General features: G+C 45.6%; 1 protein-coding gene across 1 annotated transcript; it reads right to left on the bottom strand.

Annotated features, from left to right (window-relative positions):
- Window positions 1–43,422: 43,422 nt before the first annotated feature.
- LOC129386610 (uncharacterized) lies at window positions 43,423–117,572 on the bottom strand. Its single transcript, XM_072287664.1, has 7 exons — window positions 117,374–117,572; window positions 97,435–97,821; window positions 94,448–94,747; window positions 87,029–87,391; window positions 68,469–68,707; window positions 44,748–45,097; window positions 43,423–43,436 (listed from the first exon to the last, which is right to left on the bottom strand). Exons 2-7 carry the CDS (start codon window positions 97,813–97,815, stop codon window positions 43,423–43,425), a joined length of 1,647 nt encoding a protein of 548 aa, XP_072143765.1. The 5' UTR covers window positions 97,816–97,821; window positions 117,374–117,572.
- Between the last annotated feature and the right edge of the window lie 26,607 nt (window positions 117,573–144,179).

The raw sequence follows: 144,179 nt of genomic DNA, 5'->3' as shown, positions 1-144,179 counted from the left end.
ATTCGTAAGACGGGATACCGTTAAGCTATCGGAGGAGATGAAAGATCTGATTAAGAGCGCCAATGTATGAAAGCCTCTAACCCTACAGCTAGAATAGAACTGGCAGAACTTTCCAAGGTAATTAATAAGCCTAGTGTAGCTGACGTAAGGAAGTACAATATGGATACAATTGAGCCTTCTCTCAGGAACGGAGGAAGCTTAAAATCAGTGAAGAATCAACTAGGAACAGGCATGAATCAGATGTATACTTTAAAAGACAAAGCCGGCGATACCATTACTATTATGGATAGGATAGTTGAAGTGGCTGATCAGTTCTATAGAGATTTATACAGTACCAGTGACAACCACGAAGATAATGAAATAAGGAATAGTCTAAAGGAATTTGACGTACCACAAGTAACGCTGGAAGAAGTAAAGAAAGCCTTGAGTGCTATGCGAAAGGGGAAGGCAGCTGGGGAGGATCAGGTTACAGCAGATTTGTTGATGGATGTTGGGCAGATTGTTTTAGAAAAACTGGCTACCATGTATACGCATGATTGATGACCTCGAGCGTACAGGAATCTTGGAAGAACGCCAACCTAATCTTATACCATAAGAAAGGGGACCCCATGACTTGAAAAGTTATAGGCCGATCAGCTTACTGTCCATTGTATACAAAATATTTACTAAGGTAATCGCAGATTGAATGAGGAACACCTTAGACTTCTGTCAACCTAAGGACCAGGCAGGATTTTGTAAAGGCTACTCAACAATAGACAATATTCACACTATCAATCAGGTGATAAAGAAATGTTCCACAGCCACCACAGCCACCAAAATCCCAATAAAGAAAGGCGTCAGGCAGGGAGACACGATCTTTTCGATGCTATTCGCAGCGTGTTTACAGGAGGTATTCATAGACCTGGATTGGGGAGAATTGGCGATAAGAGTTGATAGAGATTACCTCCTGTAATTCACCTGCAGCATATGTCTCTGCAGGTGAAACGGAGAGTGTCAATGTGGCTGTTGTCTGGGCCATGATCTTCCTAGTCTTCTCGAGAAGACGTCCGTGCACCGGGAGTAGTCGTAGCCTGTGGCTAGCTCGCTCGTCCATGACGAAGTCAACATTATGTACACGGCAGGCAGGGTTTATGAGGTCACAAGGAAGCACCTCTACAAGATGTCACGTTGTAGTGACGGTGAAGACAGTAACAAGAACCGTGAGTCACGGAATACTTTATTGGGTGAATCGGAACGAACAAAACAAATTACGATCGGGCAGAAAGATAGTGCCGGGCACATGAGGCGATCGTTGAACAAATGATTTGCGATTAACGATTATCGGCTATTCAAAGTTTTTTTCGTAGAATATTCCAGCGTAATAGTTGGTGTTCGCGTGCTTTCCAGAAAGCACAACTGTATTCGCGTTGCGCGTGCAATTCGATTACGAAGGTCTGGAATACAAGATAGGAAAACGATAGAATCGACGAGAATATTGCAGAATATTCTGATACATGCTGGTGCCTCATGCCCTGAGCTCTAACTTAGCATTTGTTATTCGGTGAAACTCGTTCAATGGAAAAAAGTTATAGAAGTATGCGGGTAAATAATAAAACTAAAAACTGTATCTCAGTCGTCCTGTCATTGCTAGCACGGATACATTTGTCACGTATGCCTAAAAATTTCCCCAGCTGTAACTAGAGTGGAGTGCAAGTAAAATGAGACGGCTTCAGAGTGGATATAGAATTGCGCTTTAAGACTGACAGAGGTTCCCCCTCAATACAACAATAAATAAAATATTCGTAGCTGAAAAACTTCATATTGTGAAGCTCCATATAATTTAAACCTAAAAAAGTCTCGCTACTACCATCGGCTTAGTTTATGGCATAGAGCAAAGATTTTCGGTATGAATACGAGAGCCAAGAAGGAAACTAAAACAGTTAAGGCTTTAAACAAATGGTAAAGGAAAATAATTTTCCCGCGTCTACAACGTATCTACATACTGTCGTAAAGCTGTGTCTGGAAGAGAAGAGGGCCTATGCACCCTAATTACGGGCAGAGATTACGTTTTAGTTGACAGGAAAGAGTGTCACCATTTTTTAAACGCTTCCTAATGAGACATGTTCACTTGTATCCATACTACGAAATCATGAAATAATGTAAATCATGTAAGTGTTCTCTTACAGCTGGTTTTCTAGCCCTACAATGTCGAAACGCTTGGAAAAGCAATTTTTCTCACAATATGAGGAGTCAAATATGTTGGGCGGACATTTAATCTCTCGAGTTACGCAAAACACAAACTTGCACCGCATTAGGGATTGTCTTATAACAAATTTGCTAAAGCTACGTTCGCGACTAACACTGGAGTTATACAAACAATGAGCACTGACCAGGACCTGCAGCATTCTTTGTACCTTGAGGCACCACAAATTCTTGCAGAGGCGACGTCTTGTCTCGTAATTTCTTAAATACCTCATGGCATCGTTTACATCGTCCATTTTACTCAGCCAATTTAAACGTCGAAAGAATATGGTATCTGTCTACGATGGTTTTGGTTGGTTTATCACTTCCATGGGAGAATGTCAGCTTTGTTGTCATGCACGGCTTCAGCCTTACGTTGTTATGCAAAAGCCGCGGGCAATTTACCTCACTTGCGCACAAGCCGCACATTTACGACTGCCCACCTGTATGTGTCTCGAGGTGTGCAGTCCCTTCATGTGCATCTCTAAACGAAGCTCCACATAATTCGCACGTAATATTCTGGCACAGATGCGCGTCGAGGCCATGTTTCCTTGCGAAGCGAAATGCACACTGCTTGGACCCACACAGCATTTACCCTTGTGAAATCATTGGCGCTGAACTATGAGCCTTTCGTTGTGCTTGAAGGAGAGATTACAGACTGCGCAAACGAAACGATTGTCGCTACTATGCGACCATAGATGCATGGTAAGTTCCCTTTTGCTTTTGAATAGTTTAGCACATTTTTTGCATATATGGTATTTCCCTACTGTGTGAATCTGTTTATGATTATGGAGAGTCTATTTATGCGCGAACGATTTATGACATATTAAGCACTTGTATGGTTTCTCGCCTGTATGGGTGCGGTAATGTGCAGCTAGATTGCAGCCCGCCTTATCCGTTTACGACATGTTTCGCATTTCTAGTTAAAATTCTTCACAGAAGATTAATCACATTTTTTGGAAATGAGGGATGCATCGCCCGTGTGTCTGTTGGCGTGGCCGTGTAAGGCATCCTGTCCGCTGCAAACCTTCCCAGAGACAGCGCAAGACTTGCTGTTCCTCTTCTCTGGTTCCAGAAGCATTACTGCAAATATGCGAATAGTGGGGCTCAAGATCGCCGACATTTGTTACATGACAAAAAAAAACAAAATTTGCTAGTTGAAAGGCTAATTTACTAAACCGCGCGTTAATGGTTCAGGCGATTTGCTCAATCTGAGCATTAACTTGCTACATTTACTTTTTGAGCTGGATTTATGTTCTGGATTCGCCAAATTGTACACTGGTGCTTTTGGTGGTCTACGATGCTAAACTTGAAAATCAGAAGTATCTTAATTCGAGTTACAAGCTACACAAAAACTTTGCTTTATGTTATACATCACAGATAGACTACATGTAAGAGGTGCAGGTGAGTAGAAATGTCTGGCATTGATGGTCAGTTAAAAAGCCGTAGCCGGTCTAAGTGGTGAAAATACATTTGATGCGTCTTCAACACGCTCACAAGGAGTATCCAGGCAAAAGTCCAGAAACGTGCCCTCCGTTGAGAGGCATTCGGCAACGTAGAAGTCTGTTTTGCGGCAGCTAAAATACGTCTGCGTTTTAAATCGCCGCTCCTAATGGACACGTTTAGTACTGCATGATGACGATACGTACACAGTACGCAAGCGCTTCGCGGAACGTAAGACCGCGTGTCACGTGAGAGCTTTTATTTTAGTACTAGGAAATGCCTACGTACTTACGTAAGCGGGCGACTGTTGTTAGACTCCGGGCGCGTCGGAGCGCGTTGGCCACATCCGCCAGTACGTTGAACCATCGGTCGGAGTACAGACGTTGTTGTTCTCGCCAACGTTTACGCAATTTAGGTTTTTACGATATTCTACATTTATTACAGATGCAATACACGAATAATATGGAGAAAAATAGAGACCGAGTACTCGCTTCCTGATGCTGGCACGGCCATTTGCGGCGAACTGCGCCAACAGGATTGCGAGCCTTTCGCGCAACCAGCGCACACCGAACACTTCCTCAAAAACAAAATTCCTATTTTTGCTATTCATTCCCACCGTGCAAAATCGGGGAATGTCTTGTGCGCGTTCACTTCACGCAGCAAAGCCAAATCGTAGGCCATTGTAAAGTACAGCCTTCCGCTGGTCGCCTTTGAGGCTGCCATTATGGAAAACTCTTTGTCTCGTGCTCTCCCGAACAAACCAGAACCACCAGAGCAGCACGCAAGGCTCCCTGCGTACGCCCGCTAGAGTCGGATGCGTTCGTACGCATGACTCTTTGCACATGTGCACTTTGCACATGCGCACTTTGGAGAACGTAGGGATTTTCCGTATGCAACGCCGTTTCACACGCTACGCACATAGTACCAAAACAGTCTACTGTCTAATGACCGGTTCCTCTGTCGAGCATTGGCGGCGTAACCAAGCGAGCGAGTACAACAGCGAAAGTTGAAATAGCGAACACAGAGTACGCCTCGGCTGTGAAAATGCTGGTGCTTGGATTTAATGCGCCGGACGTTGAAAATGATGTTCCGAGAGCTGCATAAGCTAGACCATAAGTAGACTTTGAAGCGTCTGCTTAAAACTCCGCGCAGGAGTACTTCGCCTGGAGTTCGAGGAAGTGTGAATGTATGTGTATCTCAGATGCATGTTTTGTTAATGCGACGAAAGACATATCACACTGGATATTGTGCCTTTCCCAAGGTGGTGCTATGTTAGTCGGAGTCATTAGGATGGTTTCTCGATGTTCAATACCGGTTTCACGAGCCATTTCTAAGCGCACAGACAGAGGGGCTCGAACAGATGGGTGATTACGGTGAAGTCTTGGAGAAGACAAGTCAAGTACAGTTGAATAACACGCATGTTCGTTATTCGATTTACATATTAAAAAGTAGGAGACGCTCAGATACGTTCTGCGCAGATGTAAGGACCATTCATTCGCTTCGACATATAAACTTTCCACAGGGGATGGCCTAAATGCGCCTGTTGCCAGCCGTATACCTCGATAGTGGACTGGGTCGAGAATTCTGAGGGCACTATCCGATGCGAATTGGTACACCACGGCCCCGTAGTTGAGGCGTGATCGTACAAGGCTCTTATATAGGCTAAGCAAACACCTCCTGTCACTGCCCCAGTTTGTTCGAGAAAGTAGCTTCAGGAGGTTCATTGTCTTCAGGCACTTCGCTTTAACATATTTCAAGTGGGGAATAAAATTAAGCTTTGTGTTCAAGATAATACCTAAAAATTTGCGTTCAAGGCTGACCGATAGTCGCTCTCCATTAAGGTCAAGACCGGGTTCTGGTCATATGCCTCTCTTGTTTGAGAAGAGAACACATGTGCTTTCTTGAGGTTTAAATTTAAAACAATTTTCTTCTGACCACATTGATAGTTTGTTTAGACGAAACTGTAGCTGTCTCTCGCATATGCTAAGATTGTACGACTTAAAGCTATCTGTACATCGCCTACATAAACCGAGTGAAAGAGTGTGCGAGGTATGATGGTATGTAAGGAGTTCATTTTCACAATAAGCAACGTACAGCTCAGTACTTCACCCTGCGGTACACCTGTCTCCTGTAGGAATGATCGAGAGTGCACATTGCCAACTCTAACACGAAACGTTCTGCCAGACAGGTAGCTCTCAATAATGGTCAGCAAGTTGCCACGTATACCCATTCCAGAAAGATCCCGAAGGATCCCAAAGTGCCACGTAGTGTCATACGCCTTTTCCATATCAAGGAATACAGATACGACCAGCTGTTTGTGGCTAAAGGCTTCACGGATGCACATTTCTAGGCGGACAAGCTGATCTGTCGTCGACCTACCTTCTCTGAAACCGCATTGGTATGGGTCTAATATTTTGTTGGTTTCAAGGTAGTGGAGCAAGCGTTTATTCACCATCTTTTCAAAGAGTTTGCATAGACAGCTTGTCAACGCTATAGGCCTATAACTGTTTGCCAGGAAAGGGTCCTTACCCTGTTTTGGAATGGGAATTATAATGGCCTCTTTCCAGACTGAGGGAATCTGGCCAGAGGACCATATACTTTTGTAAAGAAAAACAAGGTTTTTTGTGTTTCAGATGGCAAGTGTTTTAACACTTCGTATATTATGCGGTCAGAACATGGGGCCCATTTGTTGCAGCCGTTTAGTGCTGCTTGAAGCCCTGCTATACAGAATGGTCCATTGTATACCTCACCTTTTGCACTTTTTCGTTCTAATGGCTGCCATTCTTTTCGTGTTTTGTGCCTTTAGTGCGACGAACTGGATATGTATTCAAAATACGCGCCTAGAAAGTTCGCCGGGTCTTCCATACTATCTGGCTGAGTATTTACTAAGGGTAGCGAGTAAGGTTGTCGACCTTTTATTCTGTTCACTCTATTTCAAACCTCTGTCTCGTCTGTGTAAGAGTTAATTCCCGATATATATTTTTGCCAACTCTCTCTTCTAGCTTGCCGGTGTGTTCTCCTACCGTGAGATTTGACATGCTTGAAATTAACCAGGTTTTCTGGTGTCGGAAAAACGCGGAGTAACCCTCATGCTTTGTTCTGCTTTTTACGCGCATTACGACACTCCTCGTTCCACCACGAAACACGGCGCTTGTTAGATGATCCCTTTGTTTCCGGGATACATTTGGTCGCGGCATCAATCAGAAAAAATGTGAAGCATTCAACCGCAGCCTCCAGGCTTAGAGCAGAAATGTCAGCCCACAAGATGAGAGTAAACTTTCGGAGCTGTTCCTAGTCGGCTGAATCAGTTTTCCAGCAAAGAAACTGTGGGGGCATTCATTCATCTTCGGTGTACACAAAACTATCGCGAAATGGTCGCTCCCGTACGGATTTCTAATATTATTCCATTTAAGATCAGGTAAAGGGTCGGAGATGCACAACTGGTGTCTATAAAGGAATAGGTTTTATGTGCAGTATTATAATATGTAGGTGTCTTACTATTCAAAAGACATGCACCAGAAGAAACGAGAAACTGTTCAATCAGTCGACCTCACACATTGCAGTGAGAGTCACCCCATAGGTTGCTGTGTGTATTTAAATCTCCTAGAACCAAATAGGGTTGGGGTAATCGATCTATTAATGTTTGGAATTCATGTTTATGGAGCTGATATTGCGGGCGTATGTACAGAGAGCAGACGGTAATAATTTTGTTTAGAAGTATGGCTCGAACGGCAACTGCCTCTAGGGGCGTTTGTAGTTGTAGATGTTGACGCGCTATACCTTTGCCGAGTATAATGGCTATACCACCAGATGATGCAATGGCATCATCACGATCTTTACGAAAAATAACATAATGGCGAAGAAAGTGTGTTTAGATTTAAGATGAGTTTCCTGCACACACAGCACTTATGGAGTGAGTTCGCAGAGAAGTTCTTGAACATCATCAAGGTTTCTGAGGAGACCTCTCACGTTCCACTGCATAATTAGCGTGTCCATAATGAAGTTAATTTGGTGCTGCGCGTACGAAAAAGAATGTGTTTAGCCTACAGAGCCGTTTGCGGCCCTGTAATTTTGGTTTGGTCTTTTCTGGAGTGGTCCCATGAATTTCGACGCTCCTTAGGTGGTTGCTGCACCACCTTGTTTGGGGTAGTGTCCATAGCTCCTTGCGAAGCGCTGGACACTCGCTCTAACGAGCGATGGGTACGTCGTGTTGCCTTCGCCTCGAGGGACGAAGGCTGTGGCCTCACCTGCCCGGAGGGTGATGGATTCTTCTTAGCCTGTGTGCTGCGATGGGTGATGCCAGCGCTAGCAGATGTAACCGGTGTGACTGATTTCGTGGAGGATAGGGCAGCCTCAGCTGCTCCCACCGTGGGGGCGGGTGGCGATCGCCTCAGTAGGACGCGCGTCCCTTGAGCGACCGCCGGGTTCCGTCGTGGTGCGGCCCCCTGTTGCGCCCCTTCGGCAAAAATGTTTTCATTGCAAATGAAGGTGAAAAACGTTGTCGTGGTTCCTGGAAACTGATATTCTCTTTGACTTTGATAGTAATGATCTTTTTCTGTCTTCCAGGCTGCGCAAAAGCTGGAATATGCAGGGTGGCTGCCATCGCAGTTCGCGCAATGGGCCTCAGCAGTACATTCGCCAGCAGAGTGGTCTTTTGTAGCACATTTCGCACAAGTTAGTCGTTCTCCGCAGCTTTGAGAGCCATGACCAAACCTCTGACACTTGTAGCAGTGTCGATGATGTGGAATGTAAGGTTTTACACGAAGTTTGAGGTAGCCTGTCTCAATTGCATCCGGGAGTGTGCTAGAGCCAAAAATAAGTATTAGGTGTTTGGTTGGCAGTTCTTTGTTGTCGCGCCTGATTTTTATATGTTGTACATGTATAGCGTTTTCTTCTTTCCATCCATTCAAGAGTTATTCATCAGTCAAATCCATGAAGTCGTCGCCTGAGACCATACCCTTGACGGTGTTCATTGTTCGATGTGGACTAACAGATATGGTTTTATTGCCAAATTCCACCAGGTTTCTTAGTTTTTCTTACTGCGGTTTGTCTTGCACTTCAATGAGAAGGTCGCCACTGGCCATCTTGGTGGCTTTGTAGCCACTCCCAGTGAACTCCGTGAGGCATTTTGACACCAAGAAGGGAGAAATGTTTGTCGCTTTTTTGTCAATGGTTTCACAGTGAATCACATGATACTTGGGAATGTGTCTCGTTTCATGAGAAAGAATTCAAATGTTGCATCGGTGTGCCCCCTTTTCGGAAGGCGATCAGGTAAGAAGGATTTCGAGGGTCGCATGAAGCGTATTGTTTCTTCGGTATCAGTGCCAGTCACCCACCACAGAGCACAACGAGGGGACACGGAAGAGATTGTTGTGAAGCAAGCCCTGCCATGCCAACTGTACATTGTTACTATAACCACATATGCTATAATCAAGGTAGATCATAGTACACCCGGTTAACCCTCGCTGCCAGGAAAGTCGGAAGTGAATAGAAGAGAGGAGAAGACAGGAAGGATTGAAAGGGACAGCGCAAGGCGAAGATTCGAGAGGGGGACAGCAAAAGGCAACTACCGATTTCCCCCGCGTGGGTCAGCCCAGGGGTGCCGTCTACGCGAAGCCGAGGCCAAAGAGGTGTGTTGTCTCCGCCGAGGGGCCGTAAAGGTCCAAACACCCGGCATCGGCTCAACCCCCAGGATCCCCTTTTCCCCGGACACGGCTAAGCCGCGCACGGTTAGACGCGGGAGGGGCCAATCCTCGTGTGCTCGGGTACGTGTGGTTGCAACACACCAAGCGCCTACTTACGCAGACGCCCCTGCGGGGAAGTTGAGTAAGGGGCGGAATCCTTGGATCACGAGGCGGTCGCAGCGGCGGTTGGATCTTTGGCCAAGGGAGTGTGAACGGCATCCGTTGAGTGACGGACAGTGGCGTACGTGCTATTCAGTAGAGCCGCAAGCATGAGCAGAGGAGCGTGAACAGTATCCCTTGGCGGCTGAGAGATTTATGATGTCTTGAGAAAGAGATCTATGAGAAGGAAGAAGGTGACGGCGTTTAATCATCGGAAAGACCCAACACTGCGAAAGCCAGGACGACGCAAGGTCTCCGCAGTGCGGCACTTGAGACTGGGTTTTCGTATGCTGCGCCATTGTAACGGAGAGATGCAGAAGGGAGACCGTCTCTGCGATCGCCCGTTTTTCTCAGACTTCCTCTCCTTTCCTGGCGCTCACCGTGGCAGCACCCGTGCCGAAGTAAGACTTTTCATCCTCATTGCAATGTACAGAGTGTTTCTGCGAACACTTTCAAAAATGTGTAAAAGTTGCTTGTGGCAGACATCACAATTCTAGTTTATGAGCTGGTCTACTCGAAGCGACTTACAATACTTGCACAAGAATTTGAGATGCGAAATCAATTAAGTAATAACAAGGCACTAATTAAGTCTATAACTATTTACATTATGGCCCATATAGCGATTTACGAAGTATAGCCGTGGAGTCCGCAAGGCGGATCCACTTGGAACGAATTTTAAAGATGACACCAGTTTCCAAATATAAATTCCCGAACTTTGCAGAGAAGTACATTGGCGTTCAAGTCAATTCGTTAACAAAACGGCGTTTCATGTACTCAACCCACAAGTAACTGGAACCCAAGTGCATTTGCCCGCAAAGTTCGGAAATTTATATCTCGAAACAGGTGTCGTCCTGAGAACTCATGCCAAGTGGATCCGCCTTGCGAAGTCCTCTGCTGGAATTAGGAAAGTGCAATATGGGTCATGGGATAATTAGCTAAGAAGTTAATAATCAATGCTTGTTAATTTGCAGATTTTTCAGTTTCAATTTTTTGCGCAAGTAGTGTCCGCCGCTACGTGTGCAACGCCTCATAAAGCAGAATTTAGCTATCTGCCACAGGGAACATTTATTATATATATTGCAAGCATTCATGCGGACTTCATCTATACAAAGTCATCATCAATCATCGGCTCGTGTTTGTTTTTGTGTCGGCGCCACCTTTCCTTCTTGGAATAAAGCGTCGTCTCGACCGTGGTATTTCAAGTGGTGGAGGCGCTTTAAGATCCCTTCCACCTCAATCCACTTCAAGACCTCTCCTGGAGCTACGTTCGGGACGCCGCTTAGGCCAAGAGGTAACCATGTCGCAAGACCAGCCCACAGCGTCCACCAGCTGGGTTCAAGTGCCAGCCACCCCCAATCCCAGCCCTGCCAACAATCGGTATCGCGATCTTGAAATCTTCTCTGGCTTGCCTGTTGAGGACTTTGAAGACTGGCTCGACAACTGCGATCGTGTCAGCGAGTACAGCAACTGGAACGAAACGTCGAGGTTAACAAACGTACCATTTTACGTCTCTCAATAGCCAAAACATGGTTCCTGAATCACGAGAGAGACTTCCGTGATTGGTCGTCTTTCAAGGAGCAGCTACGGCGGATTTTTGGCACACTCACGGTCCGTTTGGATAATGTGAAAAAGAGGATGTCAAAGCGCGTCCAGCATTATGGCGAGCCGTATACCTCGTACTTAAAAGCCGCCGTGTCGACAGTGTCATGCAAGAAAGTGACCGCGTGCGACACCTTCTTAAGGTTATAGGATCTACTGCCTTCAATGCACTCGCCGCTCAAAACCATTCGATGATGTCGGACATCGTCTCTGTCTGTCAGGGCATCGACGTCCTGCAAATCAATCGGCTTGCAACCGGACTTTTCCGACAACCCCATGGCAAACAATATTGAGCTCCGGTCTATCATTCGAGCTATAATTCGTGAGGGATTGCAAGTGCAAGGCTCCCCTCCTTGCAGCAGCACTGACGTCCAACCTGCTTCTACTGACCTGCGCGGCATAATTAAGGAGAAATTGGCCTTCCTGCAGAACCCCCACTATGCCAACGCTTCTCCTTGCCCACAACCGGCTTCTTACGCCCAGGTTTCTGCAATATCAGCCGCACCGTCTACAATCACACCGCCTGCGCCTGTTCACGATCACATGGCCCCTTTAGTCGCCCGGTTTCCGATCCCGCCTTACTACTCTGCCTGGCGTTCGTCGAGGCATATCTGCTATTACTGTGCCTTTCGAGGACATATCTCCAGGTTTTGCCGATGCCGCCAGCAAGATGAACGTCGTGGTTACACTGCCTGTGAACGCGATGAACCACCTTCTCGCGTCTACCGTACTTATGATGATAATCCTCCCGCTCGCCGATCTCCATCGCCGGCCGACTTCTGCAACATCGCCCACAACACACGTGCTTCGAGACGCCGCTCCCCATCGCCGCTCCAATGTTCTGTCTCGCCACTTCGACCTGCCTCCCGACTCCATGTCCAGTGACCGGAAATCTAACCAGTGCAGTTTCGGAAATGCTCCAAGTCCTCCTGAAAGTCCGTCGAACATGTTATTGGTGTATGTGGAGAGTATGCGTTTGTTAGCTCTGATTGACAGGGGAGCTACTATATCTGTCGCTATACCTGTGCTCTCGTCTGCGGAAAGTGAAAATGACTTGTTTGATCTTCCTTGATTTAGGCTGATGGAGCAACATTTGGCCATCAGCCAAATGTACAGCATGCGTCTTCAATGATGGTATCGGTCATCACATTAAGTTCACGATTTCAGCCCCGTGCGCTCGTGAACAACTTTTAGGTTATGATTTCCTCCCGTCAGCGTCCGCTTTAATCTCTTGCCTTCAACGTGTAGTCCACATGACCGAGACAGTTCATTGCAGTGGGAGTTCCGATGAGCCTGACTGCGTTTTCTGGCTGCTGCCGATTTTGTACTGTCTCCCGGTCACAAGCAAATCATAACTCTCCTACGGACATCAACAATCAATCACTTCTTACAACCGCTGTCTTGCCCGTTGGATTGTCTTCGCTTCCTACCTGGGGTGGTTCACAGAAAGCTCTGCATTCATCATCGCTTTAAACGCGACCACTGAGACAATCCTCCTACCTCAAGGATCTGCATTTAACTGTTACGTAGACACCCAACCAGTCTCCCTGCTTCCTCTTGCCGCCTCCCAGGCTCTTCCTCAACAGGTCAAATCTGTTTCATCTGCCCTTGCTCTCGTGATAAGTCCTGACCGTACTGCTGTTCAGATTGAAGCGTTGCTAAAATTGCTTACGAAACAACAGACCTCCTTTGATATGAATACTTCGTTGTCATTGTCCCTACCGAGTCCCTTTGGCCGAACGCAAAATCATCGAGGAGAACATCACCGGTATGTTGAAAAGAAACATCATACGCCCCGCTGCCAGTTCTTCGTCATCACCCGTCGTTTTAGTGCAGAAGAAGGATGGATCGGTACGATCTTGGGTTGACTACAGCGCGCTAAACAAGATCACCTGTAAGGATCTATATGTGATGCCCCGTATTGATGACGCCCTTGATTTTTTGCGAGGCGCGCAATACTTTCGAGCCTTGATTTTCGCTCCGGATATTGGGAAATTCCAATGCACGAAGCAGACAAAGGAAAGACCGCCTTTTCTACTCCGGATGGTTCTTGCGAGTTTAACGTAATGCCTCGGCCTATGCAATGCTCCCGCCACATTTGAAAGAATGATCGACACTGTTCTTTGCGGCCTCAAGTGGAAAACTTGTCTATGTTACCACGACGACATCGTCGTGCTTTCCTCGACCTTCACTGAACATCTGCAACGCTTACATGAAGTTCTCACATGCCTTTCTAATGCCGCACTTGAATTAACACGAGGAAGTGTCGTTTCACTAGCTCAACGAATAAAGTCTTGGGTCTTCTTGTTAGCAAAGACGCATCCAGCCTGATCCGGACGAAATTTCCGCAGTGCTCATTTCTTCACGCCCACTTCGTGCAAAAGAACTGAGCAGCTTCCTTGAACTCGCCTCATACTATCAACGTTCTATCCGGAACTTTGCCACCATCGCCTCGCTCCTCCACAAGCCCATTGCTCGTTCCAGTCCCTTCGATTGGAACGATCAGTGTAAAGGCGCATTCGAAGCACTCAAGCGCGCATTAGCATGCGCACCTGTACTTTGTCATTTTGATGACAAGACGCTCTCATTACTGCATACTGACGCTAGTGGTCAAGGAATTGGCGCCATACTGCTGCAGCGCGACCACGAATTTAGCGAAAAGGTTGTTGCATATGCAAGCCGCGTTCGGACTTCCGTGGGAAAGTACTCGATAGGTGAATAAAACTGTTTGGCTGTCGTCAGGTCCATTCAGAAATTTTGTCCATACTTCTACGGCCGGCATTTCACGCTTGTGACTGACCACCATGCGTTATGTTGGTTGTCGAAACTAAAACATTTGCCTGCACGCCTTGGCCGCTGGATACTCCGATTACAACCAATTGATTTCGATGCCATATACAAGTCCGGAAGGACGAAACAAAAGGCCGATGGTCTTTCATGAAGCCCATTACCACCCTCATTCGAGCACATTACATCACCTTGACAAATTGGCCGCACGAAGGACGCATCGTCTATTACACCGATTTCCTCCTCGATTCCATCATACCCTGTGCGCAGATTCTTATTGCAATGGTATCGTCAATCACCTTAGTGGTGTTTCATCTCCACCTAATGCAAGGCTACGGAAACAGCTCAAACTGTTCAAGTTCGAAAACGACGTGCTCTACCATTGCATTTTTCACCCAGAGCGCCATCGATGGGTTCGGTTCTACCGCGCTTTCTTGGCGCTGCAGTTCTGCAGGCCTCACACGATGATCCTAAGTCAGGCAACTTGGGTTACCGCAAAACACACGAGCGCATACGCAGCCGCTTCTTTTGGCCAGTTCTTTCCCCAAGCATAGCTAGATATGCTGCCTCGTGCACGCTTTTCCAACTCCGTAAACGACCTACTAGTGAGGTTTTTTAGCGCACGAAAAGAGACTAGAGACAGTGGGAAGACGCGGACACTGTCTCTAGTCCCTTTTCGTGCTCTAAAAAACCTCAGCTATGGAATACCAACACGCCCTAACCAGCGCTCTTTCGACCTACTACTGCTCCGATCGGGACTCTACAACCACTTCCTTGTCTCGCAGAACCCTTCTATGTCGTCGGCATTTATCTTTCGGGCCACTCCAAAGTACTCCAGACGGCAACAGATGGATCGTCACTGCTGTTGACCACTTGACCCCGTACGCTGAAGCAGCCTCAGCTCGTTCAGGAGCTGCCTCAGAAGTAGCGGCCTCCTTCTTGCAGGCTATACACTTACGTCGCGGGGCGACCCACGTTCTTTTGAGCGACTGAGGCAAGGCATTTCTTTCAAGCACTCTTAAGTTCTGCAAACGTCCAACACCGTGCACAAGACAACGTCTAGCTACCACCATCAAACCAATGGCCTAACAGAGGATTTCATCGCACGCTGTGCGACATGCCATCCATCTATATTCAACCTGATCATCGTAACAGGGATGCGATTCTCTCATTTGTAACATTTGCATACAATACGTCTGTTCAACGGACAACTCGATACTCTCAATTTTTCTTAGTATACGGCCGCCACCCAACCTCATCCCTCGACGTTTCTTTCTTCTCTGGCCGCGTCGATGCGTCACCATTCAGTTGCGACCAGTTTGTTTATGTATAGATTTCATTGATTACGAGAAAGCGCTTGATTCTGTCGAAACCTCAGCAGCCATGGAGGCATTACGGAACCAGGGTGTAGACGAGCCTTATGTAAAAATACTGAAAGATATCTATAGCGGCTCCACAGCCACCGTAGTCCTCCATAAAGAAAGCAACAAAATCCCAATAAAGAAAGGCGTCAGGCAGGGAGATACGATCTCTCCAATGCTATTCACAGCGTGTCTACAGGAGGTATTCAGAGACCTCGAATGGGAAGAATTTGGGATAAAAGTTAATGGAGAATACCTTAGTAACTTGCGATTCGCTGATGATATCGCCTTGCTTAGTAACTCCGGGGACCGATTGCAATGCATGCTCACTGACCTGGAGAGGCAAAGCAGAAGAGTGGGTGTAAAAATTAATCTGCAGAAAACTAAAGTAATGTTTACCAGTTTCGGAAGAGAACAGCAATTTAGAATAGGTAGCGAAGCACTGGAAGTGGTAAGGGAATACATCTACTTAGGGCAGGTAGTGACGGCGGATCCGGATCATGAGACGGAAATTCTCAGAAGAATAAGAATGGGCTGGGGTGCGTTTGGCAGGCATTCTCAGATCATGAACAGCAGGTGTCCATTATCCCTCAAGAGGAAAGTGTATAATAGCTGTGTCTTACCAGTACTCACCTACGGGGCAGAAACCTGGGGGCTTTCGAATAGGGTTCTACTCAAATTGAGGACGACGCAACGAGGTATGGAAAGAAGAATGATAGATGTAACGTTAAGGGATAGGAAAAGAGCAGATTGGGTGAGGGAACAAACGCGAGTTAATGATATCTTAGTAGAAATCAAGAAAAAGAAATGGGCATGGGCAGGACATGTAATGAGGAGGGATGATAACCGATGGTCATTAAGGGTTAGGGACTGGATTCCAAGGGAAGGGAAGCGTAGCAGGGGGCGGCAGAAAGTTAGGTGGGCAGATGAGATTAAGGAGTTTGCAGGGACGACACGGCCACAATTAGTACATGACTGGGGTTGTTGGAGAACTATGGGAGAGGCCTTTGCCCTACAGTGGGCGTAACAAGGCTGATGATGATGATGTGTTTCGTTTTGCCCAATATCGTTGTCACACCCGTATGAACACTGAAACAAGCCAATACGATCGCAAACATCTGTACGAAGTCTGTCACCGCGTCGTATCCTACAGCCCCGTTGACGATGTACCCCTATAGAAACCTGCACGAACACCCGGTTTGAGTGAGAAGCTCGAGTCTTGATATATTGACCCCTACAAAGCCATAGAGCGGACCTCGCCGGTGAACTATCGCGTTACACCTGTTGATGCCCCAACTGATCGACGCCACCGCGGAACACAGATCATGCACGTTTCCCGCCTGAAGCGCTTTCATCTCCGTTCCACTGTCTAATGCGCGGCCACGCGGGCCGGTTCGGTCCACGGAGAGAATAAGCGTAAGCATTTACGCGGACTTCATCTGCATCTGTACAAAGTCATCACCAAAATGGGCTCATGTTCGTTTTTGCGTCGGCGCCATCTGTATTTCTAGGAATAAAGCGTCGTCTCCACCGTGGTGTTTCAACATATATATATATATATTCTACATAATATATCTATCTCAGATGAAGCATTGTTTCCCGAATGAGGTAAAAGCAATGATTTCGCCTTAAAGTTAAAAGGAAGAAAGCCTATGGGAGTTCTTTATTCGGTTAATGGCGAGAATTCGCATCAGCTGCGTGATAAACGATTTGCATATAATAACACTCATTTGAGACGTAAACTTGAGGTCGCTTGTCGCCGAAAAAGAGAACGCAGAGTTAGGTAAATGAAATGCTTAATATCTAACTGAAGAAAAGTGAATTAACGTGCCTTTTTCGGTTTTCTTCCCACCGAAAGCACTAATCAACTCTGCGTGGCAATAGAAGTCTCAGTTACTTTTACAGCAGAAGAAAAAAAATGGATGCAAAGGAATAGAAACGTTTGTATTTATTACTGAATGCTACATCGGAAGTTGATAAGTGCCTGTATTCTCCGCCGAAGTTACGAAAGCTCCTGGTGAAAGACATGTGAACGACCGCGTGGCCTGCAAAAAAAAAAAAAAGAAAAATAACACGGAGATCTTTTTTGGTGACGACTATGTCTCTTATTAGGCACAAATACGAATGGGAGTTTTCAGTTGTCGCAAATAAATCCTACGCATAACTTACAGATAATTGTAGGAAACGTCTCACATAAGTATTGCATAAACCAGCGTCTTCTAGTACCTTTCAGTGTGAAACGAGCCCATTTTTTTATACCGGAACGCATTGGGGTCACTGGTGCTCGCTCGGATTCACTGGAACACCATTGAGAACGCTGGATAAGAGCTGTGTCACACTGGACGAGACGCTTGTTCCACTGCCATACCAGTGGGGCGCATTGCTTTCTGCTGGACGCGCGGTTATTTTCGCTGCAGCTCACTGGCTCGCACTGGAAATTGCGCTGGTAGCGTTTTTGCCGCACTGGTTCAAGTAGGCAAGAAGGTTCGGGCGTGAGCGGTATTCTCAGTAAGGTGTGGCTGCAGGCACGCTAACAGGATAGGCGCTGGTGAATATTAAATGCTTTGTACAATTTCATAGCTTGATACTAGTCTTTTGTCCTAAATAACGATATATCTTGGTGTCATAAAAGTCTATTTCGTATCGCAGCTTCGAATAAAGGTGCGTGAGCTGCCCTCTTTATGCATGCATGTTTTACACTGAACATCAACTTCGTTTTACATTTTCGCTTTTGATTGGGCGGATAACTACATTGTTGAATGAAACCATGCAAACACAGAGGATGCCTCGTTTTGAATGTTTGCAGGTAACCTATGACTGCGAGTTGTCGCCGTTATCGCAGTGCTTTTAAGTTGACGCGAAACTCAGAAGTCGTTCAAACGCATTGGAATGCACCCCGAGTTCGATGCCTACCAGTGAATGATATTACCGCACCGACAACAAAGCTGAGGCCCCTTGTGTGCTTCTAATTTCCCTACCGTACAAAACTACAATACATAAAAGGCCTTGAAGCTGAAATACACGCACTTTAGCATTCGCCAACTACCCGCGCCTAGATGGGGCCCTTCAACCAAAGCTTAGGCCTAGCGTGAGTGAGTGAAATAACTATTTCGGTCCAGAAAAGACGCAGGGGAGACCCCGCGCCAGCCGGCTGGTCCCACGTAGGGACCGCAAAGCCGAGCTTGACGGCCCGATCGCGGGCACTCTGGACCGCCAGAGTTTGGTCGTTGAGTACAGGGCTGCCCAAGAGCGCAGCCCACCTATCCTCGCTAAAGCAGGAGCCGATGGTTTCACACTCCCACAGCACATGATCCAATGTTGCCCTTAGTCCACTGGCAGGGCAGTCCGCACTGGGATACATTTCAGGGTATACGGCATGAAGAGTCGCCAGGTTAAGATAAGCACGGGCTTGTAAAAGTCGAAGGTTCACCGCCCGTGCCCTGCATAAGGCGGGGTGCGGGAGGGAGAATACCCGCTTTGACAGATAGTAGTGTTTGGTAACCTCATTGAATGTGAGCAAGGGGTCCCCGCGGGGCAGCAATACTGCTGAGGCGGCGCGGTCAGTAAACCCTCACACGGCCTCGTGCGCGCACGCAATAGGGTTTGAGGGAGAGCCCTCCGTCGACCCCAAGTGAGTGGGAAACCAAGTGAGAGAATGCGGAGAGATACTTTTGGCACTTTGGATAATGCGCAGGGCCTGAGGGGAGACCATCCCAGTTTGGTAGGCCTTAATGGCTGCCTTGGAATCGCGGTATATTGGCTCTCTGAGACCATCGAGCACAGCCAAGGTGATTGCAACGTGTTCGGCTACCACGAACCTCGAAGGACGTACCGTAGCGCAGCAAGTGAACCTGGAATCCGAGTCGACGATGGAGACGCCGAATGCCTCTTGTTGGACATAGGCCGCGGCCTCCACGAGGCTTGCCTCAATGTGGTTATTGCGGACATGCTCGAGTAGTGCTGTATCCCTGGCCTCACGTCTGCCGACGTGGTTTGCGGTGTGCATATTACGGGGAAGGGGCGCGATGTGCAGTTCAGACCTGATATTGCTGTGAATCCGCATGGCGTCGGAGCACTTATCGACAGGATTGAGGCCCATCTCGTCGAGTATCTTACGACCTCCCGAGGTGCCGGATAGCCTGAGCAGGTGTGAGCGCTGTTGTGCCTCGATAATTTCTTCGAGCGTGTTATGGACTCCGAGCTTGAGCAGGTTTTCGGTGTGGGTGCTTACAGGTAAGCCGAGGGCAAGCCTAAAGACCTTTCTTGTGAGGGAATCAATCTTGTTCCTCTTTGCAACATGCCAATTATGCATGGCCGCCGATTATAATGTGGCAGGGAACAAAAGCATGTATAATGCAGATGAGATTGTCTTCCTTGATTCCTCGGTGTCTGTTGGCGATCCTCCGAATGAGGCCGAGAGCACTCTCCGTCTTGGCGGTGATCTTTCTCAGTGCGGTTCCATTGGCACCGTTAGACTCGATATACATACCCAATATTCGAAACGAGTCCACTCGGGGCACCAGGGACCCGTCACCTGTGAAAAGCTGTATTTCGCTTTCGGACGCCGGTTTCTAATCACGATGGGCGCCGCCTCTGAGCGAGTTTTCTTTCTTAGAATTGTTGATTCTTCAGCACAGACGGGCCGATATCGTGTAGACGAGCTCGGCGGATACGCAAGGCCTAGTCGGCCAAGAAGTTGATGCTCTCCTTGGCCGACTAGGCCTTGCGTATCCGCCGAATTCGTCTACACGCTATCGGCCCGTCTGTGCTCAAGAATCAAAAACTCTAAGAAGGATAACTCGCTCTAAATTTCAGCTTTCGCATCGTTGTTCTTAAGTAAACAATCTTTTCCCGTCTACAGTGTCAGCACAAGAAGCGATGAGCGCCGATGTTACGTGCTATTAACATAAGCACATGTGCTGCCGCCGGAGGCTGCCAGCACTTTCCTACGCTTCTCTGACGAACATGCTTGACTAGACAGACCGGTACATTAAAACGCGCCCTCAAACGAAGAAAACATTGCATACCCCTTGCATGAAGAACAAGAAACTGCTATCCAAATCGGCAGTAACAGCGCATACAGCGTCTCGGGTCGGCGCTTCATTTAGCACATTTTCGAAATTAAAATACCAATCACAAACTAAAATAGTTATTGTGGCGCTTCCAAACATACTACTAAATATGGACAGCATTTTTTTTTTACTTTCTTATGGAGCCGTAAGTATTAGTTGCCGGCGTTAGCGCATCTACAATGTCTGTTCGAGACGTGTCTCTGTGAAACTGAAGCTGCACCTGAATCTACACGGCAAATTATCGAGATTTTTGTTTATGTGCTTGGCCTAGTGGTTAAATTCCGGGTTTGGTATCTATAGGTGAGACGACCGATTCGTGGTCGAAACGTTCGCACGTTTGCTTTCTTTAATTGCACTAACACGCTCTGTCTTTATTTCTGTATTACAAAAAATACAAGCGATTTTATGCTCTAGAGCTGCTTTTCGCACTACTACCCCACGTCTGCTCAGCGCCCCAGCATCCGACGCATGACAATGGCGCATACATTGCATGGCACTGGATATTGGCTTTCACAATAGGGATAATAGGCATTTCTTCCACGCTTTTGGTGGAGTTAACGGCTATACTTGAGTACGATCCTGATGTTTTTACTGTCCCTAATCGGAACACAAATTCTAAAACAAAGGCTTGATCACCTTATTTTTCATTTTTCGAGAAATTCCTTTCGTAATTGTTTTGTGCAATGTTACGTGGCCGATGTGAGTAACTTTGAAAAGATGCTGCAAGAAGGCACAGATCGGTACACAAACAAGTGAACTCGAGTATGACATGGTCGCTCCTACGAAGTGCATTATGAGAAAAAGCGGTAAAACAAAAAAAGCAATGTATAGGCTTTTTCTTTAAGGCCCATAGAGTGGATGAAAAACTGAGAGACTACACTTGAAACCCCTCCAGCTTTGCGTTACAGGACGTCGGGTACTGGAGAATAGCTAGCTTCTGCACTCGATTTTCTTTCAACGGTTGAGCGCAATACTCGGACAAAATGACTTTGGCAACTGTATCGCGATTGTGTACACCGCGATTGGATCCGTAGGTAGGATCACTACGGCGCGCGCACATCCGCTCAGCCCGGCGTGCGTGCGCACCGAAGGTGAGAAACGGCAGCACGAGAGGAGAATCTGACACGAGATGACGATGGCTCAGCGACATCTTCCAGCGCCACTCAGTTTCACAAAAAGTCCCTTTAGGGCCTCTCCTTACTTTTGCTTTCCTCCATGACACGATGGCACAAAAAAGGCTACATACCCACAAGGTTTGGTGGGAGTCGAACCCACGACCTTCGCTGTTAATTAAGGCCAATGTAATTAGGGCATAGTTAAATAAGACAAAATTGAGGCGCTTGAGCTTTAGTGTTAATTTAGGCGAAGTTAAGTCGGGCACTCGAACCCGCGACTTTGCTGGGAGTTGAACCCCACACCTTGCGTTATTGCATAACGTCTAAGCTTCGCGCAGAGACCGCAGTGCTTTCGAATTCATCCACGCAAGGACAAGTAAGGGCCCTTGAATTATTTGTTAGTAATATTTATTTGCAATGGGACGTCTGAGACTGATGGCCCCTGCACACACATTTTGGAAGCCGAAGCGGAAAACGGTAGAACGGACAAATACGACGCAGTGAATACCGCAAAGGAGCATGTGTTGAGGATAAACGAACAACACAACTCGTTATCACGAAGACGGCTGTGTTCGCTGTGATAACCTTCTGCTGTCACAGTAAACGAGTTCTGAGCAGGAGAGTTTGGCAAACTCTCCAGCGTCCTGTTCTTTAACGCGACAGCAATTGAGACCCTGTGTCGCAGAAGAGCCGGCGTCGGTGTCTCGCCCCCAACGTCCAGCGTTGTACGTCGCATCGGCAAAAATAATTTCGAACCACGGATGCCTAATCCCGCAGGACCTTCACCGGGCGCAAGAAAATTGCCGAACTAATTGAATTTCCCAAGGTAAAATACGTAGAAAAATCGTTAAGTACGACTTACACACAACTTCGAGTATCAGAGCGTCGGATTATAGTTTGACTAGGCGAGAAAACAATTCTTTACGCAAAAACCACAAACAAAACCACAAGCCCCCTTAACACCGTTTCTACTGTGGTGACGAGCGACCCCGTAGACCGGTAACGTCTCGGGCTCTCCCAGGAGAGGAAGAACCGACACTCGATCGCTTAGCGTAGCATTCTTTTAAATCTCCTTCGGAACGCTAGCCCGTGCCGGACCATGCCAGCCACTCGTGCCTCGTGTAGACGCGAGCGTCTACGTCATCTCTCGTGCGACGCCGATGCTGCTGCCGCTACACTACCATTCATAGAGCGGCCATGTCTTCCAAGATTTGGGCACTCAAATCTCGAAGGCCATATAGCGGCGCGCCCGCTTCCTTGCAACATCTTCAGATGGCACTCGACTCCGCCGCATTGCGGTCCGCCCATAGCTCGCCTTCACGTATAGCGTTCGCCGCCAGTATTTCACGGTAAAAATGACGTTTACATAAGGTGCAGTTGCCATGAAGCGCCAGAAGTACTCAGAAATTTTTGATTACTGCCACGTTCCCCTGATAAAGGCGAAGCTTAAGTGTCCTCCAAATCCTTTATTTAAATATTGATTGATTTATGTAGGGAATTTAAGGGCCCAAGGCTTCACTAAAACCAAGAGAGAAGCCTGTAGTGAAGGATAAGGCTTTGCTTTGACAGCTTTTTGCCAGGTAATGAAATCTATATTTAGAAATGGCACGAAAATATAACGCGGACGGGAAGAACATGACAGGTGCGACGTTGTCTGCTATATTTTTGGGGCATACTTCTTGTCTTATTTTTCGTTTTTTTGTGCTTGTCCTCTAACAAGCGCAAAAATACAAAGGCGGAGAGCAACTGTTTGACGCTTACAGAAATAAGAATGCTCCCAGTTTCGCCCGAAAGGTGAAGCATCGATTGCGATAGCAAACTTGCGGACACCTATATTAAGTTTGGATAGTACTTTTATCGGCCGTGCAAAGTTGTAGACATAGTGATAGTAGCGAAATTAGCAACAGTGGTGTCACGCGTGCCGAAGAAAACATATGCACATCTCTCTCGATGACCGCGGAAACTCGCTGCGAACACACTGGAATGAGGAAAAACGGCCGCAGCAGCGAGCGAATTGACCTTAGGGCTGCAGGTTGGATCTGCGCGAACTAAGCGAGAAAAAAAAAACAGTGGGCGGCGGAGTCTGTACACGTCGCAGATGGTTATCAACAATGGCAAAGGCGGAAATGCGCTTGGAGTGTCAAACTATTTGCTATCGCAAAATTAAAAAGAAATATAATAAAGTAAGTATTTAGGTTGCGATCATGCACCAAGTAGCCCAGCGGCACGCTTTAGTCGTTGGCAGCCGTGATCTCGTGTTCAACAATACGTAACGGCTGTGGCCGAGGGTCGAACCTACGCTCACCAGCAGATGTATAAGGCAACTTAGTCAGTCCGGCAGGTGTGACGTCAAAAAGGCCAAAACTCTGACACATCGACAGGCGACAAGATATTACGTTACAGGTATTGAACTTGTATTCCCACAGTAAATTCTACAAATAAACAAAAGCACCAGTGCTCTAAACTCGTGCTCGCCTAGCGTATGTATTACAGCAGCAGGGACGTGTGCGCAGTCTATAAACAGAAGCGTGATCGGGCGCAGTAAGAATATCAAAATCCTCAATAGAGAGTCCAGTTTGCCACAGTGAATACCAACATACAAAATAGTGTGAGAAAACTCTGATGCATAAGACAGGACAGAAACCTAGACGCAAATATAAAATGGGCTTCATCAACGCAGGCGTGAGAACAGTGAAGGTACAACTTCATCTGCATGAATAGCTGTCCCAGTTCGGGTTCAACCGATAGGGAGATTTCTCGCAGATCTAAAAGAATTACCGAAGGCCAAAAGCAGCATGAATATTGTTAACAAAAAGAAAGATACCTTTCTGCCAGCACCAACGTTAGAGCCCACACGACCGCGCAGCTTCGCATATTCTCAGTTGGGCTTCCTTCTCGTCGATGAGCCCCATCTTCTGCACGGCCGGTAGAAGCTGCGGGTGCCACGCCACGATTTTGAAGGCGACTTCTGCGCGTTGCGTCCAGCATCCAAGGACATAGCTGGCAGCGCACTGCACGAGTCCGAAGTTTCGCCTCGTCTGCGGATTCAGAATTCATTGTACGTAGTGTTGCAGTGAATTCCATCCCTTTCATTATTTTACGTTTTCATTTATTCACCCTGAACGAGCTTTTTCAGGATATTGCATACGGGGAAATGCTTCCGTAAAGCTGATTTGACGTATTCAGTGTCCCACTGCACCCAGCTGTCGAGTAATTTCCCCTCGTTCTGCGAACGGCTAGCCTGATTGTTAGGTGAGACGGTAGATCGACCGGCCTGGAACTACATTGGCGCTTGGTTTCAAGTCGCGGACCAGGATCAATTTTTCTTCTACTGCGAACCTTCCTCAGAAATCCGCATAGGTTTCATCGGTAGCTTCGTGCTACAATTGGAGTAGCTATCAGTTTTTCTCTTTCGTGTACTTTTCCTCACCTTATCCGTGTTCCGGACAACTGATTTGCAATATGCAATGTCACAGTGCGCCAAGCTGTCGACTCATTCGCCCTCGCTCTGTGAACGGCTAGCCTCATTGTTAGGTTTGCTGGTCGCTCGACCGGCCTGAAAAGGCGTCGGTCCCTGGTTCGAGTCCCTTCCCGGGACCAATGTTTCGTTAAATGGAATATTTATTTCTGAAAAATGGGAGTTTCATTGTAGCATCGCAAAATAATTTGGGTAGGTGCCAATTTTTCCCTTTCAGGCACTTTCCTCCACATTGCGTGCTTCTACAGAATTGGTTTGCTACGTTCATTTATACTTACCACTACGAATTTTCTCGCATCAATCACACTTATAAAGTTCATGACAGTTCTTTCAGCAGAATACTTGTTCTCATTCATTCGTACCGCCAACGTCATTAGAATGGAACCACGTTCCCACAGGCATTCTTTCTATCAGTATTATTTCGTGCTTTCGTGATTGCCTAGCCATTATTACTTACTAGTTGCGGCTTCATACACTGGGATAGGCAAATATTGTATGATTATTTCAATTTTTTCGACTCACTGTATTCCTATCAAGTTGTTCTGCATGTCAACTTGAACCGTCTGTTCATTGTTTCTTTGGTTCTTTTTGCCTAATATTTGTTATATCCTCTGTAATCTACTCCAGACTCTACCGCCTTGAAAGTTCCTTAGCGTACTATATATCAATAATTTATTAATAGCGAGGCACGCATGCGTATGATGAAATTTTCTAAAGAGAAATCTTGCCTGAATTGAGCTGAATCTGAAATCCGCCCACATCGGACGGTAGCATCCACAACATGAATCGTTCACTTACTATGTTCTTGACGAGCAACCCGTGAGCGCTCTCCAAGGGTTGGCAGCCAATGGAAAGGCATGTGAGCGTGTGGTTGTACTGCATACATCCCGCAAGTGTCTGGAGGAACAATCCCTTTGTGAAGGAATCGAAGAACACCTGTACACTGTGCACTTTTTGGCTCCTCGATAGCCACGCACAAAGCAAGGGCACGTCCTCTTCGTGCGCCTTAAAATCTGCGCAGAAGAATCACCGCTTTCGTTAGTGCTTTAGGACGTCGGGTGCGTAAAAGCTAGATTTCTTTCCTTTCTTTATTTTCTTGCAAGAACACCTTTTCTGCGCAAAGAATTTCCGTGTCACTCTGAGCTACAAGGCGGCTCTCGTAAAAGAAATCTCCTTCCTAAATATGGGAATCTTCGTACGGTAATATCACGCACTTTGAGCGGTGAGCGTACATTGTTGCCAGTCGGCCGCCTTTTATCTGGACCGGCATATTATAAATAAAGAAAGCTATCACAATGTCCACCCGTCGCCATTTCGCCAATACCTGGTCTGCTTCTCTCGAATTCGCACTCTCGTTTTTTACCTTCCCACCTGCCTACCCTAAGATTCGCTGAGGCATATAACAGGGTCGATACAACTACCAATTTACTACACAAGTACACACTACGCTAGCGCTAATCCTCCACCGCAATTCGTGATGTGAACTTTCATTTCAGACTCTCTTCCGTATGCTGTGATGAGGAATATGCAGTAATAATGCTGATATGAGTACCAAGGGTACGAAATAAATAAAAGGTAGTGCAATATTAACGCGAACTCCGGTGGCACTCTGTAAATGTATACGGTCACAAAGTAGAAATCAGCCAAACATACGGTAAAAAAAAACCCGGCGCTAAAACAAAATAGCAAGAAAGAAAAGCACGACACCAGGGCAGGCTCGTGTGATTCATTTTTGGGGTTTTTTTTAGTCGTAGGCGGATTTTTTTTTTTGTTGCGGGTAATTCATTGCAACTAGCCGGACGTCAATAATAAGCTCGAGTGTCGAACACTCATTGTAAGTGCGAGATGGAAAGGAAAAGGGGAGCGAAATTCGCTTTTGGCCAGTGTGGTAACCTGTTGGCTACACTGTACTTGGGTAGAAGACGGAGATAACTAGTACAACAGAAAATCTGAAACATTTGCCTGAACTAGGGTATAGCCTGCTAATAAGTGTTGGCGTCGACGGATGGTGGAAAGAAGGAAAGACAGTAAGAGAACGTCTCTATACTCTATAAAGTGGAATGGCATGAATAAAACATTTCAGAGAATGTACCAGAAGCACATTTACAGTCGTACATTCAGCTTATTGATGATGATGATGTATGGGGTTTTGTGGCGCAAGGGCCAGGTATGGCCAAAGAGTGCCATGTCTGTGCTAATGAGTTTGCAGTGTAATTATGATTACTATGAAGTTCGTGTGAGGTGGCTGTAAAGAGGCCTTAAAAATATACGCTCTAAAGTGCGTAAAATCTGTATGATAAAATTATGGCGATGACGTATGACTTGTACTATGAACATTTAGATGCATATAAAAAGAATGATACGATAGGTAAAATATATCAGATTATGAGAAATGCCAGAACACTACTGCCTCCTTAAAGCCCTTGAAACACAAGGGCCTGCAGGCATGTGCTATGCAAAAGAATTATCGCAGTGGCATCCTCTCGAGAGAGGAGGCGCTACGAATTCCTGCGACTAATAACATGTAAGACCAAATCTCTAAGAAAACCTAGCACGGTGTCTCTATTAAAAAGCGGCTCTGGACCAAGAAGCATTGCAGGATGAAGAGGAATGTGCTGTCGGTATGCTAATGAAAAATGACTCTTTCTCTCAGATTCGGCTTCCCGACAGTCCAGGAGGACGTGGAGTACGGTCAGCCTCTCCCCGCATCTACCACAGGTTGGAGGCTCACTTCCGTTGAGTAGAAAATTATGGGTGCCAAACGTGTGTCCGACTCTGAGACGACAGAATAGGACATCTGTTCGGCGCGATTTTGTAGTAGAGGGCCAGAATCCTAACTGTGGTTTTATCAGGTGGAGCTTATTATTTGTTTCGGAGTCCCACATGCGTTGCCAGTGGTCTCGCAATCTCCTTCGCAAGAAAGGCCTCAGATCTGTGACAGGCACCGCAGCGGTAGGCTTAGCAGCTTGCAATGTGATTGACGGGGCCATCTCGTCCGCCAGAACGTTACCTTCGATTCCCCTATGGCCAGGGACCCGGCATATTATGATATTCTGGTTAGATGAGTACGCTTTGCACAAGACCGAAAATAGTTCATTAAACTCGGGATTTTTATGTTTGCTGAGTGACATTAAGGATTTCACGACGCTTAGAGAGTCAGTATAGATCGCTGCTTTTGGAAGTTTTGATTTTCTTATATGCTTCACAGCAGAGAGTAATGCGTAGGCCTCGGCCGTAAAGATACTTGTTTCCGGATGCAGTACATCGGATTCCGAAAACGATGGGCCGACGTCTGCATAGGATACCCCGGCATTTGATTTCGAAGCGTCTGTGTAGAACTCTGCGCAGGAGTGCTTGTACTGTAGTTCTAGGAAATGCATCCGGATTTCTGCCTCTGGAGCGTGCTTTGTAACTTTTATAAAGGATATGTCACATTGTATCACCTGCCACTCCCAAGGAGGTAAAAGCTTGGTTAGGTGGATTAAGCGATGCTCGAGGAGTGGGACATGCATTTCATCGCTAAGCTCTTTCACACGCAGCGAGAAAGGCTGTCTTATAGAGGGGCGATTGCTGAAACGTGTAGCGCACGTCATATCGGTAACGGTGTCAAAACATGGATGTTCAGGATTAGAGCGTACTTTAAGGAAATATGTAAAGCTGTTGTATGATCTCTGTAGGTGGAGAGACCATTCATTCGATTCGGCATATAAGCTTTCAATCGGGCTCGTTCTGAAAGCGCCCGTACCTAAACGGATGCCTAGATGGTGAACTGCGTCTAGCATCTTTAGCGCGCTTGGGGCGGCAGAGTTATATACCACGGCACCATATTATAATCGTGACCGGATGAGGCTCTTATACAGATTCATTAGGCATTCCTGTCACTACCCCACGTAGTCTGGGATAGAAGTTTCATTAGGTTCATTGTTTTCACACACTTTTCTTTGAGTTGTTTAATGTGTGGGACGATAGTGAGTCTATTGTCAAGTATAACACCTAGAAATTTGTGCTCTTTGTTTACAGGTATCTGTTGTCCACACAGTTCTAAGCAAGGATCCGGGACCAGGCGTCTCTTTCTTGTAAACAAAACACAAGAACTCTTAAGAGGATTGATTTTAAGTCCATTTTTCTCTGCCCACCCTGACACCTTGTTCAAACCATGCTGTACCTGTCTCTCGCACACTGCGAGGTTACAGGATTGGAAACCTATCTGAATGTCATCCACATAGATGGAATACAAAATGGCGGGTGGTAAGGATGCACGAAGTGTTGTCATCTTAACAATAAAAAGTGTGCAACTGAGCACGCCACCCTGAGGTACACCAGTTTCCTGTGTAAAAGGACGTGACAGCACATTGCCCACTTTCACCCGGAAGGTACGATTGGACAAGTAGCTTTTTATTACGTTTAGCATATTACCAAGAATGCCCATTTCTGACAAATCTCTCAAGATTCCGTAGCGCCAGGTCGTATCGTACGCCTTCTCCATATCGAGGAATATCGATAAGAAGAACTGTTTGTGTACAAACGCGTCACGAATATGTCCTTCAATACGTACAAGATGGTCGGTTGTGGAGCGCCCTTCTCGGAAGCCACACTGATAGGGATCAAGCATTTGGTTCTGTTCAAGGAAATGGATCAGTCGCCGATTTATCATTTTTTCAAATACCTTACACATGCAGCTTGTGAGGGCTATCGGGTGGTAGCTTGCCACTGAACAAGGATCTTTGCCTTGTTTTAAAACAGGGACCACAATGGCTTCTTTCCATGCGGTCGGAAGGTACCCTGCGTCCCAGATAGTGTTGAAAAGTGTAAGTAGTGTAACTTGCGTGTCATTGTGTAAGTTTTTCAGCATTTCATACATGATTCTGTCAGATCCCGGTGCAGAGCTCTTGCATGCGCTCAAGGTAGCTCTAAACTCTGCAATACTAAAAGGACGGTTGTATGGTTGATTTTGACGACAGTTTCTGTTGAAAGGCTTACGTTCTTCTATTTATTTGTATTTGTGGAAGGATTGTGAATAATTTGTTGAACTTGACACATTCTCAAAATACTCCCTAAGTGAGTCAGCCCGGTGTATCGCCCTGTGTGTTTACCAGGGGGAGTGAATATGTTTGGCGCCCTCTAATCCTATTCACCCTGTTTTAGGCTTTGGCCTCATCTCTGAACGAGTTAATACTCGATAAAAACTTTTGCCAACTTTCTCTTTTGGCCTGTCGGCGGGTTCGCCTGCCTTGGGACTTTACTTTTTTAAAGTTCATGAGATTCTCTGCTGTGGTAGAAGCGCGTAGCAACCCCCACGCCTTGTTCCGATTCTTACGGGCGATCCTACATTCGCTGTTCCACCACGGTACATGTCGTTTGCATGTCAGACCACTTGCTTCGGATATGCATTTAGCTGCAGCATGTATTATGAATGATGTAAGATAATCCACAGCAGCATCAATTTCTAAAGAAGGAATGTCGGCCCATGAGATGCTGGTGAGAGTTCGAAATTTCCCCCAGTCAGCTGTGTCTATCTTCCACCTAGGAGCTTGTGGAGGATATTCGTTTTCTTTACATGTTCTTACCAGTATGGGGAAGTGGTCACTCCCGTAAGGATTGTTTGTAACTTCCAATTCGAGTTCGGGCAGTATGGATGGAGAAACTATGCTGAGATCAATTGAAAATAAGGTTTTGTGGGCAAGACAGTAATATGTGGCTTCCTTCTTATTCAGAAGGAAGCCGCACGCACCGAAAGCACGCACCAGAAGAGAAAAGGAACTGTTCAACAAGACGACCTCGCGCATCTATACGAGAGTCGCCCCACAGGCAACTGTGCGCATTGAAGTCGCCAAGAACAACGTATGGTTCAGGCTAGTCGTCTATAAAGGACTGAAATTCATGTTTGTTTAAATTGTAATGTGGGGGTATGTAAAGTGAACAAATGGTAATGAGTCTGTTTAGGAGAACAGCTCGAACCGCCACTGCTTCAAGAGGCGTTTGTAGCTTTAAATGTTGACACGCAACGCTTTTATGGATGACAATGGCAACACCGCCCGATGGTGCGACACCATCATCGCGATCTTTACGAAAGGTTATATACTGTCGGAGAAAGTTTGTGTGTTTTGATTTTAGGTGTGTTTCCTGTAAACACAGCACTTTTGGATTGTGTTGGTGGATGAGTTCTTGTACATCAAGGTTTCTCAGAAGACCTCAGACATTCCATTGTATGATTTGTGTATCCATATTTAATGTAAATTGGTGCTGTGTATACGCAAACAGAAATGATGAATTAGATTACAGAGCTCTTGCGAGGCCCTGTAACCGGGGTTTTGCCTTTTTTGGAGCGTTCGAGGGAGCCTCGCCACTCCTTAGGCTCTTTGTGCGCCGTGGGGATAGGTGTGTCCATTGCCTCTTGTGAGGCGCCGGACACGCGCTCTTGAGAGCGAGAAGTATTTCGAGAGAGTCTCACCTCGGAAGGCGAGACCCCTGCGCCCACGAGCCCGGAGGTTGACGGGGCTCCCTGTGGAATTTGGCTGCGCCGGCTGTTGCCAGCGCTGGGAGGGGCCGGGGAGGTCGAGGCAGCCTCGGCTGCGCCTACCTTCGTGGCCGCTATCGGTACTGCGGGATCGCTGCGTGTAGCGCAGGTTGCCGTAGATAACTCTTGTGGGGCCGGCAACCCAAGGTTAGCCTGGCCTGGTGGCTGGTTGGATGGAGTAGGCATCCCTACTTCCACCCTGGGGGCAGGAGCCAAAGGTACCTGCTCGCTGCACGCGGGCTGGGTACTTGGCCTTGGCCGCTGCGACGCTGCCCCCCGACGCGCCGCATCAGCATAAGGTGTGTTGTGGAAAGGTGAGCACCGTTTACGGGCTTCCTTAAACGAAATATTTTCCTTGACTTTAAGTGTGATTATCTCTTTTTCTTTCTTCCAGTTCGGACAAGAGCGTGAGTAGGCTGGATGGTCACCACTGCAGTTCACACAGTGAGGTGTGCCACTGCAGTTGCAGGAGGGGTGGCCCTGGACTGCACTTTGCACAAGTTGTTTGACCACGGCAGCTCTGCGAGCCATGGCCGAACCTCTGACATTGGAAACACCGTCTAGGGTTGGGGATAAATGGTCGAACATTTAACCTGATGTATCCTGTTTCGATTGTTTCTGGCAGTACGCTGGATGCAAATGTTAGGATAAGATGTTTAGTGGGGATTTCCTTGTTGTCTCGTCTAATTTTAATACGTTTTACGTCAGTAACATTTTGTTCTTTCCACCCTTCCAGGAGTTCAGTTTCTGTCAAGTCTAGGAGGTCTGCCTCTGACACGACTCCCCGTGAGCTGTTTATTGTTCGGTGTTGTGAAATAGATATTGGTATGTTGCCAAATGTCACAAGGCTGCCAAGCTTCTCGTACTGATGTTTCTGAGGGATCTCAAGGAGAAGGTCTCCGCTAGCTAGTTTCGTTACCTTATAACCTGACCCTAAGGCTTCGGTCAAAGATTTTGCTACTGTGAATGGAGAAATAAATCTAGCCTGTTTTACAGGATTCTGACTGTGTACTACGTGGTATTTTGGGTAGGTCTCTTTCGAGCGGTTGAAACAAGTGCTTAAGTCTTCGGTGCATCCCCTCTTCTGAGGGTGACGATCAAGTAGGCGGGGAAATGCGGGTGTTCCCATAGTAACTTGGTATGTTTTCAGCAGCAATGGCGGCCACCCACCATGGAGCCCAACTTGGGGACGCTGCAGGACTTAACGGGTAAGGCTGCCGGCGCCAACCGTACACTGCCACTATAACCTAATATATTATACCCAAAGGAAGGCACATACAGAAGGTTAACCCTTGCCGCCGTGGAGAAAGGAAGTAAATAGAAGAGAGAAGAAGACAGGAAAGATCAAAAAGGGAGAGATAATGACGAAGTTTGAGGAGAGAGAGAGACAGGAAGAGGCGACAACCGATTTCCCTCGGGTGGGTCAGTCCGGAGTGCCGTCTATGTGACGCCGAGGCCGAAGAGGTGTGTTGCCTCCGCCTGGGGGCCTTAAAGGCCCGAACACCCAGCATCGGCTCAACCCCCAGGATCCCCTTTTCCCCAGACACGGCTAAGCCGCGCACGGCTACCCGCGGGAGGGTCCAGCCCTCGTGTGCTCGGGTACGTGGTGTCGCCACACACCAAATGCCTGCTGACCACGACGCCCCTGCTGGGATTCAGCTTATTGTGCCAAATAAATGTAGGACAACTTCTAAGGCGTATCACAAGAACTGTTGCAGCCAAGCACTTACAAGAAGGTGTTGGGAAAGTGGCCGGTCACCGATACTTCGAACGATCCCTCTATTGAATGCCTTTCTCGTAAGAGTAGCCGCAATGCAAAAAGCCCATGATCTGTCGTCTCTCGTTCGATGCCGTTCTCAGAGTTCGAGCTTTCCGCACAGTCGATGTGACGGCTATAGTATTGTGAACAGACCACGTCAAATCTTTATGTGAGTAGAAGTAGTGCATGGCGTTTTTAGGCTGGGTGGTACCTTGAATAAAAATGTGGGATGAAGAAAACGAAGGCAGGTAATAACGGCTGTTTTGATGAGACAAGTAACTGGCCTAAGGCACGTTCACATAGTGTTGGCATCGGTCATTGTGGATGAGTCTGAAATATAGATTGAAGTGCCTAGAGCAAACTTCGCCTCTGCGTCTTCGAAATCATTTCCATCAGCTTCGCAGTACCCAATTGGAAATGTGGTCGCCATTTGCAATGTGGACCAGTATAGCGGGGCAATTTACGAGAAACTGTAAGGTCCTAGTCAAAATCCATAGTCAATAGTGTCTGTTCTCATTTCGCGTCATGAAAGCGAGTCGCTTTTTGAAGCAGTTCCTGCGGGATATTACGCACTACTTCACAAATTATAGCAATCTTCGCAGTCATCAATGTTGTCTTGTGATCGCGATTGAAGGTTGAAGGAATGAAGAAGGCTGGAACAGTAGCCGCAGAGGCATTTGAGGTCAGTTCCTCAAAGCAAATATGTACTGTAGATACATGCGCATAAAAGAAAAGGGATAACGCAATATATTTCAGAATATATCATATTCCTGATTTCACACTGGAGTCAGGGATGCATGACCAAACAGTAGTCATGAGGGGCATCCTGGCCTGATTAAAAGTACAGCAGGAGAAAAGATTGTAGGAATCACTTATTTTTCACGATATATAGGTATAGAATCAAATGAAATATGGGCGGATCTCATAGACAGGCGTCAAAAACGTGATATTCACGACTTCTTATCGAGCATAAGTAAACACGGAGAGATTGACATCATAGAACAAATGCTTACTCCCACAATTTTGCCGAATTTTGCTGAGGTGGAGCGTAGCTTGCCAATGTAGGAACGCAAGGCTTGTGCTTGCAGATTTTACAAAGTACACCGTTGAGCACGAGCATGCATACCAGAGGCTCGCCAGAAGAAGCAGAATTGATTAATATTTAAGACGCAAAATTGTTACTATTCTTATCTCAGCCGCAAAGTGCGCTGAAAAGTTCATAATGTCAAATTTGAAACAGAGTGCGCAATTTCTAGTTACGATCCTAGGCGGTGAAGAAAGCAGAATTCAGCACAGAGTCCCTGTTGCGTGGTTTTTGCTCTGGGACCTATGTAAGCAGGAATGTCCGTAACTACTGGCGCGGTGTAGCGCAGGTAAATTGCAAATAGCGCCTGGTACGTCCGTTGTAGGCATCATCAAGACGCACCTCATTTCATTCTTGCTACACGTATTAGAAGTGGGCGGGTTTTCCTAAAGCATCGTCAGGTTTTTAGACCGAGGAAACTTATGGTTCATCATCACACCAAGCAATACTTCGTGGTTCACCTATAGTGTTACGGTACCGTCTATGGTAACATGACGCCTGCTCATTGCGCTGTGAATGAGAGAAAGTGCACCAAATTTCGCAATAACCACTTACATAGCGCGAAGGAGTAAGTACTTACAGTTAGCAAAAATGGCTTCTTGTACTACCGCGCACCGTTATGGTGCGAGACTGCAGAAGCCCCAACATAACTGCAATATACATAGAAACAAATTTTGAGTATCCACTAACACCTCTGGAAGCTCAATTACGTTTGTATTGAAGAGCGTGGGGATAAATACGCCAACATCAAGGAATGGCTCGGCCTATTTGGTGACAAGTGATTTCTCCATCAGCCAGCTTCATGAAACACGTGCCATCACAAAGATATCTAATGATCCAAGCGCACATGAACCCCCAATGCCTACTTCTAAAGCAGCAAGGATTGCCTCGTGTACAATTTTATCGTCCGCGAATTTTCTTTTCAAAATAGAGCGCCTGACAGGCGGTGGTGTTTCATCTCCTGTTTTATGGAAGACACCACATCGTTGACGCTTATACAAAGGCTCTACCTCTTCAACATTTTACATCCCTATGGAGAGCACACTTTTCTATACGGCGCTGTCATCCCGTTCAGTCAATTGTCTGCATATTTTTAGTGACGCATCTTGTCAAGCCCAATGACCGCTAAGATTAATTTCGGCGAAACTTTCTCTGTCTTAGATAAGCGACAATGAAACTGCACTTCCAAGTTTTCATGCACAACTCAAAGGCCATTATGCATTGAATGCATTGATATCTTCGTGTGCATGAAGCATGAAGTTCATGCCCACAGAGTCCTCTATTGCTGGCGCAGTGTAACGGTGGTGACAGAGCAGTGACGTAAAAGATGAGGTGACAATCATCTTAAGCGACCTCATCGTCATTCCTGCATCGTAAACGGGCCACGTTGCGACGACCACCTTTTTTGTTGTGGAAAACGCGACCTGCGTACAACACTTTAATATTATGCGCAGAGGCTAGTGCGAGCCCACAACAGCGCAGCGTTACCTGCGTGACACTTTACTTAACGTGTCTAGATGGCAGCAGTTATGGCGCCGAACATCGCGACTCATGCCTAGGTCTGACGACGATTATTTTTTTTCTTCGTGTCTGGCGATAAATTGCATGAAGATCTTTATAATGGCTATCAACAGGGATCATAATAGTCCATGTTCAGACAGATTTCCTTGTCTCCTGAACAGTTGAGGTAACAGGCATATCAACCTTAGATGGATTGTAGAAGGTCTCAACAGTGCTTGCTAGAGTTTTTTTGAATTTGACGCAATAGGTTGAGCGAAAGTGAAGTGGCGAAAAAGGGGGTAAGCATTTTAGTTGTGTAAAAGTCAGGATGGGGCGCTTTTGTGAATCTATATATCAGCACATCCGCCCAAGGTTGGTAGCAAGGAACTTCAAGTAGCTCTGGTAGGAAGTGCCTCTGATAAAAATTTAGAACTTTCGTTGGTGGTGGAAAGACGAAAGTGATCGGTTCTAGTCTATTCATTGCTGAGCTACCACCATGTTGGTGGTGGACATCGGGTTCGTCCAGGAGTATGAGCAAGTCAAGGCATGTTTCGATGGAAAAACTAAGGTATTCAAAGGCAATGTGCTATTTCGGTGGTAGATGGGCGCCGACGATATAAAACACTTGACGCTGATGGTTCACGACAACGATGCATTCTTCAAAAGCGTGTTCACAATGTCCATGCCGGGCGTGCCCGATTCACACAGTTGCCCATTGAAACCTTGGTTTTATTTGTTTCCGAGAATGCAGTAATAGATAACCAGACAGGCCCTCTTTGTAAAATTATTGCTGGCTATTCATCACAAAGAATGCATTTTGTCTTGAGCTCTGTGGCAGTGTTAGATGTAGTCTCATGAGGACCAGCACCATGCGGATATTTAGGTAGCGTGCTGAAACACAGATGATGATTCCGACCGCAACGCTCGGAGGCTGCGCTGTTCCTATACGCTGCGTTCACATATCCGGCCTTAACAAATGTGGGCATTAATGCAGAGTAAAAGGCCAATTCAATGCACCGCAAGTATCTCAACCAGCGAATGCCCAGGATGCGTAGTCATGATGTCGAGAGTCCTCCTATATTTTATTTTCCTACGCGGAAGACCAGTGGCCACGTGAAACCACTTTCTACTTTCACCGACGAAATGGCCTTCTTGACAGGAAGGAACTAAAAAAATGTAGAAAAAGGGCCTTCAGGTAAGTCCACAGGAATATCGTACATCCTTCTTTCTCCTCGTGCTTGGCTTAGGGGGTAAAGATTAGGAATACAGTTAAAGGAATCAAATGAGAACACAATACTGCATACAAACGCAATTTAGCGCATAAGAACCCTGAATGTGTTGCTCTGTGAGCATGCCACAAGGAAGTGCAGCAATGCGCTCAAGGCTTTCTGGCTGAGGATGACCTACACCATTCCCCAACCATGTCTCCTCCGTCGAAAGGAGATTGTGTTGTTCATATATTGCAGGCAAGACTTGTAGTTTGGCGACAAGCAGTATGCGAGAGCACTTGAGCCTCCTTCATAGACGGAAACACGCACGATGAAACAAGGCTAGTGTTTAAGGACGTAACATCACCAATAGTTCTGCAGATATTTGCCACAAAATTTTCCAGGCAACTATTTTAATTCTCGATCCCTCATCGTCGTTTTCCCTATACCACCACGCCCCTTTTGTCTTCAAATATCTCTGCCATTCCACCAAACCGCCTTCCCCAGCGTGGAGAAAGAGTATGCACGCATTTCACTCTGGCCGACCTGTCCACCTTTCTGCCAATAAAAATGATCTATCTTTTGAGGGGTGTAATACATTGTGACCTCCTTTGTTACTTGGGGACTGGGGTCAACGATAACATGTTAATAGATGATGATGTGTGGCGTTTTACGGCGCAAGGCGAGGTGTGGCCGAAGAGCGCCATGACAAATGTAAGGTTAACGGTGCATTGGGAATGGTGTAGGCAATGAATTCCTCATGGTATGTGTGACATGGCTGTAAAAATGCATAAAATCTGTCGCTGTGGATGGCGTAAAATATATTGTTGCTAAAATAATGGCACTAAGTAGTGTTGTGGGCTATGGCAATGGGGTTTCGTTAAAAACATGATACAATAAAACATAACGTGGACACTTAGCTGGAAGACATTCTTTGAGTACAGGGGCTGTTATACGTGCGCTCGAAATTCCCTGGCCAAATTATTTGCAGAGTGTCTGTTTCAGCTAAAAATTCTAAGACAAGTTTCGATTAAAAAGCGGTTCATTGCTAAGAAAAAATTTCGGGTGAAGAGGTATATTTTCACGATATGCAGAAATGAAATAATTTTTCCTCTGTGGTTGTATCGCAGGGCATTGAATAAGAACGTGCAGGACTGAGATTTTGGCCGCACTAACAACAAGTGGTAGGATACCCCCCAGTCAAGAGGTAAGAGTGAGTGCCGTAAGTGTGTCTTATTCTTAATCGGCAAATAAGCACTTTGTTAAATCGTGATGTTCTCTCCGATACCAAATATCGTAATTTGGGTTTTATCAAATGCAGTTTATTTGATATCTGAGCATTCCACTGTTGCTGCCAGAGGATTTTCAGTTTGTGACGCAAGTATGCTTTAAGATCTGTGGCTGGGATGGGTGTGTTTATGTCCGTGTCACCAAAAGCTACCGAAGTAGCTTTCTCGTCAGCAGCTTCGTTGCCTTGTATGCCACAGTGGCCAGGTACCCAGCATAGGATGATCGTTTGTTTAGCGCTATAAGGTGAGCATAGCAATGTATACAATTGATTAAAGACAGTGTTTTTATGTTTACGTATATTCAGTAGGGCTAGGACTACACTCAATGAGTCTGTGAACACAGTAGCCCTAGTCAGATTCGTTTGGTTGATGTGATCTACTGCAGAGAGTATTGCATATGTTTCCACTGTAAAAATGCATGTATGTGGGTTCAATGTACCGGATATAAAAAATGCTGGTCCTAGTGCTGCGCAAGCAACACCAGAAGGAGACTTAGAGGCATCCGTGTAAAATTCAGCACAAGAATACTTCTTCTGAAGCTCAAGAAAATGTGAACGTACGTTTGTCCCAGGTGCTTGTTTTGCTATTTCTGCAAACGAGACGTCACATTCGATAGCCTTCCAATCCTAAGGGGGTGGAAGCCGTGTAGTTTCCATTATGGTATTCTCTCAAATCGACGCGCCCGTTTCTTCGGACAATCCTTCCAACCGAAAGGACAGCGGAGGTCTAGTGCCTGGGCGGTTACAGAAAAGCCTAGCCGTAGACATTGTCGTGAATAACTGAATGGCATGGCTGATGGAAATCTGATTTCACATTGAGGGCATAGCAGAGACAAATATGTTCTTTAAAGATGCAGGGACCATTCATTTGATTCAGCAGACAGGCGTTCTAAGGGGCTAGTCCTGAACGCACCAGTAGCAAGACGGATACCCAAGTGGTGGACGGAATCGAGCATCTTCAAAGCACTAGACGGGGCCAAGTTACACACAATGGCTCCGTAGTCAAGGCGAGACCGTATAAGGCTTTTGTACAAGCTCAAGAGGCATCTTCTGTCACTTCCCCAAGATGTGCGGGACAAGATCTTCGGTAGATTCACTGCCCTCAAGCACTTCAGTTTCAAATATTTTAAGTGTGGGATAAAAGTTAGTTTGAAATCTAAAATGAGGCCTAGAAATTTATGTTCATGACTCACAGATAGCCGTTCTCCATTAAGGGCAATACCGGGCTCCAGTATTACGCCTCTCTTATTGGAGAAGAGAATGCATGCACTTTTTCCAGGGTGTAGTTTGAAGCCGTTCTCTTCTGCCCACTTAGACAACTTATTCAGGCCCAGCTGCACTTGTCGCTCGCAGATACTAAGATTGCATGACTTGTAACCTATTTGGATATCATCCACGTATACGGAATGAAACATTGTACGTGGTATGATAGTATGGAGGGAATTTATTTTTACAAGCAATAAAGTACAGCTCATCACTCCACCTTGGGGCACACCTGTTTCCTGAATAAATAGACGAGACAGGACGTTACCTATCCGAACCTGAAATATGCGCTTGCACAGATAACTTTGAATCATGTTTAGCAAGTTGCTTCGGACGCCCATTCCAGCTAGATCACGAAGGATTCCGAAACGCCCTGTAGTATCATATGCTTTCCCCGTGTCTAAATATACTGATAAGAAAAGCTGTTTATGCACTAAGGCATCCGGTATATTTGTCTCAATACGGACAAAGTGATCTTTTGTGGATCTATGTTCCCTGAAGCCGCACTGCAAGGGATCTAGTATCTTGTTACTTTCAAGAAAATGCACCAGGCGACGGTTAGTAATTTCCTCAAAAAACTTACATAGGCAGCTTGTTATGGCTATAGGCCTATAGCTGCTGGCCCAAGGTGGGTCCTTGCCCTCTTTCGGAATAGGGATTATGACTGCTTGCTTCCAGGCTGACGGGATGTAGCTGGCAGAGAATATGGCGTTAAAAAGAGAGAGGAGTGTGTTGTGTGCTTCGGGATGTAGGTGTTGAATCATCTCGTAAACTATTCGATCGGTTCCAGGAGCTGATTGTAGTGATTGTAGTAGTGCAGCCTGAAATTCTGCCATATTAAAAGGACGGTTGCAGGATTGATTGCTCTTTCCTTTTCGGCCCAGAGGCGGTCGTTCAGCTTGTTGCTGGTATTTAAGGAATGAATCGGAGTAATGCAATGTGCTAGAAATGTTTTCAAAATGCGCCCCTAGAGAGTCAGCTTGCTCCTGAAGAGTATTTCCTTGCCTGTTTACTAATGGTAGAGGATGAGTTTGCCGGCCTTTGATTTTATTCACTCGGTTCCAGGCCTTTCGTTCGTCAGTATGAGAGTTAATGCTAGAAATATATCTTTGCCAGCTTTCCCTTTGGGCACAGCACTGCGTTCTTCTACCCTCAGACATTATTTTCTTGAAAATGATCAAATTCTCCGTAGTTGGAGAGTCTCGAATGTTGTTGCAAGCAATATTTTGATTTCTACGCGCTTTCGTGCAGTCAACGTTCCACCATGAAACACGTCGCTTACAGGGCGATCCATTTGTCATGGGGATACATATTGACGCTGCATCAGCTGTGAACGCCGTGAAATATGCCACTGCATCTTCGATAGAAAGATTACAGATATCATTCCAAGTCAAATGTGTCAGCTCCCTCTATCGTGTTCAGTCGGCACAATGAACTTTCCATCGGGAGACATGTGGAGAGCACTCATCACCTTTTGTTAGTTTTATGACAATGGGGAAATGATCGCTTCCGTAGCGATTCTTAATCACGTTCCACTCCAGATGGGGCAAGAGTGAACTCGATGCGATGCTTAAATCAACAGATGAAAATGTTTTGTTTGCGACACTGTAAAATGTAGGTTCCTTCCCATTTAGCAAGCAAGCATCTGTAGTGAACAGGAAGTTTTCAACTAAGCGTCCTCGGGCATCACAACGACGGCTTTTCCAAAGGGTGTGGTGTGCATTAAAATCTCCAAGGACAATGTAGGGTTCGGACAGTTCATTGATAAAGGTGTGAAATTATGCTTTTGAAAGGGGATAGTTCGGGAGAATATACACGGAGGTTATAGTGATCAGCTTATTAAACAGTACCGCATGGACTGCAACTGCCTCTAGGGGTGTTTTAAGCTGTAGTTGCCGGCAAGCAACACCCTTATCTACAATTATTTCCACACCGACATATGAGGCAAGGGCGTCGTTGCGGTCTTTTCGATAAACGGCATACTGCCGGAGAAAGTTCGTGCGTGAAGGATTAAGATGTTTCTTGGACACACAGCACCTTTGGACTGTACTTATGTAAGACTTCCTTAATGTCGTCTAGGTTGTGGAGTAAACCCCTCACATTCCAGTGTATTATCTGTGTAACCATAATGTATGTATTTTGTGCTGTGTGTCTAAGAAATATAGATTATATTAGTTCACGAGACCGTTCCAGGCCCTATGATACGAGCTCTACCTTTCCTCCCGGCGCTCTCGAGGGAGCTGCGCCGTTTCTTGGGCGTCTGGGACGCCGGATTTGTGATCGTATCCATCACCTCGTCTGAGGCGGCGGATACTGCCCGCGGAGCGGGGATTTTCGCGGAAGTGGTGGGCCGATCTGCACCAGCAGTGGCCCTGGGTTCAACAGGCCCGAGGGTCTGCTGTTTCTCCTTTTTGGGGGCTGGAACAGCGGTGACTGTTCCGGCCGGGGGGGGGGGGGGGGGGGGGCTGATGGCGTTACCGCCATCACACTCCGTGTGACTTGGGCGGCCGCCAAATGATGTAGCGCTGCCCCCCGGCGCGCAACATCTGTGTGGGACGGACTAGATTGGTTCATCGAGAAGCGCTTGCGCGCCTCTTGGAAGGAAAGGTTCACTTTGACTTTGATTGCGATGATTTGTTTTTCTTTTTTTCCAGAATGGGCAAGAACGGGAGTACGCGGGGTGATCGCCGTCACAGTTAGCGCAATGGATGGTGGAAGTGCAAGTGTCAGACGAGTGCTCGTTTGATGCACATTTTCACAAGTAGAGCGCCCTCGGCAGCTTTGCGAACCGTGTCCGAACCGCTGACACTTGAAGCATCGGCGTGGGTTAGGAATGTGTGGCTTTACGCGGACTTTGCAGTATCCTGTTTCTATTGAGTCTGGTAAGTTGCTAGTTCCAAAAGTGATGATTATGTGCCTAGTTGATATTTCTTTGTCATGTCGCCTTATTTTTATCTTTTGTACCTTGACGACGTTCTGTTCTTGCCATCTTTCCAGTAATTCACTTTCGCTAAGTTCGAGAAGCTCATCTTCCGAAATGACACCGCGCACTGTGTTTATCGACCTGCGTGGGCCTACAGAAACGGGAATGCCCCCAAACGCTACAAGTTTTGAGAGCTTGTCGTATTGTGGCTTGTCGCAAACTTCGAGCAGAAGATTGCCACTTCTCTTCTTTGTTACGTTAAAACCTGGGCCTATTGCTTCAGTTAGAGATTTGGCTACAAGAAATGGTGATATTGTGATATTATTCGAACTGTCATCGTTTCATGCTGGCTGTGGACAACGTGGCATTTGGGGAAAGATACTTTCGGTGGCATGAAGAAGTTGAATTGTTCGTCGGTGCACCCCCTCTTGAGGGAGCGATCAGGCAAAGAGGGAAAAGCTTTTGCCATAAAAAATGGGAAAATTCGGCGGCGATGGTGGCCACTCACCACCGAGCCAAACAAGGGGACGCTACAAGATTGGAAGCCTGCAGACGCCAGCCATGCATCGCCACTATAACCTATTATAAGATACCCAAGGTTGGATAATTACACCAGGTTAACCCTTGCCGCCCAAAATATGGAAGTGAGGAGAAGTAAAGAGAACACAGGAAAGATGGAAAAGGTGAGAGAGAAAGAGGAAGATTGAAGAAAAGGACAGGAAAAGGCGACAGCCGATTTCCTCCAGGTGGGTCAGTCTGGAGGTGCCGTCTGTGTGAAGCAGAGGCCGAAGAGGTGTGTTGCCTCCGCCGGGGGGCCTCGAAGGTCCAAACACCCAGCATCGGCTTAACCCCTAAGATCCCCCTTTCCCCAGAGACGGCTAAGCCGCGCACGGCTACACGCGGGAGGGTCCAACCCTCGTGTGCTCGGGTACTTGGTTTGGTACAATACACCAAACGCCTGCTCATGCAGACGCCCCTGCGGGGGACAGGTTAATAGACAAATTGATTGCATTTTAAGTTCTAATACGCCAAGACAACGTGCTTACGCCTTTAATAGGCATTCTGCCATTTTTTTAACACACCACATTTATTTCTTTACAATTACCTGTTTCACGGAACACTGAAAGCTAAACATTCTGGGGCATGGTTTTGCGTGCTTGACAGCACCATCTGCTGTCGCGCAAGCGAAGCGTGTTGCGCCATGCTACTCCACCGCATGTAATGTATGACCTTCGCAGTGTCCAGTAGTATTTGTTACTTGGTTCAACTACAAGGTGAACGTGTAGCATGCAGAGCTCCCCCCCCCCCCTCACTTGTGCTATTTATATTCTTTCTTCCAATACTTCTCGTATAGATATGATTGCTTGGATGGCACCAACTATTGTGACCAACGAGACCCTTCAAGAATCGGTATTTTGATCGCTATGCTGATTCTTGCACCTAACAGATTTAGCGGAAAGCGTCGCCCAGCGTGTTTGGCCCGCGCATGCATGTACTCTTGCAAAGGCATGACACCAGCACTAAAAGCGATTCCTATGAAGTCTCCACCTGGTAACTCACAAAGAAAGTGCCTGGATAATCAGCTCGCAGTACATGTTCTTCCAGCCTGGGCTGTTGACAATACCGACCCAAAATAAGGGTTAGTAACCTGTCAACACAAGCCCGGCCACATGTGTAGCAGAAAGAGCGAATTCATTGACTGAAAGCACTGGGATCAGTGACGTTTCAGAATGGGGGAATTGATGATTTGTTTTGTTAGTGAATCTACAATCAGCAGCAATTTGTACGCTCTGTAACGAAGAACGCTGTTGACAATAACGAAACGTAAAATTATAGAACTCTATGTGGAACTTTGATAATCCACATTCCCTTATTCGTCATATTTGTCCCTACTAGCGAGTAATATAACGTCACCAAGATACAACGATAAATGAACGGCATTCGCTAGCTTACATGAGTTAGGTAACTAAAAAAGCTATCGGTGATTTTGCAAGTTATAGGTAAAGTGAAATGATCTTATAGGGAAACATTGTTTTGATTCGTCATCTGATTTGTCGATTACAGTGCAATCCTTGATGGGTTTTTTCCAGCCGCTCGCAGTTGGCCTAAGATCAAAAATAAAGTGCACAGCTCTTAGAAGTGGTGGCTTCTTGTTAAGGGCTACGCTTTATAATTTGGGAAGTACTGCGCTGACCCACATGAAACTAGCTTGCATCTTTGATAAAGAAATCTTTTCAATAGTTCGCGCTTTGGCACAGCTACTGCTCTAAACATGCAAAGTACGTACCGTTCATGAAGAGCTCTTCAATGCTGCCGTTCACGGCAAGGCCTTCTATGATGTATTTCGCCGAAGCCTGTAACGTCGCTACTGTGATGGTGAGCGTCTTAAGGCTTCGCGTCAGAGGCAGATAGGCTCTTAGGCACCGGGCAATGTCGGGGTGCAGCCGCCTCAGTCCACTGCAGTCAGTCACCATTAGGTTGGTCAGGTGGCCTCCACAATTGCCACCGACGAGCCAAGGTGAGTCGCCCCTCGGCCCAAAGAGCAGATCAGGAGACTTAAGTCTCTGAGGACCTGAGAAAGCATTTTGGAGGAGGGCAAGTGCCCTCGAAGCCGCCGTGTTCACTGCGACTCCAAATCTGCAAGTTGCGGTTGTAGGGATATCAATTGTAGCATGAAAAAATATTTACCCGTTTGACACGCTTGACTAGCCACCATCGACCTAAAGAACATTAACGAAACACGTTAGAAAACTCCACTAGGTGTTCGAAACATGTCAGGACCACTTCGACCTAGCTTCCCTAGATAAGACAAACTGCGTCTAAAGAATCGTACCCAAAGGCGGTAAATAACCATGCATGAAATATGAGGATAACCCACATTCGCAATAATTTATATTCTAACATAACTTACTCATAGGAAACTTACATTATTTTGAAACCATTATGGTACAGAACAAATCTGGGCAGCTTCGCCAGAAGGCAGAAACATTGACAGCGGTAGCGATGTTCGACGTTGCGGTCAAGCTCTTTAGATAGTTTCATAACAATGAGCGGTGCTATACGTTGGTGCGACGCAGCAGCGAAAGCAACTCGTGCCTGGCAAAAGTAACAGTGCACTTGCAACTTTAAATTGTTTTACAACATCGTAGTGATGAGCGCCATTGCGGGAGTCGCACTGTTATCTTGTGTGACTTGAGACTGTCGAGAAACCGCCGGCCTTAGCGAGCGCCAAGTAAAATATTGGGTAATGTTAGCTTGAAGTTTCGTGCTCAGACAAGAGCACCACGTAGCATCCCAGCTGGAATGTTGGGGCACTGAAAGTGTATACGCGTTTAAGGCTCATGTCAGCGCCGGAAAGCAGAAGGCTGTTGTTGCTCGACCACTCTCGTGATTGAGCATGGCATTCCGGATGCGTTCATTTGGCTTTGTCGCTTTCGAGAGCACAGGCAATTTACGTCTCTGGAGACTGCCTAATTTTCCGCATGCGAGCACTCCTACGTTTTCGCAGCAATGAAAGCCCTGCAGGTTTGACACATACGCGTACGGGTACTTTCAGCCCCTCCATTGGGACCTCGAAGAACTTATTTGGGACTGCCACCTCAACTTTAGTTCTAGACCAGTGGCTACTAACTTCTATCCAGGCCTGGTCGCAACCAAGGCGCAGCACCGCTGCGGCCGCCAAGGAGGTAATGTGGTCGCTACACATAGTTTTAGAAATAGAGATTCTTAGGATTGGAGTCCAAGTCTGGGTTGTCCATTATCTAATTCACATTATCAGGAAAAAATGAAGCTGACCAGGTCGTGTAACGCGAAGGGCCGATAGCTGGTGTTTCTTTAGCGTTGCAGTATGTGTCAAGGGAACGAAAGCACAAACAAGGGCGGCAGAGAATTGGGTGAGGTGATGAAATTTGGAAATATGTGCGCAAGTTGGAATCAGCACAGGAGGATTGATAATGAAATATTACTGAGCCTTAGTCCTCCCAGGGAGCATAAAAGTAGGTTGCTCCGCATGACGAAGATGATAACGGGAATTCATGGATAAACTTGAAGCTTCAGCTACTAGCACCAGCCTTCTTCATCTCACAGTGCGTCTGGATAGCCCACTCTACAGTCGCCTTCGCTGCATGTACAGCAAATACTCTCATCTTGTATCAGTGCAGCGAGTCATATTGGTACTCTGATTAACAGCTCAGTGTGTCAAAACGTCCACGGAAGATTCGCTTGCTATGCAAACTTGCTCGATTCAGGCTCTATCATGGCGCCTCATACAGGTAAACTTACTGTAACTGACTTAATCGATGAGTTTCTGTAATTCACCGTTTTCTGCGTACTTGCATCATAAGAACCATTTCATATCGACGGAGTTCTTGAGCACTTGCGGTTCCCCAAGACTCACGATCCCGTGAATTCGCTACCGCTTCCACGCTAGTCAATCTTCCAGCATCGCCAATACGGCTATTCTTATGAGCGTCGCCAGTCGCACAAACGTTTAGCCACTGGTGCAGCGGAGTCGCTATAGATTATACCGTGGCAATCCACTCTATTTGAGGTCGTTGGCATTAACTTGTATAACTTACAAACCACAATCAGTAGATCAGTAATCAGTAAGCAATAAGTAAACACGCTAGTTTGAATACTTCTGTACTTTTAGACAGTGCATCTGAAGTCACTGAGTTCACAATTTCTGTAGTTTCGAGGCACGGTGCTGCTCATGTGTTGCTGAACGATCGTGTACAGGCATTCTTCGTCTGCCATTGTCGACGAACTGCTTTCCGCACCCAACACAATACGCAATATAACGTCTACCTACGACCCTTAGGCCTATTATCTGACTGAACGCTCTCACCCTATTTTATCTCATGCAATTTCTATAAATGTATATGCAACCACACTTAGTGAGATATACTTTGGCCCTGTTTTCACGTTTGTCTAGAACGCCGTCGTTGAAGGCACGACTAACTACAGCCCAATTTTCACGTCCGTGGGATGCAGCCTTCCTTCGCCAACGACACTGGTTTTTCGTGCCCTGTCTAGCATGGCGTGTATTCCGAGCGAGTCTGACAATTTGGATAATGCCGTCGCGTCGCGCGCGCTATCCCACACGTCCTCCGTGCAGTGCGAAAGCTTCACGGGGACGAGAAACGCCTTGCGGAATGGTTCCACGGAGGTAACGTTGCTGTACCCTAAACCACAATTCGAGCAAGTGGTCGCTCTTAGAATCTTCTGCATCGCTACAGTGTCCCGTACACTGTCGTAATGGAGGAGGGGGATGTTGAAAGTTTTAGGCGAATCTAGCTTTGCAAGACAGACCGACAACAGCTGCGCCTGAGTGCCCCCTTTCAGCAATGTTCGTCACTGTTCAGAAGCACAGCATGAGACGGGTGAACAAGACGTCTCAGATAAAAGGACCGCTAGTGCATTACCCCGGCGAATTCTCTGGGCGACCGCAGTCACCGCAACACATTGTCTACATGTCGCGCTTCAAGCCGTCGGCTCGTTGCTCACATAACGTGTGATTTGCGATAACGTAAGCTGCGTAAGAGATGAGTGAAATTTGGTGAGTGGTTCCGACATGATTAATAATTTTCATATGGATATAATCAAACATATCAATTCTTTGCAGGTGCTCACTGTGAACTGAGCAAATAAAATTGTTCCATTTGGGAAACAATCCTTTTTATATGCATATAAGTTATCAAATGGTGTATTCAGCAGGTGTAACACCGAGCGTTAGCTGTCAAGCAACTCCGCCAAGAACAGTTGATAAAGGGCCTGAACCATCTACCCTCACTCTAAACATTGGCGATCCTGATGGCTCAGTGACTGCATCTGCAGCATAGGCGATTTGACATAACGTGTGTGCGACCTTTGTCATTGCAAATACCTCCGGTGCTAAAGTGGAGCCACCTTCACAACTTACAGTGTAGACAGCAGCGGGCCTAAGTATTGTTTCAGGCGGGGGACATGAACAACATGGCGTCCATTGTGGCACATGTCACATGTGAATGCAGTAAGCTTTATCACATAGTTGGCTGATAAAGTGCGTTCGTCGATGCGCCATGGTTCTTCATACGTTCAGAGAAACACACGCAGTGCCACTGGTCATATACTACTGTGTATGAGCCCGTACATATACACTTTACACACGTAAGTATATGTTGTGGTAACGCCAAATGGCAATGCACATTCTCTGAATGCTTCCCACGAGGCAGCCTTTCTCCATTGCAAGCGCATGCCGTGATGACGGCGAGGCCGAACGACGACTTTGATAGGCAAACAAAATTGCTCCCTTAGAGGTTACGACAACTGCTTCACTCCACGAAAGCTGTGACGACCGTGAAGGCCAGTTTTATAACTCAGACAAGCTGACCATCACGGAAAGCAATGAGCCAGTGTCGACGACTACCACTGAAACCGCGTGAACACCTATTTCGGTATTGCCTTCTCACTGCTTCGTAGGCTGGTTCGAAGGTCGGACATCAGAGGCGGATCCGAGCCCGGTGGTGCGATCATGGGCGCGATTTTTGCGACAGTTGGACCATTATGGTTGCCCGTGAAACGATCATCTGATTCTCTCGTGTAGTTAACTAGGGAAAAGAACTGTTTGAAAAGTGGACACCTTTCGTGCAGTGTGTGTGCTGACATGTGTGTTCATGCGCGTCGTAAGCTCAGATGTTTAAAGAGCTCCACATGGATTGTGCTTCAATATCTGGAGCTGGTTGTGTGAATATGCCCAATTAAGGCTTTTCTGATTTCCTGCTACCTGCCGCCCTAATCTCGTCACCAACAAGCAAGTCTTTGCGATAGACAGGGACGATGACGCATGTCCGCTGAGCTAGTTAGTAGACTTAGTATAGCGTTAGAGTTAGTATAGCGCAGGCCAGCTACCACGATTGAAGCGGCCTCACGGTGCAGGCAAGCTACCTTCATATTGACGTCAAAGTCTAAACCACAGAACCCAGAAGGGATCATAAAGGTATCTGTGCGTGCGTGTGCGTGTGCGCGCGTGTGCGTGCGTGCGTGCGTGCATGCGTGCGAAGTTTCTGCTGCGTCTTGTCTTGTTTAGTAAGGGTGCGGGCAAGTCGCTCCCATTCTTTGATCAGGCGGCTCCAGAAAATAGAGCGATTTTCTGTGATTCGGGACAGTGTTGAATAATGGTATCAATCGGAAATATAGGTTCTTGGCCATAAAGTAAAAAAAAAGGGAAGAAGCCTGTTATTGCTTCTGGGAGCGGTGTTGTAGCCGTACGTGAGGAAGGAAAGAACAATATCCCAGTTCGTCTGGTTGGAGGTGACATTCATCGCAACTTCGTCGCCAACAGCACAGTTGACGTGTTTTGTCAAGTCGGTAATGTAGTAATGTACGTCAGTCAACAACATGGTGCACAACACAGTATTCAACGAGAAGTTCTTAAAGTGCATTGGAGTGGAACACACGGCCTCGATTTGCGGGTTACAACATTATGCAATGCAACGTTAAGACAAGAACCCTTTCAGCAGGCATATCGATTGCTTCTGCATACCTCGTGAGGTGGTCCGCAGCAGTCCGTAGATTCCTACGCCGATCCGAGCATATAGTTGCGAGGAGCACAAAATGGCCTTCAATGGCACGGCAAGAAGCAGGCTCGCGGCGTTGACAGCGTGGCCAATACCAAGTGTGCTTTTGCTCGAAAATGTACACTCTGCTCCAGTAAAATCTAAGATGCAGTCTGGTGTAAGTTTCCAACAGTCCTAAGCGCGCAAGTTGAGGATCGGCACGGGGAGGGAAAATATATCAATGCGAAAACATCTGAGAATACCTATTGTGATGAACGTGAGATGTAGGCGCAGGATGTATTTACAGAATACTTACAATAAAGGTAGGTCAAGAGCAGAAATTTGTTCTACCCACGGGCACGCGTATTCATCACTCAGCAAGGCATCACGTTCATTCATGTACTGGTCGTTTCGTTTTATCATCCTTCGATGAAGAAAGTGACGGCACGGTGCCTGCTATGACAGTGAAGAGCTAGCATAACTATGTGGATGCAGCGGGTGATGATGATGTAGGTCCAGCTATGGGTCAAAGAGAACCATCACATAGGAAAAATAATTGTGTAATACATGCGAGATATTCAAATTGAGCAGCGAATATAGTTGTGATATAGACGAGTTGCTGTAAACTGTAAAATATGTAATCATCAAAGTAATGACAATGACTCATGATAAAAAAGAGTTAGTTCTCTTACGAAGAAATTATATAAATATAATTCATACAAGCACTACGGCCCCGATAGGGCTGTTGAAGTAAAGCAATAACTGAGAGGCAAGTGCTGTAAACACTATTGTCAGTACAGTTACAGCCTCAAAGGCGAGACTGTGCTACACACGACCTGGCCAAATAATTTCTAAGATGTTAACCTTAGCTAAAAGCTAAAGACTGGCTCCAGGTTAAAAAGAGGCTTGTTACTAACAAACAAAATGCTCGGTCAAGTGGGATACGCTGATGGTACTCAGAATAAAAGTAAATTTTACGCTCAGTTTCTAATTGTCTGCACTGGCGGAAGACAGAACTGTAAGGCTGTCGCCACGCCTTCGACAAGAGGAAGTACCATTTCCTGTCAGTAGGTAAGAGTGGGTGCTTGATATGAAGTGCTGTGCTAACACGCGTCAAACATGATTCGTTCTCTTGTGTTACCTCATAGGCAAGCAGCCTATATATATATAGTTTGCTGTCACTAAAATAAACGTTGTGCGTTGCTCTTGGGTCGGCTCCGTCACTCTGCCACCCGCTACAACAGCGGCGACAGCCTCAGGACCGAGTTTTCTGCCCTTTTCGAGCCAGGACTTGGAAACACACAGGGGCTACTTGTGAAATTCCACATTCGAGAAGGCGCCCAACCGAAGCTCCACAAGGCGCGGTCAATCCCTTATGCTCTTCGTGAAAAAGTGGCAGTTGAGCTGGACCGTTTAGTCGAGCAAGGCATATTATCGCCCATAGCACATTCTGAGTGGGCGGCACCAATCGCACCAGTACTGAAGAAAGATGGGTCCCTTCGCATTGGCGGCGATTTCAAAACCACGATCAATGCTTCCTGCATAACTGAGCAGTACCCTTTACCAAACTTTCAAGACATTTTCGCGTAGCTACGTTGGAGATCATTTTTCACAGTACTGGACTTTAAGGATGCATGTAACCAACTCCATTTGGATGACGAGGCGAGGAAGTTGGCCGTGATAAACACTCACAAGGGGTTGTTGTACTATAACCGTCTTCCGTTTGGAGTTGCCTCGGCACCCGCGATTTTTCGGCGGCACATCGAAATGGTCCTGGCCGGTCTTCCTGCCGTGCAGGTGTATTTGGGCGATGTATTCTTAGCGGAACGTCAAGACGGTAATGGCTCAGTGCTCCGGGACGTTTTGCGCAGGCTTCAAGAAAATAGCATCAGGCTGAAGGCCGAAAAAAGCCATTTTCGCAAAGACTCAATCGTCTACCTGGGCCATCGCATTGACAAAGACGGCTTGCATCCGCTTGAGAAGTACCTAGCAGCAACACGCGACTTGCCACGGCCTACGAATGTGAGCGAACTGCGCTCGTTTTTGGGCCTGTTGACTTATTACCACCGGTTCTTTCCACGCATGTCAACGATGTTGGGCCCGTTGTGTCTTCTGCTTGAAAAAGAGCAAAAATGGCACTGGGGAATGGCGCAGGAAAATTCATATCTGAAGGCTAAACAAACACTTCTGAGTTCGTTTCTTCTGACGTATTTCGATCCCAACCAACCAGTGCGCTTGGAATGCGTTGCGTCACCTTCTGGTTTAGGTGCCGTAATCTCGCACCGAATTGTAAATTGCATAAGCCCCATTGCCTTCCGTTCACGCACGCCGAAAATAATTATTCTCAGCTCGAGAAGGAAGCGCTCGCACTGGTGTTCGGAGTAACGAAGTTTCGAGACTACCTGCTGGGCCGCGAGTTTGTATTGGTCACGGACCACCAACCACTGGTGAGACTTCTACACGAGAATCAACCTGTGCCCCCAATGGCGTCGGCACGTATTCAGAGATGGGCTCTCTTTCTAAGCCAATATTGGTACCGCATAGTGTACAAGGCTGGCAAGGAAAACGCCAACGCGGACGCACTCAGCCGCTTGCCCGTGCCGATAACAAGTGCTTGTCGACTGGGCACCTTACCAGAATACGGGCTGTCTTCAGAGACCCTTGACAGCCCATTCGTGCCAGCGGATGCCATACGGGCGCTGACGAACGCAGATGAAAACCTCAGCGTTGTGCAGCACTTTGTACTGAATAGATAGCCTAAACGCTTGTCACCGAGTCACAATCACCTTCAACCTTAATTTTGCAGAAGACTGGAGCTGTCAAGGGTAGAAAGCCTCCTCTACTGGGGTCATCGCATCGTCGTACCCCGCAAACCAAGAGTCTCCATGCTCGCTGAGCTACATCGGTCACACCAGGGTGCATCTGCGATGAAAAGACTAGCTCGGACGCTGTTCTGGTGGCCTGGGTTGGATAGTGAGATCGAAAGCCTTGCACGTTCGTGCATCTCATGTTTTCAAGCTCAGAGAATGCCTCATCGACAAGTTCATATCTGTTGGCCAGAAACGGGGACCAAATGGTCAAGGCTTCACATTGATTATGCCGGACCAATAGAGGGACGCATGCTGTTGACAGTGGTCGACTCCCATACTAAATGGTTCAAGGCACTTCCCGTCAAGTCGGTGACCACAGAAGTCACAATCGTGCGGCTTTGCGAATTGTTTGCTCGTTTTGGCTTGCCACAAACAGTTGTATCAGATAACGGGCCTCAGTTTGCAAGGCAGCAGTTTTCCGAGTTCATGACGGTCAATAACATAACTCATCTACGTAGGGCGCCGTACCACCCACAATCTAATGGTCTGGCAGAGCACGCGGTCCGCACAATAAAGGATGGCCTTCTTAAGCACTCGATGGGGAATGATTCGAAACAAAACTAGCGCGAGTGCTGCTAGGCTATCGACGTACCCCACTACCGCGCTGCAAGTCTCCTTGAAAGATGCTGCTGAACTACCAAATTCGTTCGCGCTTGGATACTTGCGTCCCTTCTCTTCCTCGAAGTTACTCGCAGCCTCACAGATTCCAGACCGGCGACCAGCTGTGGGTTCGCAACTTTGGCCAAGGGAGGCGTTGGCGTCCAGGCATCATCAAGAGCACAGAGGGTTCACGGCTGGTACCGGTCGATACTCCAGATGGCCAGCCAGGCGTCACTTCAACCAAATTTTCCGTCGCGTGCCTGTGTCACCCGTGACCTCAAAAGCGCAGGCTCCTGACTCGCTTCAACCCAGTCCGGGCCACAAGAATCGGCCGATGTCAACGCTAGAAGGCCGGTGCAGCCAGGCCACTCCAGAACCAACTGGCGCCGTGCCTGTTCCCTTGACAACACCAGGAACATCCCCTCCAGGCCAACAGGCTCTCTGTCCCCCAAGTCCGCTGGCCTTACGGGGGTCTACCCGACAACAAAGACCCGTGCAAAGACTGCAGTTTTAAAAGAAAGGAAGAAGTGATATGAAGTGCTCTGCTAACACGTGTCAAACATGATTCGTTCTTTTGTGTTACGTCATAGGCAAGGATCCTGTATCTATAGTTTTCTGTCACTGAAATAAACGTTGTGCGGTGCTCTTGAGTCGTCTCCGTCACTCTGCCACCCGCTACAACAGTGCTGATGGCACAATCTATCCTTAATCGACAAAGCAGCACTTGCTTGTATCGCGTTGCTTTCTCCGATATCTAGTGCCCTTATCTACGTTTGATCAAGTGCAGTTTGTTGAACAGCTGGGAGTCCCATTGTTCCTGCCAGTGGCTCTTCAGCTTGTGACATAGATATAGCTTACGGTCCGTGGCTGGAATGGGTATGTCTGTGTCGGAGTCACTAAAACCTACTGATGTAACGTTCTATTCAGCAGCTTCATTCCTCTTTACGCCACTGTGGTCAGGCACCAAAACAAGAATGATGACTTTTTATCCATATAATCAGAGCCTAGCACTGTGTACAGTCGGTCAGAAACATTTTTCTTACATTTTCGTAAACAAATTAGGGCTCAGAATAAAATCAACGAGTCCGTAAACACGATAGGCCAACTGAGATTTGTTTGTTCAATGTGTTTAACTTCATAGAGGGTCGCGTATGCTTGTGCCGTAAAAGTAGTTGTCTATGGATTCAGTGTTCCGCATAGTAAAGGAATAGTCCTAGACCTTGGTAAGCTACACCAGGAGGAGACTTCGAAGCATTGTTAATAAATCCAGCACAGGAATACTCCTTAAGTTCAAGGAAATGCGAATGTAAACGTGGCTGAGGTTCTCGTTTTGATAATTTAATAGCTGTCGCAGAGGGTACTCTGCCATTCTCAGAGCAGTGTAAGCCGAGTAGGAGCCATTAGGTAATTCTCTAAAGAGGGACGCATGTTTCTTCTGACAGTGCTTCCAATTGGAGGGACAAAGGAGGCCTATTGGCTGGGCATTTACGGAACAGCCTGGCCATGGACTTGTCCTGAATAATAGAATGATCTGGATGATGTACGGCTGATTTTACATTCAAGGCATACGAACAGCTTAAATACGTGCTTTGGTAGTATAGAGACCATTCGTTGGATTCGACGTACATGCTTTGCACAGTACTAGTCCTGAAGGCGCCTGCAGCAAGGCGGATGCCTAAGCGGGGGATTGGATCTAGCATTTTCAAAGCACTAGGTCCAACAGAGTTGTAGACTGTTGATCCATAGTCTAGGCATGTTAAAGCTCGAGTTTTTTTACAAGTTTATAAGGCATCTCCGGTCGCTTTCCCAGGATGTGCGTGACAGGAGTTTCAGTAGGTTCATAGCCTGGAGACATTTTGCTTAAAGATACTTCAGGTGCAGGACAAAAGTAATCTTCAAGTCTCAAATGATACCCAAAGCATTATGTTGACGGCTTAGAGATAGTCGCGCTCCATTAAGTTCTATTACGGGGTGGGGCTGTATACCTTTCCTGTTACAGAACATGAAACACGTACTTTTTTGAGTGTTTAGTTTAAAACCGTTTTCTTCTGTCCGCATACACATTTTATTTATGCCAAGCTGTACTTCTATCTCGCAGAAACTTACATTACGTGATTCGTAACCTATCAGGATGTTGTTCACATATACAGAATAAAACATGTGCGTGGTATGACAGTGTGGAGCCAGTTCATTTTGACAGTAAGAAAGAGCGCAGCTCAGGACACTACGTTTTGGAACACCAGCCTCTTCCGTAGAATGAGGAGACAGAACGTTACCAACTCTAACGCGGAACGTGCGATAGGAGAGCTAGCTCAGAATCACATTCAGTAAGCGTCCTCGGACTCCCACAGAGGGATCACGGATGATTCCAAAGCGCACAGCTGTGTCATGCGCCTTCTCCATATCTAAAAAATACTGAGAAGAAAAGTACCTGTGTATAAGTGCACCAAGGATATTTTTCTCCATGCGGACAAGGTGAACTGTTGTAGATATACCTTCCCTAATACGGCAATGTAAGGGACAAAGTATTTTGTTTCCTTCAAGGAAATGTTTGAGGCGCCGGTTAATCATTTACTTAGAGAATTTGCGTAGACAACTTGTCAGAGCTATAGGTCTATAACTACTGGGTAAGGCAGGGTCCTTGCCTTATTTGAGAATAGGAATTTCGATTCCTTTCTTCTACGCGGACGGAATGTAGCCGGCAGCGAAAATGCAGTTACAGAACGGCAGTAGTGTTCTGTGGGTTTCAGGGTGGAAGTCTTAGATCATATACATTATTCTGTCACTTCCTGGAGCGGACTTGTTACAGCAATTCAGTGAGGCCAGGAACTCCACTATGGTTAATGGATGATTTTGTGTTTCATTGTATGTGCCTTCCCGACCAAGAGGCAGTGGCTCTGCTTGTCGCTGGTATTTCAGAAATGTATCTGTGTACTGGACTGTATTGGAAAGGTGCTCGAAATGTTCTCTTAGACAAACTGCCTGGTCCTCAAGAGCGTCTCCTTATTTATTTACTAGAAGTAGAGGATGTGTTTCGCGGCCTTTTATTTTGTTCACCCTGTTCCGTGCTTCTCGTTCATCTGTTTAAGAAGTGATGCTACTCACGTATTTCCAAGGTTTCCCGTTTAGCGCGGCGGTGAGTTCTGCTACCTTGTGATTAAGTTCTGTGTTGTTGGGGAGTTGCGTAGGAGATTCCAAAGCCTGTTTTCCTTCCAGTGCGGTTCTTTACGCTCACCATTCCACCATGGAATACATTGTTTCGAAGGCGACCCAAACTGTTTGGGGGATGCGTAGTGATACAGCATCAATTGCAAATGCTGTTAAGTATCCGACTGCATTGTCTATAATAATTTCATGGACATCATCCGAGGCTACATCTGTCAGTTCACAAAACTGCGTCCAGTCGGCAGAATCGACTTTCCTTCGACGAATACGTGTAGAGTATTCTGCTTTTCTTGTAAGGTTTGAAATGATGGGAAAGAAGTGTCTTCCATAAGAGTTGTTAATCACATCCCACACGAGATAGGGCAAATTGTACTGGAGCCATGCTTAAGTCAATGAAGGAAAATGTGTTGTGCCCAGTACTGTAAAAATGTTGTTCCTTCTTAAGGAAGCATGTAATTGAGGACAGTAAGAAGTCTTCTATTAGCCGTCTGCTTGTCTCACAGCGATAGTCGCCTCACTGTGTACTATGCGCGTGATCTCCGTCGAGTATGTAAAGGTAAGGAAGCTCATCAATAAAGTTCTGAAATGTTTCTCGAGAAAGTTGATAACTCCGGGTAATGTATGTAGACGTGATCGTCACCAGCTTATCGAACATCACTGCTTGAATAGCAACTGCCTCAAGGGAGGTTCGGGGATGCACTTGTCAATAGGCAACACCTCTATCGACTACTGTAACCGCGCGACTGGACGATGCGACAGCGTCTTCTCGGTCGCTCAGGAAAATGGCCTATTGCTTGAAAAAAATGGTTAGCGTAGATTTAAGATGCGTCTCTTGAATACACAGCACATTTGGATTAAATTTGTATTCTTTAATGCAACTGAGGTAGTGGATAAGACCTCTCAGGTTCCAGTGTATGATTTATGTAACGACCCCGTTAGGGCCGTGTCAGGTCCACGTTAAGGACCGCGCAAAGAGCGATGGAACGAAGAATGCTAGGCATAACTTTAAGAGACAAAGAGAGTGATTTGGATCTTTGGATCAGAGAGCAAGCAGGTATATACGATATTCTAATGAACAGTTAAAGAAAGAAATGGCGCTTGGCAGGTCATGTAATGTGCAGATTTGAGAGCTGTTGGTCCATTAGGATGGCAGAATGGGTACGAAGAGAAGGGAAGCGCCGTGAATGACGGCAGAAGACTATGTGGTGAGACGAAATGAGGAAATTTGCGGGTGCTAGTTGGAATCGGTTGGCGCAGGACAGGGGTAATTGTAGATCGCTGGGAGAGGCCTTCGTCCTGCAGTGGACATAAAATAGGCAGCTGCTGATGATGATCGTTCATGTTCTTGCGCTGTGTTTCAATAGGAAATAATTTGGCTACCACAGTTTTGCCATGCCCCGTCATCCGGCTTTTGCCTTGAATGCAGTGGTCGCAAGACTCACGCCTCTCCCGAGGCGCTGATAGAGCCTTCTGGCTCGTACTTGTGTCCATCTATTACTGGTAGCCGCTGCATTAGCGCTCACAGGAGTGGGGTGGTTTCGCATAGGCCTCGCCTGAAGAGACGAATGCTTGGAGGCCAGCGACCCAGTGGTTTATGGGCCCTCCTTCAGGGAGGGCAAAGCAGCGCTCGCTCCTGCTGCCGTGGGGGACTAGTGAAACGGCCACGGCCACTCTTTGTGGACCGGACAGATGCGAGAGTCTGCTGCGGCGTTGTCACCTTACGCGCCGCTGTAGCATAACCTGCGGTATAAACCGAAGAAACACGCTTCCGTGCTTCTTGAAATATATTTTGTTTACTTTTATTGTTATGTCTTGTTCTTGTTTCCATGTATGGTAGGATCGAGAATATGCTGCATTGTAATCATCGCAGTTGGGACAGTGCTGGGCGTTAGTATTGTTATCAGAAGTGTGTTCATGGTCTGCATATATTGCGCATGTCAGTCGGCCCCAGCAAGTTTACGAGTCAAGGCCGAATTATAAGCATTTGAAACATCTAAGCGAGTTTGGAATGTATGGTCTTGGATTTTCACGTATACGGCTTTGAGGGCCTCTGGGAGAGTACTGGAGCCAAGTGTGACGATTAGATGCTATGTGGGAGTTTCAATGTTGTCTTGTTTTATCTTGATTCGTTGTAGTTGCGTTACGTTTGTTGCTTCGAGCCCTCTAGCAGATGATCTTCGGTCAAATTCAAGGGGTCTCCGTTACGAATTACACCTTTGCATGTGTTCATCGATTAGCTTCGAGTGACTGCGTTTTGTACATCACCCAGTGTTACAAGAGTGGGGAGTTTTCTATGCTGGTTCCGATTTTGAACCTCGAAGAAGAGGGAGCCGCTGGCCACCTTCGTTACTTTGTAGCCGGGACCTAATGCATCAGTAAGACATTTATATACTCAAGGGAAGAATAATTCTCATGGTATTTTCAGAGTTTTAACTGTAAATGACGTGAAAACATGGGAAGGTTTCTTTGCGGAGACCAAGAATGTGAAGCATTTCTTCAGTGCGCCCTCTTTCGTAAGCGAGTGGTCAGGAAGACGGGGAAAGACATTAAATCAATAAATAGTTGCTCAGTTTCGGCGGCATTGCCAGCCACCCACCACCGAGCTAAACCAGGGGAGGCTACCGCACCCGAAGGAAACGCAGACGTTAGCAGTGCATAGCTACCATAACCTATTATAATAGACCCATGGTTGGATAAACTTCACGAGGTTACGCTAGGCTGCCAGAAAAATTGGAAATAAAATGACGTGAAAAAGAGGCAGGATAGATTGAAAGCGAGAGAGAAAGACTATAAAGCTGGGGGGAGAGAAAGAAGGGAAAAGGAACTATTGATATCCTCCAGGTTGGTCAGTCCGAGGGTGCCATCTATGCGAAGCAGTTGCCAAAGAGGTGTGTTACGTCTGCCGTGGGGTCTTAGCGATCCGAACGCCCGGAATCGGGTCAACCCGCAGGTTCCTCCTTTCTCCGGGCACAGCTCAGCTGTGCAGAGTTAGACGTGGGGGAGGGGGGGTCCAACCGTCATGTGCTCGGGCACGTTGTGTCGCAACACAGCAAACGTCTGCTGACGCAGACACTCCTGCGAGCCGGATGCAGCCGGTAAACACAAATAATATCAATTGAGAGCAAGGAGGTCGAAGAAGGAGAGCTCAGCGTTACCCCCTCGCAATTGACGTCACCGAGTTTACGAAGCACCCTGTAGGGCCCGGTGTAACGTTAAAGAAGCTTGTCTGATATACCAACAGGCGGCCGTAGGAGCAACAAAGAGCCTGGCGTGAAGTACACGCGTGTGTGTCGGTTGTCGTAAGGGTATTTTTTGGGATGCTAGCGAAGCAGAGAATCCGTCGTTGGCAAGTTGACGAGCTCCACAGGCTCGAGCAACGACGTCAGTGGCGCATTCAGTAGACGAGTGAGGCGCCAGATGAAGGAGTGTCGCGAATGACAATGCAGGGTGTCGGCCAAATAGGAAATGAAACGGTGAATATCCAGCGGTGTGATGGCGTGATGAATTGTACGCAAATTTAACAAATGGAAACGTGCTATTCCATTCGAGATGTGCTGGAGGCGATCAGTGGCCAAAATGGGCCAGTAGTGGTGGTGTGACGAGCATATGGATGAAGGCAGAAGACGAAGCCTCTTGTCCTTCAAGCGTTCAGTAAGAGCGTGGGCGATGGGCGGCATGTTCCACACAAAGCGACAGAAATAGAAACATATTTCTCAGAAACATCAGACGTCTTTGGTTGAGCGCGACATTGGTTATTGTGGCCCTGCTCGCACTTTGTAGGGGACACCGCCAGCAGTAACAAGGTGGCCGAGCACAGTTATTTGGCGTCTCCCGAAACGCCGCGTGGAAGAGTTCAGCTGAGGAGTGGCTCTACAGAAAACGCCAAGAATGGCTGATAAAAGGGTAAGGTGGCTGTCATACGTACGCGAGTAGGCAACGACATTAGGTAACGAATAGGTAACATAGGCAGATGGACCACTTATCTCCGCGCAGCAGAGTCCAGCATGCGTTCGAACATGGCTGGGGAAAGTTACGCAGTCCGAACGACATGACATTGAATTGGTACAAGCCATCGTGCGTAATGAAATATTTTTTCGCTGTGTATAAGGTCTACTTAAATCGGCGAATAGCCAGGCCGAAGGTCGACGGATAAAAAATATTCGGCTTCATAAAGACAGTCGCCGGCGTCATTGATGCGAAGCAAAGGGTAGACGCCTTTATGAGCTTCATTGTTCCTATAATCAACATAGAAACATCTGCCACCCTCTTTCACGAGAGCGGCCGGGGAGGACCAAGTGCTAGACGAATGTTCGGTAATGTCTTTTGCTATGACTTTGTCGACCTCATTCTGGTTGACTTGACATTCGTGATGCAACACGCGATATGTGAGCCGGCGTATAAAATTGTCGTCACTAGTGTTAAGTCGACGAGCCACGACAGATCTTTGGCCTAGAGGGCGCTTGTCAAATGAAAGATGTCACGGTAGGACGCCAGGATGTGGTGCAGATCTCGAGCTTGCGTCTGGGTGAGATCAGGAGCGAAGCGGACGGAGCAAGAAGGTAGCCAAACATCTGCATCCAACGAAGCAATCTAGCAGGAATCAAGCGCGGGACTGGTGACCAGTGACATGCTTTGTGCTATATAACTTAACAGGCTAACGTTGAAAAGTTGAGACCTCTGCATTGTCGGCAACGGAAACAATTTTGTGAAAAAGAAAGGTAAAAAAGAAAAGGAAACATAACGTCGTCAGTTCCTTATAACGTCGACAATCGTACGGAAGACATAGTTGCCATCGGGAATATTGGGTGAGGACGTCGAAGTAACGCATGTACCAGCTTCAGGCGGCAAGAAAACGTCATGGCGAGAACGTAAGCGTGGCAATTTTCGACTGGAATATGAGGAAGGTGGCGCAGCTCAAGCTGCAAGGCACCGGTCGCACTATGAATGAGGGTAGAACGAGTGCACAGAAAAGCTTTGCCGAGGGTTAGATCATGGGGTTACTTATCAGTCACGGCAAATTGGACAGGAGTGGGATGATTAGTAATGCAGACGCGGACGGTGCACTTCCCAAGAACTGCAGGAGTCGTTCGATCAGTTTCGCGTAGGATGCGGGAGGCGACAAGCGTGGCAGTTTATGAAAGAGACGGCGTATATCCGTGCTTATTACAGAGGTGTGAGCGCCCGAATATTGATGATCACAAAAAATAGGGAAGCCATTGACATCAACTTCTAACAAATTGCGTCTGGTCGTCAGTGTTAGAATAGGATTTGTGGTTGAAGTCGTCAATGCAGCGTGACCTCTGGGCGCTGCAATATTTAGTTTCCTGATAGGCTTCTGCCGGGCTAAAAGGGGACGACATGCGGCGAGCTTGCAGTCAGTGACACGATGGGCGACGGCCTGGAGGCGAGCGTGACTGGTGGTCACGTGGAGACAAGGAGCGACTTTTTGTCTTGGTGTGAGAATCGGCGTGGGGGAAACACGACTAGGCTTCCAGTGGGAAGCGATAGGAGTACGGGTGCCCTTAAGGGGTAAATGGCGTTGGAGGAGACGAGGACCAGTGGTTGGCACAGTGACGAGCGATGTGGCTGATACGATGACAAGGGATATCAGTTAGTCTTCAGGTGTTCTCCACGCAACAGGATTGGTATATCGTGTAGGGAGTCGCTGCTCCCGATAGGATGAGAGTGGATGCCATGAAGTTGGTGCTCGACTGGTTATGGTGCCAGAGAGTGAATCCCATGTTTGCAAGCTCCTGCCGCACAACAGCTTGGACAATTGCAGCCGTAATCGAGCGTGGTTCACCAGCGTCACCTGGGGCATGATTCATGGCATCAACTTCGTGGAGTACCAGTCAGCCGATTTGGTGGAACTACCCACTGGGCTGGCATGTGATTTTCACAAGAGGAAGTTTCCGCAGTGTTGACAGCCCGGGAGAACGCCTGACTTGTGCGTCAGCTTCTAGCCTGCTAAATGGTGTTTTTGAAAAGGCTTAAAAAGGCGGATTTTTGCCCGTAAGGCGAAGCACCTATTCCTATAGCAAACTGGTAGATAGCTATAGGAAATAAGGATTGTGGTTTTATCGTTCGTAAAAAATTGTAAACACTCGCTTACTAACTATATTACAAACTATAGAATGCGTAAGCACGACTTCACGACGACGTGGAAAGAAACACACAAGGACAGCGATGTCTGTGTGTGTTTGTTTCTTCGAACTCTTTCATTCGCGCTTATATATTCTATCATGCATTCAAGTCCTCTATCTCGCCAGCGTGTTTTAAGTAAACTAACAAGCACAGTGTCATGCGCGCACAGGTAAACGATCATATCTCGCTGGATGCGCGAGGGAACTCGCTATCAAAATGCTGGAGTCTGCAATCGCTGTGGCAGCACCGACCTTCATGCGTCTCTCTCTTCAACAAGAACGAAACGCCGAAATCGCGGCGCATACGAAGCTACCGGCACTCCGCACACTCTGCAAACATCACAGGTCCCTTTCAAGTTGTAGCTGTGGCGGGCGCACATTTTGGCCACATCGCAGATCGCTTTCAAGATACGGCGCCCACACGGCTGCGCCGGAAATAGCAGTTGACGGAGCAGAACGTCCCGTGTCCCTCCTCCCTCGCCTCACCCCTTACCTGGCGGCGATAGGAGAGGGCGCACTTGTGGCCCGCCTTCGTCGCACGGCCACGCGAGGTTGTGGCATTCGCGCCGCATTCGCCGGCTCACTCTCGCACGCTTTTAGTCGCTCATACAGCATACGGTATCGCCCCGGATTTCGTCTTTTCCCCGATATTATAAGAACAAACTAAAGAAAAGAGGAGAAAGCCGTACCTACTAAAAGCAATAACAGGTTTAAAGCCAATCAAAATAAAAAATGAGGGGTAAAATTCCAAAGTGACTTGATACAGAACCTCACAATGACGGCCGCGGCAGAAATGCGCCTGGAGTGCCCATTTATTGTTATCACAATTAAAAATATTTTTTCGCTTGTTCAAAGACTTTTCATCTTAGCAGTGAGGAGCGAGGGCTGAAATCAGTTCCGTCATAAGCAGTGTGTCGCACTTAGTCCAGTCTAAAGTAGTTTTCGTTTGCTGCAAAAAAAATGAAGGTACAAGCGACCTCTTCAAACGCACGTACAGGTCTGCGGAAATAAAATCCCGGCCAATTAAAGTACGAAGCTTCTTCAGACGCAGAAACGGCTTAAAAGGCTTCAACAGCTGCTTTCTTGCGTGTGGGGCTGGAGACATTTTTATGCTAGATACATGTACCAACGTCTGTCGTTGACTAATGATACATTTCTTACGATGGAACGCTCGACTTAAATAGATTCACTTCAAGAGAACTTCCCCGAACGAGTTGTGCTTTTCAAAAGCGCTTACAAAAATCACAGCGTCTACTAAACAATAAAAAACGGGGCTAACCGAGGGGTCCGATGTCTACTAAGTAACACATGCAGATGTCCCACTTTAGGCCCTATAGAAGGGCATCCATAAATATATTAAAATTCGTGGATGCTATTTGCAAACCAAACATTATCGTTTTGAATTCATAAAGTTACGCCAGGGTTGCGATTTCGGCTATAATACTACACTATTATACTAGGTATATATGCATGTATGTATGTATGTATGTATGTATGTATGTATGCATGCATGCATGTATGTATGTATGCATGCATGCATGTATGTATGTATGTATGTATGTATGTATGTATGTATGCCTACGTAAGTCGGCACCTAACTCCCGCCAGCTCAAGTTACTGGGTAGTGCATGTTCAAATGGGCAGAACATCTCGCTGCTGGACTGACCAATCCAGGTTCAAAGACAACCGTCAGCACGTATTGGGTTCTTGGTATTTCACAATGCCGATGTGCTGTTCTGCAATGTACCACTATGACGCAAGGTTGAGTAACTAAGTAAAACTCTTGCTTGGGCTAGTTGGTTCATGCTTGAATTAGTAAAGGCAAGGCGCAGAAGACCAGGACTGAAGAATCACACAATCGACAGGACCGGTGCCGGTCCTGTCATTTGTGTTCTTCTTGAGTCCTGCTCTTATGTGACTTGCCTTTACTAATTCAAGCTTGAGCAATTGTCTATGTTCTGCTGTACGGGTTCCACTCCTCAGCGGACCCCTTTCCCGCCAATTTAGGTGACTTATATGCCATTGGGGGTCTGGTGCTCTTATATGAACCTATATTACGCCAGCTTCGGTCACTGGCTATGTGACATTGTGTAACTGCTACTTTCCAGAATACAAATCATATCGACAGCAATTGTGCATCACTCAAAGGATCGATTGCTACTCGCATGAGAGCCGAGAATAATCTTGAAGATTGACGCACCACCAATCTTTACGAGTCCACCGGCAGCATCGGAAAATTCAGCGCGATAGCGTTAGGGGCCCCGTGTCGGAGAAAATCCGGCCTCGGCATCGACCTTCATTTCGGCAAAAATTATGCCGAGGAAAATCCAAGGAAAATACGTCGCAAAACTCGTAACGTATGACTTACACATAAATTATAGAAATGAGACCGTCGGATTGTAATTTGAATGCACGAGAAAACATAATTCTGTTACGCGGAAATCCAAACCCCTTTTTCCAGCATTTCTACCAGAGCGACACGGCCGCTTCATTGCAACACCTCCAGATCGTGCTCGCCTTCGCCGCATCGTGGCCTACGGAAGAGGCTGCGTGTCCACCCGAAAGATCGCCTCCTTGCATAGAGTTCGGCGCCAGTGCTTCCCGGTAAACATTACCAAAGAAGCTGCAGTTCTCTGGAGCCGTGAGAATCAGTTAGGAGCGCCGAAATGCTATCCCGTTATATTCCTAAAGGCGAAGTTTAAAAATCATTCAAAATTTTTTCTTATGCCAATCGCACTTCAAGGAACGAGAAGTAGGCCGCTGAAAGAATACAATCTGACACGTTCTCTATCTGAGGAAGAAGGTAAATGTCTTTATTTTTGACGAAATACGAGCTAGGGGCAGAGTGGTGTGGGTGTGCGCATGAGATCTTCTATTGTTGTCATTCTTTTTGATCAGTTATACTATACGAGCTCAATGACTGGCCTATTTACTGATAATCCCCGTCTTAAAATTGCTCTAAGGCACACCTAAGGCAGTAAGCATGTCGCGAACTCTGTCCTCAATTTGGTATCACGCTCTAACGGCCTCTTTCGGTAGGACTTCTGCCGAATAGGAAGCGCCGATCATCGGATAAATTGTGGGGGTCAGTAGATATGCAAAAGTAGCGGGCGCGGTATCAATATGAAAAATTGTCTGCGGTTTAGCTCTGGTGAACCCTGGTTCAATTGAGAAAGCGAGAGCTTCATGGCTACGCTTCTGGTCTCGAGTCTTCTTGCACGTTGTTCCTCCGTTTCCTCGCACGTCGTCTACGCAGCCTCTCATTCCGACGCTCTCGAGAACACAAAGCGGTATCTTCCGCAGTTTAGGAGTCACTCCGGGACATGGCACGACTTCTAGCCGCATCTTCGTTACGGCGCTCCTCGAGTCGTGTGGCGCGTTCTTCTGGCATTTCTTAAGCGCGTTGTGTCTTCTTCGCTTCGTTCTGTCGTTGTTGCATCTCTTTCGCGCTCTGCATAACGACTAAATACGCTGAGGTGAAGCGCATATATCCTCTGTGAGGCGACACCTCTCCCTCTACCACAGCGGAGCACATCTGGTGGAGCGAGCGGCGACGGCAGCGCCGTAGACGGCGGCTCCTTCTGTTCGAGCGCGGCTGCGGCGTTGCCAGGCAATGGCAGCTCAAGGTCGTTCGTCGGCCACGGATATGACATAAGGCTGCCTGCATACGGGACACGGCGCGACGAGCCGAAATGGCTCGCTGGCTGGCGTAGTAAACCTTTCGCTTTAAAAAAAATATAGGGAGTACCATGGAGCGCTTGAGTACAACGTCTTCCAGTGTAGGACGCCCTATTGAGCCAGAACTGACTTCTGGTCTACTCTGGCTTCTTGGTGTCCGTCAACAGCATGATACGTCCTGCACCATCGGAATATCGCCTAGCCTTCTGGGGACTTCGTTTTTGCACAATGTCTTTCGCGGAAACATGGGCTAAGCCAAAGGCATCTGGCGAACTGTACAGGTCCGTACGTACTCACGCGCCATACTAAATGAGGATGAAACTCCGCTAATACCGACGTGGCACGCGTGGCTCTTTTAAAGTGTTTCGCTCGAATGAAACCGTGACTTCTGCTCGGAGCTTGGTCTGCGAGGGGGAATCGTTACACCATGAATTTTCGTGCTAGCAGAACATAAGAGATCACGCAATTGAAGCGTGAAAGAAAAGAACGTTCTCGCAGCTAAGTACATGCCGTTAGGCTTACAGAATGAACACATATTTTACGTGCCACTGCAATATGGCCATGCAGTAGTTCTTGACGTTGTCATGCTGTGACACAACGCAATTTAGGAGCACTAACTGAATTCAGCAACGCTCTAGTTCTCTCAGTAGCACTCTGGTTACTTCAGTGTATCAGGTACCTACATTTGAAAACGTTGAAATTGAAAAAGGAACTGCTGGAACTGCGAGTGTTGACGGCGACACTTAGCATGAAAACATGAAGGCAGAATTGTCATGGATACAGACGCCAGGAAGATGAAGAAAGGTCTAGGCATTCGCTCACTGAACTTGAGGTTAGAAGGGACTGAGTTCCCATTTTATTGTAAACTGTGGCAGAAAAGGTTCAAAACCGCCCTTCTCACTATTAATTTTTCCCTTAATGCGATCAGCGCTGCAGCAATGTAGTGATAGAACGTAGTCCTGAGGTGGAAACGCGCGATGTACGAGGTGTGCATACCGCCGGACTCCTCAAAGATCAGTACATGCCCAGTGCATTATACCACATGACCGAATTCGGCGGGACAACTTTTAGAGACACCAACACATAGGAACCTAAAAGCGTGTAGAGTAATTCTATTAACACTAATTGCAATAAAATTTATGCCACTGAGTCATTTCCTTTTTTGTTTCCACTAACATCTGGCAGGACGAGCTTTCGTCAGTTGTGCCTGCCATCGCATGTCTATACACCCAGGCCTTGTAATAATTAGGAAGGGATGCTGAGTTCCTTGTCCTCTGAACTGAGTCAAAGGCAATGAACCTAACCTGCTGTCGAATTACAAACGTGAATCGCTATTCTTTTGTCATAGGCACATCTTCGTATTTTCTATTTTCTTGCTCTATAACGTGCCAGTTCTATACTGCTACAGCGTGTGGTTTGCCGTGTCTGTAACCCGCTAACCACCATTGTAATGGTCTAATTGCGCTGTAGGTGAGACAGTATATAAACAGACTTAATATATACCAAGTTATAGCTGAGCAAGCACCACAAGTGAGAAATGTTGCAAAAATACTCCACCGTTGCCTTCTCTTCCCCGTCAGTTGATGATCTAGTTGGATCTGAGTTACCTATTTTCCAGATTGTTCTGTCCTATTACCTTTGGACTGAGGTTATAGTTTACTGTTAGCATATACGCAACACATCATTAAGGGTGATCTTTTTCCGGTTCTCCAGCATTATGTCATGCGCTTGTCAATTTTTCTATAAATTTGATCAACAATAGCAGCACTCAAATTAAGACTGACGCCGTAAGGCAGTACTTTGTAATAATTTTGACCATCTGGTGTGCATTCTTTATACTGCACCTAAACACATGAACGTTCTTCCATTAAGCTCGCATAGAAAAGCACCGCAATGGTCGAGAATCTGATCTGTGAACCCTGTGCTCAGTAGCAGAACAATAAAGAAGGTAAACCATTGTGGCAGGCCCCTGCGATAATACTGGAACGCGAAAAAATTGTTGACAAGAGATACTTACTTGCCTATTCTGAGCTTTTCCACGAGGAGTGAAAAATTCAAGGCCTCGAAAACGACCTCCACGCCACGGGCAACAAGAACTGGAAAGTGCAGCTCCTCCAGTGATTTGCACCCTTGAGCTGCTTCCAGAATGGAGCAGAGCTCGGCGAAGTCAAAATTGAACGGCACAACGAGTCGTCGCAAATGTGCCGCACTCGCAAGGAGTCCAACCAGAGCCGTGGCGTGCCATCTTTTTCCTCTCTGTGTCAGCATGTTCCCAGATGCGTTGAAAAGAAGATAATAGAATTAAACACTAAGAAAAACTATCCTTGGTTGCTTAAACAGCAGTGGTAGTAACAGAAATGAAGCTGCGCACAACATATTTGTGAAGCTAGTTGAGGCGAGCCGGATCTTTTCTTGTAAATTCATTTTTATGTCTGATTAGCGTCAGTGCTTAGTGAACTTGTAAGGGAGAAAATGATTGAGAAATTATGACATCATGATGCAACAAGAAACAGGGAAAGGGGATTAGGGAAAGGCATGAAAGTTAACCAGGCTGATCCCGGTGGAAAACTCTGCAGTGGAAAGTGAAATATGGGTCGGAATGATGAAAATAAGATAATTTGACAGCGCTCGGATAAGGCGCACTGAAGTTGGTTCGAAGCAGAAGCTCAAGGGTACTTGTCTCTGAAGAATCGCAAGATCCCTTTGCGTCATAGTTCAACAGAAACACTCAGAAAGGTGAGCGCGTTCAGAAACAGGTAACAAGTGCTGTTCATATACATCAGTTTTTTGGTCAGTTCCCACGAAAGTCTTCAGGCCCGCACTAGCCATGCATGAGCACGCAAATTGCGAGGGAGAAAAAAAGAGACCTGGCACTGGTTTGACACTGTGGGACCACAGTTCGATTTCAACGGATGCTGTCTTTCGAGTAGTTTCGGTAAATATTTCAGTCACCTGTTTTTACTTACCGCAGTTTAAATGATTGCCTCTATATGACTGGTCAGTTTTAATTGCTGCCGCATACAGGGAGATCATTTCTTGGTGTTAAACATACCTTGCTTTTGAAGCAGCGCACTTACACGGACACAGTGAAGACACACAAGAAAAGGTGACAATCGCTGCACTCGCAACAACATCCTATGAAAGCAAAGTAACAAAATGAAGGAGAGTTATGTAATTATTATTATTAGTTGTGTAATTATGATTATTAGTTATGTAAATATTATTAAGTAATTATGCAGCCAGTGTCTTCTTTTCTTGTATGTCTTCAATGTGTACGTGTCAGTGCGCTGCTTCACCAGCAAGGTATGATTACTCACCAACTAGCCCAACTTTCCACATTACTGAAATGTTAGGTGTTACATAATTTTTGAAAATCATCTGTGGCAGAAAGCATAAATTTTGTACTTGAGCTGGAATATTTGATGAAATGGGCATCACTAGCGCGAGAAATCGAAACACATAATGAACTATGACGTTAATGGTTCTGCGGAAAACCGCAACGTGGAGAGAAGCAATTCAGGGAAAATGAGACATCCAAACAATCATAGCAACTGCTACAAAGGAAACCCGAACTGGTTCCTCGAAGGAAAAGCCCCGCAGTTGAAGAGAAATTTGTCCTGGTCGGGGAGTAAATCACGGGAGCACCACAAGCGAACCTGGGGTAGCTGCACTACCATCTAAGCTAAGCATGTGGCTAGCAAATTGCAGGGTGATGTTGAATTTGTCTACAACTCGAAGCAAAGGCAAGCGTTTCACTAGTAGTTCTGTTGAAATGCGCCATGTGGAGAGAAATAAAGATTTTAAATAAACATTTTATTAACTACTAGTTTCATTAACTACTTCTATCCACCTTCATCATCCGGGTACAATTGTTTGTTCCGTATACCTCTTCTGGTACTTAATAAAGAAATTATACAAAATTAATCCACACACATCTTACTTTGCGAGAAGATTGGCCATGATGTTCCCTTCATTTTAACTAATTGGGACTTAGTTGGTGCTTACAGTCTCCACTGGTTAAAATATGCGTTGTTACTAAGCCACAAGTATAGCGCTAACGATAGATTGCATACGAAATTCACGGTTAAGGCCTGAATTTGTCCAAACAATTTGACCTTTGCTTACATATAAGTTATACCTTGCTTCTCATTTGAAACACATAAAATGTGAAATTCTACTTCGTTTAAAACACCATGGAAGCTTTGTGCGAATCTGCTATGAAAGAAAAGTAGCAAAAAGAAGGAGAGTTATGTAATATTTGCAGGGCTTATAACCAGGTCAGGAAATATATTTTTCCCACACTTTGCGCTTGACATGACGCAATTTACAGCAAAATGAGTGCAAAACAGAGTCGTCTAGAGTTCTTTGGAAGCTAGTTTTATGCCAGTTGTAGGTAGGATGCTAATGTTCACAGTGCTTTAATGGTTCTGTAATATCAAGTGCCTATTGACTGCAAGGGTCCCAGAAAACTGGAAGAATGCAGACAATATACTAATCCACAAAAGGATGAAGGTAAAGAATTGAAAAATTATGGGTCCATTATATTACTCCCAGTATTATATGCTATATTCATCAATATATTTTTCAATGAATTAAGGGCAACACTGCGCTTTAGCAAACTAAGGGACAGGCTGGATTCAGGAAGTCATACTCTGCAATAGATCCCATCCATGTCAATAATCAGCTAATCGAGAAATCCGCTGGGTACAATCAGGCTCTCCATATGGCTTTCATAGATTACAGAAAAGCATTTGATTCAGTACAGATATCAGCACTCTTAGAGGCATTACATAACCATGGACCACATACCGCTTACGTAAACATCCTGTAAAATATTTACAGAGATTTCACAGCTACCCTAATTCAACACAAGAAAAGCAGCAAGATACCTATAAAGAAAGGGGTCAAACAAGGAGACACAATCTCTCCACTGCCTGCTTGGTAGAAGCATTCAAGCTATTAAACTGAGAAGGCTTAGCAGTACAGATCGACTGCGAGTATATCAGCAAGCTTCGGTTTGTAGATGACGTTCTATTCAGCAATACTGCAGAAGAGTTACAACAAATTATCGACGACCTTAACAGAGAAAGTGCAAGAGTGAGCTTGAAGATTAATATGCAGAAGGCAAAAATAATTATGAATAGCCGGGCAAGGGAACAAGAGTTCAAGATCGCCAGTCAGCCTCTAGAGTCTGTGAAGAGGTACGTTTACCTAGGTAAATTATTCACAGGCAACACTAATCACGAGAAGAAAATTCATACAACAAGAAAAAATGGGTTGGATTGCATACGCCAGACATTGTCAGCTCCTGACCAGAAGCTTAACATTATATTGTAAAGGAAGGGGTACAGTCAGTGCATTTTACCGCTGCCGACATATGGGGCAAAGACTTGGCGACTGACGAGGAATCTTGAGAAGTTAAGGACCGCGCAAAGAGAAATGGAACGACGAATGCTAGGCATAATGTTATGAGACAGAAAGAGAGCGGTTTGGACCAGAGAGCAAACAGGTACAGCCGATATTCTAATTGACATTAAGAGCAACAAAATGAGCTAGGCAGGTCATGTAATGTGAAGGTTAGATAACCGTGGGACCATTAGGTTTACAGAATGGGTACCAAGGGAAGCGACGCGCTTTCGAAGACGGCAGAAGGCTAGGTGGGGCCATGAAATGAGAAAAATTGCGGGCGCAAGTTGGAATCGGTTGGCGCAGAACAGGGGTTATTGCAGATCACAGGGAGAGGCCTTCGTCCGGCACTGTACATAAAATAGGCTGATGATGATGATGAGTATATTTTGTGAAGTATGGAAGACACGTTTTTTTTTAGTTTGCATTGAATTAGGATGCATGTCGCAAGTGAGAAAGTATATGCATTTTCTTAATTGCAATCTTTCTCAAAAGTTACCTATTCAAGCGGTACAGAATGTCGTAATGCAATTATTCGATGCAATTCCTTGTGTCCAAGCGCAACTGCATTAGAAAAACTTCAAATTCAAGGAAGAAAGGGCGAAGTGTCACGAACACATTGTTTTCTTAGAAGCACTGCCCAAGCGATTACCGAACCCTCCAATTTTCCCGATTTTCATGTGTGATGCAAGGTTTGAAACTAGTTCATTCAATGTTGTGGGTGAACTAGGCAAGGTACAGTCATTGCATTTCCTGTGAAAATACCGCGCATGTTCTGGCTAACCTGCTGGTTAATTTGGAATTTTATGAGCTATTAAGTTGGCTTATATATGATTTAATATGGGGGTTAATATGCTCAAATATGTGGGTTAATTTTGGTATTGGAAGATAGGTATTCAAAGGCCCGAAGAATTTCGAGTGTGTGACGGGTGGTGCAAATTTTAGCCCGTTGACAGAAAATATCTAAATATGCGATCAAAATGAAAGTTAGAGAGAATGAGCAAACCTTTATGTGAAATTGCGTGCGCTTTTAAGCACCTTTCCATTAAATGCACGTTTTGCAGGAAACATTTAAAAGGAGTTTGTTGCATGATAGCATGTATAAGCGCGACGGAACAAGGAAGTAGAAAGAAACAGATACACATAGGTAGCGCTCCTCGAGATACCACGGTAGAAAGACCGACGTACTAGAAATGAACGTGGTTAAAACATGTTGGCGGGCTAGTTGGTTCGAATCCATGATAGAGTGTATAAGCGTGACTGAACGAGGGCGTAGCAAGAAACAGATACACAGTGTCACGCTGTCGTTATCAGCTACATTTCCGAAGGTCGCGAGAAAGCTTTGCGTTTTAAAAACTTTTTGTTTAGCATGAAGGGGACGAATGTTTAGTGCAATGTGATGCGATATTTTAGCTGTTGCTTTTTAGGACATCTACAAAGCGTTCTGGAACGCTCTTTTTTTTCACCATTTCAAGGTGTTATGCAACGTTAGGCCGATGTATGTAAGACACCTTGCATGAGTTTTCTGGAAGAGCGAGGTATGTGGTAATGCGTAATGCATTACCGCATACCTTTAAATTTAGGCGCGACGCGCCTATATCTGATGCGCGGATGACGTTTCCAGCAAGACGTGACCGAAAATGAGCCTGACATTCCTTCAAGTAAGCGTGAGGGTATGACATCCTGCCGTGGTTCTGTCAAGTGCGAGCGTGAGGAAGCGGCGTACGCATGAGAAACGCAAATGGCACGCTTAACATCCCGCGAAGTATTCGCTCGGGAACTCTCCATTACGCTTATGAAAATCTAAATAGGGGATCCGTGAGATATCACGTGATCTGCATGGTGCGTGGGCGAGGGAGAACAATGCCCTGTGTCTTCTCACTGCCCTGCGGGGAATGAGAAATTTTCTTGTCGAGGTTGAAGGAGACCGCGGTGTTGGGAAGGCTGCGTTCGGCCATTTTCGGTGTGTACTTTCCGGTGGACTGCAACGAGCGACGTTCGTTCATTGCAGCACAGAGCTTCCGGTCTTATTGTCAGAGTTGGTGTGTGTCTCCATGTTCACTTCTGAAGACATTTTGGCGTACAAGGCGGGTGGTGTATGCATACATTATGCACTGTGCCGAATTTGCCGTGCTCTGCGGCTTCAGAGCAGCATTTCCATATGAATAATGGATATGTTGCGGCCCCTCACATGGTATTCATGGACGACTTAAATATACATTAGTTTTGGTTAGCTTTAAATAAACAGCGACTAAGTGCCAATTTGTCATAATTTCTGGTATGTGGTTGTACGATGTGTGGTGCAAAAGTTGCCGTAATGGTTCATTTATTGGAATGCGAGTACCTTTTACGAGAGCAGTAGCGTTGATCGAAATAGAGAGCAGTCAGCCTCGTGGTTCTCTAACAAGTTTTAACACCGGGCTGTCGAATTCCTCTGAATTGTTCCGTTTATGGTGCTAAAGTACCAAATTACCACGAATGCTCTTGTTTTTACTTTATATTCGCCAGCTCTGCGTTCTCTTTGTGCCCACTGTCTTTTCGCCTCGGGCAAGGGTGGCGAGCTGGGAATTGCCACTCTGCGTTTAGCGCCGTGCTTCTTTTCATGGTATAGAACTCTGTTAGTGGCGCATGAATGTGCTATGCCATGTACGCCGTGTAGTTGCCGCGTATGCCGCTCATAGTATACCGCTGCCTATAAAATGGAAATTCATAATTTTGTAACACAGTTGTCGACTGACAATAACCTGCACGTCCCAAGCGCGGCATGCGAGGTTGAATGATTGAATGTGTGTTGTTTAGTGGCGCAAGGGCCTGGTATGGCCAAAGAGCGCCAAGACAGTGTTAGTGATTTCGCGGTGAAAGGATGAGTTCTGTGAAGAAGACGTGACTTGGATGTAAAGAGGCCTAAAGAATAGTCGCTGTAATGTGCGCAAACTCTACGTGCTGTAAGATTATGGCGATGTCTAATGACGAGTACTATGAGCCTTACACTGCATTGCGGGAGAATGATATGATAAACAGAACATGTAAGATGAAAAAATTAGCTACAGCACAACTGCCTCACCAGAGTCCTTGAACCACAACGGCTTGGAGGCATGTGCTACACTGTATGGCTATCACAGCGGCATCCTGTCAAGAGAGGAAGCGCTACGAATGTATAGGACTAATAACGTGTAAGGCAACATCTCTGCGGAAACCTAGCACTGTGCTTGTAATAAAAAGCGGTTCTGGACCGAGAAACATTACAGCATGAAGAGGAATGTGATGCCGGTATGCTAAGGAAAAATGTCTCCTCACAGATTCGGCTTCCCGACACTCCAGGAGGATGTAGAGCACGGTCAGCCCCTCCCCGCATCTACCACAGTTTGGAAGGTTATTTCCCGTGAGTAAAGAGTTCTGGGTTCCGAATGTGTGTCCTATTCTGAGACGACAGAATAGGACATCTGTTCGGCGTGATTTTGTTGCGGAGGGCCAGAATCCAAACTATGGCTTTATCATGTGGAGCTTATCTGTTTCCGCGCCCCAGGTGCACTTCCAGTGGTTTTGCAGTTTCTTTCGTCAGAAATGCCTCAGATCGGTGACAGGCACATCAGCGGTTGGGTTAACAGCTTACGATGTGATTGACGTGGCCACCTCCTCTGCCAGAACGTTACCCTCGATGCTCATATGGCCAGGTACCCAGTATATAATCATATGCTGGATAGATGTGTATAGATCGCTGCTTTTGGAACTTTGATTTTCTTATATACTTCACAGCAGACAGTAATGCATAGACCTCGGCCCTAAACATACTTGTTTCCAGATGCAGTACATCGGATTCCGAGAAGAGGTATTTACTACAGCACCATAATCCAATCGAGACCGAATGAAGCTCTTATAGAGATTCATTAAACACTTCCTGTCACTACCCCATGTAGTCAGGGATAGAAGTTTTATTAAGCTTATTGTTTTCAGCCATTTTTCTTTCAGATATTTGATGTGTGGAATGAAAGTGAGTCTATAGTCAAGTATAATACCTCGGAATTTCTGCTTTTCGTTTACAGGTATATGTTCTCCACACAGTTCTAAGCAAGGACCCGGAACCAGGCCTCTCTTTCTTGTAAAAAGAACACAAGAACTCTTGTGAGGATTGATTTTAAATCAAATTTTCTCTGCCCAATTTGACACTTTTTTCAAGCCATCCTGAAACTGTCTCTCGCACACTGTGAGGTTAAAGGATTTGAAACCTATTTGAATGTCGTCCATGTAGACGCAATACAACATGGAAGGTCGTAATGAAGCACGAAGTGTTGTCAGCTTAACAATAAAGAGTGTGCAGCTGAGCACGCCTCCATGGGGTACACCAATTTCTGGTGTAAAAGGACGTGGCAGTACATTGCCGACTTTTAGCCGGAAGGTACAATTGGACAAGTAGCTTTCTATTAGGTTTAGCATATTACCATGAATGCCCATTTCTGACAAATCTCTCAAGATTCCGTAGCGCCATGTTGTATCTTACGCCTTCTCCATACCGGACAATATCGATAAGAAAAACTGTTTGTGTAGAAATGCGTCACGGATATTTCCTTCAATACGTACAAGATGATCAGTTGTGGAGTGCCCATCTCTGAAGCCACATTAATATGGATCAAGCATTTTGCTCAGTTCGAGGAAATGGATGAGTTTACGATTAATCATTTTTTCAAATACCTTACAAAGGCAACTTGTGAGGACTATTGGGCGGTAAATTGCCACTGAGGAAGGGTCTTTGCCTTGTTTCAAAATAGGGACCACAATGGCTTCTTTTCATGCGGCTGGAAGGTATCCTACAGCCCAGATAGTGTTGAAAAGTGTGGGTAGTGTAATTGCGTGTAAATTTTTGATCATTACATACATGATTCTGTCAGATACTGGTGCAGAGCTCTCGCATGCGCTCAAGGCCGCTCTCAACTCGGCAACACTAAAAGGATCTTTGTACGGTTCATTCTGTCGATATTTTCTTATGATTGGCTTACATTCTTCTATTTATACATATATATCAGAAAGGATTGTGAATAATTTGTTGAACTTGACACGCTCTCAAAGTGCTCCTCATTTGAGTCTGCCTGATGAAGCAGGGAATCGCCATGTGTGTTTACCAAAGGGATTGAATATGTTTGTCGCCCTCTTATCCTATTAACCCTGTTCCAGACTGGCCTCATCTGTATACGAGTTGATGCCCGATAAAAACTGCCAACTTTCTCTTCTGGCCTGTCGGCGCGGTCTCCTGCCTTCAGAGTTTACTTTCTTGAAGTTAATAAGGTTCTCTGCAGTGGGAGAAGCGCGTAACGACCCCCACGCTTTCTTCTGTTTTCTAGGAGCGATCCTACATTCGTGGTTCTACCATGGTAGACGTCGTTTGCATGCCAACCCACTCACTTCGGATATGCAGTTAGATGCGGCATCTATTATGAATACTGTAAAATACTCCACAGCAGCACCAATTCCTAAAGAAGACATGTCAGCCCATGAGATACTAGTGAGAGTTCGAAATTTCTCCCAATTGGCTGTATCAATCTTCCACCCAGGAGCCTGTGGAGGGTATTTATTTTCTTTAGATGTTCTTAGCAGCATGGGGAGGTGGTCGCTCCAGTAAGGATGGTTGGTAACTTCCCATTCAAATTCAGGCATTCTAGACCGGGAAACTATGCTAAGGATGATTGAAGAAGAGGTTCTGTTTGCGAGAGTAGTATATGGGTTCCTTCTTATTCAGAAGGCACGTGCCAGAAGAAAAAAGGAACTGTTCAACAAGACGGCCTCGCGCATTTATACGAGAGTCACCCCATAGGCTTTGAAATCGCCAAGAACAACATAAGGCTCTGGCAATTGATCTATAAAGGACTGAAATTCATGTTTGCTTAATTTGTAATGTGGGGTTATGTAAAGCGAGCAAATGGTAATGAGTTTGCACAGGAGGATCACTCGAATCGCCACTGCTTCAAGGGGTGTTTGTAGGTTTAAATGTTGGCACGCTATACTTTTGTGAATAACAATGGCAACACCGCTCGATAATGCGAGAGCATCATCGCGATCTTTGCGATACCTAACATACTTTCGGAGAATGTTTTTGTGTTTTGATTTTCAGTGTGTCTCCTGTAAACACAGCACTTTGGATTGTATTTGTGAATACGTTTTTGCGCATCATCAAGGTTTCTAAGACCTCTGACGTTCCATTGAATTTGTGTATCCATATTGGATGTAAATTAGTGCTATGTGTGCAGAAATAGAAGTAGTGATTACAGAAATTAGATTACAGAGCTCTTTCGAGGCCCTGTAACGGGGGTTTTGTCCTTTCTGGAGCGTTCGAGGGAGCCTCGGCTGCCCCTTAGGCGCTTGGTGCACCGTGAGGATAGGTGTAGTGTCTAATGCCTCTTGTGATTCGCCGGACACGTGTTCTTGTGAGCGAGAAGTTTTCCGATAGAGTTTCGCCTCGGAAGGCAAGACCCCTGTGCCCACCAGCCCAAAGGTCGACGGCGCTCCTTGTGGGATTGAGCTGCGCGGGATGTTGCCAGCGCTAGGAGGGACCGGGGAGGATTAAAAAAAAATTATGGGGTTTTACGTGCCAAAACCACTTTCTGATTATGAGGCACGCAGTAGTGGAGGACTCCGGAAATTTTGACCGCCTGGGGTTCTTTAACGTGCACCTAAATCTAAGCACACGGGTGTTTTCGCATTTCGCCCCCATCGAAATGCGGCCGCCATGACCGGGATTCAATCCCGCGACTTCGTGCTCAGCAGCCTAACACCCGGGGAGGATGAGGCAGCCTTGGCTGTGCCTACCTTCATGTTCGATGATCCCTTCTGCTGGGTTGGCGGAGCAGCGCTAGCTGCAATCGCCGCGGGATCAGATGGCGTAACTGCCGACTCACTGCTTGTGGGTCGGACAGCCGCCGGAAGACGTTGTGGCGCTACCCCCTGACGCGTCACATCGGCAAAGCCTTTCTTGGGCAGGTATAAAACCCGCCTGCGTGCCTCCTTATTCTCTTTTACTTTGATCGTTACAATTTCTTTTTCTTTTTTCCAGGATGAGCCCAGCTGCGAGTTCGCGCCGTGTTCCCCATCACAGTTTACACGGTGGACAGCGTTCTCACAAGCTTCAGAGTTGTGTTCTGGGGCACTGCATTTCGCGCAAGTTTGCTCCCTCGGCAGTTCTGCGAACTGTGGCCGAATGAATGAATTAATGAATGTTTGATGTTTAATGGCGCAAGGGCTAGGTATCGCCAAAGAGTGCCAATCAAGTGTTAATGAGTTTGTAGTGGTCTAATGGGATCTGTGATGCTAGTGTGACGTGGCTGTAAAGGGGCCTAAAAGACGTTGCTGCACATGACATAAAATCTACGCGTAATAAAATTATGGCAACGATTATTGGCGTGCACTACGAGCACTAGAATGCATTAGAAAAAATGATGCAATGTACAAAATATGTGAGATGCTAAAATTTTCTAGGAGCACTACTGCCTCGCCAGAGCCCTTGAACCCAATGGACGAGAGGCATGTGCTATACTAAACAACTATCACAGCGCTATCCTCTATAGAGAGGAGGCGCTACGAACGTATGGTCTAATTACATGTAATACAACATCTTTCAGGAAACCTAGGACTGCGCTGGTATCAAAGAGCGGTTCTGCACCGAGTAGCATAACAGGATGAAGGGGGATGTACTGCCGGTATGCCAAGGGAAAATGTCCCTTTCTTTCATATTCGGCTTCCCGACACTCCAGGATGACGTGGAGGACGGTCAGCCTCTCCCCGCATCTACCACAGGTTGGAGGCTCATTTCCAGTGAGTAAAAAGTTGTGCGTGCCAAAAGTGTGTCCTATTCTTAGACGACAGAAAAGGACATCTGTCCGGCGTGATTTTGTTACAGGAGGCCAGAAACCTAATTGTGGATTTATTACATGCAGCTTATTATTTGTTTCCAGGTCCCACAAGCGTTGCCAGTAGTTTCGCGGTTTCCTTCTTAAGAAAGGCTTCAGGTCTGTGACAGGGACTGCAGCAGTAGAATTAACAGTGTGTCATGCAATTGATGTGGCCATCAGGTCCGCTAGAACGTTACCCTGGATGCCTCTATGGCCAGGCACCTAGCATATAACCACATGCTGGTTAGATACATATGCTTTACATAAGGCGGAATAGAGTTCGATTATTATAGGATTTTTGTGCTTACAGAACGATATCAAAGACTTCACAACACTTAGGGAGTCCGTATATATAACTGATCTTTTGAGTTTTGATTTCCTTATATGCTTCACGGTCAACAATATTGGGTAGGCCTCAGCCGTGAAGATGCTAGTTTCCGGATGCAGTAAATCAGATTCTGAGAAGAATGGACCGACGGCTGCATAGGACACCCCGTCATGCGACTTTGATGAGTTTGTGTAGAATTCCGTCCAGGAATGCTTATGCTGGAGTTCCAGGAAATATATTTGGATTTCAATCTCTGGAGCGTGCTTTGTAACTTGCATGAAAGATAAATCGCATTGTATCCTCTGCCACTCCCAAGGAGGTAGCAGCTTAGCTGGAGGTATTAGGCAATGTCTGAGGAGTGGGACATCCATTTCAGCGCTAAGCGCCCTCACACGCAGTGAAAAGGGCTGTCTTACAGTGGGACGATTGCGAAAGAGTGTAGCATCTGTTATATCGTTAACGGTATTAAAGCACGGATATTGAGGATTAGAGCGACATCTTAGAAAGTATGTTTGGCTGATGTATGTTCTCTGTAGATTGAGTGGCCACTCATTTGATTCTACTTATAGACCTTCAATGGGACTTGTTCTGAAAGCGCCCGTGGCCAGTCTGATTCCTAGATGGTGAACGGGATCTAGCATCTTTAGCGCGCTCGGGGCTGGAGAATGATAAATCACGGCACCGTAGTCCAATTGTGATCGAATGAGGCTTTTGTAAAGATTCATCAAACATTTTCTGTCGCTTCCCCATGTTGTATGGGATAAAACTTTAAGTTCATTGTTTTTAAGCATTTCACCTTGAGATACTTTATGTGTGGTATAAATGTTAGTTTAGAGTGAAGTATGATACCTAAGAACTTGTGATCTTTGTTCACAGGGATTTGCTGGCCATACATTTCAATATTGGGATATTCAACGAGGCCTCTCCTTGTGAAAAACACACAAGAACTTTTGTTCGGGTTCACTTTAAATCCGTTTTCGTCGGCCCATTTAGATACTTTGTTCAAACCCTGTTGTACTTGCCTCTCACACACTGCAAGGTTGCAGGATTTGAAGCCTATTTGTATGTCATCTACGTAAACAGAATAAAAAATGGCTCGCGGTAATGAAGCACGAAGGGCGTTCATTTTCACGATAAAGAGTGTGCAGCTACGCACACCTCCTTGAAGTACCCCATTTTCTTGTATAAAAGGTCGCCGCAATACATTGCCGATTTTCACGCGGAAGGTACGTTTGGACAGATAGCTTTCTATTGTGTTGAGCATATTTCCACGGATGCCCATCGCCGACAAGTCTCGCAAGATCTCGTATCGCCACGTCGTGTCGTACGCCTTCTCCATATTGAGGAATATCGATACGAAGAGCTGTTTATGTACAAATGCATCGCGGATATTTGCTTCAGTGCGTACAAGATGATCAGTTGTGGACCTCCCTTCTCTGAAGCCCCACTGATAGGGATCAAGCATATTGTTCAGTTCAAGAAAATGTATTAGTCTACGATTAATCATTTTTTCGAATAGCTTACAAAGACAACTTGTAAGAGCTATCGGGCGATAACTTGCCGCCAAGGAATGGTCTTTACCCAGCTTCAAGACGGGAATAACAATAGCTTCCTTCCATGAGGATGGGAGGTATGCAGCAGCCCAGATAAAATTGAAAAGTGCCAGAAGTGTCATTTGTCTGTCTTCATGTAAGTTCTTAATCATGTCATAGATTATTCCATCAGCTCCCGGTGCAGAGCTTCTACATTTTCTCAATGCAGCTTTAAGCTCGGCAATATTAAAAGGATGGTTATATGGTTCATCCGGACGGCATTTACGATCAAGTGTCTTAAGTTCAGCTAAGTGTTTATATTTGAGGAATGATTCTGTGTAATGTGTGGAGCTTCACACATGTTCGAAGTGTTCGCCCAGAGCGTTCGCCTGGTCCTCCAAGGTAGTCCCTTGGTCGTCCACTAAGGGCAGAGGGTGGATTTGTTGCCCCTTTATCTTCCTTACACCATTCCAAACTTTAGATTCTTGAGTGTAGGATGTGATGCCCGAGAGAAACCTCTCCCAGCTAGCTCTCCTTGCCTGTCTCCGCGTGCGCTCCCCTTGTGACTTTGCCTGTTTAAATTCAATTAGGTTTTCTGCAGTCGGGGAGCGACGCAGCAAACCCCACGCTTTGTTTTGTTTCTTTCGTGCCAGTCTGCACTGTTCATTCCACCAGGGTACCCGTCTTTTACAAGAGAGACCTTGTGTTTGGGGAATGAACTATTCAGCTGCGTCGATTATAAAACAAGTAAAATATGCTACTACATTGTCTATGGTAAAATCAGTGATAAGATCTCCTGATAAGTAAGTTGCTTCCTTAAAATCATTCCATTCGGCGGAGTCTAGTTTCCACCGGAGTGTATGTAGGGGGCACTCATGTTGAGGCACTGAATTTAACATTACAGGAAAGTGGTCACTTCCATAGGGATTTTTTATTACATGCCATTGCAAGTCCGGGAAAATTTTAAACACTGGAGTGGATTTGGCACGTACGGCTTAACACGCAGCTTGATGTATCCGGCCTCGACTGACTCGGGCAAGATACTTGAAGCAAAGGCAACAATTAGGTGCTTCGTCTGAATCTCTCGGCCATTTCGCCTTATCTTAATTTTTCTGACATTGATCACATTTTCTGACTGAAGCCCTCCAAAACTTCTGGTTCAGTCAGCTCAATCAAATCATCATCCGACGCAATACTTTGGGTGAGGTTCATTGTACGGTGCGGGGTTACTCTTATGTGGGTTTGCCCAAATGACATTAGCTTCGGTGGTTTCTGATTTTGTTTCTGATCGCGGAGCTCCAAGAGGAGGCCACCGCTTGACATCCTCGACGCATTGTAACCTGGACCAAGAAAATCAGTCAAGGACTTTGAAACAAGGAACGGCGAAATGGTTCGCACTGGTTTGTCTGACTTTTCAAAGTGAAAGCGTGGAAGCGGGGGGAATTCTAGATTTGGCGTCCGAAAAATTGGAAGACATCTTTGGTGTGCCCTCGTTTCTGAGGGCGATCAGGATGGCGGGAGAAAGAAGTTTCCACGAAAATATATAAACATTCGGCAACAGCGCCGACCACCCACCACGCAGCCCGAGGGGACGGGGCAGAACTTGAATACAAGTCTGCACGACGCCAGTCGTACGCCATCACTATAACCGAATATGGTGTAGCCAAGGTTGGATAGCCACATAGAGCAACCCTTTAGGCGAAGGAGAAAGGAAGTAAATAGAAGCGACAAGAAGATAGAAAAAGGCAAAAATTGGGAGAGAAAGATGAATATTTGAGGATAGAGAGACTGGAAAAGACGACTGCCGATTTCCTCCAGGTGGGTTATTCTGGGAGTGCCGTCTATGTGAAGCAGAGGCTAAAGAGGCGTGTTGCCTCCACCGGGGGGCACTAAAGGTCGAAAAACCCGGCATCGGCTCAACCCCTGGAATCCCCTTTTCCCCAGACACGGCTAAGCAGCGCACGGCTACACGTGGGAGGGTCCAACCCTCGTGTGGTCGGATGCGTGGTGTCGCAACACACCAAACGCCTGCTGACGCAGACGCCCCTGCGAGGTGGCATGCGAGGTTGTGATCACACGTGCCGCTTAATTTTCCACTTCAGTCGCACTCTGAATTAGGATATCTGTCTAGTGTAGCTACGTATATTTTACATTGTGGGCTTTAAAGAAAGGAAGTGTGACTGTGTTCATTGCACATGGATATACTCTGCCCGTTGCAGCTATTGATTTCCAGCTGCAAACCAATTAATGCCCGCAGTGAGCGCTCACGTGTGATACGTTTACGTAGAATGTCATTCTTGTGAAAATTTCTATTTCCATTGGGTTGAGAATCAAGCGTAACTACGTTTTTGAAGCTCATTTTTGCTTAGGTATTAAAAGGTTTTATCTAGAGCGTTGCCAGTTGTGATCAAATTTTTGAACTTTATTTTTATGAAGAACATGATAAATAAAACCAGTTCCAGTTATGTCTCACGTAGGTAGGTTTTTCACATTGCTCTTTCATTCTTCAGGTCACATTTGAAAGCCAATAATGGTTTGCATGTAGGATTAGTCAATAGGAAAAAAAATTGAAAAAAGTTCCTTCTGATCGGATCAATAATACTGAAATTTTCTGAGCCATCCTACGCCGCTTCAGAAGCGTGCTCGCGACCCAGGCTTGCAATGGTTACTCTCATTACCGCGGGGATTCGACCATCATTCCCCTACCGCCTACTTCTAAAAACTTCCAAACTGCAACGTTTTAAGAACAGTAAGTATAGGAAATGTCAGAAAACGTGAAATCATTGTTAAAGTAGTGAAAAAACAAGCAATCTTCGTTACCTAATTTAAACTAAAAGAAACACGTTTTTCCCTCGGAAGTATTATACTTTGGGTATTAAGACAGTTTTCTTTTTTAGTTCAGATCACGCTAATGACCTTATAAGAACATGCATTATCTGGGGGGAAAGAAGGCTCCTGCTCTGCTGATGTGAGCAGGAAAGCATTGAGATCAGGGACGACGCATCCCTACAAAAGGCACTAGGGATGTACCTGTGCATTAATAGTATGTAATATATAACATATTTGGTAGCAAATGTAGAAATGTTTTAAATAACTTAGAACCAAGAAAAAGCATTGTCACGGCCACAAACAAGGTTAAAGGATTTCTTCACTGCGTCGCGCATTTAAATGAAACTTATATGAATACTTCTGCTTTCTGAGTGATCTGATTTAATTGTGTACGTTTTGAAGCATCAACGTTTCTATGTGTCATATTTCATGCGAATGAATATTATGAATAAATGATTTACCTCAGGAAGAAATATGTGTGTAATACTTTTCTCACTGCCTAGAATATTCGTCTTTCCTTGAGAAAGAGGCAAGTGAAAAAGAATTTAATCAGGCATCTTGAGCCAACAATGAGAGAAAGAGTGCCAAATCATGATGATTAAGTTGCGGGAAATACGTCCCTATCCTACACAAGGTCTGCTATCTTCGAACGCGGGGCACCACACAGCATGGTTGAGGGAACATTCGTCCTTTTGTGCAAGGAGATACCGAAGTGCTTGTTTACGTTTTACTTTCCTTGGCATCATCGAAATGTACCAGGGCTTTGAAAAGCTCCGTTTTGATGGATTACTTTCAATGTCAACGGCGGGAGCGTCTTGCGCGATCTCTCTGCAGCATACTCAGCTTCTACTTCGCCGGCATGCTGCCACTGTCACAACGTCTTCGTTCTTCACAGTCTGCGCCATCGAAGCAGATATGAAAGAAGAAGAAAGCGAAGAGCTTGGTGAGCACATTTCGCTTCAGAAAAGCGACCGAAGCGCCCAAGCCGACAAGAGCCGGTGCTTCTTCGTTGCTTCCAACGCATGCAGAGAAAGGACGAGGGGGATGGGGCATGCTCCTCACTTAATCCCGCTTGCCCCCTAGGGAACGCTTGCCCCCTCTCTAAGCACGGAGATTGGTAATGCCATAGTAAGCGTGGGAACAAAGTTCATATCACGTCTGCTAAGCGTGAAGAGGGGTTCCTGATGATTCCAAGTAGGCATAAAAGGAAAGCGCGGAGAAATATCCCGCTTAGATTAAGAGTGTAAAGTCCCTGCAAACGCACGCTTAAATAAGGGTAGATGTTTTACTGCACCTAAAAATGCCACAAAGATGAAGTTTATCAAACATGGGAGGGTAACAACGCCAAATTAGTGAGCGAAGTGAAATGCCCACGCTAAATACAACTTCTGTAAAAGACTCAAGCCCGTTGTTGGAATGATTAGTGGAATGTATTACGATATGGTTCACAACGTCTCGAGGGAAATGTAAGCTACACTAAACGTTCATTTAGAGAAAATAAGGGGCACGTTATGGTTCCTGTGTAGGCAAAATTGAAGATAGTTCGTCTTATAAAGTCCTTTGCATTGAATTGCGTAATGACGGCCTCCAGAGCCTATATGGATTACTTTTAGGAGCGACACCAAAGTGTGCAAGCAGCAGTGGCGTAACTACAAGTGCAGCCAACATCCTGCTTATCAAGAATGCAGGGACCATCATGGTAGTATAGCGCCAAAGTAATTGCCTGGGATGAAACACACTTTTGACAGTAAAAAAAAGGTATTTTGAACTCTTATGTTGTCATTATGATGGGAAACATGGGGAAGGCGGGCGATGTCAATTCAAAACGATGAGCTAAACGAGAACAAGGTAAAAGAGGGAGCCAACGTTTCGACAAGCAAGCATGCCCAGCAAGTCTCCACGTCGGTATTGAATAATCCTAACGTGTATCCGAAACGGGGTACATCTTATGAATTACGAGTCCTGAAATGTTAACACTACTGGCTTATTTAGCAGCACCAGAAAAAGTAATTGAACTCGCGTTTTTTTTTTTTTTTTGAGGACAGATACAAGTTTTGCCCGGTGCCCTAAAGGACGCACCTTGTTTCTGGTGTAATATAATGCTAACGCATTTCTCTCGCATTTACTGCATTATTGCAGCTGAAAATTTTTTTTATCCATTGTTTTGAGTTGCCTTTAATTTCGAGAAAGACGACGTGGCAACATCCAACCCGGCCAGGTCAGAAGAAAAATGACTAGATGGATAGCTAATAAGATTATGAACAAAAATAAAAACTACTCCAGTGTTGAGGCTTGGGTCATCGTCGTTCTTTGACACAGAATATTTCTTTCGTATTATGCAGGTTCGTAATAAAGTATAGAAAAAAAGAACGAGAGAACATGGTGTAAGCATCGTTCAATGTTTCCTATCGCACTATAGATAATGTAAATTCATATGCCTGCCAATATACCGCTAGAAAAATTATTGTTTTGATTTATATACCACAACTATGTGCAGCAACACGATATTCACGCCAACTATGTCACCGGGCACATCAGCACATGACGAGATATATTTTTCTTACAATTGTTACTACATGTACTACCGGGAAGCCCTCCCTCTCACCTTTATTAAATCCCACGTTGACTCTATGAAGCAGATTTCCTGGATTACGGCGTTGACAGCCAGCAGCTCCGAAGCGAATCTCATATCGATTAAACTTATATCAAATCCCTTGAAGGTAACATTCTTGACAGTGTTGTTTCGCCGTAGATTTGATAGCACCATGCGCAACGCATGGCTAATGTAGTCGTTTTGCCAAATCACAGTCAGCTGCACTGGTGCGAAAGGGTTGGCGAGCATCCGAGGCAGCCGATCTTTCCATTGCGGAGGTGCAAATGTAGCGTCAATTACGAGGCTGAAGAGGCTCGAGTTTCTGGCTAAGGCACCCATAGTGTCTGTCGTGGAGTGAAAGGACAACGCTTCCGCCTGCACACACAAAAAAAGAAACACAGGAGTAAAGTGTTTCGCAAGTGATAACGCAACCATGAGTAGGTTTGCAAGAAGCTCGTCGCATTTGCAAACACTGCTCTTCTTAGAGCGTTACTACACCAATTTGCAGTAGGTTAGGCGTGAAATGCTTTTATCAATATTGTAACTATACAAGCAGCGTATCGCTCCTCGTGCGCAACCCGACGAATGCGGCTGGAGGAAATATGCGTTTCATACACACCGCGAAGCTTCATCTACTTCTGCGGTTACTGTCACGATATCAAGCGGGACTTCATGGCATGGTGACTAGATTGTTCATGCAGTTTTCTCAATTGCCAGACAGAACGGTGGCGCTAGTGTCTACGGGAACTACAGGTACATAATTTTAAACAGCATGGGAACGATGTGCAAAATTTGCAAAAGCTTTTGTCGCTTCCCGCTATACTTTGCAGCTTTTCAACCTGCATATTTGCAATATTCGTTTACACCTGGAAAAATTCCCAATTACGCAGCTGTGTAAAAAAAAAAAAATTGCCCTAATTGCTCTGTTTAAAAGTTACTAGTGTTTTGGGAATTTAGAAATATAAAGTGCTATCGGTAGCATCACAATAACCTTTGAAGCAGTGAGCCATAATTTTGCGAAATTTATTTAAATGAGACTGTTTAACAGACTTGTTGGTGGATTAAGTAAGTAACATTAAATATTTTAAATTTCGGCGATTGCTGACTATCGTTGCATGGGATAAATACATCTAAGTTCTTGGCTCCTGTGGCCATGCCAGATCGATATCTGCTTTCAGTGTGTCCTGTACCCAAATGATTATATCTACGCACAAGTATCATTGAGACCATACTGACATGCGAGATATCTAAGCAAATGGTCTTCACGGCAGATTAAAGGGTGCGTTTCATTGTTCGAACGTCTGAGACAGGGTTCCAGACTTTAATGAAAAAAGATGTGGTTGATTCCACTTCCGTAGAAACAGGAAGAACATCAAACTTGAACGCGTCTTCACAGAAGGTGTTGCATGTTCGCTTCGTGAAGTCTATGTCCGCTATTGCGAAAGACGCATTATTTTTGGGTCGATGATGGTGTTGCAGGCTTGCTTTATGCGCGTTTTTCGCTTGGCGAATGACGTCGCACTCGCTGCGGTGAAGATGCAAACGTTTTGGGCCGGCTCCGTAGTGTTTGGGGCCCCCAATTGAGTTGCTACGCGCTTTGGGTCAGGAATACGAGTAGCAGACATCGCAGCGTGCGCCGCGAACACGAGAAGGCGTTCTGCTTCACGATGCTGTGTCTTTTGCCGGACCAAATCGAGATTCGCCTGTAGATGTCGTCGTTGCCGTTCGAAGCTGCTTAGCGCAACAGTTTTGTTAGTTGGTGCCATCGCAAGCGAAGCAGTAGGCGGCGTGTAAGCACTGCTGATGCACGTTCAAGCTGCACTCCGTAGGCGACGAGGCGTCACATGCTATGTGGTCACGAAAGACAATGCCTGCTGCGGTGACCAACGTTACTATATTCCAACTTGTAGTTTGCAAACTCTGGCGCCGTCAATGTCATGCTGCCCTGTTCCGCCTTTCTAGAAAAAGGCGCGCCTTTGCCCGAAACTATGTCGACGAAAATCTGCATGTCAGCGCAGCACGCAGTCATACACGACGACCTGTGCGCTCTGTGCTTACATACAGAGAGAGAAAGAGAATAAACTCTCTGCTCGTTCATCGAAAGGCTGCTCTTGGCGACCCCATAACATGATTTGCACTGACATGGATCCCTCTCGCTTTGTCCAGAGGAGTGCATTCAAACAATTCGTAGCGATAAGTTTGACAATATTATAAGCCGCCGTACGTCAAAATTACTGCTTTGTATTTTTTGAAATTCACGTCGACGTACCGTGCTCCAAGTTGCCATCGCGGGATGACCTCAAAGAGAATTTCCTGCAAGGGAAAGTATCAGCTCTGCAGACCGAAATTTAATCGTATTGAGCGGGAGTGGAGTACGTCTGCATCGCACTAGCAGGTCGCGGTCTACGGAGGGCATCCTGGCTGGATAAGCAACATTCGTGGACAGGGACTTCACGGTTCACACCTGCCTCCTCAGTTTCACTCGCCTGACAGGGAGCCGCATGGCTGCTCGGACCCGATCTGGCTATGATGTAGCGTTGCTGAAGTGTAACGTCTGAGAGGATGAAATCTGTTTTTTTGTAAAATTTCACCCTCCATTAACACCTTCTATTTCGTTTTCCAGGTCCTTCACGTAGTGACGGATAAAGCTTCATTAACGATAAAGTAATTTGCATTTACCGGGTGGAAATCTGAAGAGAACGATGAGAATTTCGACGACATCCCGGAACGCTTAACCAAATACCTTTTAAGCGAGTTCCACCAGTTGGAGAAATTTCGATTTTGCTGCGCGGCTCACAGCCTGCTCCTTGCGTAAGAGACGCCCTTTGGTTGATATGCCCATTGGTTTCATATGATGTGCATTGATACGTCATTCACTTGTTACTATATTCAGTAAAAAAATAAATGATGGGGTTTTACGTGCCAAAACCACTTCCTGATTTTGAGGCACGCCGTATTAGAGGACTCCAGAAATTTTGACCGCCTGAGGTTCTGTAACATTAACCTAAATCTAAGTACGCGGGTGTTTTCACAATTGGACATTACTATATTCATGTAGAATTATTTGTGCTGCGAAGCTCTGTTAACTACTTTACCATGAATGCATTGGCAAAGAAAGTATAAATATAATAATTGCAGTTTAAAAAGTAAGGGTACACAACTGTGCTTATTATAGTTTTGGTGCTTGAAAGCTTTATTATACAAGTATACCCCGCTCATCATCGTTATCATCATCATCATTATCATCAGCCCATTTCATGTCTACTGCATGACGAAGGCCTCTCCTCTCCCTGCGATCTCCAATTACCCCTGTCCTACGCTAACCGATTCGAAGCACCCGCGAATTTTCTAATTTCATCGCCCCGTCTAGCGTTCTGCCGTCTTCGATTGCGCTTTCCTTCTCTTGGTACCCATACTGCAACTCTAAAGGTCCATCGGTTATCTAACCTGCGCATTAAACGACCTGCCCAGCTCCATTTTTTTCTCTAAATGTCAATTAGAATATCGGCTATACCGGTTTGGGCTCTGATCGAAACCACTCTTTCTGTCGCTTAACGTTTTCCCTAGCATTCTTCGTTCTATAGCACATTGCGCGGTCCATAACTTGTTCTCAAGCTTATTTGTCAGTCTCCAAGTCTCTGCCCCATATATCAGCACCGGTAAAATGCACTGATTGTACAACTGCCTTTTGAATGATTTGTGCCTGACGAACAGTTCACGATCATTCGCTGAGCATCTTCCTCCGTGGAAGTACGCTCATCACCAGTAACCTCGCCATCACTTCGTCCGCCAGTCGGTTTCTGTAACCAGAAATCTGTCGGCCGTATCCTGCTGTTTGTCGTCGTTTCCGACACGGAGCTTCGACGGCTACGTCACATTCCTCGCCAGTAACGGATGCAACTTAGCAAGTTAAAGCGGAAAGCTGCGCGAGTTGATCGTAATAGGTTTGCATATTTGCAGTGCCGATACAACAGGAACATACAACACTAAGTGGGGAGGGCAGGTACTCAGTCAGCGCTGTATTAGCGTCCCATCTGTGTCATGTTGTACTTTGCAATTTCGTAGCGCTGCCAATACTGATATGCCGCGGTTCGACCGGCAGCCACTCCCAGCATGACAATCCCTTAGGTACACGACAACCCTGTCCTTTTACTCCAGATGGCCTTGACGGGTTATCGGGAACTGCACGCTGCACCCGTTCTGCACGCTTCGCGTCCCGTCCAGTATGCTGTTTTAGCCATCGACGGGTCTCGCCTTACATCATAATATGTTGCACTGGAAATGCAATACTATAGCATAATGTAAAGTGGTTTGATTCACATTAGCTCGACATGATCAAGTCAAGGAGTGCGATTTGCGATACCTGGCAATCCCCACATTGAAGCGAAAATTCTGGGACGATATGTAGGAGTTGCTCTCTCAAGGCAAATCACTGTGATAGATTTTGCGGAGCAGTCATAAGCGGGAATATTTATGGCGTTGTGAGAGGACAGGCAAGTAGAGTAGTCATCATTGAACAAAAAAGTCGCACTTTCGCCCGAAAAGCATAGCATCGATTGCCATAGCGAATTAGTGGACAGCTATGATAAGTAAAGACAGTAGGCTTATAAACAATATAAGCTTGCTAACTTAGACATACTAAATAAATTAAAGAGCGTGGGGGCGCGCGCGCACGTGAAAACATTACCACGTGTCACTCGATGTCCGCTGAAGGTCTGTCAAAACACTGGAGTGAGGATGAGCAGCAGTGGCAGCGCGGGAATTGACCTTCGTGCAGGCCTCTCGCATCAACGCGAACGAAGTCGCGAAAACACAGCGTAATTAGGGCGGACTGTGTCAACGTCGGTGATGGGTTTTAAGATACAGCAGGTCGGTCGGGTGCGCTCCCACAAGGGCCGGCCGGATTAGAACGCACCCCCCTCCCTTCCCTTACCCCGGAGCCTTGCGCGCGACCGAAGACGGCGCGCTTCCTCACAGCTTTTCTGCCTTTCGTGCGCAACGTTGAGCATCTATGGCCGATTCTTCCTTGAACGCTTATTCTTGCACACGCAGCATACGGCACGTGGCTACGATTTTATTACCCACGGAATTTCTACGGATCCTCACAATGACCCCAATGACGAAGGTGGAAATGCGCTTGGAGTGCCTATATAATTGCTATCGCAAAAAAGATTGCTAGTAAGACACACCAATTGAGACTTGAATGTGAAATACTTACTAAAGTACTTACTATGTATTCAAGAAATGACAGTTAAGCTAAAGATGTTCACAAGGTATAGTGGTAAGCAATATAGGTCGGAAACAAAGGAGGAGATGAGCGCTACCAAATTCTTGCAAGACACACCAACCCTCCTTGAATGTCTAATGGAATAACGACACACAACAAACACAACGGCAAACCTTCAGCAATAAATGCAGCCGGATAATGCTTACTGCATTTGATAAATATCGTATTAATATCATCCAATGCCTTCCACAACTGCGCAGGGCGGATCTAAGATTACCAAGTGTGGAAGTCTGCGTATACACATATGCATTAGACTGAACGGGCATTCCTGTTTGCCGTGAAAGCGCACTGAGCGTGTATGGTACTTTAAACCGACAAAGCAAAAACATTCTTCTGCATGTTGGAACACTTCTGTTCAGGGAAGGTGTGATGCCAATGTGCGTACGCACCCAAACAGAGTAGCGCGTCTTGCCACCCATAATTTGACCCAGGCTACACAATACATCATTTAATAGAAAGGACAGTTCTTGAAGCAAATAAATGCCGGGCAGCATATAGATATCCGGACGGGTGTTTAAAGACAGAGCTGCTTCAGCGCGGCGAAACAATCACTTGATTTGTCTTGAGAAGGCACATGAGATGTGCAGACAGCCACAATGCGAAACATTTATAGGAAATGCGCTTTTGAGGCATGTCCTTGCTTATCAGTTGAAATACGGCCTTTGCAAAGACAGGTTTTCATGGACACAACTAAAATATCACGGTGGAATGCTGAAATAGAAAGCCCGTCGGAATTGAATATTGCATACCTCGACATCAATATTACAATTTCTCAAAATAAACTCAGTGCCCGGCCATTCTGTGAATAAGTATGACCAGCGAAGCTGTGTATGTGGGCCCCTTAATGGCAAACTGCACCTCCGCCGCGGGTCGGCACGGCATTGAACTATCTTCGTGATCGGCCCACGTATGCGGAGTGCTTAACGTCTGCTTCACCTCCGCCGAAGGGTCGGCCCGCATTGCACTTTATTCAGGATCACCCCAGGTGTGGGGAGTTCTTAACGCTTTCTTCACTTCCGCTGCGAGTAGGCCCTGCCTTGTACTATCTTCGGGATCGGCCCACGTATGCGGAGGGATTAACGCCTAGTTCACCTCCGCCGCAGGTCGGCCCGGCATTGCACTATCTTTGGCATCGGCCTAAGTATTGGGAGTGCTTAACGGATGCTTCATCTCCGCCGCGGGTTGGGCCGGTATTGTATTATCTTCGGGATAGGCCCACGTGTACGAAGGGATTAACACCTGCTTCACCTCCGCCATTGGTCGGCCCGTCATTGCTCTATCTCCGGGATCGGCCCACGTACGAGATGTTTTCGCTTGCCACGCCAATGACACGAAAATTTATTTGGGCGCTAGAGGTATACAACTTCGCTGTAAAAAATAAATTATTTGTTTTGTGGGGCCAGAACCACGGTATAATTACGAAGCACACGGTGCACGAGCATTTTCGTACTCTGGTTCCATCGAAAAGCGGCCGCGATAGCAGAGATTGAGCCGGCGACTTAGTGTTGAGCAGCGCGACGCCGTAGCCACTAAGCTACCACGGCTAAATTAGCAATGATCCTCAAGGATTCTTTGATTCTAATTGAAGTTTTGATGCAGGGAATAATTATACGGTAGTCAGTTAGGCAAGGCTGACAAGGTAATGAGGATACAAGCCCAGCAGAGGGGGTAATAATGATGTCCCAGATAGAAATACGGGTTGAAGAATCAAAGTGTCATAGTGTTCACATAGCCGCTAAGGTGCCTGAATGAAAAACTGGCGCAGGTAGAGCCTTCCTTCAAGCTTTTGAAATGCGTGTTCACTAACGAGGCTTCTTTCTTTCCTTTTCTTTTGAGTGATCAGAAATGTTACGAGCATGAGGCTTTTTGAAGATGACAGAAACCAATATATGCCTGCCATTCCAAGCAAACGTTTTTTTAGTTAGACGTCCTAGATGCGCATGCGATACATTATAGCCTTCAGAGGAAAGCTTCAGCATGCCTGTGCAATCACTGAATATAATTAGCGCATGTGAAACTTCAACCCAAACATACCTATTTTAACGTCAACCAGTAAGCTCAACGCCAAGAAAACCCCAACAATGCCGCGGAACGCTAAAGCGGCCGGAATTAGAGGCGTACGTACACTATTGAAAAATAAATACCTGTGGGCTGACGACTGTAACATCAACGACCACGAGCACCTTGAGAGTTTCTGTGGTGGACAGGCTCCTCAAGAATTCTTGCAAGTACGTATCGACATTTCCGATAAGTACCAGCGATACTAGCAAAAGCTCGAATAGCTGCTTCTTGAGCAGATGAGAGATGGCACCGAAGATTTGCGCTGTACACTTGGTATCGAAGGTACAGTGTTGCAGATGAAGACAGGTCAGTGACGTATTCCGGCTCAAGGCATGGCAGAGTAGGAGATTAACCGCATGGTATCCCCGCGTCGATAACATGAACTGCAAAAAGAAAAATGCAGTGTCAACATGTTTCACGCTTATAACCTAAGAGAAAATAAGTAACACATGAGAGCTGCGGGGCACGAATTTGAAAGACCAGCGATGCGTGCAATATAAAATATGCGAGTAGCGCGACACGAGCTAAAGAATAAAACAGCTGGTTGTCTACTAGTGCCTGATACATTGACCTAATTACCGGGAACACGAAACATGACCCTCTTATTCTTCGATGTTTTTGCAGACATTACAATGGCCTTGAAAACAGCACTCTGCAGGAGACAGCGCCGCGCCACTCAAGAAGCACACGAGACGACACACATAGCACAACGCTCTGAGCTCATGAAGCCTTCATTATATGCACTTCTCTCGCCTCAGGACAACGGTAATGAAGCAGTTTGCTTACGAGAGCTCATTGTTTTGTTGGTGCCTGGAATTCTGCTGTCCCGAGAAAGTGGCACGTTCACTCCTTACTCTACATAGTTACCTTTGACGGCAAACAGATGCAGATCGAAGACAATTCGTTTGAGCCTTTCCCTCAAAAACGCTAAGCTGTATTTGTTTCGTGAAATCACTGGGCAAACTTCTTTAGTTTATTGCAGTGTTTAGAAATATTTGTCCACAGATGGATGCTAAGCTGATTCCTTTCACAAAAGTAGTGTCCGCAGAAAGACAACTTTTAATTACAGCTCAGATCAACGTCACAATTTTAGTGCAACATGTAACCCCGGGCAGACCAAACACAGAGTGCTGCACCTACAATGCACTGCGGATACCGAACGATGAAAGTATTAGTCGCTTCATAGAAGTCGTATGGCTAATGTATCGAAAAAAAATCACCGTTGTTTGTTCACGTGGTTAAATATAAACAAACGCAGAGCGAAGTCAGTGTGAGTCATGCGCTCCTCTTCCTGTGGGGACAATGATGAGCCGATGACAAATAAACAAATTCAAGTACATTGGAGGCGCGGCAAATAGTGCAGCTATATATATTGATAACGTTCTCTGTATATTAGCTATGCTTTGGCGCAGAGTACGAAAGTATCTTAAGAACTCATGTTCCGTTCACGCAAAGCACATCGAGTAGTACCTTGATTCCGCTGGCCCATACTGACTTTAAAACCCTGCAAATCACAAAATTTGTTTCGAGCGACTATACCGCGGAATATGGAAGGTAGCAATTAAAAAAATTGCTAGAACGGCGGTAATGTAAATCAGAAGCATCATTAGTAAAGCTTCGTAAATTAACAAATTCTGCATTTGACAAAACGTGAGAGTAAGCTCGGTACTTCGAGCTCTTCAGTTCATGGATTCACTATGTCGTATATACCGTCAGCAATAAAATAATTGTATAGTGCAAAAAGACGGAATCTGGAATTGTGCTGCTGCACATTCCGTAGCAATCACTGGTGCTAGAACAAATTTGATGCTCTACAAGTGTGTTCGTGCATGTAGTGGTTTTAGTAGGTATGCGTGGCATGTTTATTAATTGTAGAAACATTTCAAGAGAGAACAAACATGTCTTCGACGAAGCTATACCAACGTAAAAACTACATCTTTTTATTCACAAGGCACACCCACTAATGAACTAGGTTCCTTTGCCTTCTGGTAGAGCATTCTTCGTGTTTGTCGGAGGCGGAGACGAACTGCTGCCGGGCAGCTACCAATGAAATAGGTACGAACGTGCAAGCAGCCATGCGATCGGCCATTAAAGAACCTCAATGCTTGGGAAAGATACCTGCCTCGTAGGAAGTTGCCGGAATCGGACTAGCAGACGTCATTGAGGGTTGTTTATGGTTTTGTTTAGCGTGGTTCATGGCACAGTAAGCATTAAGTAAGTAAGTAAGCAGTAAGCACCCGTTCTTAAGCACTAAACCGCTGAAAACCGGAGACCGAGGCTGGGGCCTCTCTTATGAAGCAGTGGGTGTCTGGCCTTGGGGATTGAACCACACATCTCCCGCAGCCCAACTGGGACCCTACCCACTTATCCATAGCTGTGAAAATTTGAAATTAAATCCATAAATTTCAAGATACATTGACGCTTTGAACACCATTGAAAGGAGCAGCTACTGATTAGCCACGCTACATAACTTCCACGCCAATAATAGCGACAATTTCATCAAACCTTAGCTGATGAAAATAATGAATGCACGGGTGTCAATTTTATCTTCTTCGCTTTCAGAAGACAACGAGAAAATTTGCACTCTACTATGCTGCTACTCGCAACGAAAGAATTCAAGCTATGCATCAGCACCATGTATGAATCAGGTTTACATTTAAAGAAAAGTTATCACTGATTCGTGTACGAGATGGAGACATTTCAATCTATACATAACAAAAACGAACAATCAGACCGTTTTCTCTATCTTATGGTCTTGCAGCTCTATAAAGCTTAGTAGAATTCATTGTGTTCTAAGTAATTCTGACACATTTTTTTCCCCAACAAGTTTCAGTCGTTTGTTCGTGAAATGAACTTGCTCAAAGAAACACGCTATTCATACCCAGCTCCTACAGCAACCTCCGGATTAAATGAAAAATATTTTTGTATTTAGGTGGCTATCTTTCAAATTAATGTGGCTATATTAGGCGTTTAAAGCATGTCATTATAACAAATCTGCGTGCCCAAAACTAGCATTATGAATCTTGAGGAGCAGAGAAAAGAAACCCTATCCGTGCGTCCTTGGTCATACCTGGAGACTGTCCACACAACGATGTCGAGCCAGAACACAGTGTAGATATATGGCAACTAATTCCATGATTCGAAAGTGGCAAACTGCTTCTGCACCGTCGTATAGGCGCAGCGAAAGTTTCCCGTAGACGCCCTCAACTACTTCAGCTCCCACCAAGTAGAGGAGATCGTTCAATTCTGGTAGTTGGTCCAAAAGTTTACAAATGCGCTGTGGTGTCGCAGTGCAGTAGAGAGGAAGATTCAGGGCCATTTGGCCGTGTGCTGTTCGCAGTTCCATCAGTTGTGCAGCAAGAATAGGTGGCTCCGGGAAGTCTGCGTGCAGGCTCTTCATTAGAGTGGCATAGCTCAAAACGTCTTGCCGATACTTGAGCGCCGTCGTCATGTCGTCCTGCGAAAACCCAGATCACCGACATTTGTTACTGGTGCAAAATAGTGCCAAAAAACACTACAATGAATTGCAACACTGGATAGAAGAAAAGATAATTTAGAGCTTCATGTTCTCTGGCGTAACTGTTAAGGCGGCATGGTTTCTTTATATTTGTTATTCGTTATTTTAAGAGTTCCTACAATATGAATAAGCGAATCTTTACGTGCGGTTGTGGTGCTAATTTAAATGTAAGAATGATAGGGAAAACTAAACTCAGGGCTTCAACCAACTTGCTGATAATGACAGCGGAACTGATATGATCCGCATTATACGTGCAATGCTCTATCGATTGTGCTACGGCAGCGTCTATACTTATGTCGATATATTTGAGCATTTCTATAGCTATACCTGATCTGCTAGTTGTAGCGTTGGTTTGTACCATTGGTAGCCATGCAAATTGCTACAACAAAATGTAAACTGTAGCGCGTGAGCTTAGGATCATTAGAACTGAGATCATTAGAACTTAGGAGAGTGGGAGCCGCAGCGCTGGATCGACCATGTCGCCTAAATATGCCTGGGTTATTTTACAGATTTTTACGGAGGAAGCCTAAAAGCAGTGAAGAAGAAACTAGGAATTGGCGAGAATCAGATGTATGCGTTAAGAGACAAAGCCGGCAATATCATTACTCATATGGATAAGATAGTTCAAGTGGCTGAGGAGTTCTGTAGAGATATATACAGTACGAGTGGGACCCACGATGATAATGGAAAAGAGAATAGTCTAGAGTAATTTGAAATCCCACAAGTTACGCCGGAAGCAGTAGGGAAAGCCTTGGGAGCTATGAAAAGGGGGAAGGCAGCTGGGGAGGATCAGGTAACATCAGATTTGTTGAAGGATGGCGGGCAGATTGTTCTAGAAAAACTGGCCACCCTGTATACGCAAAGCCTCATGACCTCGAGCGTACCGGAATCTGGGAAGAACGCTAACATAATCCTAATTCATAAGAAAGGGGACGCCAAAGACTTGAAAAATTATAGACCCATCTGCTTACTGTCCGTTGCTTAAAAGTATTTACTAAGGTAACTGCAAATAGAATCAGGAACACCTTAGACTTCCGACAACCAAAGGACCAGGCAGGATTCCGTAAAGGCTACTCAACAATAGATCATATTCACACTATCAGTCAGGTGATAGAGAAATGTGCGGAATATAACCAACCATTATATAAAGCTTTGATTGATTACGAGAAAGCGTTTGATTCAGTCGAAACCTCAGCAGTCATGGATGCATTGCGGAATCAGGGTGTAGACGATCCGTATGTAAAAATACTGAAAGATATCTATAGCGGCTTGACAGCCACTGTAGTCATCTATAAAGAAAGCAACAAAATCCCAATAAAGAAAGGCGTCAGGCAGGGAGATGCGATTTCTCCAATGTTATTCTCAGCTTGTTTACAAGAGGTATTCAGAGACCTGGTTTGGGAGAATTCGGGATAAGAGTAAATGGAGAATACCTTAGTAACTTGCGCTTTACTGATCATATTGCCTTGCTTAGTAACTCAGGGACCAACTGCAATGTATGCTCAGTGACCTGGAGAGGCAGAGCAGAAGGGTGGGACTAAAAATTAATCTGCAGAAAGCTAAAGTAATGTTTAACAGTCTCGGAAGGGAACATCAGTTTACGATAGGTAGCGAGGTATTGGAAGTGCGAAGGGAATACATCTACTTAGGACAGGTAGTGACTGCTGATCCGGATCATGAGAGTGAAATAATCAGAAGAATAAGAATGGGTTGGGGTGCGTTTGGCAGGCATTCGCAGATCATGAACAGCAGGTTGCCATTATCCCTCAACAGAAAAGTGCACAACAGCTGTGTCTTACCAGTACTCACGTACGGGGCGGAAACCTGGAAGCTTACGAAGAGGGTTCTACTTAAATTGAGGACGACGCAACGAGCTATGGAAGGAAGAATGACAGGTGTAACGTTAAGGGATAAGAAAAGAGCAGCTTGGGTGAGGGAACAAACGCGCGTTAATGACATCTTAGTTGAAATCAAGAAAAAAATGAACATTGGCAGGAGATGTAATGAGAAGGGAAGATAACCGATGGTCATTAAGGGTTACGGAGGGAAGCTTAGCAGGGGGCGACAGAAAGTTAGGTGGGCAGATGAGATTAGGAAGTTTGGAGGGTCAACATGGCCACAATTAGTACATGACCGGGGTAGTTGGAGAAGTATGGGAGAGGCCTTTGCCCTGCAGTGGGCGTAACCAGGCTGATGATGATGATGATGATTTTAGAGATATTGCTGCTGATTACGAGTTACGTCAGCACAAGCAACGGAACAACTACCTTTTTGATGGAAACGCCGGCTGACCGACAAGGGAACAGCGCCGCCCCGTTGCATCATCCTACCGTAGGGACGTCAACGACGGCCTGGAACTATATAAAGTCGGTCCTGAAGCCGACCACCTTCAATGGGAGGAGCAGTGCTGGATCGACCTTGTCGCCTAAATATGCCAGGGTTATTTTACAGATATTGCTGCTGATTACGAATTACGTAAACACAAGCAATGGAACAACTGCCTTTTTGATGGAAACACCAGCTGACCTTCAAGGCGACAGCGCCATAGGTTGCATCACCCAACCGCAGGGACGTCCCCGATGGCCTGAAACCATATAAAGCCTGTCCTGCCGCCGACAAGCTTCAGTGGCAGCGGCAGCGCTGGAGCGACCATGTCGCCTAATAGGCCTGGGTAATTTTAAAGATATTGCCGCTGATTACCAGTTACGTCAGTAGAAGCAACGGAACAACTGCCTTTTCGCCGGAAACGCCGGCTGACCTTCAAGGGGACAGCGCCACCCCGTTGCATTACCCAACCGCAGGGACGTCACCGACGGCCAGGAACCATATAAAGCCTGTCCTGCAGCCGACAACCTTCAGTGGGAGCGGCAGCGCTGAATCGATCTTGTCGCCTAAATATGCCTGGGTTATTTTACAGATATTGCTGCTGATTACGAGTTACGTAAACACAAGCAACGGAACAACTGCCTTTTTGATGGAAACGCAGGCTGACCTTCAAGGGAACAGCGTCACAAGTCGCATCATCCAACCGCAGGGGCGTCACCGACGGCCTGGAAGCATATAAAGCCTTTCCTGCCGCCGACAACCTTCAGTGGGAGCAGCAGCGCTCGAACGGCCATGTCGCCTAAATATGCCTGGGTTATTTTGCACGTATTGCTGCTGATTACGAGTTGGACAGATTAACAGAGGCGGGGGCATTGCGCTATTGGTAAATAAACCACTAAAATACGAGGCCTTACCTTCATTTGAAGGCCATGAAAACGCTTGCTGTCGATTATTTCTTGGAAATACCGTATTGTTAATGGGCGTCTTTTATAGGCCTCCTGGCAGCTCTGTGGAATTCTTTGAAAGCCTTTATAATTACCTAACAACTATAAGGAAGAAAGCGAGAATAATAATCCCTGGTGACTTCAATTTGCCTGGTGTAGATTGAGAGGCAAGAATCCGAAGTTCCACTGATAGGATTCATGCAGACAGTATGTTAGGCACAATGGCTGAGCTCGGTCTTATTCAGGTGGTCTCTTCTCCAACGCGAGTACGTGCGGCAAGTTCGACGACGCTGGACTTACTGTTTCTATCCGAGGGAACGTTTGATTAAGAAATTGATGTGGAAGAAAGAATATCTGACCACAAAGCAGTAATTGCGTCACTTAAAATCAGCAATAAACTCTTAACTAAGAAATAGGCTGGTAAGGTATTTGATTTTTTTTTTGCTAGCCGACGACACATCAATTCTCGACCGCTTGGCAATCAGTTTCGATGAAATGCCACATCATGAAGAATGAAATTGGCTTTGGCATCATTTTCTGGGAGTCGTAAATGATTGCTTGCTCAAATATGAGCCCCAAAATACAAAAAGGACAGTTAGGCCAAACCCCTGGATTACACGAGATATTATTCATCTAAAACGGTGACTGGGCCGTGCATGTCAGAATTCAAAGAGACACGACAGCTATCAGTAACCTCAGTGCGCAAGTGCGTAGCAAGTTAAAAAAAAAGCTAAATGTTTTTTTTCTTTCCGATACGTTGACTAAATATTTGGCAGAATCGCCGCAGAAATTTTGGAGGTACAGGTCAAGGAGTAGAGACACAATCGAAGTCGTTCTTGTAGATGGTATGTCGTGTTCTGAACCCTCCCTCCTTGCTGACGCGTTTAACAAGTATTTCTGCTCTGTATTCACTTTGAAGGATGATAGTGCTGTCGTAAAACAGTCGGACATTAATATTTCTAGCAGCAATATTGTTATCACCAAAGAAGGCATAATTGCTGCCTTGGTAAGACTAGACGACAAAAAGTCACCGGGCCCGCATAAGATTCCAAACGCTTTTAGTAAAGGTTATTCTTAGTGGGTGGCATGCTTTCTCGAAAAGCTTTTTTCGTTATCGCTTCATAACGTTATTATGCCTACTGACTGGCTGATGGCAAGGGTAAAACGAATTTTCAAATCTGGAATTGAGCTTGCCATTGGGAATTATTGCCCGATTTCTAATACGTGCACAATATGCAAGGTCCTGGAACACATAATTGCTGAGGAGTTCAGTACATAAAAAACAATCTTTTCTATAGTAAGCAGCATGGCTTTCGAAGAAGTCTATCAACTGTGACCCAAATGTTTGAAACTATGCTCAGCTTTGCTGAGGCAGTCAATTCGAAAGCGCAAGTTGACGTAACTTCCATTGATATGTCCAAGGCATTTGATAAGGTCTGTCATAGGAAGTTTATCAGCAAGCTTTATGACTTCGGGGTCAACGGACAAGTTATTGATTGGATTCAAGCGTACTTGACAAATATGCTGCAATTTGTTGAAATTAATGGCCAACACTACTCGCAAGGTTTACCCGTTTCTTCTGGTCTACCGCAAGGGTCTGTGTTGGGGCCGATATTATTCTTAATTTATGTTAATGATATAGCCGAGCATATAGATACTAGTGTTGAGGTTCGTTTATTTGCGGACGATTGTATATTCTACTGCCCAGTGAAATCAATAGATGATCAAAAATTACTGAATAAACCCTAGGAAGGAATCCCCAATTGGTGCTCCAAATAGAATATGGAAATTAATTTTTAAAACACTGCGTGTACGACTGTCTCTAATAAGAAAATAATACTGTATTCTAATTACTTTGTTAGCAACAAACAAATAGCGCGCACGTCAAAACTAAAGTATCTTGGTGTCACCATCTCAAATAACCTCAATTTCAAGGACCATGTAAATAACATATGTGGATCTGCTCAGCGAAAACTTGGATTTTTGAAAAGAAATTTGGCCCACGCAACGCCTGCAGTTAAGCTTAAGGCTTATACAGCTGTTGTAAGCCCTTCTTTCGAATAGGCTAGTGTTATACGGGATCCTCATTAGCAATATTAGATTAACCGACTTGAACGCATTCAGAGACTTGCAGTACGGTTTATATTTTCAGCGTATCCCAAAACACAGTCCGTAACCACTTTTCTCGCTAGGGCAAATTTATCGACACTGGCAAGAGACAGAAAAATTGCACGAATGAAGTTTTTGTACCAGCTCTCTATACTAATAAATTTAACCTACATCAGTCGCGCTGTTTGTTACGTCCTGGCAGAGTCTCTCCCCGTGTGAATCACGCTTATGTTTTTATGCGTTACAATGCCAGAATTGATGTTTTTAAATGTTCTTCCCTTGTTAAGACAATCGAAGACTGGAATGCCCTTTATTTGCAGGTTTTTGATGATACAATGACTGTACAATCATTTGAACGGAAGCTGGAAATCTACCTGTCGTGATGTATTTATTTTGTTTCATTGCTTGATGTGTGGACAAAATGTGTCAATCCTCCCACCTTGTACCAGCCTGAAAAGGGCTATCAGTATTCGAAATAAAAAAATAAATAAATCCAGCCTGTCAAATGACCCTCGCTTATAACCCGGAGACCGAAGGGCCCGGTTTTTATTAGTCATCTCGCGTCAGTCAGAAAATCGCGTATAACCTGGTGTTTTGAGGTATCATAGGACTATTTTATTGGGGAGTCGCCTGTCTCGTTACGGAAGTGTAGGTTTATTCTGCTGTAGGATGAACGTCAACTGCCAGATGAAGATACGGCACTGGCGCCATGCGTCCTACGCCTGAGCTCACTAACATTGACAGTCCTGGTTTCCACTTTGGGCAGGTAAATGGAATTCCCACAGCCTTCCACAAACTATACTGCGCAAATATGATCATGTGTGCCTAATAACGTTAGTGTTCATTTATGTGCGTGAAACTGCTTGTGCGGCATAAATATGTTGCACGCAATCGCCGTATCTCTTAATACATAAATTATACTCTCTTAGAAGGATTACTTTTAGCACTGTAGACGCTGCAGTTGAAGAGGCAACATGAAACTGTAAGGAAATGATGATAGGTTAAGATTATATACCAAGTGTTTCGGCTAAAACAGCAAGCAAAATTTAAATATAGTCATTTTGAAGAAGTAGGATGGTTTCTTCAGAGATAGGCTGTCAGGTGTTCTGACTCCTCCACTGGTTGTGACCGTTGTAGCGAGGAGTTAAAAACACACCTTCATTATGAGGCCTTCTATCATGTGTTTACACAGTTATTGAGCGCCGGCGACTTGTCTCATGACCGGATAACGGCCGAAATCATACCAATCTAAATGCCTCGAAACTATGAGACGTACGGAAATACCGCCCTATGTAACTAACAAGGGTACCGTCCAAACTACTTGGCCACGTTATTTGTTCCGACCGAACGAGTTACTCCTTGAGTCAACTAACGTTTTCTGCCAGCAGCAGCACGGATTCTGAAAACAATATCTTCTGAGAATTAGCTGGCCGAGCTCGAAATCGTCATACTGGAGTCATTGGAGGATCTGACAGAAGTTGACGCAGTATTCTTTGCCTTCTCAAAGGCATTAGGCCGTGTACCAAATCATCATTTGCTTGTAAAACCTTTAATCTTGGCTAGCCCGATATTTATTTACTTCGCTGAAACACTCCTAAATAAAATCATCAAAAGGGAATTTTATTACACAGTAACATGAAAAGTGCGTAGAAAGATATTTGGTCCCATAGCCTAAAGTGGCTAGTGATGGGTCAATACAAACAAATATATTGCAATAATTAGCAGTCTTATACAAAACAAACAGCGAAAGTATCACAGATAAACGGTAAATACTATATATAATCATAAAAGTGCGCTAAAAAAGAAAAAAAGAGAGCACATTACGATACACATGATTTTTTCCCTTTTCCTTTGTTTTAAAACAAGAAATAGAAGAACGTGCTTGGTAAGATAAGAAGTGGCATTCGCATGTAATGTCAAAATTTCTTGCGAGTTTTATTTAAAGAGCAAGTTATTCCACAGCTTAGCACCAGAGAATTGAATTATTCTTTCGCCGTACGCATTCGCGCATAAAGGGAGATTAAGATGACCGTTTCGTGCTTGTCTTGTGTTTACCGACGGAAACGTGAAAAAGGTACGCGGCAGAGGTGTGTTTGTGTTTATTTTGTTATTTACTAAGCAGGAATTTTTCGTCCCGTTTGTCAGTAAACGGCAGTATACGCAGCCTCTGAAATAGAGGATTAGAGGGATGACGCACCGAGGAGAAAATAATCGCACGAACAGCTCGTTTTATGCGTTACATATTGCAGTCACTCAGTTCAGCCCTTGGGCGCGGCCGGGCAGCCACCATTGGGGGTATGAGCCATCATAGTGGCTCATACCCCTACACTAGAGTTTTATGCGTTGCATATTGCAATCACTCAGTTCAGCCCTTGGGCTCGGCCGGGCAGCCACCATTGACCTTTAGCGCAACCACGTGACGTGACGTCACGACAGCCGGAGGAAAAGCTGGGCCCCAACTCGCGCGGTCGCGTGCGGCCGCAGCCACCACCTGACTCCCGCTCCTCCCGCTAGGGGCGCTGCGCCGGCGCGTGACGTCACGGACCGCGCAATATGCAACGCGCGCAATATGCAACGCATTCTTGGCTTAACCAAGCTAAGCCTGGCCATTTTTTTGTGATCGCAATGACGGACTATGGTATGTTATGTACGTTTGGCCCCACGGTTCACAATAATAGCTAAGGTGGCAATGAAACAGGCTAAAATATAATGTTCGTAGCAACGTCTAATCAAAATATTGACGGGCTCGTAGGAACACTTAAGAGATGAATGACAACTTTTTGCAAACTGTATTGATTTGGTCTCTCCAGTTAAGGTTACTGTAAAGTATAATGCCTAGATATTTAATAGTCTGAACACATTCAATGGTTCGATTGTTTAATGATATGCTAATTGAAACTTATTTCAGACTTTTCATTAGAGAACGAAAAACATTGTATTTTCTTTTATTGGCATTTAGTAGCAGTTGATTTTCTTCAAACCACATAGAAACAACTAGTAGTTAATTGAATACAGTATATTGTAACGTTTCAAGCGAACTACCTGTGAATAAAGTTACAGTACCGTCCTCATACATTAATGCTTTAGACGATTGTAGAATTCGCGGGAAATAATTAACGTATAGAACATACAACATGGTACCCAATACGGATCCTTGCGGCACACCACATGTGACATTCCTATATTCGGATAGAAAACCATCAATTTGTACATTCTGCTTTCGCGATGTGACATAACTGGAAAAGAATTCATCAGCGCCATCGATAATACCATAGAACTTGAGTTTTTTCGAGAAGTTCCGAATGAAAAATGGCATCAAACGCCTTTTTTATGTCGATAAAAATTTCAATAGCAATAATTTGATGGTTGAGGGCAGCGTTGAGTATTTGAAATGAAGTAGGACAAGCTGTTGATGTGGATTTCACTGGGACGAAACCATGCTGTTCCGGGCAAATTAAGTTATTCTTGCTAAGGAAGTCCTTCAGCTGTTGAGCGATTAATTCTTTAAAGGCTATAGTGTTTACTACACTCAATACGGATATCGGTCTGTAGCTGCCGGGAATATTATGGTTGCCCGTTTTGTATAGCGGTACAGCTTTAGAGCCATTTTTAATACACCTGGGTAAGAATTCGAATTTAATGAATGGTTAAATAAATGACAAAGTGGCTCACCCAATATATCTGGATTCTCTTTCAGTACGCTACCTTGTATACCATCAATCCCTGTGGTTTAGTTCATCTGTAGATTTCTTATAGCAGACGTCACCAGCTCGTCTGTGATGATCTGAAAGCCAAATCTGCTTTCACTTTTTTAACATAAGTGATGGGCCGTGCGAACTAAATTGTTTCGTAATTATTTCGACAACCGCGGCAAAGTAATCATTAAAATCATTTGTAAGGCTACTTGTGACGTTGTCAGGGAGATCTTTCTTTTTGTTATCGAGCCCCGCCACTTTTCTGACTATTTGCCATGTTTGTTTGTATCGCAGCGGCCAACAAGACGTGCATAGTATGCCCTTTTAGCTTTACGCATCAGCCCAAATGACTGATTTCTAAGGTACTTCAATTGAGGCTTGTAATATTAATTTCTTTTGTTTAACTTCAGCTTATTGTAACACTAGTCTTTTTTCTTCAGTAGTGCTATAATGTGCTGTGTTATCCAAGGACATATGGCGTGATCATATCTACGTCGTGTGTACGTATACGATGATTGCCTTATTGCATTCGTGATACTGCAAATTATGTTATCACATTCTACTTGCACGCCGTCGGTATGCAGAGTTTCGAACATACTGTGTTGCAAGAGGGTGCGTACTTGCAAATGCTTACCGCGTGTGTGATATATCGGGAGCAACTTTCCTGTTTGATGAGTATGATGGAAATACGACTGTGGAACGAAAAGAGAAGTCGAGTGGCGATCAGCAATTTCAAAATCATAAACACCAGCTGTTACGTTAGTATCAAGACTGCACAGCATGTGATCAATAAGTGTGTCAGAATTTTTACAGAAACGTGTTTGTTCGGTTATAACATTTCGAATGTTAAATGATTGTAGGAGAAACAAATTGTCATGGCACTGATACTTTAGCAGATCAATATTGAAGTCACCACAGAATATTATTTCGGAATGCGAGGTTACACATTGAATCAGCACACTTTCCATGACGGATATGAAGTCATCTACCCTTTAGCATGGGGGGCGATATACTAGACCAGCTATGACACCACATTCAATAGAAGCAAATAGCGTTTCTGCAGATTGTTAACGCTCGAGATATCATTTAGACGCTGGATACAGAGCTCGTTCCTGATAAACATGGCTACTCCACCGCCACGTGTCGCATGCACTCTGGGCTGTGACATCATCACGTAATCAGGTATATTTACGTATTCATCTTTCTTTAGCCATGTTTCTGCTATTGCGATTATATTGTATTGAAATGAATTTCAACTGTTTCAAGAATTTCAATCTGGACGAATTTTTTCTTTATACTGCGGATATTGCAAAGGAACACTGATATCTTTTTATGTTTCTACCACGCCCTCTCAACCTTTGCGCTATTAATAATCTCGATCGGTTACTGTACTCTATCGAGGTCCTCTGCGCATGTAACATGCAGAAGCCTCGAATTTTCAGTCTTCCGCATCGACACTTTGCCGCCTTTCACCTCGGCGAACTTCCAATTTTTTCGCTCTGTGCATTCAGTGCTTTTTCTAAAGATATCTTATTTGCTGGACAAAGGTGCTCATTTGCGAACACTGGCCAACTATCCTTGAATCCCAAGGTGGATGTGTTGAACCTCCGCTTTTCTGCCGCTCTCAGAACCCGGTCCCTCACTTTGCGAGAGTAGAATTTTACTATGATGTTGGGTTTCTCGTTGTCCTTTGACGGCACTCGATGAATTACTTCGATGTCAGGCTCGACAATCTTATGAGGTTGCGTTCTGTTCACATGTAATAAAGGTGCGATTTCCCTCTGACGTCTGTTTCATTTAGTGCTGCGGAAAGCACAGGCCTATCGCCGCTGCTATTTTCAGTATACATCAATGACCTGCCTACTAAACCAAAGACAAAATAAAGACTTTACACAGACGATTGTGCCGCGTACAGCCCCAGGTACTCTGGTGCGGACCCAATTTTGCTACAGAATGATGTCAATAAAATTACAAAATGGTGCGAAGGATGGTGCATAAAACGAAACTTTACGAAATGCAAGGTCCCGACATTGATGACGCAAACATCGCACTGTGAAACTACATATCACATTAATTCAGCTCCTTTCATCCGGACATCATAAGGAGTTTATTTCACGCCATTATCATGGTAGACAACACATTGAAACGATTTGCTCGGAAGCATCAAGCAATATCGTTTATCGGCCACGGAACTTATGGCTTGCTCCACCAGAAATAAGACAGCTTGCGTACCTCACGTACAGTCACGAGCAAAAGCTTTGGGCCAAAAGTGCTGATATTCTTTTTTTTCGCTGACCCGGCATTCCGGCTGAAATCAAGAGCGGACGCCTACGCGGGCCTGTTTGACCAATACAAAGTATTAAACCCATTCGACACAGCGATGTGCCTGAATATATTTTGCTTTTGTTGAGGGCTCAAGTATGCGTCTGCTATCTGGCATTCCTCTTAATCATTGGCCTCAGTGTCCATTAATATCTATATTCTGTTGCATTCTTTCCCTGCTGCCCACATAGTTACCAACATTTTATTGTTATCAACTTTACGCCCCTCAAATTTTGTATTAATGCATTCATTCAATATTTTATGCATTCTTGAACAATTAAGATATGTCAAACCTTCCTGTACTGCTGTGACTACCCCTATGTTGCATTGCCGTGTTCGTTTACTAATCATTTTCGGCCTTTGTTTTTTCAGTTTTTTTGCAAATATTTGTTCTGTGCTTGTATTTGTACGCCCACCATGCGAAAATCTCTTCCTGCGGCTGGAGTATCAATGAATAAATAAACCAATAAATAATCATATCTTGCTGACATACTAGAAGCAATACAAAATCGCTTTACACGATTGATTGCTTCTGAATATAGCCCAAGGTCTAGCGTAACTGCTATGAAGAGCAGCATGACCTACCATCTCCCTATTTTTGTCGCATCCCCTCTGCCTTTCGCATCGTTCTTTATTACAATCCGTGCTACACACACCACAAAGATTATCTTCACGGCTTAATCATTGTCACCTTGAAGCACACATTCGCGGACGCACGTCAGTGCTGACACTCTTCATTTTATTCCAAAGGGAATAACCTTATGGAACGCCCAACCCGATAGCACAGCCTCGTGTACAAACCTTGACTCCTTTGGGAAATATCTGTCCAGTATCATTCCATTGAAAAGTTAACTTCTGTATCTCATCAGCACATCATCAAGCAGCTTTCTGCTAAGATGTTAGCATGTTTTCCGTTTACATTATTGTTATTCATACAAACACCAATGTTACCAGTTCCTTATTAGCTTATGAGTTTTGGTGTTTTTTTTATTATTTGACTGTTTAGTTGCAGAACGCTTACGAACTATATATTTTGATGCGTATTAATACCTTCATTACAGTTATATTATTAGTTTTCTTTTGCATATGTGCTACCTCATCCATTCATCTATGTGCTACCTCGTACATTTTTCCATCGACGCCATTCTACCGATCCGGTTGCCAATCAATCAATCAATCAATCAAAAATTGCGCTTTATTTATACAAGTCAAGTAATGTGTACAAAAATAGTTGGACCAATAGCCTATGTGGCTAGTAGCTGGCCCAATACACAAAAGTACATGTACAGGTCAACCAAACACATATCTGCTCAATGAGTAAGAACATTTTTTACATGAAAAGTACTCTTTTTTAAAGGAAGAGCTATTACGTTTGCCTTGACAAGAAGAAGCGTTTACATACAAGATCAAAATTCCTGGTTACTTTTATTTCCACAGGCACAGTGTTCCAAGTTATAGCGCCAAAGTACTCTATTAATCGTTCACCGTATACATTGCTGCAATAAGGAAGGTTTAAGCTAAAGTTAGTTGCTTGCCTGGTGTTTGCACGTGGGAAGTTAAATATGGTGTTAGGTAAGGGAAAGTTGGTGTTGAGTATTTTGTGAACTAAACAAGTGATCTTATAGTTTCTCAACGCCGGGAAAGAAAGAATACGAAGGTCACTAAACAGAATGCTACTTGGGTGATGAACAGAGGAAAATATTATTCTTAGGGCGCGTTTTCGCAACTGCACTATAGGTGTTAAGTAAGTTTTATATGTTAGACCCCATATTTCACAACCATAGCTCATGTGGGTATGAAACAAAGAAAAGTATGTGCAACGAAGCAAAGCACGAGGAAAATATTGCCGGGCACGGGCCAGTGTGTAACAGCTGAAAGCGAGTTTTCTACAGAAAAAGCTAATTTTTTCTCTCCAGTGCAAGTAACTGTCTAAAGTAACACCTAAATATTTAAATGAATCAACACAATTCAGAATTCGGTTCGCTAGAGTCGAAGTCAACTCACTGTAGTCTAGTATTTTCCTGTTAGGGTGAAATATGATATACTTAGTTTTATCAGTATTTAGGGCTAGTCTATTTTGGGAAAACCATTCAGCTACTTTTAGCAGTTCACCAGATATAGTGTCTTGTAATGACGAGAGGGAGTCCACTGAGTAAACTAAGGCGGTATGATCAGCGTACATCAAAACTTTTGACAGGTTAAGTGCGCCCGGTAAATCATTTATACATAACGAAAACAGTATAGGGCCTAAAACCGAGCCTTGCGGTACACCGCATACTATATCTGTGAGAGCAGAATGATGTTTGTTAATTACCAATTGTTGCCTTCGTGCCTTAAAGTAGCTGTGGATGAATTGAAGCGCGTGTCCAACGATACGACAAGATTCCAGTTTCACTAACAGTATGGAGTGACAGATCGTATCGAACGCCTTTCTTATATCAAGAAGGATTGACACAGTAATGTTATTCTTGTTAAGAGTAGAATTAAGCGATTGCGAAAGTGTTAAGACTGCGGTTGATGTAGATCTACCTGCAAAAGAGCCATGCTGCTGCGAGCAGATAACGTTATTGCTTACAAAAATACATTTAACTGCAGCACAATGAGCTTTTCGAATGGTGTGTTAACTACACTAACAATTGAAATAGGTCTATAACTACTCAGATGATTCGGATCACCAGTTTTGTATACAGGGATAACCTTTGACACTTTCAGTATATTTGGGTAAACATTACTACTTATCGCATGGTTAAACACTGGACAAATGGGCACACATAAGACATCAATATTGTTTTTCAACATCTTAACTATAATGCCGTCAAGTCCGGATGCCTTATTAACCGATAATTTGCCTACGATACTTTTTATTTCCTCAACAGTTATTTCACCGAACGAAAAATCACTGTCGACGCTTCTCTGGATCCTGGTTCTGGAAATTGAAAGTACGGACTGCTTAGTTATATTGTCCCCAATTTTAGCGAAATAATCATTGAAGTCATTAGCAATCTGAGGGGACGCATTTTCGGGAGTAACATACTGTTTATCCTGTAATCCTACTACACCTCTTACTATTTTCCATATTTGCCTTCCATTGCCATTTAGTCGTTTAATCAAGTTCGTATAATAGACCTTCTTTGATTTGAGAATTAGCATAACTGATTTGTTCCGAAAAAATTTAAGCTGGCTTTTGTAGTAGTTGCTAGTTTTGTTATGTTTTAATTTATTATAATAGTAGTCTTTCCTTTTCAGTAGAGCAAGTATGGACTCATTCATCCACGGACATATGGCGTAATCATAGCTGTGTCGTGAAGCGTATCGCGATTCTTCTATCGCATTTGTAATGCAGCCAATAACGTTTTGACATTCCGTGTGAACTTTGTCATTGTAGAGGTTATCAAAATCTGTAGTCAGTCAGATGCTGCGTACACGTGGATAGTTAAGCCTTGTCGAATATTTATGTTGCGTTTGGCGAAAAGAATGCAAACAATCCCGAGACAGAAACAAAAATGTTGGACAATGATCAGGAATTGTGGTGTCATAAACACCTGCCCGTACATCGATATCAATATTGCACAAAATATGATCGATGAGAGTTGGACATGTTGCATACACGAGTCATGCTGTCGTGGCCACGTAATCGTCCTCGTTCAGTCGTAGTCACCTGATTGTCCTCATGTCGTCATTGCCACTTCGTCATCATTATCACCATTAGCAGCAACAGCCTGTTTTCGTCCCTACTGCCGGACGAAGGAATCTCCAGGTGATCTCCAGTGACCCCTGTCCTGCGCTATTTATTAACTTATCGTCCTCGACTGCGCTTCCATTACTACGGCACCCAATCCGTACCTCAATTTGACGACACGTTATCTGCCCTTTCCATTACATGGCCAGCTCAGCTCGATTTTCTACGAATGTCAACTGCAACAGTCGTCATTATACCATCGTCTTATTATAAGAATCTGCATCTCACGGTCATCATGCCGTCATCGTCAATTCTAGTTCTAATTCAGGCGAGCTGATTCCTTCTACGTCATTCCATCTTCGCCCCTTCGATGGCGTCATGCTGTCGTCGCCACGCTTCCATGTTCATTCGCGAGCTCGGCAAACGAGTGTCATAGGAAAGTCGGACAGTATTGGTGTATATGGCTTATAGCTGAAGCAACGAAAATAAACAGAGTTACCACGGCACATGTTAAGTAAGCCTCAGTTCAAGAATGTGGTCTATCGCAACATTGCACCATTACTATTCACCTTTCCTTTGACAGTCATCGTAAGACAGTTTCTGCCGTAATGTTTCTCTTTCAGATAATGGAGTAGAAAACCAAACGTAATTTGCCGTAGTATTTGGTGCGTTCTGTAGTCTGATGTCCTGCTGCAGTATGTCCAGATTCTGACGTCTTCCATTCTTTGCTTACGAATTTATGAAAAAGGTGCCAGAGAGCTCTTTATTACGGCGAGCTCAGGGAGTACTTTAGGATATGAATTCACTAGTGTAAAAATGTCAACGTGGTTGACCGTTTACAATTTGACACTGTCAACAGTAAAAATATGTATACGATCTTATATGAATTTGTACATTTAAAGTGAAGCTTTCACTTCGAAAAGTGACCTGGCACCAGTGTAGAACAGGAAAAGTGTTCTTACTATCGATAAGAATTCGATGAAGGACTGGAACACTGATTTTGTTTGACGTTATTTATGTGAGTCAGAAATTGTCAACGGCTACCAGGGACGCTAGAAGGGTTGTGACTGGTAATTAGGCAGCTGTATATAGCTTCTTTTAATTTGGAACGCGCGTATAATTACTGCATCCAGTGTAAAATAGCTGCATATACTTTCCAGAGAAAGTTTTCATATACAAATAACTCTTGAAGTTTTACGTGCCGGAACCACCGTGGGATAATGAGGCGCATTGCAGCGGATTGCCGCGGTTTAACTTAGACTCCCATGTAGGGTTTTTCAACGTCCACTACAACGCATGTACATGGGCGTTTTTGCATTTCGCTGCACCGAAATGCGGCCGCCACGGCGGGGATCGGAACCCGCGATCTCGAAGTCAGCAAAGGTGTATCCAGACGACGGACCACCACGAACCGGGCCGCCGGCCGGTCCGACCGGATGATGTTTCGCCCTGCCCGCAGCAGCAGCCACACCGCGGGCCCGAAGAGCAGACGACAGCGCGGCCCGTGAGGGATAATATCAACCCCGCAGCACGGCGAACTCGTTGCAACGAACTGCTTCGACATTAACGTGACGGACGCTGCGATGACATTTCCTGGCATATTCATCCACAGAAGTTCTTTTTTTCGGACACCTGAAGAAGTCATCCCAGCTGCTGTCCCGCGAAGTAGGAAATTGTTTGTCCAAGGCCAAAAAGTAAAATGTGCCGTCATCTGACCACGACGCCGTGCTCACAGCAACACATAAAAATCGAGCTTTACCCCGTGCTGCGGCTCGTACGTATGATGGTGTTGCCGATTCGGTTACCGAAAACGGCGAGTGTTGTACTGTTGCGAGAACTGGTGACTGCAAATTCTCTAAAAAAAATTGTGCGCCGTTGCAAGAAAAAAATGCGCTCACACTTCTCGCCTGCGCCGGCCGTGGACCTGGCGCGGGCCTGACAGACTCGAAGTAAGCCTGACGTGTCGCGGGATCCGCGGGCCATAACAGGTCGGTGGTGCGCGGTCTGGATGCACTATGAGAGAGTGCCTCAGCCGACTGAGCAAGCGCGGTGAGCAACCATCTAGCATTCTTGGCCTCGCGCTCGTGATGCGTGCGGCGCGGGGAACCTTTATTACAGCGGAGCTGTCTTCAACTATCATCATAAATATCAACTGCTGATACGTCTGTAAGCAAGCGAAATATACAATGGCTCATAGCCCCGTAATGCTGAGTCTACACGCACTCAGCAAAGTGTGGTGAACAGTGCTTCTATTTTTTTTAGAACAACGCATCCAATATACGAACAGAATGTCAGAAACTTATCAATTCCGGATACATCCATAAGCCATGGCTCATATCCTCGTAAGCAAACAAAAAATGCAATGGCTCATAGCCCCATAAGGTTCATGGCTACTCACTGTGCGTGGGTTAGTTGCGATAACACTACTGCAGTAGTCGTCGGTGATTTCAATGTGACAATGTGAACGATTTCAATGGGACCGAAGAGGGTGTTGTTTACAAGTTTCGTGTTGGAAAGATTTCGCATGCGATGCCACCCCGATCCGACCGAACCGACCGCACAGCGGCGTACGTGCATCGTTTTGAAATTTTCGATTATGCCACTCAGTGCATATTATAACGAATACAAGACCACTGTGACCATCGTTCCTAACAAATCATGATTCATGCAATAAAGTCTTTACCACAAGTTTTCTTATGACGACGTTTATAGGTGCGCTGCTCATACGCCTTCGCATGGCGAAATCGCCTGGTGTTTTTTCCCTGGCACATTGAGTGACATGAAAGTGGCAACGATATCATAGCTTTCTCGACATCACAATAACGGTGCAAATCGGCTACAAACCTCCCACAGGAGCTATCGCAATAAAAATTGCTTACGTCAAATAATAATCGTAATCCTACGTGCACTGCACCGATTAAAGGGTGTCACGCCACTGACGGCCGCGTTCACTAATTCGGAAACAGACAACGTCGAACACCATCAGGGTCATACTGGCTATTCAAGCGGGTGCCGTAAGGGTAAAAGAACCAGGTGAACTAACTACAATATACGATGTGCTTGGTTTGTTAATACTAGATCATGCATCACCTCCATGGCCCGCGCAAAACCATGTAGCTCCGTAAAAGCGAATCGCAGAACTAGCGTATGAAATAACCAAACACAACACTTTTGCTGTGTGCTTTTCATGCCAGTTCCCCCGTTCTCTTGGAGAACACTTCTCATGCCCAATTAATACAATGATCGCAAAAACTAATAATGTACAGTTTTCCAACAGATTAATTATGTCCAGGGCGCATGAACCATCACGACTGTCAGTGCCCAGTTGAGGAGCGCAGCCACATAAAGAGCGAGGGCAGGCGCACGTGTACAAAGCATACTCTTGGTTGCAAAAAACATACTCAGCTGGTTGTTACGAAGCTACAAGGTTGATCAAAACACGAAAGGCTGGTCCGGTAAAGTCCAAAAAGCCTTTTGTGCCTGTACACTTCCAATGCAAATTCTTTTATGTGCGCACGTGCTACTGCGCGCAGTATACTAACGAGGCCGCGGTAGATGCGCTGATAAACAGCGAGGCCTTTACCAAATTCATTCGGCTAGCGTAGGCGGTGTGCCTCGAACAGAAAAATCCTATCTACGCATACGACTAGCCTCTGCACGTTGGCACGTGCTCACCGTGACACGGCGCCTCCCAGACGGTCTCTGCGGCACAACACGTACACCACACTGGGACGAGCAGAATCAAGGTGAAGACGCAAGTGCGTATTCGGTTTACAGTATTCAGTATCAGTATTCAGTATTCTGTTTACAGTTACTGGGACGTCATTTTTTGCCTCGTGACATACGTCGTCGCATAAAAAGACCTACGAAAGAGCAACAAATAAAAAGTAAATAAAGTCGAGGGATAAGTTTTCCATCTGCATTAAAGAATGCGTAAGTACGCAGAATATAACATCCTATGCGTTAAGCTTACGCCATGTGCGCTAACTTAGAGGCCAAGGCAACAAAGCCGTATTTCGTACCACGATGCTAAGCGGCTGTCGAATTGGTCGTCAAGCAGGAGCTGGTAAAACCAATGTTACTGCAGACAGTGTACCTTGCAACACTGTCTCAACTCGACTATCTTTCCAGTTCAAAGCTAAACTGGCGTCTTTAGACCAAGAGTGAGCATGTGCCCGATGCTTGTACACGTGTTCCGTAGAATTCGTTTACATATGGAAAAAGAAATCCACAAGATGTTGAAGAAAGTTATAAGTGAACTCATAGTCTGCATATTACATATTAGCATTTGTTACAATGGCCGGGCTCTGAGCTGCGTAAGAAATTAGCCAGGGTTGACTGAACTGCTGTGGCGGTGCACTGGGCAAAATACGCAAAATTTTAGCTGCTGTAATTTCTGTAAAAATATTCAACCATACCTGCAATTCCGGTGACGCAAAAAAAAAAAAATCAGGGGCTCCAAATAACACCAGAAGCAGGCCAGAATCGCTCCACGCGGGTGGCACAAAGAAAAGAAGGACTCGAAGTACTCCGTAGTCACTCTGCAAAATGAATGTGATCAATCGGTCGGCTGTTCTACCAAGGGCGCGCACAAGCGGCACCTGTTAGCAGGCGTCCCCTGGTGGCTATTGGCTAGACTTCTTAGCGATAGTCTGTTAACGGTGGCCATATTTATACGTTGTCATGCATGTTAGGACACCGGTATTTTCCGCTGATAAGTCAGTCACGACGTCAATATATATAAATTATTCGCGTTTCTTTATTCTTTTGTCTTGAAGTTCTTGGTCATTTTGGCTACTGCTCAAGCATGTGAGAGTTACCCCGCTGTCATCCTCTCGACTTTTGTATCAGGTGCACTGAATGTGGCACAGTATTAACTACTTCCTTCTCGCGAATTCACATAATTTCATGGACGCTTTGTTTCTCTCGTGTTGGTTGCAACTTGAGAATGTTGAAAACATGCCTGAAAGGATAAATTAATTCTAGAATTTGGGAGACATATCTATTTGTGCCGAGATCTCGAATCCAGACAAAAAAAAACTCGGGTTTTGCGTTCCAAGACCACGATATTGACACGTGTATTTCTTTATCGGCTGAGAGCTCGTTTCCTCTCCTAATGTCGCTCAGCATAGGACACGCCTGCATGAATCGGAAGTCTCTCGAATGGTTTCGATGGTTGTACGTGCTTTCGGTTGTCACCGATCCTTGCGTAATCTGAGTGCATGTACGCGCCATGCGAGCTGTGTAGCAGTTTCTGGAAGACATGCAGGCCCTAGCGATTACTGTAAAATTTTCGATGGCTCATGCATGAAAACTGACGTGCTATCCCGTCATCAGACTTTCGGCGATTGCCGACAGCGTTCACAACTATCGCTGTTTTCAGAGTAGCCTGCTCCTCAGGGCACAGGTACGCCGAATTAACACGCCACATTGCACATTCAGTTTTGTTGCTTTCTTCACCGTCACTACAACGTGACATCTGATGCAGATGCGCTGACTGCGTTCATGCACCGAACGCCCCCGAAGCACTGTGATCCAATCCTGAATCCCGAAGAAATCACCAACGTCACTACGATCCTAGCGAGCAAACCACAAACTGCAAGACTTGCCCCAGAGCACGAGCAGAGCGGAAGGGTCAGCACCAAGTCAGCAGCGTCGCCTTCAACGGTAATACTTCAGCAATCTAGGTAGCCACCTACCTTCAGCGGAGCTTCAGAGGAAGAACCGGACACCTCATTGGAGACATTGGAGAGGGTGTCAGCCTACAAGTGGAACCCTGAATACAAGTTGAGTCTCGTCTAGTTTTCATTGGAATACCTTTCTAGCACTTCGTTCGAAAATGGAGAGTCCTCGTTATACCCGTAGCACCTATTATGCAGCGAGTTCCTGAAGCCTTTCGCAAGCGCCGCCAGAACAGAAAAGACCGAAGTTCTACTGTGAGCCTGAGTGCTGCTCCTAACGAGAACATCGGGCTATTTACGTAAGAGATGACTCGTCTTTTGAGTCACGATGACCCGCAAATGTCTGATGGGAAGAAAGCACGTCTTCTAGTGTGCCGTATAAAACAAGAACTCTTCGCCCGACTAATGCGCAACCCACCCAGGACCGCAACAGAATTTATCGTAGAAGCAACGAAGAATGAGACGACGTTAGAACTGCGCACCAGGCAATTTATTTGCTGCTCAATGCCACACACTACAGAAGTTCAAGCCCTCTGCTGCAACGAGTGGCGAAAGACAAGCAGAGGTCTGCGTGAAGAACTCCGGGAGCAGTTTCCAGCTTTGCTGTCTCAAGTTAATTGGAATGGTGACGCAGTTCGGGATTAACTGCAGCGGTCATTGGGAGTTCCGAAAGCGCAGCTGGAACCACCTGAGCCTGAAGCAAAAGCCTATGCCGCCGTCGTTCCGTTCACATCGGTGCCCCTGCCAGAGTCCGGTAACACCGCACTTCCGTCGTCCACCGCTCTCGCCTATAGCACGCCAACCCGTCGCGCCGTGCAGCGTGCCATGGAAGGCTGGCCTTTGGCACGGTCCCGACCACCGTTCGCTCTTCTATCACTGCGGAGAAGCGGGCCACATCTGCCGCCGGTGCCCATACCGCGAAATGGGACTACGAGGATTCGCTGTCAATGGTTCGTGCCTGCAGCAAGGTGAACCCCTTCTTGGTATCGTCTACTACTTCGCCGCCATTCAATGGAGGCTTCAGTGGAGCTTCGCCTTCACCAGGCGGCTCCAGCTGTCGACGCCGAGCCGGCCATACAATAGCTCAATACGGCGCCGGTCCGTCAGCCCATATCCGGAAAACTATTAGGTGGAACCAATGGAGATGCCTGGAATAGACGAGTGGACTCGACGCCCCGTTCTTGTTTTTCAAGGCCATCACGCAACAAGCCGCTTGAAATTCTCGTCTTAGTAAAGCACTGGGAATTATACGCTCGAAATTTTCTCGACCCGAGAGCGTAAGTGCTCTTGAATACATAGTAAGGTTCGTTACAGCACAGCACATGACGAAGGCAAAAGAAGGTATAAAACGTGGGCACGGCGCTGACTCTCAACCGATATTTTATTGAAGACATGTCTGACATATATACAGGTACCAGTTGATAACCATGACATGCACGATGCACAGAAATACATCGAGGCAACTATAACCAACACATGCATAATCAAAATTGACATAGGTAAGGCAGTTCCTTGTCATGAAGAGCGATAGATGGTTCGCGGGTAGATGCCCTCGCCCCAGTCTTTATATTGTAAACCTCAGCGATTTCCCTTGGCAATTGGCTGGCGTGTTTAAGAATGACACAATTATTTTTTTTAAATAGGGGTGACAACCGCACGAGTTGCAGTGCTCCGGGAGATGAAGTGGCGCAGCCCCTTGAAGAGATCGCTCATGCTCCCTAAATCAAAAAATCGCATAGCGCTTCGTTTGCCCCACGTACTCTCTACCGCAAGATAATGGAATGGCATACACAACCTGCTTAGCACAAGTGCTGTACTTGGTCATGTGTTTGAGGGTGCACTTTCCCTTTACCAGCTTATTCTGCAGCAAATTATCAACTAACGGGCATATGCGACCTATCTTATGTTCCGCGGAAAAACGAACATTAATTCTATACCTTGAACCGACGTTCTTGAGCCAGTGCGCCAACTTGTGTACATACTCTACCACTGCGTCTTTTTTTTCTTTTTTCTTCTTTTTTCTTCTAATTCAGTTTTGATACCTTGGTTATTTCTTCTCTTGACGCCGCGAACCATACTTTCACTCACAGATGAAATAATCACTTCAGGGTAAACAGCGTCCAGTAACCGATTTACCTGATCAGAAAAAGCAGCCTTCGACATCGACTATCGGTAAGCACAAGAAACGCCTGCATGATTTGGAATTTACTCGAATGTTACCGTTGATTCTGTTTAGTGTGTATGTTCTCGCTGAACTTTGTGTAATGAGATTGTATGCGCGGCAGGAATTGTTTAGTACTCTCTGTACGCCACGCGGCCACCTGCGATTACGCTGGATCATAGATCCACGATTCACGTGTAAAAGCCAGCGCTCTTGAGTGCTCGCCGCTATCGTTGTGCTTCGAGTGCCACTTCGATTTGTGGCCTTGAGTTCGCCCGATAAAAAGTTTCGTCAATCACAGTTTTGCTACGGAGTTATTGACTGTCACTTCATCGTGACATCTGGTGGAGGGGATTTGCGTTCATGTACCGGACATCCCCGAAAAACCGTGGTCCAACCCGTGCTAAAGTCCCCATGCACCATCGTTCAACGCGCAGATTGTTTCGATTGCTACCAGGGTACGGACTTCTTCCAGAGAGAAACACTCAAACTGACGCCAAGTCGACAATCACAATGACAACTCCATCGTCTCCTGCCGCACTGCAACAGCCCAGGGACCTAATATTGATGATGGATTGAAGACTCGGGAGACTGGCTGGAAACCTACGAGAGGGCCGTTACATTCAACTGATGGAACTCCGACAAGCTGTGGCCTTTGTCTTCTCCTTGGAAGACGCCGCCAAAACGTGGTTCAAGAATCATGACTCAACCCAGGCAACAATTCTGACTTTGCCGATGAGCGGGTGAGTTGGGTGACATTGAATCATTAAGGTTTATGTACATGAAACAGGAATAAAAAGAAGCTAAATAATTGTAAAACGCTATCGGTACTACCTAAAGCAACTTCGGCACGAGAAACGTCTACGTCTTCCTGATGGTTCTCTTGCTTATAACCCCGTCAGCCCTTCAGGGTCGCGGTATTTTCCGCCAACGGTCGATCCCCTCAGGGGGTCATGTTCATCCAAATGCCAGGCCCGTACATGTGGCGTTATGTTCGGCCAATGAAGACCTCCCTTGGCTCTATTTCCCGATGGCTGCCTCCGTCGGGCATTGCCTTTCCTCCTGATAGGTGCTCAGCGAGAGTGGTCGGGTCGTGCTTGAGGGACGTTTCAGTGCTGCAAGCCCCTATTTCCGGGGACGATGGTCAACGCCTTTGAGCCGTGCTGTCTTCCAGTTGCTACGTCTGGAAGGAGGAGGCACAAGCTTCACGCACGGCACACGAGGCGGGATAGCCAACCTGTTTGACGCGCTTGATAACATGGTCAATGCGCGCCTGCACACAATAATTTTCGTGCGACTGTGAGTGGTTGCGTTCCAAGAGCTTGACCGATATTAGCTGATGGTCCGTATCTAACATAACATGCAAATTCTTCAGCAACACCTTCTTGAACAACTTCACGAGCGTTGATTGCAAAGTGAGGGTGCGAGCGATGCTAGAATCCCGTGCGCAGCTCCCAGAAAATGATGTTGCGATTACACGGAACAGATGACTCACCTATTGCACTACACCGACCTGTACATGGTTGAGGACAAGAAAGTTTGCTTGCTCATGGGTGCTGTGAAGCAAGGCCTTTTCGCCAGATTGACTCACAATCGCACCCAAGACCATCGCAGATTTTCACGGCGTAGGAGCAGTGTTAGTTCACTGCCAGCAGGGACGTGATCAAGTTATAGACTATCCTAGCTAACTTTTATCACATGCTGAGCGTAATTATTCAATCACAGAGCACGAGTGCCACGCTCTTGTGTGAGCATTTGAGAAATTTCGCCCATGCTTGTACGGATGTACATTCTGTGTCATCACTGATCAGTACGCTCTCTGCTGTGTATCCTCGCTCAAGGACCCCACGGGCCGACTCGCTTGCTGCCCTTTACGCCTGCAAAAGTATACCTTCTCTGTCGTTTATTATATGGGAATACTAAACTATAACGCTAAATTAATAATTTCCTAAATTATATGGGACGCTTGCACCAGGATACAGAATGTTTTCCCCGATAAAATGTGGAAAACCGGCAGATGCGGACACCACCGCTTCCGTTTCCTCACTGTCAACATTGCTTCAAATCGGCAACGAGCAACAGCTCGATCCTTCTTTAGGAGCTTTCATCGACCGGCTGGAGGCCCCGCCTGACCACGCCTCTAGTTGTTTTTCCTCAAAAAGAGACAATGTAGGGCCGAAATTTTGATCACCACGGACCTTTCTCCCCGTCATACCATCACACCTGCGTTCGAATGTTCCCTGCCAAATTCACGACGCTTCCTTCACTGGAAACATGGGCGTCTCGCGCTCATACGACCGTGTACGTCGTTGCTTTTTTTGGTCGGATCTCCACCCGGTCAGTGCGTCGCTGCATGGCCGCTTGTTAGCCCTGTCATCGCCGAAAGAATCCCTCTGCGCTTCTAGCTGGATGTATCCAGAATATGAGCCTCCTGCCCGAAACCTTTTTCCGAGTTCACATAGACATTCTCGGGCTGTTTCCTCTCTCAGCCTCTGGAAATAAATGGGCTGCTGTCACTACCAATTATGTTGCGCAGTACGCCATCACAAGAGCCCTCCCGACAGAGTGCGTTACCGACATCGCTGACTTTCTTCTCTACGACATAATTTTTGTGCACGGTGCTGAATGCCAATTACAGAGTGATCGTGACCGAAGCTTTCTTTCGGCCGTCATCAAAGACATCCTCGCTCCTGCACGACAAAGCACAAATTAAGGACATCATACCACCCACAGACCAAACGCCTCATGGAGCGTCTCCACTGGAATATCACCGACATGCTTTCTAAGTAGTGTGTGGCCAACCACCATGACTGGGACCTTCTTTCCTGTGTGTGACGTTCGCGCACACTTCATCGCGTCACGATATTGCCGGCTATTTCACCTTTCTATTTCTTATACGTTCGAGAACCCACGGTGCTCTTGGACACATTTCTGTCCTCGCCCGCACGTTGCGCTGCTGAATGCGGCTGCAACGCGATCGCACGCGCCGACCAAGCACGAGAACTCGCTCGAACCCGTCTACAGGCTTCACCTCGACGTGCACTTTTCGTCGTGTTCTCTGGTGCTTTTCTGGTCATCCATCCGCTGGGAAATCATGGCCTACAAGCTGCTGTCGAGTTACATGTGTCCATACCGTGAGGTGTGATAAGTGACTAATGTCAGATATGAAATGTCAACCGTCCCCTCATCGTCATTAGCCGCAAGCGACATAGCTCAATTAGCACACACCTTTCACTATGGTTATGTAGCTGAATCACCGAAACGGTGCCTCTACTGCCAAGGTGATGGCACGGAATGGCCACCCTAGCGTGACGGCACTCAAAACGAGGAAGACGACGTGTTCCCCATTGATTAGAACCGGCAACTTTGCCACCCCTTGATTACGCGTGAATGTATTGTAGATAGCCTTGTGCATCAGCTACACCTAACAATACCATGGAAATCATATTAGAAATTCTTGGTATTTCCTTATAACCATTTTGCTACGTGTGAAAGGCATTGCAAGGATAAAATTGTGGTGACGTTGCATGCGGGCTTGTTCATTTATTGCTGACCTGAACACGACCTTGCTTCCTGAGTTATGGTTATCTTACTCTTGCTCTGTACGTCACTACTTGCTGAGCACTTCTGTACTCATGTTTATTGCCCAATGGCCTATCCGGCCTTCATGGAGACAGGCAAACTATCACTCTCTTGCGGTAAGCTAGCTGAGTGGTCCTCCCAATTGACGAGGCCACTTCTCGCCACCCCAAGTGGTACACCGGAAGAATGGGCGATTGTCTCCTTACACGCCGCGCACTCTTCGAGGTCATCTGCTTTGCAAGTCATTCGCGGGTTCATCGGCCTTTCTAGAGGCATCTGTGCCTGTTTATTCGATGCGCTATTATCTGCACCGGTTCCAAAACGTACCTCCTTGCTGTCCTCCTTGCTTTCTAGGCGCTCGCTGTGGTAGCTCCTGCGCCGAAGTGCCGATTCCTTCCTTAACTGTACTACACGCAGAGACAAAGAAACAGCGCGCGCATGCGATCCCATAGATGAGATGAATATATATATATATATATATATATATATATATATATATATATATATATATATATATATATATATATATATATATATATATATATATATATATATATATATATATATATATATATAGAAAGCTATCAGTCATAGCTCTCGTAGTATAGCCCTCTGGGCCGTTTCCTTTTTTTTTCGAAACTTGTCCTATTAGGGTTACTATAATTACACGAAGGTATTTCGCCCTCATCAGCAGCAGTCCTTGGTATAGTTATTCTGGAGGCTAGCTTCCCACGCTATGCGTGCCGCCATCGCACCTGGTTAAGCTTTTCCTAGACGCTAGAGTTATGCTTTGTCCGCGCAACCTTGAGCGATCGGAAAGCGCGTTTCCCCCTCTTGGCCGGCGGAGAAGGGAGGCTTCGTTCCGGCCGCGAAGCTCTCCACAACTCTGTAAGGTGCCTTGTGGATGTCTCGTGCTGACGATGCCCTCTCGGTGAGCGCATATTTCACCCCTCATCTTTTAAGAGGTTCAATACATACAAGCATTTGTCTAGCAAACCAGATTTTTTTCAAGGGAATTTTCCACGTCTCAGTAATTTCTCTCGTCGTATTCGAGTGCTGATTGCCGTGTTATAGTTTGTTAACGAAGCTTTCCCTCAAGTCTAAATATTTTAAGGCAGTTTTCCTAGCCTCTAAAGCCGCTCGAGTTCGCTCTTCTCCTCGAGCGGCCATTTTTCCTAGAAAGTATGCCTTCCAACTACTCCGCCCTTAAACTGGCTCTCTCAACTACTACACGCAGAGACAAAGCAACAGCGCGCGCATTAGATCCCATAGATGAGATGAATATTTACAATTATTATTAGAGTTATAATTATATTCGAGTGCTGATTGCCGTGCTATCGTTTGCTAACGAAGCTTTCCCTCAAGTCTAAATATTTTAAGGCAGTTTGTCGTGTGCGTATCATGGCCACGCACGCTTATATCGCCTTCCGTTTCTCTACCACGGGATGCGCTTTAAAACCACGGCGCTGTAATTTTGCTTCAGAGACTTTCCTTCCCTCCCTTCTTCACCGCCCTTAAACTGGCTCTCTTAACTACTACACACAGAACAAAGCAACCGCGCGCGCATTAGATCCCATAGATGAGATGAATATTTACAATTAGTATTAGGGTTATAATTATATCCGAGTGCTGATTGCTGTGCTATCGTTTGTTACCGAAGCTTTCCCTCAAGTCTAAATATTTTAAGGCAGTTTGTCGTGTGCGTATCATGGCTACGCACGCTTATATCGCATTCCGTTTCTCTACCACGGGTGCGCTTTAAAACCACGGCGCTGCAGTTCTTGCTTTTCTTTTCTTTCTTCTTCTCCGCCCTTAAACTGGCTCTCTTAACTGTACTACACGCAGAGACAAAGAAACAGCGCGCGCATGCGATCCCATAGATGAGATGAATATATATATATATATATATATATATATAGAAAACTATTAGTCATAGCTCTCGTAGTATAGCCCTCTGGGCCGTTTCCTTTTTTTTTCGAAACTAGTCCTATTAGGGTTACTATAATTACACGAAGGTATTTCGCCCTCATCAGCAGCAGTCCTTGGTATAGTTATTCTGGAGGCTAGCTTCCCACGCTATGCGTGCCGCCATCGCACCTGGTTAAGCTTTTCCTAGACGCTAGAGTTATACTTTGTCCGCGCAACCTTGAGCGATCGGAAAGCGCGTTTCCCCCTCTTGGCCGGCGGAGAAGGGAGGCTTCGTTCCGGCCGCGAAGCTCTCCACAACTCTGTAAGGTGCCTTGTGGATGTCTCGTGCTGACGATGCCCTCTCGGTGAGCGCATATTTCACCCCTCATCTTTTAAGAGGTTCAATACATACAAGCATTTGTCTAGCAAACCAGATTTTTTTCAAGGGAATTTTCCACGTCTCAGTAATTTCTCTCGTCGTATTCGAGTGCTGATTGCCGTGTTATAGTTTGTTAACGAAGCTTTCCCTCAAGTCTAAATATTTTAAGGCAGTTTTCCTAGCCTCTAAAGCCGCTCGAGTTCGCTCTTCTCCTCGAGCGGCCATTTTTCCTAGAAAGTATGCCTTCCAACTACTCCGCCCTTAAACTGGCTCTCTCAACTACTACACGCAGAGACAAAGCAACAGCGCGCGCATTAGATCCCATAGATGAGATGAATATTTACAATTATTATTAGAGTTATAATTATATTCGAGTGCTGATTGCCGTGCTATCGTTTGCTAACGAAGCTTTCCCTCAAGTCTAAATATTTTAAGGCAGTTTGTCGTATGCGTATCATGGCCACGCACGCTTATATCGCCTTCCGTTTCTCTACCACGGGATGCGCTTTAAAACCACGGCGCTGTAATTTTGCTTCAGAGACTTTCCTTCCCTCCCTTCTTCTCCGCCCTTAAACTGGCTCTCTTAACTACTACACACAGAACAAAGCAACAGCGCGCGCATTAGATCCCATAGATGAGATGAATATTTACAATTAGTATTAGGGTTATAATTATATTCGAGTGCTGATTGCTGTGCTATCGTTTGTTACCGAAGCTTTCCCTCAAGTCTAAATATTTTAAGGCAGTTTGTCGTGTGCGTATCATGGCTACGCACGCTTATATCGCATTCCGTTTCTCTACCACGGGTGCGCTTTAAAACCACGGCGCTGCAGTTCTTGCTTTTCTTTTCTTTCTTCTTCTCCGCCCTTAAACTGGCTGTCTTAACTGTACTACACGCAGAGACAAAGAAACAGCGCGCGCATGCGATCCCATAGATGAGATGAATATATATATATATATATATATATATATATATATATATATATATATATATATATATATATATATATATATATATATATATATATATCTAGAAAACTATTAGTCATAGCTCTCGTAGTATAGCCCTCTGGGCCGTTTCCTTTTTTTTTCGAAACTAGTCCTATTAGGGTTATTATAATTACACGAAGGTATTTCGCCCTCATCAGCAGCAGTCCTTGGTATAGTTATTCTGGAGGCTAGCTTCCCACGCTATGCGTGCCGCCATCGCACCTGGTTAAGCTTTTCCTAGACGCTAGAGTTATGCTTTGTCCGCGCAACCTTGAGCGATCGGAAAGCGCGTTTCCCCCTCTTGGCCGGCGGAGAAGGGATGCTTCGTTCCGGCCGCGAAGCTCTCCACAACTCTGTAAGGTGCCTTGTGGATGTCTCGTGCTGACGATGCCCTCTCGGTGAGCGCATATTTCACCCCTCATCTTTTAAGAGGTTCAATACATACAAGCATTTGTCTAGCAAACCAGATTTTTTTCAAGGGAATTTTCCACGTCTCAGTAATTGCTCTCGTCGTATTCGAGTGCTGATTGCCGTGTTATAGTTTGTTAACGAAGCTTTCCCTCAAGTCTAAATATTTTAAGGCAGTTTTCCTAGCCTGTAAAGCCGCTCGAGTTCGCTCTGCTCCTCGAGCGGCCATTTTTCCTAGAAAGTATGCCTTCCAACTACTCCGCCCTTAAACTGGCTCTCTCAACTACTACACGCAGAGACAAAGCAACAGCGCGCGCATTAGATCCCATAGATGAGATGAATATTTACAATTATTATTAGAGTTATAATTATATTCGAGTGCTGATTGCCGTGCTATCGTTTGCTAACGAAGCTTTCCCTCAAGTCTAAATATTTTAAGGCAGTTTGTCGTATGCATATCATGGCCACGCACGCTTATATCGCCTTCCGTTTCTCTACCACGGGATGCGCTTTAAAACCACGGCGCTGTAATTTTGCTTCAGAGACTTTCCTTCCCTCCCTTCTTCTCCGCCCTTAAACTGGCTCTCTTAACTACTACACACAGAACAAAGCAACAGCGCGCGCATTAGATCCCATAGATGAGATGAATATTTACAATTATTATTAGAGTTATAATTATATTCGAGTGCTGATCGCCGTGCTATCGTTTCCTAACGAAGCTTTCCCTCAAGTCTAAATATTTTAAGGCAGTTTGTCGTGTGCGTATCATGGCCACGCACGCTTATATCGCCTTCCGTTTCTCTACCACGGGATGCGCTTTAAAACCACGGCGCTGTAATTTTGCTTCAGAGACTTTCCTTCCCTCCCTTCTTCTCCGCCCTTAAACTGGCTCTCTTAACTACTACACACAGAACAAAGCAACAGCGCGCGCATTAGATCCCATAGATGAGATGAATATTTACAATTAGTATTAGGGTTATGATTATATCCGAGTGCTGATTGCTGTGCTATCGTTTGTTACCGAAGCTTTCCCTCAAGTCTAAATATTTTAAGGCAGTTTGTCGTGTGCGTATCATGGCTACGCACGCTTATATCGCATTCCGTTTCTCTACCACGGGTGCGCTTTAAAACCACGGCGCTGCAGTTTTTGCTTTTCTTTTCTTTCTTCTTCTCCGCCCTTAAACTGGCTCTCTTAACTGTACTACACGCAGAGACAAAGAAACAGCGCGCGCATGCGATCCCATTGATGAGATGAATATATATATATATATATATATATATATATATATATATATATATATAAAGTATGCCTTCCAACTACTATCGCGGACAACATGAGTCTCTTTCCACGTAAGTGTGAGGCTCGGAGCAGGAGCTGTGGCGCTTGAAAGTAGCCTGGGGCCTGACGAACCAACCGACTGAGCTATCTTTCCGGGCAACATCGAAGGGTCATGAGTTCAAATCAGCTATTATGTTCCTTTTTTTTTCCGCCCCTTTTTCTTTCTTTTTTTTTCTTTCTTTTAATGTCTTTTCCTTTATTTTATCACTGTACGGGAACCCTCCTAAAAAAAAAAAGAAAGATATATATCTTCAAATATGCATGGCCTCACACTCACATGTGCAGGTCATAAATACCAGGTTCTCTAGCCGAGTGCTATCCATGCGGTATAACCGAGCTCAGATTGGTCCACCTTGACTGACCAAGTAGGGCACCACTGTAGGTTAAATGAGGCGTACAACTCCTGCGGGACCCGCCGTGGTTGCTCAGTGGTTATGGTGTTAGACTGCTGAGCACGAGGTCGCGGGATCGGACCCCGACCACGGCGGCCGCATTTCGATGGGGTCGAAATGCGAAAACACCCGTGTACTTAGAATTAGGTGCACGTTAAAGAACCCCAGGTGGTCGAAATTTTCGGAGTCCTCCACTACGGCGTGCATAATCAGAAAGTGGTTTTTTCACGTAAAACCCCATAAATTGATTTTTAATTTAACTCCTACGGGGACGGTAGAGTATCCGTCTCCAGTGCAAGAGGACCGTGATTCAAATCGCGGTGCCGCGCTATTCTCCACCGGAAAATACAAAAAAAAAAGTGTGTTGAGAAAATTGCACAAACAGGCCTGGAGTGCGGCCTGATCCCGGTGACCAGAACCGGTAACGCACTCTCTCACCAGAGCAGGATTGGCCACCCTGGTGCAGTACTTGGCCACAACCTCCTATATGAATACAACAATCGAACCCCGGCCCTCAGTCCCCAGCAGCCGCGAAGCAACTGACCACGGCGGCGGTCAGATCTGTGACGCTGCAGAGGGTGCTAAGAATACTTGGCTCCGGACAGGCCGCCATTGGAATCTGAACCTGGCAACGTTTAACGTTAGAACGCTATCTAGTGAGGCGAGTCTAGCAGTGTTATTGGAGGAATTAGAGGGTAGTAAATGGGATATAATAGGGCTCAGTGAGGTTAGGAGGACAAAAGAAGCATATACAGTGCTAAAAAGCGGGCATGTACTGTGTTACCGGGGCTTAGCGGAGAGACGAGAACTAGGAGTCGGATTCCTGATTAATAAGGAAATAGCTGGTAACATACAGGAATTCTATAGCATTAACGAGAGGGTGGCATGTCTTGTTGTCAAACTTAATAAGAGGTACAAAATGAAGGTTGTACAGGTCTACGCTCCTACATCTAGTCATGATGACCAGGAAGTCGAAAGCTTTTATGAAGACGTAGAATCGGCGATGGGTAAAGTCAAAACAAAATACACTATACTGATGGGCGACTTCAATGCCAGGGTAGGCAAGAAGCAGGCTGGAGACAAGTCAGTGGGGGAATATGGCATAGGCTCTAGGAATAGCAGAGGAGAATTATTAGTAGAGTTTGCAGAACAGAATAATATGCGGATAATGAATACCTTTTTCCGCAAGCGGGTTAGCCGAAAGTGGACGTGGAGGAGCCCGAATGGTGAGACTAGAAATGAAATCGACTTCATACTCTGCGCGAACCCTGGCATCATTCAAGATGTAGACGTGCTCGGCAAGGTACGCTGCAGTGACCACAGGATGGTAAGAACTCGAATTAGCCTAGACTTGAGGAGGGAACGAAAGAAACTGGTACACAAGAAGCCAATCAATGAGTTAGCGGTAAGAGGGAAACTAGAGGAATTCCGGATCAAACTACAGAACAGGTATTCGGCTTTCACTCAGGAAGAGGACCTTAGTGTTGAAGCAATGAACGACAATCTCATGGGCATCATTAAGGAGTGCGCAATAGAAGTCGGTGGTAACGCCGTTAGACAGGAAACCAGTAAGCTATCGCAGGAGACGAAAGATCTGATCAAGAAACGCCAATGTATGAAAGCCTCTAATCCTACAGCTAGAATAGAACTGGCAGAACTTTCTAAGTTAATCAACAAGCGTAAGACAGCGGACATCAGGAACTATAATATGGATAGAATTGAACAGGCTCTCAGGAACGGAGGAAGCCTAAAAACAGTGAAGAAGAAACTAGGAATAGGCAAGAATCAGATGTGTGCGTTAAGAGACAAAGCCGGCAATATCGTTACTAATATGGACGAGATAGTTCAAGTGGCTGAGGAGTTCTATAGAGATTTATACAGTACCAGTGGCACCCACGACGATAGTGGAAGAGAGAATAGCCTAGAGGAATTCGAAATCCCACAGGTAACGCCAGAAGAAGTAAAGAAAGCCTTAGGAGCTATGCAAAGGGGGAAGGCAGCTGGGGAGGATCAGGTAACAGCAGATTTGTTGAAGGATGGTGGTCAGATTGTTCTAGAGAAACTGGCCACCCTGTATACGCAATGCCTCATAACCTCGAGCGTACCGGGATCTTGGAAGAACGCTAACATAATCCTAATCCATAAGAAAGGGGACGCCAAAGACTTGAAAAATTATAGACCGATCAGCTTACTGTCCGTTGCCTACAAAGTATTTACTAAGGTAATCGCAAATAGAATCGGGAACACCTTAGACTTCTGTCAACCAAAGGACCAGGCAGGATTCCGTAAAGGCTACTCAACAATAGACCATGTTCACACTATCAATCAAGTGATAGAGAAATGTGCAGAATATAACCAACCCTTATATATAGCTTTCATTGATTACGAGAAAGCGTTTGATTCAGTCGAAACCTCAGCAGTCATGGAGGCATTACGGAATCAGGGTGTAGATGAGCCATATGCAAAAATACTGGAAGATATCTATAGCGGCTCCACAGCCACCGTAGTCCTCCACAAAGCAAGCAACAAAATCCCTATAAAGAAAGGCGTCAGACAGGGAGATACCATATCTCCAATGCTATTCACAGCCTGTTTACAGGAGGTATTCAGAGGCCTGGAGTGGGAAGAATTGGGGATAAAAGTTGATGGAGAATACCTTAGCAACTTGCGATTCGCTGATGATATTGCCTTGCTTAGTAACTCAGGAGACCAATTGCAATGCATGCTCACTGACCTGGAGAGGCAAAGCAGAAGGGTGGGTCTGAAAATTAATCTGCAGAAAACTAAAGTACTGTTTAACAGTCTCGGAAGAGAACAGCAGTTTACGATAGGTAGCGAAACACTGGAAGTGGTAAGGGAATACATCTACTTAGGGCAGGTAGGGACCACGGATCCGGATCATGAGACTGAAATAACCAGAAGAATAAGAATGGGTTGGGGTGCGTTTGGCAGGCATTCTCAAATCATGAACAGTAGGTTGCCAGTATCCCTCAAAAGGAAAGTGTACAACAGCTGTGTGTTACCAGTACTCACATATGGGGCAGAAACCTGGAGGCTTACGAAAAGGGTTCTGCTGAAATTGAGAACGACGCAACGAGCTATGGAAAGAAGAATGATGGGTGTAACGTTAAGGGATAAGAAAAGAGCAGATTGGGTGAGGCAACAAACGCGGGTAGACGACATCTTAGTTGAAATCAAGAAAAAGAAATGGGCATGGGCCGGACATGTAATGAGGAGGGAAGATAACCGATGGTCACTAAGAGCTACGGACTGGATTCCAAGAGAAGGGAAGCGTAGCAGGGGGCGGCAGAAAGTTAGGTGGGCAGATGACATTAAGATGTTTGCAGGGACAACATGGCCACAATTAGTACATGACCGGGGTAGTTGGAGAAGTATGGGAGAGGCCTTTGCCCTGCAGTGGGCGTAACTAGGCTGATGATGATGATGATGATGATGATGATGATGATATATATATATATATATATATATATATGCTTCATGATATATTTCTTTCAGAGGAGGCATTGTTTCACAAATGCAGAAAATCAATTGTTTTCCCTTAAACCTTACTAAGAAAGAAGGCCTATAGGAGTTCTTTATTCGGTTGATGGCTAGAATTCGTATCCGCTGCGCATTAAGGGGTGAACACAGAATAACACTTATTTTAGGTGTAAACTTGAAGTCGCTTCTCGCCGAAAAATAGAAAAAGATTTAGGTTAATGAAATGCTTAATATTTAACTGAAAGAAAGTGAATTCCCGCGCCCTTTTCTGTTTTATTCCCGCCGTTGCTCATAATGTATAACACTAATAAACTTCGCGTGGCAATAAACGTGCCAGTTACTTTTACAGCAGAAGTAAAAAGTGGATACACAGGAAAAGGAAACGGTTGTATTTATTATTGAATGCTACATCGGAAGTTCGTAAGTGCCCGCATCCTCCCTCGACGTTCGGTGGTGCTCCTGGTTAAAAGGATTTGAATCACCCCATGGCCTGCAAAGAACAATAAAGAGCATCACGGACATCTGTATGGTGACGACTATGTCTGTTAATGGCACTAGTTGGAATGGGAATTTTTAACTTTAGCAAATGTAGGAAACTTCTCACATCGCCTGTGCAAAGACCAGCGTCTTCCAGTTCTTTCCAGCGTGAAACGAGCTCGTTTTTTGACACTGGATCCCCTTGGGGACACTGGCGCTCGCTGGGAATCACTGGGACACCAGTGAGAACGCTGGATAAGAGCTGGGCTACATTGAACGAGGCGCTGATTTCATTGCCATGACGCCGGGGCGCACTGGTTTGTGCTGTACACGCGGTGGTTCTCACTGCAGCTCGCTGGATCGCACTGGAGACTGCGGTGGTTGCGTTTGTGCCCCCTGGCTCCAGTACACAAGGAGGATCGGACGAAAACCACCATATTCAGCATAGTATGGCCGCAGGCACTCAAGGAGGATAGGCACGGCTAATGAATAAGTGCTTTATATAATTTCACCGCTTCATATTAGTCTCTTCTCCGAAATAACGCTATATATTAGGCTCATAAAAGTCTATTTTGTGTCGCAGCTTGAAATAAAGGTGCGTGAGCTGCCCTGCTTATGCATGCATATTTGACGCTAAAGATCACTTTCCTTTTTGAATTTTCCCTTTTGACTAGGCGGATAGCCACATTCTTCAACAAAACTACGCCAACGCAGATGATGCCTCGTTTATATTATTTGTGCATAACTGATGACTGCGAGTTGTGGCCGTTGTCGCAGTGTTTTAGAGTCGACGCGAAACTCACAAGTCGTTCAGACACAGAAGAAAGGACCCCGAGTTCGAAGCCTACCACTGCTTGATATTATCGCACCAATAACAAAAATGAGGCGTTTGGCGCCTTTTCGCTTTCTCTATAGTGTACTAAAAATAATAGATACAAGGTTCTGCGGCTCGAATACACACTGTTTAGCATTCGCCAGCCAGCCGCGCCGAGATCGGTCCCTTCCAACAAAGCTTCGGCCTAGCGTGTATGCCGAGTTTGTCTGCATGCTATCGACCCGTCTGTGCTTTGATATCAACACGTCTAACAAGGATAACTTACTCTATACTTCAGGTTTCGCATCGGTGTTCTTAAATAAACGATTTTTTTTCGGGTCTACAGTGCCAGCACAAGAAGTGATGAGCGCCTATGTGACCTGTTATGAACATACGTACATGTGCTGTCGCTGAAGCCTACCAGCACTAGTCTACGCTTCTCTGACGGAGATATGTGACTAGACAGACGTGTAGATTGAAACGCGTCATCGAACTAAGAAATATATTGCATATCCCTTGCACAAAGAAAACAAGGGCTATCGAAACCATGATTAACATGATCTCTTGTGCACTTTACTCCCAGGATTTCTTATTCAGAATTGTTTCGAAGTTAATATACTAATCGCAAACAAAAATCGGTATTCTGGTACTTGCAAGCACACTAATGAATGCGGACAACAACTTTTTTCTTTCTTATACAGCCGTAGTTTTAGTTGTCGTGCGATAGCGCATCTGCAATGTCTCTGCGAGACCTGTCTCGCTGAAACTAAATCTGTGCCTGAATCTTGACATGGCATATTATCCACAGATGTGGGTGAGTTGGCTTGGCGTAGCGGTAAAATACTGAGCTTGGGATGTGTAGGTAAGACGAACGAATCCTCATCGAAACATTTGTACATTTACTTTTTTTCTGTTGCACTAAAACGCTCTTAGTTGCTTTCTCTAATAAAAAAATGGATACAGTGGCCAGAAACCGCATATTTTAGGCTCCAGAGCTGCTTTTCGCACCAGTACGCCGCGCCTCCCCAGCGCTTCAGCATTCGGCGTGTGACAATGGGCCCATAATCCAGCATGGCACTGCATACTCCGTTTTAACGCGACAGCGTTAGGGAGCTCGTGTCGCAAAAAAAGCCGGTGTCGTCGGCGTCGGTGTCGGCGGCGTTGGCCGTGAGCGATAAATCCCGGCACGCACTTCATATATAAAAAACAAATTCCAAGATCGGCTGGGTGGGAATAGAACCAGGGTCTCCGGAGTGTGAGACGGAGATGTTACCACTCAGGCACGAGTTCGATGCTTCAAGGCGGTGCAAAAGCGTCTCTAGTGAATGCGGTGTTGCCTTAGAAACGAGCCGTAGAAAGTTATACTGCGGTGTATATCGGTAATTATGAACATGTAACTTACAGAAGTCGCAGTTACACGAGTAGCGAAGTGCGTTTCCGCTGCATTTCATCTGCGCTTTCCGCACACGCAGAGCCTTCTTTAGGCAAACACAGAAGGCCCCCTCCTCTCAATGTACGGTGCTGCCCCGACAGGTGGCGCGCCACGCGCGCATTGGGGCTGAGCGGGGACCGGTGCGAGGCGTGTCGCGGCCCGGACTCCCTCTCCCCTGACGACGCTACGCCTTGCTCCCTGACGGGTTGCAGAATCAAGCGTCCTCCTTTCTTTAGATCATTATCTGTCCATCTCTCTGCCCGCGCCAATCACGACGTTTGGCTGGCGTGCACCGTTTCCCCCTCCGACACGGAGTTCTTAGGTTCGTTCCGCTTTCTCAGGCGCACGTATCGTTGCCGCGCCGAACGCTGCGTTGCTCGACGCTCACCGCGTCCGATGCGAGACGCCTCATAAGTGATCGCTGCGCCGTAGCCCATTGTCTTACACACCATGGCGGGTCGACGGGAACGCTGTCGCGTTCCACTCTTGAAGGCGAAGCTTAAGCGTCCTCCAATTTTTTTAATAGCGGTACCCGGAATTTCTTGCACGCTTTTAGTGGAGGTAACGGCTATAGTTGAGTACAATGGAAATTTTTACTGTTCATAACCGGAATAAAAATTCTAAAATGAAAAGGTTCGAGCCCTTTTTTTCCTTTTTTTTTTTGAGAAATTCCTTTCGCAATTCTTTTGTGCACTGTTAGGTGGGTGGTTTGGGTAAGTTTGAAAAAAGGCTCAAAAAAAGGGAGAGGTCGGCAAAAAAAAATATGAGCTGGAGTTCATGTTCGATCTTACGAAGTGCGTTATGTGAAAATCGATAAAACAAAAGCAATGTATTAGCGGTTTTAAAAGCGCCTATAGTGTACGACATACTGGGAGAATATGCTCAAAACTTCTTCAGTTTTGTGGTACAGCACGTCGGGTACTGGAGCACAGCTAGCTTCTGCTTAGGCGCTCGAACTACTTTAAACGGTAAAGCACAATACTCGGACAAAATGAGTTCTCCAATTCCATCGCAATTGTATGCACCGGGATTGGAATCGTTGGTAGGACACGGCCCGCGCACATCCGCTCAGCCTGGCGTGGGTGCACACCGAAGGTGAGAAACGTCAACACGAGAGGAGAATCTGCCACGAGAAGATGACGTTTCACCGACAACTTCCAGCGTCACTGAGCTTCACAAAAGGTGACGTCAGCACTTCTCCTTACTTTTGCCTTCCAGCATGACACGAAGGCACAAAAAGCCTACGAACCCTTGATCATTGGTTTGAAGCGAGCGCACTAGCTTTCCTGGTAATTACGGCAAGTTTATTAAGGCACGTTTAAATATGATAGATGTAATTGAGGCACTCGAAGGAGCGACCTTGGGTGTTTCTAAACGTGAAGTTAACTAGAGCACTCGAACCCGCGACTCTGGTGGGTGTCGAACCCACGACGTTCTGTTAATACATGAAGTCTAAGCGTCACGTGATCGTCGCAACGTTTCCGAATTCATCACGTAAAAATAACTCAGATCCCTTGAATATTTTGTTAGGGGTATTTATTCGCAACGGGACGTCCGAGACTGCTGGTCCCTACGCACGTATTTCGGAAGCCAAAGCAGGCAACGGTAAAACTGACAAATGCAACACAGTGACTATCACGAAGGAGCATGCATTGAGGATGAAAGAACAACACAACTTGGTATTATGAAGATGGCAGTGTGCTCTGTGATAACGTTGTGCACTTAAAGTGAACGAGTTCTGAGCACCAAACTCGTTAGATTCCCGTTTTTTAACGTGATAGCGTTAAGGGCCCCGCGTCGCAGAAGACCCGCCTCGGCGTGCCGCGTCCGCTGTCCAGCGTTGGACGTCGCTTCGGCGAAAAAGAAATTTCGAACCACGCATGCACAACTACGCTGGCCCTCAATTTGGCGCAAGGAAATTACTGAGCTAATTGAACTTCTCAAGTTAAAATACGCAGAAAAATCATGAATGGTGCCTTACACACAATGACCGACATGATAGCTTGGGATTGTAGTTATAATATACAAGAAAACAATTCTGTTACGCGAAAACTACAAAGAAAACCACAAGGCTGCTTACGACTGTTTCTAGAATTTTTAGAGCAGCCACATTATCCCATATTAAGGCGCGCCAATCTCGATTGCCATAAAGCGGCGCGCCTGGTTCCTTGCAACCTCTTCAGAGGCACTCGACTCCGCCACATCGCGGTCCGCTGAACGGTAGCTTCGCGCACAGCGTTCGCCGCCAACATTTACCGGTATACATTGCGCTTACATAAGGTGCAGTTGCCGGGAAGCGTGAGAAGCATCAGGGTTATTTGAAGGCAACCGCGTTCCCCTCTTAAAGGCGAAGCTAAAGCATCCTCTCAATTCATTGTATGTAAATATATATTGGTTAATTTGTGTAGGGAATTTAACATCCCAAAGCTACACTAACACTGAGAGAAGCCTGTAGTGAAGGGTAAGGTTTTACTTTGCCCGCCTTGTGGCATGGAAGGGAATCCGTGTTTACGAATGGCGCAAAAATATAACATGGACGTGACGCACGGGACAGGCGCCACGCTGTCTGTTATATTTCTGGGCCATACTTTTCAGTCTTGTTTTTCATATTTGTTTGTTTGTTCTCTAAGAAGTGCAGCAATACTAACGTGCAGAACTTTTATTGGGTGCTTCGGAAAATAAAAATACTCGCAGTTTCGACGGCAGCATCGATTGCAATAGCAAATTAGTGGACTGCTATAGTAGTTAGGTATAGTAGTCTTATCGGCCGTAGAAATCAGTAAATATAGGCATACTAAATGAGTTAACAAGCATGGTGTCACACGCGCCCAAGGAAACACACAAACATCTCACGCATCAGTGACCGCACAAAACTGGCTGTCAGAACGCTGGAGTGAGTTAGCACTGCAGCGGCAGCGTGCTAGTCGACTTTCGTGCATTTGCTCAGATCAACGCGAACTGAGCGAAAACACAGCGAGCGGCGGTATATGTATACGTTTCAGGTGGCTTTCAAGGCACAGCGGCCAGGGCGAGCGCGCGAGGACCCGTGGGGACGCTCGGAGGGGAACACACCCCTTCTTTACCCTCACTCCGGAGCCTATCGTGTTACAAAGGACGGCGCGCTTTCGCCCTTTCATGCGCGAGTTTGAGCCGCGATCGCCGGCTCACCCTCGCATGCTTTCACTCACACATACATCACACTGTGCACGGCGATGACTTTATCGCCCTTGGGCTTCATACATAACATCACGGCGACGCCGACGGCAACGGCGGAAATGCGTTTAGAGTGCCCATGTAAATGTTATCGCAATAATAAAGCAAACAAAATTAACAAGTATGTGCTTAAGCTAGAAGAATACACCGACTATCCCAGCAGCACGCTTTAGTCACTGGAAGTCGTGACCTGGTGCTCAGCAATATGTAACCGCTGTGGCCGACATTCGAACCCACGCTCACCAGCCGAGGCATATATAGAAACTTAGCAGCTCCGTCAGATGTGACGTCACAAATGCCAAAACATTGACACAGACAGGTGCCAAGATATTCGGTGTTGAACTTGTGTTTCTGCACTCAATTCTACAAGTAAACGACAACATCAGTGCTCTAAACTCGTGGTTGCCTTGCGAATGCCCCGCGAACGCTGTACAGAGAGCGTGAACAGGCCGTGTAAGAAAATCAGAATCCTCAATAGCAAGTCAGGTTGTTCGCAGTGCATGCTAACATACAAAAACATTCCGAAAATGCTCTGATGCATTAGACAGTGCCGAAACTTACACAAACTTACAATGGGATTCATCAACACAGACGAGAGATAATTGAATGTACAGCTTCATGTGCATCAATAACTCTCGCACTTCCTTTTCAAACGATAGGGGGTTTCCGGCATACCTAAAAGCATTCACGAGGACAAAAGGAACGTGAATATCGTTCAAGAAAAGGAGGATACCTTTCAACCCATACCAACGTTAGAGCGCACTCGACTGTCCAGCTTTGCGAATTCCCAGTTTGGCTTCCTTTTCGCCAGTGAGTCCCATCTTCTGCACGGCCGGTAGAAGCTGTGGGTGCCAGGCTACAATTTTGAAGGCGATTTCTGCGCGACGCGTCGCGCATCCAAGGACGTAGCTGGCAGCGCATTGCACGAGTCCGAAGTTTCGCCGAGTCTGCAGATTCAGGAGTCATTGTACCAACCGGGTTAGGCTGCCAATCGCGTCCCTATCACTATTTTATTTCTTATTTATTCACCCTAGACCTCCGCGTGCTTCCTACCAGTTCATACTTAGACCTTATTCCCACAGCGAGGTAATCAAGGGCCTAAATCCAACATGCCATAATTGGGGCGCAGCCTGAACGTCAGATCATATGCTCTGGCAGTGCCCCTCATTACAAGGTCCTCAACGCACAACCGAAGAGTATTGGAGCTCCATGCTCCGAAGCTCAGACCTTCTACATCAACTAAGGTTCGTTCAGAGGACCCGCGACGCGGCGGTGAGGTTCGGCCCACCCGCTCCGACGTGGGAGCGGCCCGTTGCTCAATAGCCTTAAGCGGTAGCATACATCAGGCACTAAATAATGTTCTCTGTCTGCCTGCCTGTTCAACCTGAAGGACTTTTTTCAGGGCAAGTAATATAATGACCATTTAGTGCAGTATAAGATATTACTTAATACATACTATCTATTTTATACACACATTTTAGTACACAATACCCCACAGCATAAAAAGTCACGTAACACAAAGGCAAACGGAGAAAAATTCAAACGATATCAACATGAACTAAGCAAGAGCACTAATTCCCAAGCTGCGGTTCAAGCACGAAACACCAGAAAAAAGAAAGAGAAAAGGCGAATTAGTAATATGGAACTCATGACCACGTAAATAACATAATATTCTTTCTTTTCTTTTTTTTTACACTATGTTTCATGGCAGCATCTTTGAGCGCAGCAACGAGGGTGACATCTTTTGCAATTTCCACTGTATGCGGTATATATCGAATTCAATCGCTTGCTTCTAACTGGAGAAATGAGAACTGCTTACCGCGCAAACATGATTTCATGGTGTGAATCTTGCAAAATTAGCGTAACTCTGGCACATTCGTTTTTACTGGGAGCCAATAAACAACACAATACTAAGTTGGTCTTGCTTTACTTGTGGCGGTATGTCTCACCATCAAGCATCACGTTTCCTGTAATATTGTCAGCCTTTCGTCACATCACGCTCAAACTGGGTTTTTACACTGCAGCTGCCGTGTCGGCCCCGCTGATTGGGTATACTTTATTTCAAATGTTCATCTGCGCATAGAAGAGCAGCTACGAGATTTCGAACAATATGTTTTTCATTTGATATGTGTTATAATATCAAGACTCCTTCGTATTCGGCACGCTACCTGTCCAAGAAAGCTGTCATGAGAGGTGAAGGCAAAAATCTCAAGCCTACTTTGTTACAGAGTCGCACCGCATAATAGGCTAATCAAGCTTCAGACACCTCTGCAATAGCTAGATTCGCTCACGGAATTCTAAAAGCGCATTGTTGTTAGGTACTAAATAATGTCATCCATAGACACATTGATTATTCTTCTAAGAAAATTATTTAGAATTCCGAAACTGAAGCGAAACTAGTATAAAGGCCTTAATCGCATAGCAAAAATCGGAAACCTAGTACCACATTTAAGATATTCTGCCTAACAATATGCGCCAGAATACAATATTGTAGCAGTCACTAGTATCAGAACAGCGTGCGCCAAGCACTCCGCGACGACCTTAACTAGAAGTACGCGTTGATCACATTTTAGGGATGAAGGTGTAAGCAAGCGGTCACCTGAAAAGTACTTGGGTTAAATTTTTTGAGATGAAAAGCGTCTTAAAGTAACTACATCAGAAGTGAATTAGCGAACCTTTTTATCCAGCAGCCCGACGATCACGATTTGTGTGCATGCAATGTTCAAGAGATACATGATGACCTATGGATTAACTATATCTGCTACTTGCGGTTCAATATTGTTTTAGAAAAAATGCCTTAAAATGTTATATTGGTGGGCCGTTTTTTTGTGACGACACTATATCGAACTTCTTTGATCTTTTCATTCATCAGTGTTTTTAGCTGAGCTTTCGGTTGTTCAACGTTATTGCCGAATATCATGAAGGGGGAAATAAAGAAGGTACACTCAGTGTTGTCTGTGGCTTTCTACCGGGTGCATATAATTTTGTAATCAGCGTCCTCGCATGATGATTATGAGGATTATCACTTCAATACCACGAGGTTGGCCAAGGAGGGTGAGACATTTTTTTTGCAAATGCCGACTTGCTCTTTGAAATAATTGCTGCCTGATGCTTATGCCATGACATGCCATGACGCACACTCACAACAGGGGACTCGCCGATAAGCGGGCGGTACATAAAAATAACTCCCATTGAGTCAATCCGCGCAGCATGGGTACGCGGGGCAGATGATTGCGTCTGTTTCCTTTATGCGCCAAAGATGCAGAAATGTAATACCCACATTTATTGCACTTAAACCAGCTTATTGGAAGCTTCGTTTTACATTGACTCGAATGGGTGCGTTGTTCTTTTTCTCACGTTCCTACCTTCTCTTTCTCGTTGTGTGAACGAGTTTTTCAAGGTACACACGCAGACATTAGCATTGTATATCTTCAGCCGGCTAAAAACTGCAACTTTCGGCATAGGATGTGACAGAAACTGCTCAGTGCAAGTTCCATTGAGTAGGACTTTTACCTGCCGTGTGTTATGTCATACTAGCCAAACATTTTTTTAACAGTCACTCGATACAGGCGTTTTACTTGATCATTAAAAGACTGGCAAAGACGTTTCACTCCCAAGCCTCGTAAAAAGATGTGCAGCTACATCCACATTTCGCTTACAAGGCCATATTTTTTTGCACATACTGCAAACCTTTCGTTCCAAGCAGAAGGGCAATAGAATAAACAACAACAATAGAGAACAAATCAGGAACTAGCAAGTACAAGTTCATACAACTTTTTAGTTACACTGTATGTGTGAACCGTCTTTCCAATCCAATATTGTTCCGCGGAAAAAGAAATGTTAAACGTATCAGTTCGAGGGTAATAGGGAAGTAGTGCGTCAGGATGATGCAGTAAGGAGTTGAAACCTACCAGAACACATTCTAAATCGACAAGGCTTGTCGATTTATTTGAAGAAAGGAATTTTTTTTCTCGCACAACATGCCCTCAGAAAATCACTCTTATGCGAGACTGAACTCTTTTCTTTTACTAAAAACTTGCATCAGTCTCGGATCCCAGTAACATAAACTGAGTATGAGATTAGAACTAGTTCAGTGTAACAACTCGTTTTTTTGTGTCAAATTATAACAGAACTGCAAGCATACCAGCTATGAAAACTCGCTTCTCCATCCCTTGTGGCTCGACGTAAAGCTTTCCGTTTAACATTTTTTTCAGAAACTCCTTCCCCATGCAGCACCGCATGGGGTATCTATCTATGAAGGGTAAAAATTCACATCCACCTGAACTGTAGCACGTGGCTACAAAGGAAACTCATACGGCTTTCTCAGAAAGAAAATCTCGCTGTTGAAGAAAAATTTGTCGAGGTACGGTCGACAACTCGAAGCACTGGGGCACTTAATATGCCAAGTCAGTTTTACGGAAACCTGCAAGGGGTACAAAAGTACACGAAGGGAAAAAATTGGCATACATCCGAATTGTCCTCTACTCACTCTATTCCTATCAAGTTGTGTAAGTCAGCTTGTGCGGTCTATTCATTGTTTCTTTTGTTGTTTTCGACTAATATCTATGAAGTTATCTGTAATCTGCTGCACTCTGTACCGCCTTGAATGTTCCTCAGTGTCTATATTTAAATAAATATTCTTCGTGAGGAACGCATGCGTACGATGCAATTTTCTGAAGAGAAATCTTGTTGCCCTAAATGTGCCTAATTAGAAATGCGTCTACAGGTGACGGAACCATACACGACATGAGTCGTTCACTTACTATGTTCTTGACAAGTAACTCGTGCACGGTCTCCAAGCGATGGCAGCCAATAGAGAGTGATGTGAGCGTGTAGTTGTACTGCATACATCCTGCAAGTGTCTCGAGGAAGAATCCCGTTGCAGTCGCATCAAAGTACACCTGGACATTGTGCACTTTCTGACTCCTCGATATCCATGTACAAAGC

This window comes from Dermacentor andersoni, chromosome 4, assembly GCF_023375885.2.
Source record: "Dermacentor andersoni chromosome 4, qqDerAnde1_hic_scaffold, whole genome shotgun sequence".
NCBI lineage: Eukaryota > Metazoa > Arthropoda > Arachnida > Ixodida > Ixodidae > Dermacentor > Dermacentor andersoni.
This window is presented reverse-complemented; position numbering and strand designations above follow the sequence as displayed.

Excerpts from the sequence above, each read along its gene's own strand:
- LOC129386610 (XM_072287664.1), bottom strand. The coding sequence starts at position 97,815 with ATGACGACGGCGCTCAAGTATCGGCAAGACGTTTTGAGCTATGCCACT. Across the intron at positions 87,392-94,447 it reads TTACAGTCGTCAGCCCACAG|GCGGAAGCGTTGTCCTTTCA; the intron begins GTATTTATTTTT and ends TTGTGTGTGCAG. Across the intron at positions 45,098-68,468 it reads GAAAAGCTCAGAATAGGCAA|ATTTGGAGTCGCAGTGAACA; the intron begins GTAAGTATCTCT and ends CGCAACTTGCAG.